The sequence below is a fragment of the Colletes gigas genome, unplaced genomic scaffold (genome assembly GCF_013123115.1).
Source record: "Colletes gigas isolate AHSC1104 unplaced genomic scaffold, ASM1312311v1 Colletes_gigas_Sc00016, whole genome shotgun sequence".
Classification (NCBI taxonomy): Eukaryota; Metazoa; Arthropoda; class Insecta; order Hymenoptera; family Colletidae; genus Colletes; species Colletes gigas.
The window spans coordinates 2,013,205-2,157,383 of NW_025106645.1; the positions used below are offsets into that span (position 1 = coordinate 2,013,205).

The 144,179-nt window shown below is 36.5% G+C and overlaps 6 protein-coding genes across 18 annotated transcripts; 3 read left to right on the forward strand and 3 right to left on the reverse strand.

The window, feature by feature from the left end:
- Positions 1-22,089: 22,089 nt before the first annotated feature.
- On the forward strand, positions 22,090-86,084 carry LOC122400165 (zwei Ig domain protein zig-8-like). The gene is made up of 6 exons (XM_043401479.1): positions 22,090-22,211; positions 48,996-49,237; positions 51,974-52,193; positions 71,075-71,258; positions 80,481-80,623; positions 85,951-86,084. The coding sequence occupies exons 1-6, from the start codon at positions 22,133-22,135 to the stop codon at positions 86,082-86,084; spliced, it is 1,002 nt and encodes a 333-aa protein (XP_043257414.1). The 5' UTR covers positions 22,090-22,132.
- Positions 86,085-113,179: 27,095 nt separating this feature from the next.
- On the forward strand, positions 113,180-129,232 carry LOC122400262 (gonadotropin-releasing hormone receptor). Of its 7 annotated transcripts, none has more exons than XM_043401623.1 (6): positions 113,180-113,314; positions 119,299-119,957; positions 126,418-126,601; positions 126,705-126,907; positions 127,128-127,249; positions 128,753-129,232. In XM_043401623.1, exons 2-6 carry the CDS (start codon positions 119,370-119,372, stop codon positions 128,871-128,873), a joined length of 1,218 nt encoding a protein of 405 aa, XP_043257558.1. In that variant the 5' UTR covers positions 113,180-113,314; positions 119,299-119,369; the 3' UTR covers positions 128,874-129,232. The 7 variants fall into 7 exon arrangements, with proteins under 7 accessions (XP_043257558.1, XP_043257556.1, XP_043257555.1 ...); XM_043401621.1 differs by lacking the exon at positions 113,180-113,314 and adding an exon at positions 113,612-113,690; XM_043401620.1 differs by lacking the exon at positions 113,180-113,314 and adding an exon at positions 113,698-114,075 and having other exon boundaries at positions 119,167-119,957.
- LOC122400264 (protein SON-like) lies at positions 119,975-126,410 on the reverse strand. The gene is made up of 2 exons (XM_043401627.1): positions 124,123-126,410; positions 119,975-124,060 (listed from the first exon to the last, which is right to left on the reverse strand). The coding sequence occupies exons 1-2, from the start codon at positions 124,264-124,266 to the stop codon at positions 123,362-123,364; spliced, it is 843 nt and encodes a 280-aa protein (XP_043257562.1). The 5' UTR covers positions 124,267-126,410; the 3' UTR covers positions 119,975-123,361.
- On the forward strand, positions 128,898-135,988 carry LOC122400260. 4 transcript variants are annotated; one of them, XM_043401617.1, is made up of 10 exons: positions 128,898-128,966; positions 129,557-129,583; positions 131,186-132,272; positions 132,357-132,548; positions 132,610-132,803; positions 132,883-133,058; positions 133,130-133,382; positions 133,695-133,846; positions 133,934-134,093; positions 135,778-135,988. In XM_043401617.1, the coding sequence occupies exons 3-9, from the start codon at positions 131,196-131,198 to the stop codon at positions 134,071-134,073; spliced, it is 2,184 nt and encodes a 727-aa protein (XP_043257552.1). In that variant the 5' UTR covers positions 128,898-128,966; positions 129,557-129,583; positions 131,186-131,195; the 3' UTR covers positions 134,074-134,093; positions 135,778-135,988. The 4 variants fall into 4 exon arrangements, with proteins under 4 accessions (XP_043257552.1, XP_043257549.1, XP_043257551.1 ...); XM_043401614.1 differs by having other exon boundaries at positions 128,900-128,966; positions 131,183-132,272; XM_043401616.1 differs by lacking the exons at positions 128,898-128,966; positions 129,557-129,583 and adding an exon at positions 129,614-130,525 and having other exon boundaries at positions 131,183-132,272.
- LOC122400263 (ubiquitin carboxyl-terminal hydrolase isozyme L5) lies at positions 134,138-137,849 on the reverse strand. Its single transcript, XM_043401626.1, has 6 exons — positions 137,774-137,849; positions 137,528-137,591; positions 135,257-135,362; positions 134,971-135,158; positions 134,690-134,887; positions 134,138-134,622 (listed from the first exon to the last, which is right to left on the reverse strand). Exons 1-6 carry the CDS (start codon positions 137,847-137,849, stop codon positions 134,319-134,321), a joined length of 936 nt encoding a protein of 311 aa, XP_043257561.1. The 3' UTR covers positions 134,138-134,318.
- A 581-nt stretch (positions 137,850-138,430) lies between these two features.
- Positions 138,431-141,940, reverse strand: LOC122400099 (autophagy-related protein 13). Of its 4 annotated transcripts, XM_043401338.1 has the most exons (7): positions 141,714-141,940; positions 141,587-141,637; positions 140,920-141,198; positions 140,203-140,551; positions 139,718-139,901; positions 139,298-139,631; positions 138,431-139,226 (listed from the first exon to the last, which is right to left on the reverse strand). In XM_043401338.1, the coding sequence occupies exons 3-7, from the start codon at positions 141,070-141,072 to the stop codon at positions 139,014-139,016; spliced, it is 1,233 nt and encodes a 410-aa protein (XP_043257273.1). In that variant the 5' UTR covers positions 141,073-141,198; positions 141,587-141,637; positions 141,714-141,940; the 3' UTR covers positions 138,431-139,013. The 4 variants fall into 4 exon arrangements, with proteins under 4 accessions (XP_043257273.1, XP_043257270.1, XP_043257271.1 ...); XM_043401335.1 differs by having other exon boundaries at positions 140,920-141,190; positions 141,587-141,940; XM_043401336.1 differs by having other exon boundaries at positions 141,587-141,940.
- Between the last annotated feature and the right edge of the window lie 2,239 nt (positions 141,941-144,179).

The following is a 144,179-nucleotide window of genomic DNA, read 5'->3' on the forward strand; positions in this document are numbered from 1 at the left end:
AAGAAACAAAAGGAATGTTCGTTATGAAAAAGTGCCCGGGACGTCTTGAATAAAATTAAACGCGAAATCGTGCACCGTAAAACTTACTTGTACGTCGTCGAGGGCGTTTAATTTAAATAATTGTACGAGCTGGAATGAAAAAGCGGAACGAATAACTGTCCCATGAAAACGTATGGGTTTCGTGTACTCCATTTTATAGGGGTAAACAGAAAAATACGTTATCCAATTATACAAGACTCGAGTAACGCGTAAATAATTCAGATATTTTTCGAAAAAGTAAAAAATAACGAAACGCGTAAATGCAATTTTACGGGGAAAAGTTTCTGGAAGGAAGCACGAGGGTCGAAGGAACCATGGTAATGGATTTGAAGGATCGCATAATGTTTTCATGAATGCCAAACTACAACCCTCAAGGGTGATAAGAGAATCATGAGCCCATGCTCTCCCAAAGGTGGTATCCCTTCGAGTGGAAGTTCAAACCTATGATAAGGGGATCGTCGAAAGGCCAAGTATCCCAGAAAAATAACCGTCAAGCATTTTGTTCTTGCGATTTCTTTTCGAAATTTTCAGACGTTCCTGTATACATTCAATTTTTGATTAAAAGTAGGGAATTCGAACTGCCAAATTGAATTTGTTACGTGTAACGACTGCATCTGACGATCGTTTACTTTTATTTTTCAATACAATTTTGCTCGTCGATTTCTAAAAATTTTTAAACAGACGACTGAACGTTTCCTCTGTGTTGTCTGATAGAAAGAAATTAAATTAAATCGTATTCTATGGACACTGAAATTCATTATTATCGTTTCAATCGATATGTCTATAAAAATCTGCCTTTAATTATTATGGAGAGATACACGTTGCATTTTCACAGATAAATTAGTCTCGAAAGTAAATGTTAGGGTAACTTTAGCGGCCTTAGGCGACACGACGTACGTAACAGGCTGCATCGGCGAAATTTTCAAATGCTTGTGGCCCGCTTAGAGTAGTAAACTGTAAATCGCGTCGTGCCTGGGGTGTTAAGCTATCCCGGTGTTCGACGAATTGTTTCTCCGTAAACCTAATAGTCGAGATAGCTGCCGCCCACGCCTTATGGTCAAATTTCCCTCGAAGATACCATCTACAAAGCCCCGAATCCCTAACACGTCACAGCTATCGTTGCCCGAATAAATGTCAACGAACGTAAACATCTAGATGAGAGCAAATCTTAGCGACGTATTTGAACTATTTCGATTCGTTGCAAGATCGTACAGCGATTTATGGTTAAACGGAGAACGATGCAGGACAGAAATTTCGCTACAATGGCCGCCACGCGGGACGGATAATCAGGGCAGCCAAGAAATACGCGCCCGCGACAGAAAGATCGCCCTAATACGAACAATTTTCTGAGCGAGCTTATTGCTCGGAATGAATATCGCGCGAGAATTTATTCATTGAACTCGCTCGTACATGGCGACCAAGTAATTTTTATCCCTCGAGAAGATACGGCCGGGAGTCGCTAAACGAAACGCAACGAGCCTTTTCCCGCGAAACTGCTGCAGCTCCGCGAGATTATGTTGAAATCGACCTTATTATCTCGCCTCGCGCCCTCGACTGCGTTACAATAGCTACATTACGTCGCATTGGATAACGTTGTAGCATTAAACATATTGGACTTATTATTAGGTGTACAAATAAATAATCCAAATTATCTTAAGCAGTTATAAAATCAAGTTTAAAGTCAATAGATTTTCCCACTGTTTTGCGGTCATATAGTGTTGACATATAGCTAGTTAAAACAAAAGATAGTTTAGCGAAAGGCCCAACATAACCTTCAAAAGTATTCAATTCCGTAGAGTCGAAAATGGCAGCTGATAAGGTGCATATCCGACACTGCATTCTTTATGAATTCCAACAAGGGAAAAATGCTGCAAGAGAAAACAATTATTATTATTTGATAAGGTTCTCATCATGAATTAAATGTGCAGATCTGGGCCTTATATTTTCAAGTACTAAAATTAATTTTTGATTCTCTTTCTGTGTTTCAAAAATACATAGTGCTATTATTATATGATAAGGTGGGCCTCACATTTTCAAATACTGAAATTAATTTTTGATTCGCTTTCTGTGCTTTAGAAATACATAGTGCCATTTTAAAATAAACAGGATGACCAGTTTTTTTTCTATCGAAGAGGAATGCTTTCACAACAATAAACTTTCGTTCAAAACAATTTTTTGTTAAACTATCTACCCCTGAATGCGATATTTTATGGCACGAATCGCGTACGATAGCTATCGAAAGGTTAAACGAAATTAATTGTCTGTTGGTCGCGACACTGGTTGGAACGTAATTGGTCATAATGTATCCAGGATGGCAGGTGACTCGTTCTATTCTTTTCTGGCCCATTGTTGGTTCTGATTTGTGATTCGAGAGTGTATGGAGTCGGGGCAGCGACGATTCCGCTCGAATTATCGGTTTGTTGCAAATTAACAATTTACATGCAAATTAATTTCAAGGACAACGGTGACCTAAGCACTCAGCAAATCCGTTTCATCGTCGTCGAAGTGGTCAGCTGTGGTTCTTGAACGATTTCTGGATCGTGATCAATCTTTCGACATCGAAAGTCAACTTCGAGATCAATTTCGATACGTTCGTAATAATAAAAGTTGATTGGAAAATTTTCGTTCCAATGGTTCGGCTACGAAAATACGATTTAACAAATTACTCCGTGATACTGAACGTTAAGAACGTATTCAAACTCTGCGAGCAGAACATGACCAATTATCGAAACGAAACGTATGTTCCTACACATCGAGACGCGTGCAAACATACTCGTTCAATACCGTTGCGTGTTCAGCAAAATGAATTTCTTGCTTTGGTTTATCACGGCAAAGAGTCGAACGTTCGGTACACAGCGAGGAATTTGCACTAAATTGGTGTACATTAAGTTTCACATTAAGATCTAAGTTTACATCCGAGAGATCTTCGTTCCTAGCAGCTGAAGCTGCCTAATTTTCAGGTAACTTAATCAGAGATGTATACTTAGGTACCCTCCCTCGATACACTACAAAGTGGATGCAGGAAGACAGAAATTTCGAGGTTTGCTTCTAAATATTGACCCTTTTAATAGATGGTACTTCGAAATTGATACCACCACCAAAAAGGTAAAAACGAACATAAAACGCGCCTAATGTGGCATTTTATGTTTCGTTTCGAACGAATATATCTACAGGGTGTTCGTCCAACCCTAAGAAAAATTTTAATACGAGATTCCAGAGGAAAAAATAAGATGAAAATCAAGAATACTAATTTGTTAATTGAGGCTTCGTCAAAAAGTTGTAGAAACATTCCCGACCACACGGTATATTTTCGGTAAAGAATTTTTTTCTCAAAAGTGGGGAGGATTTCGAGGGAATGTCTAATGACCAAAAATGGCTGTAATTGACCCACGCAACCGAAATTAATTTTTCCCGAACGATTTGAAATTCTTTTTTCCGCCGAAAATTTTCAGCACCTACCCCCCGTCGATTTTCCTCAAAAATTTGTTTTTGTTTTTTAACAAATATCTTTGACGCTCTACAGAAAAGTTGTCTAACATTTTTTTGTAGGTACCCATGAGCTCTACTTCAGAAAAAAATTTCATTGAAATGTATTCACTATTGTAAGAGTTATAGCTGTTTGAAAATTGAATCATTTTTATGGGGTTTTTCTCATTTTGCGTGGTCAAGGATCAACTTTTCGAATATTTTTGGAATTTCTCCATTTTCTTCACTAAAATACGCGACGTTTACATTTTGAAACATTAAAATTATCCAATCCGTTCAGAAGTTATGATGCTTTAAACATGCGCATGAAATTTCAGGGAAACATATCAACGGTATGGTCAGGCATTATATTTTCGGTAAGGAATTTTTTGCTCAAAACTGCGTAGGATTTCGAGGGTATGTCTAATGACCAAAAGTAATTGTAATTGACTCCTGCAACCAAAAATAATTTTTTTAGAACGATTTGAAATTTTTAATTTTGTCGAAAATTTGTCCACCTCCCTGAATTTTTTTCTCGAAACTGCGTAGTAATTAGGGGGTATGTGTATTCACCAAAAATGATTGTAATTGACCTCCGTAACCGAAAATAATTTTTCTTGAACGATTTTAAATTTTTTAAATTTGTCGAAAAATTTCACACATTCTCGAATTTTTTTCTAGAAAGTGGGTAGGAATTCGAGGGTATATTTAATGACCAAAAATGATTGTAATTGACCCCTGCAACCAAAAATAATTTTTTTAGAACTATTTGAAATTTTTAATTTTGTCGTAACGTTTCATACCTTCTCGAATATATTTCTCGAAAGTGGGTAGGATTTCGGGAGTATGTCTAACGACCATAAATGATTGTAATTGACCCCCGTAACCAAAAATAATTTTTTCAGAATGATTTGAAATTTTTTAATAACTTTTTAACGAAGCCTCAATCAACAAATTGATATTTTTGATTTTCGTCTCATTTTGGCCTCTAAAATCTCCCATTAAAATTTTTCCCAGCGATGGCCGAACCCCCTGTATAACGTACACTGCAATACAATTAAATTAATTATTATGCACGCATTAAACAGTAAAACGTTAAGAATTCTGACATTTTTACCAAGATATCCGCATCTTGTTAAAAAATTCTTTCGACTTTCAAATAAAGAAAAGAAAGTGTTATTTCATTAAAATTCCACCAACAAAAAAAATTCTTGTACATGAGTAATCTTTACGAAGAACCTATCGTTGAAATTGTTATTTAAATTTTGATTATAGCATTCAAATGGCAATTATAACGGTAATTCGTGGCTTCGGAGTAATCAGGAAAATAACGAGAAAAATAATTTGTAACTCGGTAACTAAAATTACGGGACAAAATACGAAGTATAAGGAACAGGTTTGAGAATTTCTAGCATGGCGGGAATGCAAGATACTCGTTTGTAGATCGCGATAGCATTAATTTTAACAACGAAACACAGATCGGCGGCGTTTATGTGTCCGCCGAGTACTTCTCTCGATTTTGCGATCAAATCCGACTCGAAATCGTACCCCAACGTGAACTCTGGATGATTCCATGAAATTGCTAGAGATTACAAGCCTGTTTGATGCTCAATCGATAGAAAACACCTTGGAGCAATGCACACCTGCATTCCCACGATCTTAGCGTAACCATATTCCTATTACATTAACGTTGTTTTGCAGCAAAACTAATATTTCTTAACTACGATTTCGTCCAACCTCAAATAATAAAATTGGGGAAACAATTTTTTATCGATTTTAATATGGAATTTCCTCGCGTTTTCGTGACTCGACCATTTAGCTGTTTACGACGTTCTCCGCCGAAGTTCAGCCCCTGTTGCAAATAAAATTCGTAAGCACCTTTCACGCTAATGATTCGGTAATAATTCCGACCGTAAAGCCTCTGGAAAGCCTCGAACGTCGGTTAAAAATTGCAAAGCACCTTCCATTAGGTATTATCTTACAATTACATAATGGCGTTCGCCGTGGTTGCGTGTCTTAATCCATTGTCGTGCATCATCCTTCGCGTATTACTTAGCTTTTAGCAATACAGAGAAGGCCAATAACGCTGATTAAAAATTCAAGCGTAAAACGCGCAGCCAGGAATAAATTCAAGCTCGTCTCGCGTCCGTTTCATAATCGCCCGATAAATACTGGTAATCGTTAAGAGACCTGGGATAGTTTGTATCCAGGAGGGCAACGTTCCAATTTTCTTGTTGAATCCTATTAGAAATCAGGAACAGACGACTCGCGTGGCATAAGCGCGGCAAAATACTATCGGGGCGATGCTAATAATTCATGGACGCCTCGAGCGACAAAAACGAGTTCATGATTGATTAATATCTGGACCGCGTTAGGATGTTTTGCGTCGATCCGTGTTCCGTTTGCATAACTAACACGAGTTTGACGTTTTTCGGGAGATCGTTGTCGAAATTGTAAACATCTGGGTAATATATTAGTAACCATTAGCTGTTACCTTCGCGTCGTGGCTGTATATACTTATCAAAGTTTCCGGAAATTATTGCACAGAATTGGCCGGTTACGAACTTCAGAGGAGTCCCATAAATCATTGTGACGTTTAATCGCCTCCTCTGACAATTTAATGGCGTTTTGTCTAACCGTAGAAAATTGTAAATGCGAAATATAAATACAGAAATCGACACCCATCAATGGTTTCCCCTGATTATGAAATTTATCAATTGTATTTTATAGTTTTGAAACAGTTGCAGAATATCGCGTGACGTAATGTACAAGTGTTGGATTACGTACTTTTATCGTGCAAAAATATTACGTACTTTAGTTCGTCGTGTTCCATTTGGGATTGGCACTTTGTTTCTGCAAATCGATAAAAGATTTTTCCTCGATACATAAATCATACGACCCTCCTGAATACACTCGAAATCGTATAATCGAGGAAACGATCGGCGTTGAACCTCTGCCGGACGTAAATCTATTTTGGACGAGTACTTTGCATCTATCTTTCTTTGAATTATGGCCGATCGAAATTCACTCATCGTGCATATTCATGGCGTAACGTTGTAAAAATCGAGTCACGTATTGCCATTACAGCTTTATTGAAACGAATGTATCGATAAATTCTGGGATTCGAAATTACAGCTAAAGTGGATAATTGTTATTAAAGTTAGAAACAAGAATGAAAGTTCAACGATTCAAAATAACAGTTTCACGTTTATGGTTTTTACTAAAAAGGAAGACAACGTGGGAAGTACGGTTTTCAACATTTTCGGTCTATTTTTTCTCGTATCTTCGTTGCTTACTTAAAATATAGACTGTAATTTATGCTGTATCTAACCCACCGTAGGCGAGTACGTGACTTTATTCACGGCGTTATCGATGAAGAACGCTTTATCGGCGTCTATAAATTGTATCTATTCTTCGGTCTCATCTTCAATATAAACGTCGAGGGGAAAGATATGGTCGATGAGATTTTGGTTAAGAAGAACTTAAATCGAACCGAAATATTCGCATATTTCTACATATGTACCTATACTATTCCTAAGACATTTATGTTTCTTATTTCTCAAGTATCGTTTTATCCCCCTAATATATTCTCCATCGACTCGTATATTTATCTTTATTTATTCGTCGCGCCAATTTAATATTCTCGAAACATTATACATGTATTATATTCTCGATTGTTGTGTATATTTATTGTTTACTTGGTCGCTATTATTCATTCATCGCGCCAATTTATCATCCTTGAAATATGTATTACACGTTCGTTGTACGTTCGATAAACAATATTTCGAATAGTTTTACGCGTTCTGGAATTTCATCGTACTGTTATGCGGTAAGCTGCAGACTCGTCCAAATAGTTGCGGCGTCACAATATTAGGTTGATTTTTGATTGGGAAAGGTTCAAGCACTCGGACAAAGATATCAGGATATACTCTAAGGTTTATTCGGAGACTGAACACTGATGCACTCTTTACAAGATGAAACGTCCAAATGAGCCCGGAGGGCCAGGAGCGGTACGCTTTTATAATTTTGGTTTAGGTACAGCCGGGTTAGGTCTGGGTCTATGACGCATTTGTTTTTACCCCATAAAGGAGTCAACAAGTTCGTCATCTTCTTCGAGTATCGCTTATGACTAACCTTATCACTATGAGTAATACTTATTTTCTATGGGGGCCTACGGCATGACAGTACGATAACTAACGTGAAAAAAGAAAAATTCATTGCAATTGTTGAAATAATGATCCAATGTCGTCTCCCGATTGTTGTTTTATTTATTTAACATAGGACATTTCTCACATTAATAATACCACCGAACATAGACCACTGGCTTACAGAATAGAACTGCCGTACTGCGTGCTCCCGTAACAAAAACCCATCGTCGATTTCAACCGTCCATTGTTTATCGATTATTTCGCGCGTCGTTCGCTCGGCATCTCACACAATGACGATACACACACAAACTAAATTTACTCTCATTTCATCAGCAATCACTCCACAGGCGTTTCAAAATAATCAAATCCTTTGAAAACTACCTAATTCTTTTCGATGTGAGATCGAGAAATCCTTACGATAAGCTGCTGAAATAAACACGTCACATATATTCTACTAAATTTAAAATCGTTTTGGAATTTTATTAATTCGTTAAAGAAGTCACTTACCTATTTATAATATACAGTGTTCGGCCACACCTGGGAAAAATTTTTATGGGCGATTCTATAGGCCAAAATAAGACGAAAATCAAGAATACCAATTTGTTGATGGAGGCTTTGTTAAAAAGTTATTAACATTTAAAGTTCCGCAAATATTGAATTTTTTTTCTAGAAAGTGGGTAGGATTTCGAGGGTATGTCTAATGACTAAAAATGATTGTAATTGACCGCTGCAACCGAAAATAATTTTTCCAGAACGATTTGAAAATTTTTTTTTACCCAAAAATTTAGGCACCTACGTTATGTCGATTTTTCTTAAAAATTCATATTTAATAAATTAGTTTGACACCCTACGGAAAAGTTGTCTAATACTTTTTTGTATGTATTCATGGGCTCTACTTCAGAAAAATGTTTCATTGAAATATATTCACTATTGTAGGCGTTATGGTCGTTTGAAAATTGGCTTACTTTGATGTGGTTTTTCTAACTTTACGGGGTTAAGGAACAAGTTTTCCACAATTTTTAGAATTTCTACATACTCCTCGCCAAAATACGCGTTGTTTGCGTTTTGAAAAATTAAAATCGTCCAATCCGTTCAGGAGTTATGACGTTTTAAAGATTCGCATGAAATTTCAGTGAAACATATCAACGCTATGGTCAGACATTATATTTTCGGTAAGGAATTTTTTTCTCAATAGTGCGTAGGAATTCGGAGGTATGTGTAATGCCCAAAAGTAATTGTAATTGGCCCCTGCAACCAAATATAATTTTTTTAGAACGATTTGAAATTTTTAATTTTGTCGAAAATTTGTCCACCTTCCTGAATTTTTTTCTCGAAAATGGGTACGATTTCGGGGGTATGTTTATTCACCAAAAATGATTGTAATTGACCCCTATAACAAAAAATAATTTTTTCAGAATGATTTGAAATTTTTTAATAACCTTTGAACTTATTTTGGCTTCTTGAATCTTTCCCTTGAAATTTTTCCCAGGGGTGGCCGAACACCCTGTATATTAATGACATTTCTAAGGTATTCCAACACTATAAATTTTTATTATATGTCGATAATCTTAAGATATATAAATGTGCTTATAATCAGCAAAGTGCTCAATCAATTCAGGCCTCAGAATTGGTGCTCATTAAGTAAATTCTCCCTCGATCACATTCGTTGTACGTTCGATAAACAATATTTCAAACATTTCTACGCCTTCTAACTAACGTGAAAGAAGAAAAATTCATTGGAATATCGATAACATAGAAAATCTGTATTCGAACGAAACATTTGCATTCGTATGATATTAGGTTCCGCGTATTAATAGTGATCGCAGCCGTCGTCGATCTTTCCCCAATCCCGTGTCCCGTTAATTAATACTGGGAACAGAAACGGGACCGAATGCTCCGATGCTACCAACTTCATCAAATAATTACGCCTTCCAGCTGAAAGGGACAAGCAACTGTAGCAAGTTTCAATGAACCCACGGGCAACTGGCACGGAATGCGGGTGAACTGCGCAGTTATCGGTCCAGAAACGGTCTTTTCTATTGCGCGGCGTTAAACATTCCCGAATATCTGGTCGCGTCTGGCGTGTTATTTAATGCGGCGAAGAGAATTTATTCTGCGCCGTAATGCGGGCTTGTGGCGAGCGCTTGGAACGGTTGCTCCCTTGGGAACGCGATACAGGGAAACATTTCTCGCCGAATTGGCGAAAGCAAAGTAATACCGAGACGCTGGGAAGCTGCGACCAGAGGCAATTCGCGCGATGCAACAACAACTTCAACAATCGCGCGAACAGCAACGTGACTCGAATCATTTCGCATGAAAATCTCTGGTTTACGATTAAATTCGAAGTCTCCATATCGATAAACACTGTTCTTCTTCTTATTCTTATTCTTTTTCTGGTTTTCATTAGCGACGATTAACGACGCTGCTTCTTTGTATCGTTAAATTTTGTGCCATAGATTTGAGTCACTCACAAATATCAAGGTGTCCCTTATATGGTCCTTGGATGTTAGGGCTGTATCTGGCCTGGTGCCATAAACCTGTCTTTGCAAGTCGAATTCTCTGCATTCGTACAGAATGTGGTTTGTTGTTAGTGGTGTGCAAGCACTGTTCTCGTTATGTTTAATTTTAGTTTTAACGATAGTCCACGATATTGAATCGTGTATCGTGAACGTTCATATTTTTGAACTAGACGATTTTTAACTTACTAAATTATAGTTTTTTATTTTTTCTTCAGCCTCGAGTTGGGGTTAGGTTCGTTCTTACTTCGAATTAAACATTTGGTACAAATATTATTATTATTCACCATAATAGAGTACGCATACGAGAAGTAGTATACACACTATGAAAATCGATATATCGTTGCACCGTTTCCCAGAGCCAACGTTTCCTTTATTAATAACCCTATGGATCGATAATATCAAGATCTATCTCCGTCCGACGGCGATAGAATTATCCTTTCTTCGTGTCACCGACCGATAAACTACTCGATTCGAATCCATTGAGACTGCGCTTAGAAGCTACTAAAAATATGTCGAGACTCCTGAAGGAATCCCCAAGACCACTAATCAATGCTTCTCATCTCGTAACCTTAATTGAACGTTCCCCGGATTCACCCTTGGACCGGGGGTTGGATGCTCGTCGATGAGATTGGTTAAATCGCTCGCCAACGGGAGTCGTTGAACAAAGAAAAGAGATCGTGGGGGCCGTAGGAAAAAGAGTTGGTCGAAGAAGAAGGGAAAAAATAGAAGGAAAGATGGAAGTAAGGTAAGAAAATTGGACGTACGTGGGAAGAAAAATGAGGCGAAGGAGAAGCAAAACAGTAGAGCATGAAGCGAGGAAGTGGAGCTAGAGGTCGGATAGATAAAGCTGCTGGGGAACTTTTTAACTCTGAAGGCGGGGGAGGGACCAAGAGGCCGGCGGAAGAAACGACGGCAATACGGCGGGGGATGAAGTTGGATAAGTTTAATACCGTGGTTAGAAGGTTACTTCTGCGGTGGAATCGATGGGGGGACCGGTTCGCCGTGGAATCCAGGCAGAATAGGGAATTGCTTTTAATGAACTTTGCATAATGACGTTCAACTTTGTGCGCTCGCTGCTGTTCCGTTTCGCTTGTTTATCTGCCAAGGCAACGTCTAGCATCAAAGATGGAAATCTCGACGAAACGGGGGATGCGTATCTCATCCCCCAGCGAACGCTTTGGAGACCTCGTGCGTCGAATCGATGTCACATTAGGTGTTTGCAAAAGTTTCGTTGTGAAACTTCGGATGTTAAGGGAGGAAACCACTGTGACGAATTGAAAAGATTGAAATTTTTTTTCATCTCTTTTTAATGTTTGAGGTTTTAAGAATGACCCCCTAAAATATTAAAGTAAAATTCGTATAAATTACAAAGTTGCAGAAGTTTTAGTAGGTGTAAAAAGTGTAATATGCATAACGCTTGAAATTAACTGCTCTTTACTCCGGGATATTCATTTGAAACTTTTATTATTTCTTATAAGCTCTTATAAATTATTATTTTTATAAATCCTTGCTTGCAACTGAAGCTACTGTCTTATAGTCTTAGAAAATTGCACGATTTCTTGTCTTAGAATTTGCAGTGAAAAATTACATCTCCTTTTATGTTCCTATTATGTCTGTAATAATTAATATTTTTATATGAAATTTTTACAAGAAGTAGCTCAAGCAATATACCCTCGAAACCATTAAACATTTATTAGAAAAAGTTTCAAAGTTACCCCCGAAAAATTCTTGAAAGTTGCTTTTATTTTTAGCCGTCAAAATGGTTCCCCCCTTAAGGCATTTTGGAATAATCACTTTTTTAAAGTTACGACGCAGCTACGAGTAGTTGAATTTAAGTGAATTGAGACGAGGAAACGAAGAAGATTATTTGAAATCTTCCATTTCTACTATTGAATTATGTTTCCCGCCCTTTTCTTCCCTTTTAATTTCGTCCTTTATTTCCCCATCCAGTTTTCCTCCTCTCGCTGGACTTCTGTGACTGTACAATGTATTTTCAGCTTACTCGTTTTACTTTGAATTCGAACGCAATTATGATAATACTTTCTCGACTCGATGCTTTCTTAAATTATTATTTTCTATTCTTTGGACATGTATTTCATGGAAAGAAAAATTTAAAGAGTATTATTAGAGGCTGTACTTATTGTCAACCTTCCTGATAAGAAATTCATTCATTCTTTTGTGCCCCTGTCATCGACCCACCTAACACAATCTTTCAAGTATAAAATCTCACTGTCCCTGTTTTCCATTAAAGTACCTTATGTACTTCGAGTATCTGAAATAACTTCGTTTCTTTTAAAGACACAGGTAGTCAAAGAGGAGACGGTGACTCATTGTCAGTTTCTTTCGAATAAATGCTTCGTTTCCCTTCAACGTTCCTTCGACGTGGACATCCTCCACATTTGTCACCTAAAAGCTTTCCGTCATTAACGCCGGGTGCTCTAATGTAATTGCATCGACTTGGAAATCGAGCGAAGACGCGAAATTTCGCTTATTAAACCTAAGTAGAAAATCTTGTAACATTGACAAGTACAACGTAAACAACAGAGATCCGTGTCTTCCGCTAATCTCTGGAAACTGAACTGCGGAACTGTGCTGGATTTACAGGGCTTTGCTCGAAGTTGAGACGGACCAGCGGAAGATTATTTCGCTCTTGGCGAACAGCGATCTATCGAAATGTTCTAAACGATTGGAATAAAAAATTCACAAATGTTAAAAAGAAAAATGTTCTCACCGATACAACGGGGCTAGTCGTTCGTACGTTTGAACAGTAGCTTGATTTGCTTTAAAACACAACAACCGTAGGAGCATAATTAGCTATTAATGTACCTTTGCAGTCGACCATCGCTGTCGAGATCTCGAGACTAAGAACACTGTTTAAAATTACTTTGAAAGTGACGTTTCTATTTCCGACAATGCTCAGTAACGAAATTCCGGGATCATTAAGTGCACGCGTAACAAGCAGTAAAGTTTCGTTTGGATTCGATGCTCGTCGCTCCGGGAACGGTTTCGAGCGTTCCTCGCGTGTATTCAAGTATTGAAGAGGCAAGACGAGCCCCATTGCGAGTGTGTACACGGCTTAAGGTACGCACGCATCGTGCTCAAAGAACCTCTCTCTGCGTTTGAATTATTCCTTACCTGGCCAAAGCTGTTAAGATTACAGTCCGTAGAAACGCTCAACTACGTGTAGAAACACTCAACGTGTCTTTGAACGTCTCGACGAGCGGGTCTATTTTGTTTCCTGTATGGGCGTTCAGAGAGTCAGCTATTACCAAGTCTTAAACGAGGACTTCTGGAAGCCTTATCCCCTCAATATCTACGATTCTTGCCCCGTGGCGACGCCTCCGTGCTTCCCTCTATTTGAGTGGCAGGTTTACCTCGGCTAGGCGTGCAAGGTCTCGACCTTAATTTATCAAAGGCTGATACGCGACCGTGTGCAGCCTCCATTCATCTTCGTGCTGGTTTCGAGCTGCTATTAGAAATTCCGAATTGGAATTCCGAACGTGTGCCAGACCGACGGAGAAAAGTCTTTCGAAAACCGTGAGAAACGGGACTGAACTCGATGGGGGACGAAATTAACCGATGTACAAGTGGCGGACACGCGAATAATTACGATTTCTTTGTTTAATAGGTTCGTTTATAGGAGGTTGTAGCAAAGGAAATGATCATCCCCTAAATTTTAAGGTGAACTTATATTTTGCAATACTATTGTACATTTTATTGATTGAGATAAGCTTATGGCTATACGAGAGTACGCCATTTCTAAAAAAATGGAAAAACAATAAATTCGTTAAATAGAATTTGTATTGTTCTGCTTGACTTATTTAACTTTTAAGGTAAACTCTTGCTTTATAAGCTTATTAAAAATTTTAATGGAGGATTCTAGAGGCCAAAATAAGACGAAAATCAAGAATATCAATTTGTTGATTGAGGCTTCGTTAAAGAGTTATTAAAAAATTAAATTAAAAAATTTCAAATCGTTCTGAAAAAATTATTTTTAGTTGTGGGGGTTAATTACAATCATTTTTGGTCAATAGACATTCCCCCGAAATCTTACGTACTTTCGAGAAAAAAATTCCTTACCGAAAATATAATGTCTGACCATTGACACGTTTCCCTGAAATTTCATGTATATGTTTAATAAATCATAACTCCTGAACGGATTGGACGATCTTAATGTTTCAAAATACAAACAACGCGTATTTTGGTGAGGAATATGTAGAAATTATAAAAATTTTGGAAAAATTGTTCCTTAACCTCGTAAAGTTATAAAAACCCCATTAAAGTAGGGCAATTTTCAAACGACCATAACTCCTACAATAATGAATATATTTCAATGAAATTTTTTCAAGAAGTAGAGCTCATGGATACCTACAAAAAAGTATTAGACAACTTTTCTGTAGAGCGTCAAAGATATTTGTTAAAAATGGAAAACGAATTTTTAAGGAAAATCGACAGGGGGTAGGTGCTGAAATTTTTCGGCAAAAAAAAATTTCAAATCGTTTTGGAAAAATTATTTTCTGTTGCGGAGGTCAATTACAATCATTTTTGGTCATTAGACATACCCTCGAAATCCTACCCACTTTCGAGAAAAAAATTCAAGGTGTGAAATTTTTCGACAAAATTAAAAAACTTCAAATCGTTCTGGAAAAATTATTTTTGATTGCAGGGGTCAATTACAATAATTTTTGGTGGATAGACCTACCCCCGAAATCCTACCCACATTCTAGAAAAAAATTCAGTACTTGCGGAACTTTAAACGTTAATAACTTTTTCACGAAGCTTCTATCAACAAATTAGTATTCTTGATTTTCGTCTTATTTTGGTCTCTAAAATCTTCCATTAAAATTTTTCCCAGTAGTGGCGGAACACCCTGTATATTTTATTGATTGACATAACCTCATGGCTATACAAGAATACGCCATTTTGAAAGTCATCGGGAAACGATAAATTCATTAAATAGAACATGTATAGTTCCTCTTGAATTATTTAACTTTCAAGGCGAACTCTTACTTTATAAGCTTATTATATATTTTATTGATTGAAATAACCTCATGGCTATACAAGAATACGCTATCTTGAAATAAATCGGGAAATGATAAATTCGTTTAATAGAATTTGTGTAGTTCTTCTTAAATTATTTAACCTTTAAGGTGAACACCTATTTTATAAACTTATTACATATTTTATTAATTAAAGTAACTTGATGGCTATACAAGAGTACTCCCGTTTGAAAGAAATGGAGGAACAATAAATTCGTTAAATAGAATTTGTATAGTTGTTCTTGAATTATTTAACTTTCAAAGTGAACTCCTATTTCATAAGCTTATTATATATTTTATTGATTGAGATAACCTTATAGCTGCACAAGATTATCGACGCCATTTTAAAAGATATCGAGAGTAGGAGAAACGATAGATTCGTTAAATTTTGTAATTCTTCTTGAATTATAAAAGATGTGCAGGTAGTCCGGCGAATAATATTACTCGGAGGACCTTTTTCGGCGAAACTCGCCATTCGACGACGATTTATTAAAATTTAATATTTATCTACCGTACGGCCGGTGCGCGTGAACTAGGTCGTATGGGTAAATGGCTGATAAGGGACGTTCAAGGATCGGGTAATCTAGACAATTTTGAAATATTGTGCGTAAGTGGAGTGGTCCATCCGTTACACGAAGCAATTTCTCCTTGGTGCCATAATACGCTTTAAGGAGCGAAATGATCCCTTGACAAAAATGCAGATTTCTCATGTCTCTGGAGAAAAATATCCAAAATAAATTTAAACACATTTGCATTCTCTTTATAAATAGTGGACAGAGAGACTATTATTTAAACCTGAAAGAAGCAATATAATCTTAAGTTTATTAAAAATTTAATAAAAAGAACAACACGTTTTTATTTTACTTTGAAACCAGAAACTGTGCAACGGAAGATAACATAAGTATGTTTTACGAATGAAAGTTTTTTTTTCCGCTTTACTGTTGATAACTATGTTCACGAGAAACTTCGCCATTAAGTTGTCATTTTTCTAACCGTCTAAACATTCTCGAACAGAGGTAAGAATAAGCGAAACGTCGCGATGGGAGAGTAAAGAGGTACAGCACGACGCAAATAAATTTCAAACGTACGTCGACTTTATTTTCCACGCTCATATCCTTTCCACGGGAAACAGAAATATCTTTTCCCGGAATTAATAGAGCGACGTGACGCTGCAACGCCGCGGAGCCATTTTAAGTCGAAGAATATCTTGCGCCCAGGTTGGCGAGGATTCGTGAAACCTATTTTAAAAAACGCTCGAAGTGGCTCGAAATCGAGCGCGATATAGGATATCTTATTAATTTCGAAAGAGTATTCGAATTCGGAACGCGTTGTGAACGACAATATTTCACTTCCTACGTTACGTTTAGTAATTTAAAAAAATCTTTTGATATCAAGTTACCATAAATTGATTAAATTGACGATAGAAACACTCTCGTTTTGGTGGTTGTTGGCAATTAAATGCATCAAACGTTCATTCGGTTCTGGCTTTACGCCACATTGTGCAACTGTTGGGTCCAGAAAGGCAAAAAACTGCTGTAGTATTTCATTTTATGAACCTTTATGAAAATACGTTACTCGTACGTCGTACCTTGTGTGCCGTGAAATGTTTGTAATATTATACAGAATTTGAATTTCCTTTAATTAATATCTAATTTACACGATATTACTATGTATAAGCAATCGTAGATAAAAATATAGCTTTTAATATCGTGAAATGTAACGGAATAAGAGAATTGTTACGTTGATAAAACACGATACCGAGTCGAAAGCTCTTGCATCGGGGTTGTTAACGCATTACGCGGAAGCACCGCGTCAGAGTGCAAAATGCAAACGACCATTTTCGTATGTTCCTCTCTCGGTGTGATAAGGATGAAGTCTTACGTGATTAAAGCCATATTACCGTGGGTATCGGGTTATGATAACTGCATTTCCTTATCACCGATGGACGCCAGATTGCACTTAGCGAAATAGGACAACCGTGCACTTCAGGCACGAACTGTTAAATGCTATCGATTTTAAAGGGAACGTATTAACAAGTATTTAAATTAACTAAACTTTACAAAGGGGGGGACCAAACGTGTCAAAATAAACATTCTCGTGAATCGATAATTAAACTGAACTTTGAAGAAACGAATTTTATGATTTACTAGTCCTAAAAATACAAAAGAATCCACCAACGCCAGATTGAACTCAGCGAATTGGGACACCGTGTACTTCAGACACGAACAGTTAAATACTATCGATTTTAAAACGAACGTATTAACAAGCATTTAAATTAACAAAACTTTACAAAAGTGGGGACCAATCGTGTCAAAATAAACATATTCGCAATTCTCTTGAATCGTTACTTACCCCCTTGACGTAAGATTTAATGTAATTTTTCAAACGTAAACTATTTAATTTTGTTTAAATTTGCTCGTACAAGGAACAGCCACGAAAAAGATTTCTATTAACAAAATTTTTACGACAGTGAGAACCAAACGTGTCAAAATAAACATATTTGCGATTCTCTTGAATCGTTACTTAACCCCTTGACTTACGATTTAACACGTTGACTGCCAGACCAAACTCCTCAAATTACAAGGGAAATTAAATTTTGTTTATAGACAACTGGAAACTAGCATACCCATCATTTGTTATTGAATTTATTTTCACAGACTCGTTAAAATTCAAGGGCCCTACCTAGCTTTATTTTCTTTGACATTTAAGCTAGAGAATTAATTTTTTTAACTCCTTGGTGAAAAGTCGTGTCACCCATATGTGGGTGACGTGGCAGTCAATGTGTTAATATAATTTTTCAAACGTAAACTATTTAATTTTGTTTACAAGGAACAGCCACGAAAAAGATTTGTTTTACAAATGCCTCGTAAATATAAAAATGTGTTGATTTTAATATACAGGGTTCGGCCAACCCTGGGAAAAATTTTAATAGGAGATTCTAGGAGCCAAAATAAGACGAAAATCAAGAATACCAATTTGTTGATTGAGGCTTTGTTAAAAAGTTATAAACGTTTAAAGTTCCGCCTGTAGAACAGCTGCGTGCGCGTGATAGTGGTTCTCATTCAGTTGGTCGCAGATTGCCGTTCTACAGGCGGAACTTTAAACGTTAATAACTTTTTAACGAAGCATCAATCAACAAATTGCTATTCTTCATTTTCGTCTTATTTTGGCTCCTAGAATCTCTCATTGAAATTGTTCCCAGGGGTGGCTGAACAACTCTATGTAAGGCTCGATGATGAGTAGCCTCATGACCGTGACACTTGACATCCAGAACTCGTGACGAGTCAAACTCATCATTGTCGGGCAAGGGGTTAGACAAAACGAATTTTATGATTTACCAGTACCAAAAATAGAGAAAAATTGTTTCGAAAGGAAGGAGAATCGGTTATTTTTGGGGACGTTGGTGTCTTGGAAGGATCAGGTGGCATCGTCCCGACAAGTTTCGCGCCAAGTACTCGCGGTAAGATCGTCTTCCACGCGTTGTTGAGTTCGGTAACTTAACAAACGGCGGAAACACTTTTGGCATTCCGTGTCGCAAAATTGCGAGTGCGCGGGTATTCGGTTGGTTGAGCCGCGGAGAGGCGGCGTCGCGGCGCAGCGCGGCACGTCGGAGCCATAATGTAATTAACTCGTTTTATTTTAGCGGCCGCGGAACGGCCGGGAGCCTCGCTAATATGAAAGTATCGCCGACTCTGCAGGGGATTAACTTCTGAAACTTTCCCACGGGCGGCGTGCACGGATTTTAATTAAACTATAATTAAGCACCGTAAGATGGCGAATACGTTCAACGAAACAAAGAATCGCCGGACCCTTCCCGTTTTTCGCTGTCCCCTTTAATATCGACGCCAGTTTCGAAAACTTTTCAACTTTACGCGGCTCCGGTCCTCGAGACAAAAAGAGGAAATTGCGACCCAAATTTCAGGAAACCTGGTCACGATTAGCGTACACGCCCGTTGACGCTGCGGCAGCAAACTATTTCGCGAGCCACGGATTCTCTTCGCGTCCATACCTATCCGATGAAAACAGAAATACTCGTTTTAAACACGATTTTACACGATTCACTTTTACACCTCTCCTTTCGAATCCATGCTTTGCTCAAGGGAGGAAAGTGACGCTGAAAATAAAGGCAATTTTCAAGAATTTTTTGGGTGTAACTATGAAACGTTTTCTGATAAATGTTTAATGTTTTCGGCAGTAAATATCTTGAGCTACTTCTTATAAAAATTTCGTGTAAAAATATTGATTACTATAGCCATAATAGGAACCAGCGTGAGAGGCCTTATGTTAGAAATGGGTGGATGTGTACTTTTTCACTCCAAGTTATGAAACATGATATTATGCAATTATTTTAAACTACAAGACAGTAGTTTTAGTTGCACGCACGGATTTTTAAAAATAATTATTTATTATAGAATTGTGGAACTTTGACAAAAAGATTTCAAAAACTAACCCAGACCTAACCCAGACCTAACCCAAACCTAACCCGACTCTAACCGATTCACATGAAAAAGTCAATATTTCTTTTAACACCACGTAGAGAACTAATTATTCGATCGAAAATTTCGTACGTGCAACTGAAGAGAATAGCATTAGGAACCACCATACAAAATTTTAAGTAAATCGGATGAAAATTGACAGAGTTATTGAGCCGCCCAGTATGAAAAATATGGTTTTCAGAAAAACGCGTTTAACGTCAAATCGACGAATTTCGTGAATCTAGTATTAAAATACGGATTTTTTATTCCATAAGAAATATCCCTGAGTAAATACAGTGTAGATTATTCTAAATCAGATATGTCTCTTTTCTCTTCACAATACACATCCAACGTTCTTCATTGGTTTGCTCAAGTTTAAGGTCGTTTGCGCTGTATCCTACGAGTTGGAGGCTGTTTAAAGACCCTGATATAGACGTTAGCTGTGTCTAATCTTATAGATCGGAATCAGATCATCCGCTTCGTGGTCAGCAGCTCGAAGTTCGTGACCAGCATGATCTGTATCGTGTCATCCAATGACGTCTATGCCGCGTGGGAAGTGTTCGCTGCTAATACGAGGTTTCCATAGGATACGTTGTGACACGTATTAGATATTACTGGATTATCGTGTATCAGATCTTACGATTACTATGTCATTAATACGAATTCCACAGACTCGCGGCCATCTGCATCCGGTTTCACGGTCTCAGTCAGCCTTAACTACGGGTCCACGTCCGCATTCCGCTTTGAGAGTCTGCAAGCATTTGAATTTGCAACTAGACTATGGAACACGATGAATAGATATACCAAAATAATTTTCTATTAAAGATTATTAGAAACTTTTTGAATGGGAGCTTCATGAGTGTACATGGAAACCTATAATATTTTTAACGCCATATATATGGGCGATTTTCCACTGTGAAACTAGAAAAAATTCATTCTCAAGTTAAGACGTCGGAGAAAATAAATTTTAAGTTACATGTTTTACAATGTAAACTTGTGGAATATACGGTAATTTTTGTCAAACGCGAATCATTTAATCGTCTCTGCTTTCGAATGCTATCGTTCACAAAACGAAAAAAAGAAAAAATCACAACTCACCCGTACGTGATCGTCGGAAATCCTCTCCATTCTTTCGCCATCAATAGACACTAACTCGTCCGTTGAAAGAAGGAATTCGCAGGCTGTCGCGTTGTAGCTATTATCCGTTCAGGATTTTAGCGACGCAGCGGAATCAATGGCCGTCTAAATCGAAAATGCAGCGGAGCGTCACGTATCTCGCGTCTGCAACCAACTACGTGTTCTTTCGTCTTTCGCGTTACATTTCGTCCCCGCGAAGCTTTTCGCCCGGTGTAGTTGCAGGAGATACCTGTTCGGAATCGGTTACGTGAATCACGAACAGGCTTCTTCTTACGTTCCTGAGCCGCGTGCTATTTCAATAAAAGCCCCGCGGTTCACTTAACGCGTATTTGCGCCGCTGGTTTCGATCGCGTGCGCGCTGCATTATTTCTGAATACCCGCGCGAACTCCACCCTTCGATCCTGATCTTTGTTTTCGCGAAATCCTCGTTCCTCCTTTGATATACAGCAATGATTCACAAAATGAACCCCAAACGTGATTCGTAAGTTGAATGTTTCAATCCCTCCCAACTTGAGGAATGAACCTTGAAGACCATTTCGACACTAGGAGATGTTTATTCAGTAATGATTCTTAAAATGAACACACTGACCCCGAAACGATATTCATTTTAAGAATTATTATTGAATAAACATCTTTGTTTCTATCCCTTTCAATTTGGGGATCCCCCTTGGGGTCCATTTCGACACTGAAAGATGTTTATTCAGTAATGATTCGTAAAATGAACATACTAACCACGGAACAATGTTCATTTTAAGAATTATTATTGAATAAACGACTTCGTTTCTATTCCTTTCAAATTGGGGATCCCCCTTGGGGTCCATTTCGAAACTAGAAGATGTTTATTCAGTAGTGATTCTTAAAATAAACACATTCACCCCGGTACGATGTTCATTTTATGAATTATTATTGAATAAACATCTTTGTTTCTATCCCTTTCAATTTGGGGATCCCCCTTGGGGTCCATTTCGACACTAGGAGATGTTTATTCAGTAATGATTCTTAAAATGAACACACTGACCCCGAAACGATATTCATTTTAAGAATTATTATTGTGTAACACATCTCCTGGGGCCGAATTTCGCTTCCACTGTATGAGAGATGAGCATGGCAACCTCCGGAGCGATGTTCATTTTACGAATCATTACTGTAGGATGTAAAGATAGGTTCCAGCTGCATTTTAGCTTGAATAAATTGATCCTATTGGTGATATCCGGTCATGTGTTTCAGATGACAGCAATGTCGAGACAGCGGTACGAGAACCGCAGCAGGGGGAACAGATAAGGAAGGGAGGAGCCACGCGTCGGGCAATCATGTGTAGTGTCATGTGGCTCCTTCGGCTCCTAACGACTTGCTGCCTCGTTTACCTATCGGCGTCCGACTCTCAAACAGGTATGTGCAAGCCTCGTTTTACAAACACAAAATCACTCGATCCCTCAGAATTTTAATTATTATTACAGTATAAAAATAACATTTGTTGGACTTTCTAGAATACTGGACCCTAGCCTGTGTTGCAATTAATTTTATAGAAAATTTCATCGCGAAGATATTCGACATTTGGGACATTTTTTAATCTCAAAAAGTTGATATATATTTTATTTTTTCCCTACTTTTTTATGTCAAAAAACATTTCGTGCAACTCGAGTGTTTTCTTCCTTTAAAATCGTCTGCCTCAAAGAGTTAAATACTGAGAAGCTATTATATATCCTCTGTGTTTATTATAACAATACTTGACATTTGATTGATTACCAAGGTCCAATATTATTTCACCCATGTTATCGAACCACAACCCTTCGGGGGGACGAAACAATCGCCCAGCGTCATTGTTTTACGAACGTCATGGTCGAGAACCATTACTCAAAAACGCTCAAACGGTTGACGGGAGGCTGGAATAAGCGTTATCAATACAATCGAGAAGATCAAGGGTCATACGTTGCTTTTCATTCCGATTGACATTGGAGTAACGCGCGAACACGATCATTCCCTCATTAATCAAGGCTGAACGACGCGAACGACCATAGAGGATCGTATCGAGAGTATCAAATCGGTCGAACAGTCATGGTTGGTGCTGTTCAAGTGCCTAGAAACGCAGATACCGTAGAATCGCCCATAATAACGTCACCTATACTCTGCATCTTGATGAATGTTCCAGTTCCTCGCTTGTGTCTGCTCCGTAGCGGGCTTAAGCTCGATCGTTCGTAAATCTGCCAACTACGAAACCAGCTATTTTATTATCGTCTAAACGATGAAGCGTGGCGTGCCTCAAAATCCAGGAAATACGGTGCTCGTTACTCTAAATTCAAGTTTTAAACCAAAGTTTAAGGAAGATTAAGCGAGAACATTTAGAAAGAGTATGATCTTTTTCTTCGTTCCCACGACGAGCAAAACAACCACCCAAAGTTCGGCCATTTATTTCTGAGACACACCGTAATTAATATCCTCCTGTTTTTCGGATCATAATGTTGGGCATACCTTCCGCCGGAACTCTTTTCACCGCCAACATAATAGATCAAACTTGATCAAAACTTATGTTTTCTTTCGAATTTTTCAATTCCTGACCAAATCTCTGGCGTGCCCGATATTTTTCACAAGCAATACAGCATCGTATCGAATCAGAATTTCGATCAAAAGCGTTGCAATAGTTTCGCAGTAACATTTTTTAGCACTCGATCGGAAACAGAACGCTTCGCGATACTTTTCGAAACGGATTTCGCCGATTTTTGCTCGCGTGACGTTTTCGATTTGCTAATGAATTGCGTGAAAACGACACGGTTTGTGTAAAACGCGAGATTGGAGCCGCTCCAATCGGCTCGTCGATCTGCGACCGGAACGCAACGCCACGCGAGGAAGACTCCATTAAACGAACCACAGAATTAGTTTCCATGAAATTCTGATTGCGGAGGGTTATATATCCGGGGCATCGAGTTATGTAAATTCGTCGACGCACACGTTAAATATGACCGTTTCCCTTCTTATTACCCGTGTAATTAGGATGCGACGGTTTCGCTTGAAATTGATTTACACTCGCTGATCTAAAATTTAACGTTTCTGGCTGCCTGAGCTTCCCCCTGGGACTCCGAGCGACTTTTAATGTTTGATCAAGAACGTTCTTAGGCTACTTTAGCGATCCTAGTCGGTCTGATGCAACTCCGAGTTGATTCTGTATTTCGAACGAGATGGCTAGAAGCCTTGCGTGGGAGGGAGACATTTAAAAGTATCTTTACGAGTCTTCTTTAACACGATTTAAAAGTTTACGTTTTTATTCCGACAGTAGTCTGAATAATTTACATTTATTATTTGTTTGCGCACGTGCAACTTGAAAAAGTTTATTATATCTAACGTACAATGAATTTTGTAAGAAGTTCCTGTATGGGGACTTTCTTATTTAGAAATAAGATAAAACTGTGAAATATTCTTTCAGTGCAGAAATGAACCAAAAGAGAAATTTATTTCTCGAGTAATTATCACAATTGAATAATACTAATTTGTAAATATATAATTATGCAAAAGCTCATTATTCCTGACACGAGCATTGAATAATACGCGAATTTGAATAATAATAACAACCATAGTAATTAACTTAATGAATGAGATGTTAAATTATTTAGAAATAAGACAAAATGCGGAAGATTCTTGAAAGGTATAAAATACATTTGCTTTTTTATTCAATTTTATTTTTAAAGAATTTTAAACCTTGTTCGACAAATATCATCGTTACTCGATTTCGTTATTCGAATTTGTATTTTAATTTTCATGCAAATTATCTTTGTACATTTTATTTAATGATCGTCGCTTAATGAGGAACGCTCGTTCCTTTGTTTATTTGCTAATTCATTTATCCAGTTCTAGTGATTATTCGAAAAATAAATTTCCATTTTAATTCTGAAGTATTCTATTCCTTTCAAAAAAATTTGAAATTTTTAAATTCAAAGTAAATTAATATGTAACAGTAGAGTAAAATTTCTCTTCAACGAATACAGAAGAAACAAGTATTTCATTATTAAAATAAGTTTATAATAATATCAAAAATATTCTGTAAAACGGAAATTAATTTCCAAAAGTATTTATTTGGAACGAACGAAAGGAATGCAAAAGGAATTGTGAATAAACCAAAGAAAAGCAGAATAAATTAATTGATGAAAATTCTAATACAATACCAGCGTGTAACTCTTGTTACAACATCTGGGTTAAATGGAGGTGACAATTTACAGCCAAATTCGGAACAAGTTCCATAACTCGCGGATTATATTGGAGTTCTGTTCGTACGTTTACATGCTTCGATATAAGTGTCAGAAATATTGATTTCCCATGATTGCACTGGTCAGATTTATGTTTTCGAGGTTCACCGGGAAACTTTGTTGATAACTCATTCTACCAAGTTTCGTACAAAAGCGGGGCATGAATCAAAGAATTACAATGAAAATAATTGCAGAACCAGAATATTGCGATGTACGAGTTTGAGAAGCAATTGGTGGGTAATTATTCCCTCCTTGTTAGTCTGATATTGGTAAAGCAATTCTAGGAAGAAGTAAACCGTTGAATAAATTGTGGTTGCCAATATTTTTCTTAAATTTAGCAATGTAAACGAAAACCAAAATAAAAGTTACCCTTTACCTCGGTAATTGAAATAACTTTTTTTGGTATACTATGCAAAGTTTTTTAATGTTCGAAAAGAAAACTGATATATTTTCATTTCGCTGGATGAAATAGGAAACGTGGAATTTTTTATTTGGAAAAATAACAGTGAAAATCGCTTTTCTAGCAGCAATCTATAATCGATGATACGTCAACGAGTAGAAACTGTGGTAAAAATCCCACTGCGCATGGGTCCAGAATGTGATAAATAGATCTCCATAACTCATCCGGGTCGATTTGATTTACGAAACACGGTGGGCTTCGCGTAAAAAAACAATTTATTGGCCGAGCTGCGGGATTAGTTGTCACGAAATTCAGATCACTGTGCGCTGGCAAGAAGTATAAAACCAACCGACGAACCGTTATTTTGTACAGGGTGTTTCATTTATCCCGACTATATTTCCTTTTAAAAATGTGAAAAAATACGTAAACATTTCGTCTTATTATTACGACCAGAATCGATTCGTTTTGGCAGTTAACATTTATAAACTATAATTTCACATTCTGTACATTCCGAAAAAATTTATTTTTAGTTAAATATCGTGGTTGAAGATATTTAGTCGTAACATTCGATTTGCAGGAGATTTCTGTAAATAATAAGCATTGACTTTGAAAAAGAAAAATAATTGCGATACGTTTGCTTCGGTGAGGCCTGCGTGACCCTAAACGTAACATAAGTATAAATAACCTGAGTTCCTTTTTTATATTTTGCAATTTTCTGACTAATACGTGACTCTCACGAATTCATATTATCAACGAAAAGAATATATCACGCACATGTTCCAGATTTTGAAACTTAACTTTTCTGTTTGAAGTATAGTTTTTGTTAAAAAATGTCGCTGTAATAAAGTAGACGAAACAAGATGTTTTAGAAACTTTTAAAAAATTAGACGTAAAACAGAATAAAAAACTTGTAACACGAAAACTAGCTTCCATAGCGTTCCAGCATTTTCGTTATTTCTTTATCGTTATTGCTGTGTAACACTTTTTGCGCGCGCAATTTACATATTTTTATGACGCGCTTATCGCAGACAGCTATTTTACATTTATGACAATGTTACATTTTACTTGCATGGGCAATAACGTACAGTGAATTACCAAAAAGGTATATGAAAGCTTGTACATAGAGTGTTGTGGATTTTCTAGTTTTAATACAATATTTAATGACCTGGATGCGCTGGACTCTAGATTTAATGTTTCACCAGAAACTGACCACTTAATATTTCTTTTACAATGGTAATTCACTTTCTCGTTAGCTGTTCTCAAAGTTTAAGCGACGATCCTTTTTCCAAAAATTACAGAATTTTCGACATATAATGTGGACGTTCTACTTAAGAAAATGAGTAAATATATATTAATATATAATAAATGAGAAAATATAACGTAAATTTTCTTCGTGAAAATTTTTGTCTTCGAGGTAACGTTGAAAATTCACGAGATAAAAGATCAATTAAGTGTCATTTCAAAGATGCGAACAATTTTCACTACTACGACAAAAGCAAACTGCAAATAGAAATAGCGATTAATGGTCAGACGAGTCATACCATACCTGATGAATTTATAAATCTAATTTTCTCCGAAACAAAGCATTATACCAACAAAGTTCCCATTACATTTTCAATCCATTTACCCACGTAGAGTAACTATATGATTATTTGCACCACCACTTACCAAGCATCCTAAATGTACAACACCAAATATCTTTTGGCCAAAAGTGTAAGGAATAATATCGACGAGGAATTATACAGGGTGTACGGCCACCACTGGGAAAAATTTTAATGGGAGATTCTACAAGCCAAAATAAGACGAAAATCAAGAATATCAATTGTTCGATTGAGGCTTCGTTAAAAAGTTATTAAAACATTAAATTAAACAAATCATTCTGAAAAAATTATTTTTGTTTGGGAGGTAAGTTACAATCATTTTTTGTGAATGGATATACCCTCGATATCCTACGCATTTTCGAGAAAAAAATTCATTACTGAAAATATAATGTCTGACCATAACTGTCTGTTACCCTGAAAACTAAAACGTTTCAAATCATTCTGGAAAAATTATTCGCGGTTGTGGGGGGCAATTACAATCATTTTTTGTGAATAGACACACCCTCGAAATCCTAACCATTTTCGAGAAAAAAATTCAAGAGGTGGACAAATTTTTCAACGAAAAAAAAAAATTCAAATCGTTTTGGAAAAAATTATTTTCGGTTCCAGGGGTCAATTACAATCGCTTTTGGTGAATACACATATCCCCGACATCCTATGCATTCTCGAGAAAAAAATTCATTACTAAAAATATAATATCTGACTATAATTATGTTACCCTGAAAACTGAAACGTTTCAAATCATTCTGGAAAAATTATTCGCGGTTGTGGGGGGCAATTACAATCATTTTTTGTGAATAGACATACCCCCGAAATCCTAACCATTCTCGAGAAAAAAATTCAATAGGTGGACAAATTTTTCAGCGAAAAAAAAACTTTTCAAATCGTTCTGGAAAAATTATTTTCGATTCCAAGGGTCAATTACAATCGCTTTTGGTTACTATACATACCCCCGACATCCTACGCATTTTCGAGAAAAAAATTCATTACTAAAAATATAATGTCTGACCATACATTGACATGTTTCCCTAAGAATTGAAGAGTTTAAAATCGATCTGGAAAAATTATTTTTTGTTGTGTAGGGCAACTACAATCATTTTTGGTGAATATACATACCCCGAAATCCTATGCACTTTCGAGAAAAAAATTCGAGTAGATGCTGAAATTTTTCGGCGAAAAAAACAAAAAATTGCAAATCGGTCTGGAAAAAATATTTTCGGTTGCAGGGGTCAATTACAATTATTTTTGGTGAATAGACATATCTCTGAAATCCTGCGCATTTTCGAGAAAAAAATTCGGTACTGGCGAAACTTCAAACGTTAATAACTTTGTAACGAAGCCTCCATCAACAAATTGCTATTTTTTATTTTCGTCTTATTTTGGCCTCTAGAATCTTCCATTAAAATTTTTCCCCCAGGGGTGGCTGAACATTCTATATAATTTAGAATAATTCGAAGACACCTAATGTTTAGTTCTCGTCGTGACACTTGAACGAATAGATGGCCCGGTTCATACAAGACTCGTAATTAATTTCAATCTTGTAACGATACGTTCGCGCTAAGCAGTGCAGTACGAAACTTCAACTGGTATATTTCCACTTGTAGATTATCTGGTCGTCGTAAATCATCTCGCTGACTCATCCATCTTCCAACGTGTCTTCTTCGTGTACGCTTCGATCCATTCCTATTTTTCACAATGCATATTCCCCGTATTTCGTTGCCACGAACTTTGCACCAAAGTGGCCGGAGAAATCGCGCGCGTTCGTCCGTTTCAGTTCACCCGAACGCGCTATCCCGTGCTCGATCGTTCGCGAAAAGTCGCTTAAAAATTTGTCCGCGTATTAGTTTCATACTACGTTTTCCTCTTGTTTTTAATTTTCAATTGGCAAACGATTTTTACGTTCAATCAGCATTAACAAGTTGTAATTTGTCATTTTAAATCTTACCAAACTAATACTTTGATTTTAGACGATCGTAAATCATTACACGTAATCTAAAATTTGTCTCATTATTTATTTATTCAACTTCATCACTGATTTGTGGATACTATCAATATTTATTTTCTTAATTAATTTTGTTTAGCTTCGTGGTTGGAGGCCTTGTCAGTCATATGCGTGAAAGTGTTAAAACGTCGCTTAATTTGTTTCGAATTTACCAAGCAACTTTCACCCTGGAAAGAGAGCTTTATTCGAAACATATGCTGGAAGTTTCGAAAGCTGCGGAGAAAATTCGAAGTCTGTTATACTGGCCCGTTTGTGCTATGCAAACTAGTTCGCGGGAGCCAATTTTTGTTAAAATCAATATTTATGGATTCATCGTATGAAATCCAGGCGCATGCTTCACTCTATATTCACGAGATCATCAAAACTAATTGATCGTAACCGAGCTTGCACGCGTCAAGCTTAAACCTCGTCTATTGCGTTGCTTGTTTCGCTGCTTTTTTTTATTATCGATAGTGATTTCCGCGTCGTTCTATCGGTAGAAGGTGTTCATGGTTTAATGAAGCGTGACGTTTTCGAAAACTACTGAAATTACAAACGTATGCTACGTTTAGTCGAATTTTTCCATCGTTGGGTTTTTTTATTAAAATTTTATTTATAGAACTCATAGACTACTTTCTTGCGGAAAGACTCAGCTGTCTTTTAAAAAGTTTCTGTTTGCCCGGAGTAATAGAAATCCTAATATTGTTTCAGTTTCTTGGACCGGATAAGGCAACCGTGGAAAAATACTCGGAAAACCTCATACGCGATCGTATTTCTATCTCTAATATTTATTAATAGTAACAGCTGGAATAATAGAAAACTGGCGACGTTTTCATGCGAATGTTTCACACATAATTTTATGTTTCAATAGACAATATCGCTTCGATTATAAAGCTTCCTCGAAATCGGCTGTTATAACATTCCTCGTAATGATACTGCTTAATGTTTCAGAATAAAAATTAAACGAAAGTTTTATTCAGGAATAAAAGAAAATTCAGCGCCAATATGTGTGCAATACGAGCGTTTGACAACAGAATAATTACTCGAATAGAAAATTAATATGAAAAATAAAATTTCAAAACGTTTAATTACCACCATATTCCATATTATTATATTTATTTTAATGTTATTTTCCATATTATTTATATTTTGTATCGCTGAAATAAATTATCAGTAGTGAAATTATCCCGTCGACAATAATGGCGTCGTTATTACCTTAATATCGCACGTTATTTGGAAGATCGTGCTTTCCCAAAGGCCTCCTGGGCCATTTTTATTTATACATGGTGTTCGGCCACCCCTGGGAAAAATTATAATGGGGCATTCTAGAGGCCAAAATAAGACGGAAATCAAGAATACCAATTTGTTGATGAAGGCTTCATTAAAAAATTATTAACGTTCAAACTTCCGCCGGTATTGAATTTTTTACTCGAAATTGTGCAGGATTTCGAGGGTATGCCTATTCACCAAAAATTATTATAATTGCCCCCCGCAACAAAAAATAATTTTTCCAAAATGATTTGAACCTCTTCAATTTTCAGGGTGACAGACAGTTCTGGTGAGACATTATATTTTTAGTAACGAATTTTTTTCTCAAAAAGGCATAGGATGTCGGGGGTATGTGTATTCACCAAAAATGATTGTAATAACCCCTGCAACCGGAAATAATTTTTTTAGAACGAATTTGATATATTTTTTTTTACCGAAAAATACTACTCCCGTCGATTTTTGTTAAAAATTTGATTTTCATTTTTAATAAATTTGTTTGACGCTCTAAAAAAAAGTTGTCTAATACTTTTTTGTAGGTACCCATGAGCTCTATCTCAGAAAAAAGTTTCATTAGAATATATTCACTATTGTAGTAGTTATGGCTGTTTGGAAATTGGCTCATTTTTGTCGGGTTCTTCTCACTTTACGGGGTCAAGAAGCAACTTTCTCAATATTACTAGAATTTCTATATCTTCTTCACTAAAATACACGTTATTTGCCTTTTTAAACATTAAAATCCTTCCATACGCTCAGAAGTTATGACGTGTTAAATATATGCACGAAATTTTGGAGTGACATTTATGACGTAAAATTATATTTTCGGTAAGGAATTTTTTTCTCGAAAATAGTTAAGATTTCGAGGGTATGTGTAATGACCAAAAATGATTGTAATCGACCCTTGTAATTGAAAATAATTTTTTTAGAACAATTTGAAAAATTTCTTTTTCACCGATAAATTTAGGCACCTATCCGAATTTTTTTCTCGAAAGTGCATAAGAATTCGGGGGTATGTGTATTCACCAAAAATACTTATAATTGACCCCCGCAACCAAAAGTAATTTTTTCAGAATGATTTGAAATTGTTTAATTTAATTTTTTAATAACTTTTTAACAAACCCTCAATCAACAAATTGATATTCTTGGTTTTCGTCTTATTTTGGCCTCTAGAATCTGCCATTAAAATTTTTCCCGAAATTTTGGCCGAACACCCTGTATATTCGTTGAATAAATAATCTCTCAGTCGTGATAAGTGTCATATTGTTAGATTTAGATATTATTAAAATGAATATGACAAATAAAATATCGACAGGTTTAATTGCCACCGTCGATTACTTTCCATATTATTTATATTTTGTATCGCTGAAATGAGTTATCACTAGTGAAATTATCCCCTGGACAATAATGGCGTCGATATTACCTTAATATCGCACATTATTTGGAAGACCGTCGTTTCCTAAAGGCCTTCTGGTCCATTTTTATCTATATATCCTTAATTTTTCAATATCTGCGATCCCCATCGGTTGCATAATAACTCGTCGACACGCGATAAGTCACTGCGAATAATTTTGAAAAATTACTCGCCCTCGAATTTGAATTTTTCACGCGGTCCTCCGACTTCCTGCATCTTGAACTTCCGGTATTCTTCCTGCGAGCTCTCCGTATCCGTGCTCGCTTGCTCGTAATAATTTCTCGTTTACCCAACTTCCGTCCGCGTTATTCTTTTTTCGCGTGGAGTCTGGTTACGTTTGCGTAGAACCGGGCGTCGAAAGAAACGAAAATTTAAAGTTGAACAAACTGGGCGCTCGGCGGCGGCCTAAGTGCTCCGCGAATAGTCGAACCAGCGTCCGATTATTCAAATTGGAGACCGAAAGGGACGAACTAACGATGCATTTCGAGAAGCGACCGTCGGACCTCAATTTTCGAATGTTCGTTCGACTTATGATCCAGGTTAACGCGATGTTATTTATATGCAAATCGTGTACTCGCGCTCGAAACAAACTCTCGCGTGTAATACATTTGCTAAATAGTAACGCCAGCATTTTCGATAAATCGTCTGAAATACAAATGGGTGTTTACCAGTTATTATTAAATACAATAACATTTCGTTTCGTATCAAAAAATAATCTGGAACGTCCGAAATTTACGAGGATGTTTTAGTTTTGATTTAAATGGGCGGTCGTTGCTATTCATTTTTCGTAAATGGAGGCTCGTTATTTTAAGGCGAGATTGGAACATCGATTGTTTCTGTACACCCCGTATTTCTCATGCTAAAAATTGAAGGAATCCGAAGGGGCAAATCTGCTCTTTCTTCCCACTTAAATTTCAAGATTCCGGCATTCGGGCGTCAGGAGGTGTGAAAATTTCTGCTTTCGAGGCGAGTCGGTGCTTTAAACACGGTTCGGCTGCTTCGAATGGAACGACGATTCGTGCGCCGCAAAATGGAAAATATTATAAATTCCCGGGGTATTCGGTATTTCGGAAGAGATTCGCGATTTGCTTGGCCGGAAAGCTGCGAATTTTTGAAATTCTATTCCGTTGCTGCGTGCATCGTTGAAATACGCGGCTTACGAGCATCGTTCGGCCAACCGCATTGCGGAAGTTGGCGGGAAAAGTCTCGTAAAAGTAATTCTCTGACTAATTTATTCAGAGGGTCGGGTTAACGATTGCACACTTATTTCTGACACGTTTTAAGAACGTGTTGAGTTTACCGATTTGAGAATTTTTCACCAAGGTTCCTATTTTTTTTATCCACCGTCGATACATATGAAATACAAGATGCATTAGAGTTCATATTTACCCCGACTATTCTTCGATAAATGTTACGGATTATATTTCACACAAACAAAAAAGTCACAGACGCATGCATCGAACAGTGACGTCGATACTAAACAGTTGACGAATAGAGCATAGGAATTTTATATATTTTATTTTTTATTAATGAATTGTACTACTACATTACCCATGATTGTGTTTATTAAAAGTCAAAAACAAATTTTGAAGAAAAATCGACAGGGTATAGGTGGACAAATTTTTCGGTGAAAATACAAAATTTCAAATCATTCTGAAAAAATTATTTTTGGTTGCGTGGGTCAATTAGAATCATTTTTGGTGAGTAGACATACCCCCGAAATCCTACGCACTTTCGAGAAAAAAATTCCTTACCGAAAATATAATATCTGACCATACCGTTGACACGTTTCCCTGAAATTTCAGGCGTATGTTTAAAAAATCATAACTTCTGAATGGATTGGAGGATTTTAATGTTTCAAAATGCAAACAACGCGTATTTTGGTGAGGAGTATGTAGAAATTCTAAAAATTTTGGAAAAATTGTTGCTTAACCCCGTAAAGTTAAAAAACCCCCATAAACATAAGCCAATTTTCAAACGACCATAACTCCTACAATAGTGAATATATTTCAATGAAATTTTTGGGGCAAGTAGAGCTCATAGATACCTATAAAAAAGTGTTAGTCAACTATTCTGTAGAGTGTCAAACTAATTTATTAAAAATGAAAAATGAATGTTTAAGAAAGAGTGACAAGGGGTGGGTGTTTAAATTTTTGGGTGAAAAAAAATTTCGCATCTTTCTGAAAAAATTATTTTCGGTTGTGGGGGTCAATTACAATCATTTTTGGTGTATAAACATATTCCCGAATTCCTACGTAGTTTCGAGAAAAAAATTCTTTACAGAAAATATAATGTGTGGCCAGAAATATTTCTGTAATTTCATTTTCTGTCTCACTTCCTCTTATGCTCATTTCTGTAACATGTTACATAAGACTGTTTTAATATCAATGCTGCAGATCGGACCAGTTTGCAATTTTTTAAAATGATTCTTTGTTCTCTTTCGCTTTAATCCCTCGATATCGTTCGTTTTGTACGCAATCCGCGACAGCCACGAGAATCAACGGGATTCAAATCCTGCCCGGCAAACCATTCAAGCCTCGATCGTTGATAAATCTTACTCAACGGCTACCAGGGAACAATATTCATCGTACTTTGCGGGCTTTTTCGGAAGAAACGGAGAGCGTGTTAGGAAATAATGGCCGTTGCGTGGAGTCACGCAGCCGCGATGGTGCACGAAACGCGTGATAATTACTTCGAGCCTGCCATAACTTCCGTTGCAAATATTTAGGGCCACTGAAAGAAGAAGAATCGGTTTCGACGCTTACGGGACATCCTGGATTTTTGAACAATTTTTCATTCATCTTTCACACATTTTTCAAAGATGCTTCATGTAAGCTGAATTAAATAAATCTATCTATAAACTATCATAAATATAAAATTTTAATTTTAATTCCAACACTTAAATTTAATTTCCTATTTGCATTGTCATTATGTATATTAATGACAGTTTTAAAGTGTTCCCACACGGTAAATTTCTATTATATGCTCGTTGTTAGATTGTTAGATATTGTTAGATTTAGTAATAAGGAAAATAATTTATAGTTATATATTCTAAATTCCAGTAACAACGCTTAATCATGTTAAAGATCTCGATACAATAATTATTTTAGTAACTTTTGTATGCAAAAAACTTTTCTCTGGTATAAATTTTTATTTTGTCTTCCATTACGTGTTATTTCATTTTGTACTATAAGATTTCTCCTGCGAATAAACAAACAAATAAATAAATGAAAAGCCACGAGTCGGCCCTATAGATTTTATTGAGAGGATATCGATACAATAATTATCTTACTAACTTTTATAAGCAAACAAATTTTCTCGTATAATTTTTATTTTGGTTTTCCTCCATATATCACAAGTGTAATGCAAACGATTACGGTGTGATCGAATGCGTCGAACATCTGATATGATTTGTTCGAAGGTATGAATAGATCTTCAATCGACAATCGTTATTCCCCGATCGCATCGGTTCGAAGTATCGTCGAATTAACCCTGTCACGACATCGCGCTTCGAAACTGCCATTTTGCGCCGACGTTCCCTACACGCGAACTCCGTCATAATCTGTCTACCGTATACCACACCGTCCAAATATCGGAGATATCGATTCCGTCTAATTACGGACTGTAGCGTGTTTCCAAAAATAAGTCGACCGTTAAATCGCCATGCTCGCGCGCGCAGATCCCCAACACCGTTCTATATTTCATTTCCCTCGCGAAAAAGGAATCACCGTTTCGTAGTCTCGAAATATCGCCATGCAATTTCGACTAATTGTAACAACTCGGATACACTCGTACAACACGGTTCGAAAGTCGACTTGGTTCTGTTTTTTAAAGGAAAAATCGACGATTTTAAATAACAGTTCGAAACACGATTAAAAAGAACGAAACGGAAGTTTCGTTGGAAAATATTACTTTTATTTTCAGAGGGGGGCGATTTTGTTTCAAAGAAGAATCAGAGTGCATGACAGCTAAAAAACTTTTGCGCGACGCTGTATTCGCGTGATTGATGTCAGTCCGCGTGTCCAGCTCGTCCGTCGAAAGTGGATACTATCGGTAGTATCGACACATGATCAATAGGTAATATCTCTGAGTGACAATCGTCGATTTTGATGAAACTTTAGTATCGAGTATACGCGTTTCGTTCCAACCTTCGGACGCGATTCTCCGAAACTGTGTCCCAAAAATTGCTACCGAACTCCCGAGAAGAATATTTCGTAATGATCACAAATCTTCTCTGGACGATCGAGATTTATAGATCTTCTTTTATCTAAAGTGAAATTATTCATTATTTATGGATCACTTCTATGACACTTTAACCTACATTTTTTATTGCTCTTAGTTTTGATAGTAGAAAATATATATACAGGGTGTTGGACCGGTGTAATTGACTCCCACAACCGAAAATAATTTAACCAGAACGATTTGAAATTTTTTTTTTCTTCGAAAAATTTAGACACCTGTCGATTTTTCTTAAAAATTCGTTTTTCATCTGTAACTAATTTGGTTGACGCTGTACGGAAAAAGTTGTCTAATACATTTTTGTAGGTACCCATGAGCTTTACTTCCATACTAAATTTCAATAAGATACGTTTACTATTGTAGGAGTTATGGCAATTTGAAAATTGGACCAGTTTTATGGGGTTTTCCTCATTTTACTGGATCAAGGAACAACTTTTTCAGTATTGTTAGAATTTCTACATATTCTTCGCCAAAATACGCGTTGTTTGCCGTTTGAAACTCTAAAATTGTCCAATCCGTTCAGAAGTTATGATGTTTTAAAGATTCGCATGAAATTTCGGGAGTACATTTCTGGCCATACATTATATTTTTGTTAAGGAATTTTTTTTCTCGAAAATGCGTCGCATTTCGAGGGAATGTCTATTCACCAAGAATGATTATAATCGACTCCTGCAACTAAAAATAATTTTTTTAGAACGATTTGAAATACATGAAATTTCAGGGAATCATTCATTCATGATTAGACAAGAAAATTATATTTTCGGTAACGAATTTTTTTCTCGAAACTGGGTAGGATTTCGAGATTATGTGTATTCACCGAAAATTATCGTAATTGATATTTGCAGCCAGAAATAATTTATGTAGAATGATTTGAAATTTTTTAATTTTATATTTTAATAACTTTTTAACAAAGCCTCAGTCAAGAAATTGAAATTCTTGATTTTCGTCTTATTTTGACCTCTAGCATCTCCCATTAAAATTTTTCCCTGAGGTGGTCGGACACCCTGTATATTTTCTAATTAATTCTTGAACGACAGTTCCTCGAAACAATTTAAAGAAATTCTCTTATTGAAACACAACCCCAAATATACCACTTTTGAAAGTGATGATTTTCGTATCAATTATTAGGTAATTTTTGGGGAATTTATTTACGAAAAACTATAACACATGCAAATTTAAAGTATTATCGAATATCGAATATAAATATGTCGAAAAACACCTTTCAAGATATTAACTAGAAATTACTTTCTAAGTTGAATAATTTTTCCCTGTCAATATATCCATATTAGATTTATGGAACAGGTAAAGACAAGTTTCAGATTCTATACCCACTATTATAGAACTCACAATATTGTTTATTAGCAATTTACATTAAATTCGATGAATCTAACGATACGAATATTGTAATTAAAAAAAAAATCGCATTTCAGTGAAACTACCGTTAAAAATAATCCAAACGATTATTTCCACAGTTATTTGCATCCAATTGTAAACCTGTCAAGGGACACCATTTGGTCGAAATAGGTACGAATAATGTTAATATATCAATAATGGTAATTGGGGTGTCGCGTGTGTGCATTTGGCGGGAGAATCCTCGAGGAAAAAACGCGACGCCATCATTGTCCCGATCGTAAAATGCACGTGTGGTTCTTGACGCGGCAAGGAGGTCACGTTCCTGGCTCCAAAAGGCGAGCTTATTTCCCTCAGCCGATTTCACGTCGTCGAATCGGAAACGCATCCCGAATTCGCAGTCGAAAGTGGATCTTTCCTTCTCCCCCCGCGCCCTTCCCGAGCCGCTGAGAAAAGAGCGACGAACGACTACACGTGTCCTCCTCTCGTCCCACCGTCCGGACAGATAGAAAAGATCCTAACGCGTTCTGACAGTCACGTTTCCGGCTCTGTTAAGGCTGGCAAGTATCCCTCCCCGTTTACCTGATTTCGCGTCGTCCGGAGCGGAAACGCGATCTGAATTCGATGAGCCGGGAAAAGGGCGGGCGTTCATGCTCGACGGGATATTTTTCAAACAATTGTACTCTATTTAGATCGCCAGCCATATATTTTAACCCGCGAAACTGCGCGTCAAATTTTATGCATATTTTCAAATCATTGCGTTTATTTCTAACGTATACGAAGCCTGTGACCTGGATCGATCGAATAGCGAATAGGAAAATAAATCCTAATGGTCGTGAAGGTCGAATATTATTAAGACACTATAGAAAAATACTGAACCAAAAATTCACAATCATAAAATAATTAATGCTAAAGAATAATAAATGTTTGTCCCGTGGAACAATCAAAGAATTTCGTTTTTCTACGAAGCTATTCAGGACGGAATGTATGTCCATCGAAGTTTATTTTTAAATAACCTTCCAATAAAATCTGTAGGGTCTTCTCGTGTCTTTTCATTTATTTATTTGTTCGTTTATTCACGGGGAAAACCTCTGTAGCATAAAATGAAATGACATCTAAGAAAAGATAAAATAAAAATTTATGTAAGAGAAAATTCTATAAAATTTAGTAAAATAATTGTTGTAGGTTTTTAACGTGATTAAGTATGGTTAGTAAAATACCGTTTAGAGTATAATTACAAATTATTTTTCTTATTACTAAATAACAATATGACGCTCATCGAGATCGAGGGAGAATTTATTTGACGAGCACCATTCCTGAAATCTGTCAAGATCATAGTTGAGAGTTTTACTGATTATAGATACAGTGACAAATCTTAAGGTCGTCCGCATATAATAAAAATGTAATGTTTTGAAATACTTTAGAGACGTCATTAATATATAGTATAAATAGAAAATTAAATTTAAACGTTTTTACTTAAAATTAAAATTAAAATTTTATATCGAAGACTTTAGTTAGATTAAACTTTGGATACGTCATTAATATATAATATAAATAATCCCAAATGATAATTTTCTGGATATCATTTCTCTCGACTAATTGTTATTTAATTTAACCATACGAACATTTTCCCAAAAATATTTCGATTTTATCGTACAGAAACGATGTTTACGTTTACAGTAACATACTGTCCATATAATCGTTGAAATAATAAAACGTTCAGAGTTCCTTCTCTATATAGCTGGCTATTATTCATGGTTTGGAGGTATAGATGAGATCTGCTGTAAATTCCCGCTCGAGGATCATTTCCTGCCGTGTGAACGCCAACGTGTCGCTTCCGCGATACTTAGATGAATGTCAATCCCGTGGGTGCCGGCGTTCGCAAGACGAATTCGTCAAATTGATCTCGTTGAGAGCCGTATTCCATCTAAGTTTCAGGCCTGTTCCCCCTTACGATTCCGTCAGACGATCCTTTTGACCGTGCTTCGTGCGTATGCTTCCCCCGAATGCCATGGGATTCGAAGTTTCGGGCGAATTACCTGTTTGGTAGTTCGCGCACCGAGTCTGGAAACGAATGCCTTCTTGGTGGTAAACTGGATAGTAAACTGAACATCGACCAAGTTCGGAAACTGGACCCACTGTAATGGATCGGGTTACAAAACGTTAAATATACTCGAAATTCACGGTAAACCTTCGAAGAAACCTCCAAAGTGTTCTTTGCCAACCGCACACTCGTCGCAAATTGCACCGGGTAACCTCTACTGGAACTATAACTTCTTCGATACGAGGAAGAATAACGTAACATTCTTAAGCAAGAGTCGTCGTGTCTGTCAAGTTTCTTGAAATTTCGAGGTCCAGACTAGTATGAGTATATAAAATATATGAATAAAAATATTCAGCACAATATTTGTGGTTGTATGAAATTGTTGAATACGACTATTTTGTGTGAATATTTTACAGATTTCGAAAAAGAATTTCTAATATTGTATAGTATACAGGGTGTTCGATCACCCTTGGGAAAAATTTTAATGGAAGATTCTAGAGGGCAAAATAATACGAAAATCAAGAATATCAATTTCTTGACTGGAGGCTTCGTTAAGAAGTTATTAAAAAATTAAATTGAAAAATTTCAAATCATTCTGAAAAAATTATTCTTGGTTGCGTGGGTCAATTACAATCATTTTTGGTGAATACACATACCCCCGAAATCCTACACACTTCCGAGTAAAAAATTCCTTACCGAAAATGTAATGTCTGACCATACATCACATGTTTCCCTGAAATTTCATGCGTATCTTTAAAACGTCATAACTTCTAAACGGATTGGAGGATTTTAATGTTTCAAACGGCAAACAACGCGTATTTTGATGAAGAATATGTAGAAATTCAACAATATTGAAAAAGTTGTTGCTTTATCCCGTGAGGTTAGAAAAACTCCATAAAAATGGTCCCATTTTCAAACAGCCATAACTCACGCAATAGTGAATATATTTTCTTGAAATTTTAGAAAGCACTAGGATTCATACATACCTACAAAAAAGTATTGAACAACTTTTCTGTACAGCGCCATCCAAATGTATTAAAAATGAAATATGAATTTTTAAGAAAAATCGACAGACGTTAGGTGCCTATATCTTTCCAAATGGTTTTGGAAAAATTATTTTCGATTGCAAGGGTCAATTACAATCATTTTTAGTGAATAGACATACCCCCGAAATCCTGCGCATTTTCGAGAAAAAAATTCAGTACGGACGGAGCTTTTTCTCTGATTACGAAAAAAAATTTGTAATATGTATTACTATATAATACGTATTACGTATTCCTTTTCAGAAAATAAACAAATATTTGAAGAGAATATATTTTAAAGTTAAATATATATTAAAGTTTCAGACGTTTGTTGTCGAATACGCTTTTTGCGCTACGTTCTAAAAAATCAGTTATAAACTTTATTAAAAATTGTATTCGTACCGATGTATTGTCGACGCAAATAGGAATCATTCCACGATCATACAACGTTTTACGGCGCGGACGACGTCGAGAAATAAAATACACGATCAGCGTAGAAACAATCGTCCGTTCCGAGCAACGCGGGAGCCAATCAATTCTCTCTTAACTGCAGGCTCAATGAACGGTGCGCAAAAACGCTATGTTCAGTCACGTATTCCATCCGAAAGAGTCGAATGGCCGGAATGCGCCGGAAACCGAACACGCCGCGAGTCGATTGACCATTAAACGGTCTCGAATTAATTCGCGTCGGTTTTACTTTCGTCGTCGAAATTGAAAGGCGCAACCAGGGCACGGTGGCTGTAAATTCGCGAGTTTCGCGTCGTAAATATCGTTATGGCCGCGTTGGATAGTCGACCGCGTATCGGGGACGCGCACGCGACGTCGTCTTCGTTCCGAGGACAACGATGTGGCACGTTTCCTCGATTCCATCGTCGAACGCGGCTACGCTGTAATTCCGGCGAGTCCGGCTAACCACGGTAAATAATTCAAATTCGAGGCACAGTACGCCGGCACTCTCATGCTTTATGCATGCGTTCGAATTCGCAGAGCGGCGCGCGTTACGCGTCCTCCCGCAGTAGTGTCTCGCTTTAAGACCGAAAATGAGATCCGCCAGTTGTCTTTAAACGACATCGGCGCGTAACTCTTTCTCTTTAACTGGAATTAACGACTAGATGGGATCGATCTTAGTATTAATTTAGTAATCTCTGATTTTGATTAAATTTAAATATCATTTTCCTGGTTTCGAATTTGTTTATACAATATATAATGTTTAGCTCCAAAGCTATCGAATGTGTCACTCTTTATTTTTTTTTCGAGATTGACCTTCCAGATTTAATTTTATTTTAGCACTAGAACTAGCAAATTCATAATTTCTAATTGTAAAAAATTTTTCACGATTGAATTTTTACAAATTTACTGTGGTTTTCTGTAAGTATCGTGTTAATTTCTTCGGTAGAAATAAATACACCATAATTGTCATAAGTTCTTAGAGAAATTCATTCGAAATAATTTAGATTTCGATACCTTTCTGCCAAGCATTTTAACGTTCAATTTTTTTAATCTGAACCGTTTGTAATTGTTCGATCTCGTCAGTGGTGGAAACTGTTGTGATTTTAGAAAAGCAGGAAACTGTACGGACGGACAATATTTTCATTCGATTCCGGTGTTGTCGGGGGCAATATGCGAATAATGATAACAGGACGATCATAGATGCAGGTAACTGATTGTCTGTGCCCCGACACCGATGACGCTATGGTTCCGGAAATCGATATCAATGACTACCGTACGAACGGGTACCTATTAATGCCCATTATCTTGGAAACCGATGGAAATTCTAGACAGTCAACCTAAACTTGTGCATCACGATACATAACAATATTGGACAGTATTGGGCGAAACGTAATTGCTAGTGATAATTAACAATCGACAATTGATCATCGTTTGCAGGTAGAAAGAGACAATTAAATTCTGTAATTATAAAATTCATCCATGACAATTAGTCCACCTATCATTGTAATTGCAATGAACTATTTATCAACTACTTGGAAGTTACAATTAACAGATATTAAACTGACACAACGATCAAATTTCATACATACATACAATGCACGAATCGATAGAAAATTAAACCGAAATATTTATAAGATTTTAAATCTAATTCGACTTGCTATCTTTCGATAGCTTACGAAAATATCTTTGATCATTTTTATAGAAATCAGAATTGTGTGCACGGTTGATGTTATCGATCAAAGTGGTAGGCCATGCCAGTATGCGATTAGGCTGTCGCAATAAAGTAAATTTTCGTTTGTGGGCCACGGGGACTACCATTACGATTGATTCGAGGCTCTCGACTAATATCTGGCTTTCATCAACCGCTGCTAGCATTTATATCTGTCTGTCCACAATTCCACTGTTTTTCACCACTAGCGTGACTACCGGTCGTTCGTCATAAGAATGATCCATGATCGACGCCTCGGCATAAATTTTCACTATCCGTTTCCACGAGAATTCAAGGGTTCTACTCGGAGTATATATTACGTTTCGGGTCAACTATACATTCGACACACACTCGGTGTTTTCAAGTATCCATTTAGCACCCAAGAGCAACAGAGATAGCGAAACGCAGACGTCACTATCCAGAATTTATTTCGTCAATTGTGTCAAACGTTTTAAACTTAAATAACTCATCTTGTAAACTATATGTAACATTCGTTGACTCTATACAGTTCTTCAAATGTAAAAAGCATCAATAAACCGGATATTTTTATTAAAAATTTCATATCTGTATCGCAAGGGCTGCTCTGTAATTTCTATTAAAAATTTTTTTTTCTTAATTAAATACTTTATAGATTTCGAGAAAAAATTTGTAATATATGATATATATTATATAGTATCGTGTTAAAATCATTTTATCCAATGTATAATTTTATTTTAATTCAAAACATATAACGTTAATTCTTGTTTATAAATTTTTTAGAATCCTCAGCGTAGTTTCTTGTGCCTCTTCAAAATCAGTAATCGTTTCACTGTATCTTTTCCACGTACGAATAATTTCTATATACAGTAATGATTCGTAAAATGAACATCGCTACGGAGTCGACATGTTCATCTTTCGTACAGCGGAGATAGAAATGTTCAACTTACGAATCATATCTGGTTCATTTTCAGAATCATTCGTGACGCATATTGGAATATTTAGAAATAATTAAGAAATTAAAAAATAGAGAAGCATGTAACAGATATTGTTGAATAATTTGTCAAAATAAAACATGAGAAAATCGTAAGACGAATCGTTTAAAGTATCGGTAATTTGATATCATCTTGGCTCGACGATATTTTCGAGTACATAAACGGTATCGAATATTTCTGTTACGGTATAAGATAAACGAGAACGTTGTCGATACCAATCGTTGAGAAGAAATCCGATCTCCTTCGCGGTGAATGCTCGTTTTGCGATCGTAATCGGCTTGTAAAATTACATCCGCGAGCTTCGAGGTCAGCGATCGAGTAGGGACGTTGATTTACAGGGAACTGTCGTCCTTCGTTGCTCCTTAGGCTTCGAAATCGAATTAATGGCGTCTGCGTTTCGCCATCTCTGTTGCTCCTTCGCTGTCCTTCATCCTTTTCGAACTTCGTTTTCCCCGCGATGAAATGGAATAATGCACACGGTGCAACACCACCCGGAAAAGCGCCAAGTCAGAAGTCTCGAGTGTTTGCAAGACTCGAAAAATGGGTCGATTGAAGCTCGCGAGATCTACGCGTCTAACGAGAGTGGCAGCGTGATTGTGTTCTTACCCGCGAATAGGAAAAAAAATAGTCGAGTTCCTCGGATCGATTGCTCGATAAATTCCCCAGATTTCAGCGACGGGCTCGAAGGGAGCTGACCGGGTGAATTTTTGAAAAAATAAGACCATTCTTTCGTGTAACAAGGAATAACAGTTACGAGTGCAACAACGATCAAACACTTTTCGAAGTTGTTCGAGTTAGAAATGCGATCTACAACTTCTACCTTCGAAATTCCAACGGTATAAACGCGAAAGGCACATTTAAAAACTCATTTTCAAGTTGGATATCTTTTCAAAAGTCTCTCGAATAGATTTCGAAGCGCTTTAAACATCGTGCTGAAAAAATTATGAGGTTCCGGGGTTACGAGATGCATGTGAAAATGAAAAGTTTGCTCGTTATTTTGTGCCAGCGAACAGAAAAGAAATGTCTGACAAAAATCCGCCAGAGTTACTCGTTAGTATTCTTTTTCAAAATAATTTCTTTTAGACAGAATGTTATAATAAAAATTGTATTTTTTCCATCGATCTACGTTCCCTTTCAAAATATCTAAAGTTAAAGTTTCTATTCTGTTCGTTGAACAGATTGTAATCCATCGGTCCGACCAGGTACGGCACTGTTCCACTTGTCGGGCTGGGAGCTTGTCTACTCTACTTGCATGGCTAAGGAGTGGAGTTGTTCTACTTGTGTTTTTCAATCAAGACGGACGTGCTCTGACTGTTTGATCAGGGAGAATCCTTTCCCAAGGAATGAAACGTAATTCATCGAATGCAAAGTAATTTTACGCTCGCTGGAAAAAATATTTATGAAGCATTCGAATGGTGCAGTATTAAATTCTGATTAAAATAAAGTTGTCTCTTTCATACAATATCATTTTACTCGAGCTAAAATTTAGATAAAAAATTATAAACCATCCGTGCACTTTCGAGCAACGTCGTTTTCAACGTCGAGGTAATTTTCTGAAATTTTTTAATTCTTTACAAATTGGACTTTCGCCCGAACTTATTTTATTTATGAAGAGAACTCTTTTGGCTTTCACGTTGCTGTCTAAAAACGAACTATAAATATAGAATACCAGAACTTCCTGTGGATAAAAGAAAGAATCTTCAAAATTATTTAGAACGTGTCTGGGTAAAAAAATTAGTCTAGATTCTTAAATTTTAACAAGATTGAGTAACAATTTTGTATGACAAATTGTTCAAAAACAAAGTTCAGGGGTTTGGCCTGTCATTCGACTCGTTAATGATGTCATTTGCCATTTTCTCAAAATTAGCTAAGTTTCGGTATATAACGGTATGAAAGAGTGATTTTTGGAGCATTTTCAATTCCTGTGGGCGACTGTGGACCGTATCAATCCACAGATTCGCGGCAAATCGTACGTCTGGAAGGAACGTTTCACCGAGCCGTTCCTCGCAGACAATGCCAACAATCACAGTCATGTTTGAACGAAAGATTTAAAACGAGAGCCCGGAGCGCGAAAGTCGGTACATTGGGATCGGGGGATTTTTCGGAAATCGATTCGACCAGTCGTTTAAATATTCGCACACGCGAGTCACGCGTACAGGTACGTCACGCGAGAGAAAGACACGTAGAAATCGCGGGGCTGGAAGCCCGATCACGGCCCGGTACCAATGTCAATACGACGTATAACGATTTTCATATTCGACGGGAAAGGCGAACCAAGTACCCAGGACGCCTCCTCTTCGGTATCCAGGACACGCTTTCGACAGTTCCACCGGAATTCCCGATCAGTTTTCCAACACTCCGCCCCGCCACCTACGAGGCTGCAGAAAATTTTCCACGACGGAAGCAAAGGGAAAAGATCGAACGGAGGGCGATGGATGGGAACATAGTCGGGACGATGAGGAACAACGAAGAAAAAGATGGATGGACACGTTTCCACCCCCTCCTTCGATCTTTCGTGGGGTAATGAGTGTCTTCCCGGGGGCGTAATTGGAATAAGAATTTTTAACTTAAGCTAGTTTTATCAAACGCGTTGAGACTAGGAGCAATTAACGGAGGCGTTCGTGATAAATGGCATTCGCGGAGCTTCGATTTTTCTTCGTTATCGTTAGAAATTATCGACGAATTGTTACAAAATGCACAGCTGCTCCGAGGGTATATTTTAGACTTTACAATTTTTAAAAATTTAATTTACAAATCACCGGGGTTCATTTTAAGAATCGTTTAGCACCTCCATTGAAACATAGAATCTTTCTGATGGAATTTTTTACAGTGAACTACGGGCCACAATGTGTACAAAAAGAAGATGTTTCTATCGATGGACACCGGTGTTTGTTGCTTCGCAATTAGATCGAGCAAGATTGATTCCATTACTTTCGAACAACAAATGTTCTTCAATAATATCCGGCATCCATACGTTCGGTAAAATAACAGAACCTGACGTGTGCAGGCTCAACAATTTAAAAAAAACAGAAAAAAAAACATCGGGAGTCTGAAACCAAAATACGGGAACGGTTGAAAACACAAACAAAACGCGAGGTACGTCGAGCTGCAATCGGAACGTAAATAGAGGGGAGTGGGAAAAGGGATGGAACGGGAGCAGAGACTCAATGGAGCATCGTGCAGCGAAAAAAGGGAAGCAATAGGATCCCGCGATTCACACCGATCCATTTCGACGCGTTGCTTTCTTGCAAGATTGTCTTTTTTCGTCCTTCTTTTCTTTCGCGCGATTTTTCAATCCGTTCCTTCAATTCCAGCCCTTCTCAATTAGGACTATCATTTTTAAACAACGATTTCTTCTTTGTATCGAACGTCTCGAAATCAAAAAGAAAATCAAGTTGTGGTAAAACTTCTTCGACTAATTTATTCAAATATCAATGAACGAATTATAAAAGTATAACACATTTATTGCGTGAAAACGAATACCTAAAAAATATATTAATAATTTTAGTAAAAATGTACCAAGAAATGAAATATGTAGACCTTGTGTTTACCATGGAAAACGTCTTGATTAACATTATAATTCTTTTGGCTCCCTGCGTGGGAGACAAATATCCAAGTATTTACTGTAATTCGTCTTTTTCCCCCATCAGTCGCGGGAAGCAATAAATTCGATAACATACATTCCAGGATAACTTTCCGAGACTAGTTCCACGCAATCATAAAATATGAGAGTCACTTATGGCATGCTCGAACCGACTGTGGAATTTCTTTATTGAAAATATGGGAGGGTTAGAACCTCTTTATGATAATGACAATGATGAGAATCGGGAACGTTTACTAACCCCACATGGAAGTATTCAAATACTTAAGTTTTTATAGTAACAATAAATAACAAATAAGCGTTTTAGTCACTTTAAAATTTGTACAGTAACAATGTGTGAGAAAAATTGAGGGTTTGTATTTTTACCATCGAATACTTCAGTGATCCAACGTTTCGAACGAAGGCACAATCTCCGTTTTTAAAGTCAATTATATTAAACGGACATTTTGACAAATTTAAAGATACAGAATTAAATAATGTATTAATTATCTTGGTTCTTCGTCACTTTATTTTATCAATCCAGACATGTCAGCAAAAAGCACCGATATAATACTAGCACGCTGTTATTGCGAACACGGTTGCAACAAATGCTGTCACGACTGGACACGCGCAGACAACGTGTACTGGCAGCTGTCAATTTTCTGCCCAATAGTTGTAAACCACAGGAAATGCGAATCTCCAGAGATAGTAAATATCACGACAGGATGTTCGACGTACGCGGCCCGCGGCACGTTTACTTGCAATAATAGATCGCGTTAAAGTACAATAAACAACGCTTAAAAAAGCAATACAATGATTATTTTTTTAAAATGTCAGTACAAGTTCTACTAAAAGTAAATTTTATTAGAATAGATATTTTCACGAACGTGATCGTATTTGCTATTAATGTTTTAAATTTACCGAGTCACCGTGACATGTCTATATATAATAGTAACAAATGAATTATTCTAGCGTTATAGAAAGGTATACTAAACAAAATTTTATTAGAAAAATATTCTCATGTATGTGATCGTATTTGCTATTGTTTTAAATTTATCGAGTTACCGTGGACACGTCTATTTTGAATAACTTGTTTATTTTAGAAGAAACGTGAATGTTGATTGTTGCAGCTTAACAGTAAATTCGTAAAGCCAGCGGATATAGAATCACACCTTTCATAAACAATCAAGGTTTTTACCTATAACCTAATAATGCCCTTAAGGTGGCTATTTAATTAGTTTGTGGCGTTGCTTCACTGGCGGTTGGGGGCCTGTTAGTGGACTAATCAGTAAGGCTTTCTAGCAGGCCCTACCTTAGACGACTGGGATATTGGGAAGTTGTTCGAGGAATGTATATATAGCAACCGAGGAAGCGGTCGAGCGCTTGTGAGAGCGCGACCCCTCTGGTGGTGAGCATGGGAGACGACGCCACAAGTTAATTCACTTAAAATCTGCATGACCCTCCAAATCCAGTCACTCTATGACTTTTCAACCTGCAATAACATCGACGACCGGTGTCAGGCGTTTTATGACCAGACCCAGGTACCGCGCAAAACATCTGGGCACCAAGTGCTGACCCAGGCCCGCAAAAATGATTAAAAACCACCGTTACATGCCGCCTCCCACCGACCAACTTCGCCGCCAAAATGATTGGTATTAGTAATGCAAACCCAATCGGCGACTGATACTTCCTCCCATGGTCTTGAGTAAGCCCATGGCGAGGTTAGCTCTTTGGGCAACCTTGGCCCAGAGCAACACTGAGAAGAACACCGAACACAAGTCATATTGAAGCCTCCAAGCGTATCTCCCTAAACAGTTCGCACAAAATTAAGTTGGCGTGCGATATTGTGCTGCTGCACAAAACATTGATGATAAAACTGGGTTCAGGGATTAACAGGTATTGTTGTTTGTTGCAGATCTGCCACTGATAACGGATCCAGTATCAACGAAATCGACGACGGCGGCAAAGCGATCGGTACCGACGGACGCGCCGATGCTGTATTATATCTTCGATGCACATAGCACGCTGAACAAGCACCAGCATCATCACGATCATCGGTGGGGTCCTCATTTCGAGGGTGAGGGCAAGAATATGACCGTGCAGGCTGGTGGCAGCGCCATGCTCGACTGCAGGATATCCCTGCTCCAAGACAAAACCGTGAGTCCCTCTTTCCACGTTCGTGCATTTTACACGCCCTATATATTAGGTATGTTCTCCGGATCGAGCATACAAAGTTCCAAATTTCCACCTCGCACGCGAAGGGGTTTAGAGAAACGAATGTTAACACGATCTTACTCGAACATAGTGACGGATATATTTCCCGCTTTAGGATCCTTTGTGATCTTTGAGCAACGATTAGAAACAGATCTAGGTTAAATATCACTAGAATTAATTATTACTAAAAATATAGAAAATTTCCCACAATTTCATTTTCGACGAATCAGAATCACTTTAACTGTGAACCATTTCTCATACGAACGTAGAAAATTTGAGCAAGTAAGGTAAATTCAAATACAGTGTTTTTCCTCCCAACACATAGGATTTGGGTTGGATCAAATATGCAATTGATTTATATAGTTAAGTTATCGTTATTATAATTTACTTTTTATTAAATATAGTGGTTGAAAATATTTAACAAAAAATAAATTTCCTATTTCAAACGAATTTAAATGCAAGAATATAATTTGTTGTTCGACCATATAAAAAAACACTTCGATGTGACGTATGCCATAAAGCATCCAAGAAGAAGAAAACAGGAATTACCAAGGAATAAGCAAAAAATTACGTCTTTCGAATACCGACAATAATTACCCACTTAGTACCATGAAAACAGTCGTCGATGATTTCCTCGATCGTCGTTTATCGGGACTTCCACTTGTTGTTGCGTGATCCAACCAGTACATTAAACTCTTACGGCGTCTTTTATGAATGACCTCGGAGAATGGCCACGCGTGGGGCAGTTGCCCCAGCGAATAAACTGTGACCGATAAATTCGTGTGCTCGAGAAGCTTGATATTATGATCTTTTTAGGGAAATTTACACGGACGGTCACGGAGCACCGAAAACGTCGGCCGAACTGCGCGGAAACTCGTCCAGCAGGAGTAGCTATATTCTGAAAGCGTTGCACTTCGCTGAATCCCGGTCGCGCTAGCCTCAGCGTAATGTTAAGCTATTAATGTCGTTACTGTTGCTATTACTACTAACGACGGTGTCGACTAACCCGATTATCCATGCACGATTATCTTGAAAACGCGTAACTAGGCTAAAGACAACATTTATTGCACTGATATTGTTTACGCGCGTGGGCGAGGAAACATCTGATAACGTGTTTACGATCCGTGAACGGGTCCGTAATTGGCGGACAATGAGCCCTCAACGTGCACGCGCCAATCTTGCAAAACGTTTCAATAATTTCGATATTTTATTGAATAATTGGGAATCGGTGTCGCTATGCGCGTGGAAAATTTTTTTAAATTTCGTCGAAAATTCATTTCGACGATAATCATGATCGATAGCGATCGCGCGGTACAACGATAACCGTCCATACGCGCCAATCTCTGTTGGCTAGATAATAGTGGGTTAGATATCTGTATCGAAGATGTACGATATCGTGTACATTTAATGGGAATCCTGGGAAACGCCATCCAATTCCAGTTACGTGGATAAACTGCGGATTTCAGAATCCTGTTTATCCTTGTACCGATCGATCGTTCGATTCACCGTGAATTTGGACATAACGAGCAAACAGACTACACGCTCCGGCGTGCAACGGCATATTAGAATCTCTGCCATTTTCGGTGCATGATAACGCGGTTTAATGGCGCTTCGAAAAAAATTCCTGCACGGTACAAACTTCCGTGTCGACGATTACGTTAAAATACGATTTTTCCTTTAAATGGCATATATATTTATATCTTTGAATCGATCAAAGGCAGAAATTGCTAACAAATAATATTTACGAGTTCTGTAACTTTATCTGGAGATGAGAACCTTTTGCAAAAATTACAAACAGATACCTAAAAGTAAATTAATAAACGAATTTTTGGTCTACGTATGGATAAAACGGTGACGAAAAGTGTTTAAACTTAAGAAAAATTTAGTTGCTTATTTGTACACCTAATATACAGTACTGATTCCTAAAATGAACACGTGATTCGTAAGTTGAACCTTTCCATCCCTTCTAACTTGAGGGATCCCCTTTAAGCCCCAATGAAGCGTACAATACAATACTTTGTGACAATGTTCATTTTAAGAATCATTACGTTTGTATGGTCCTTGATCTAGCGCTTCTTGCATCATCAGAAAGTTGTCCAGTTGGAAGTGGTGTTGAGATCACTTATTTGTACACATAATATACAAGTAATGAGTCTTAAAATGGGCCCCGAGACGTGATTCGTAAATTGAATGCCTCAAATCCGTCCCAACCTGAGGAATTCTCAGAGTCCAACGAAGCGTGAAAAACTTTGTGAGAAGCGATGTTCATTTTAAGAATCATTGCCTTCGTTCATACGGTCCTTGGTCTAACGTTTCTTGCATCATCAGAAAGTTGTCCAATTGGAAGTGATGTTGAGATCACTTATTTGTACACATAATGTACAAGTAATGAGTCTTAAAATGGGTCCCAAAACGTGAATCGTAAATTGAACTCCTCAAATCCGTTCCAACCTGAGGAATTCTCAGAGTCCAACGAAGCGTGAAAAACTTTGTGAGAAGCGATGTTCATTTTAAGAATCATTACCTTCGTTTGTAGGGTCCTTGGTCTAGTGTTTCCGCGTGTGCATGGTTTGGAGCCCTTAGTGTTCCCAGCTGAGAAAATTGCCCGTTTAAAAGCGGTGTTGAGTACATGGAGTAAATGTGAAACAAACAAAAATGACGCGATCCATTTGTTGACAGGTGTCCTGGGTACGAAGACAGGATAATGAAGAGAAGTTAAACCTGCTGACGGTGGGCCAACTAACATATATAGGAGATCCACGGTATACAGTGCAGTTCCAGTACCCGGACAACTGGCGTCTACAAATTAAACCGGTGAACAGCAGCGACGAGGGCCAGTACCAGTGCCAGGTCAGCACTCATCCGCCCAAACATATTCACGTAAATCTCCACATCAACGGTGAGTACCACAGCACTCCGAGCAAGTTACTTTTATGTGATTGTCCGTATCATAAAAGGTAAATGTTGTATCACGTACACCTGAACGAGAGAATTGCGCTCGTGGCGTGGTGTATGTTGACGTTTGACGCTACGTTACGTTAATTTTTTTCCCCTCTTTTTTTCCCCCCCAACCATATTGCTCTTTCGACCATCGTTTGTCTCTTTTACGTTCAATGCGTGCACCGTCGTAACGATCCATGGAGGCATACAGGGTATCTAGGCTAAATTGGATCGCCCAAATATCTGCCGTATTTATTCCTGCGCGAAGATACGAAATTACGAGGCCAACGTTAATTTTTTAAATCATTCTGTTTTTTACGAGATTCCAAGCCGGTATTTCTTTTATGAAAACCTATATTACACTCCTCCTAAAATTTATGAAACATATACGCCCTTTTTCAGAGAATTATTTATATTATATATATTTTTGTTTATTGTTATAGAGCAAGAAAAAACAAATGCAACGATTTTAATAATTACACCGAACGAGAGCATTAAACTAGACGTTTGAAAATATTTCACCGAGTTTTTACCAGAATTGTTCACATATTCATAAGACCTACGTCAGAGTCGATTATGGATATTTATAGTCACAAGTTTCTCGGGATTCGAAATAAATAATACACATAAACTAAATTTTTTTATTCAAATTAGTTTACAATGATATACGTGGTCGAATAACAAAATACATTTTTCAGGTGAAATATCTTCGAATGGATCCAAAAAAAAATATTTATATGAGATTCTTCGTGTGTTCCACGTAGTCAAACGACTCAAGTTTCCAATACATATTGTTACACGTAAACGTAATATATGCAGTCGAAGGTATACGTCAAATTTTATGCACAGTTCCTTTTGGAATCCCGCATAAAATGGAAATTTTATTATGGGTCAATATGACCCTGCGTTCGAGGGTGAACATAATTCTAACGAACCCGTTAGCCTGAAACAGAAACACCCTGAACGGAAGTTTATACGCGCAGTTCGCCCATAGTCATCTTTATGCCTCACATCCATTTTCATCCCGCCCCCCCCCCCTCCCACCGCCCCTCTATCCTCTATCTCGCGCCATATTTGCTCGGAATCACTCATTTATTCTGTCAACTTCGTTAACCGTGTTTGCAAGTCTGCTCACGCAGCCATCGATGCGACTCAATTTATTTTCGTTCGCATATTAACGACCGATCGCCGTCGACAATTCTCCTGGAGGTCCCAGGCCGACGAAAATACCCGATCGGGAGTTTCCATCCCCTTTTTTGCGCGAAGGTACACGAGCTGTGTTCCCGATGAGACCTGGCACAAAAGGGGGAGGACGGTTTCACCGGTTCCTGGTAAACCATAACACGATGCAGAGTAAATTGAGGCGGAATAAACGGTCGCGACGGAATTACTTAGAACGGAGGGCAAAGGGAAACTGCGAAACAATTTCGGTAGTCGGAGTCGGGCCAACAAAGCGATCAACTTCGTCCCCGGAATGTGTGTTATTCCATAACGTGGTATTTTGATTTAGATGGTTGAAACATTCACTTTTTTCTGTTCCCATTCTCGCGAAGCATATTTTACAGTATTCTTGTAGCGTTGTTTAAATAAAAAACTGATGTTTGTGGATTCAACGATACGGATGGCCATCTCGTTTCGAACGTAACGTTGCAGTTAAGACTGGGAAATCCTTGACCGGGACTACTGCAAAGTTCTACTATATTCTCTGAAGGGAAACACGTATTCATAGTTCTACCATATACAAGCACGCGAGATTGTTTATTTTGTATTACTGGTACAGGAAATCCTGAATAAGCTTCTGGAAGTTGTAAACCTGTTTCAACTTCGATGCACCTGACCGTGTAAACGCGCACTCTAAGTAGAAGTTACACGTAGAAGTTGTGTAAACATAGCCAGCGTCCACTGTAGAAAATCTGTAATCCCTTGAAAAAATTGTTATCGCCAGGGACGAACGAAAGAGGATGAAGTTTAAAGGAAGAATTCGAAACCTTGGTAGTTAAGATTATTATAAAACGAATTACATGAAGATTTATTAAACGTGGGTAGTTTGCTAGTTATGAATTCTAAATAATTACAATTCTTGCGAACTCTAGAATGGAAGTTCAAAGTCGTTTATAGTGATGGACTTATTAACCAAAGTTCCACCCAAGTGATTAAACCATAATGTATACCCCACGAAAATAATGGCCGACTTCCTTCGCTGTTTATTTGCGTCGAATTTCGCGCGTCCCTAAGGGCCAGTTACGAGTAATTTAAACAATTAAAATAGCCGAAGATACTACACGAATAGCCGTGACGGGGAACATTGTATTTCATCGCCGCAGCCAGCGGAGGAATTCCAAATCCCAGGAGTTGATTCTGAGAAACTTGCGGGAACATCCTGGCTGCAGTCAAGTTCCCGAATGGAACTAATCGCTGAATTAAGAATTTTCCTAATATACGTTTCTGAGACGATATTCGACGAGAAATTGGATGAAATTCACTGCGAAACGAAAAATAATAATATTTTGTGGTATAATAATGTTCCGTCGGTCGACTGAACGCTAGAACTACCGAGAATTATAGTGTATTTATTTGTACCGATGAAATTAAAAGGATAGATGCGCGAAGAAACGTATAATGCAGTGGAAATAAGTGTTTATTCATTCTCTTATAGAAAATTATGGTAAATTTTTATAAATTCAGTCGAGAAAATTATTTAGAATTTTTGACTGCTTTGGTAGTTCTTGTGTTAAAAATCTGTTGGAAGCCTATTTTCAAAACTAAGTGCTTTTGATTTGCGGAGAGAAAATTTTTAGTTTTAAATTTATAAGGAAGAAAAGTATCGTAATCGAGAACAATTACGGAAAAAGATGTTTTAAGATCTATTTCTAATGTACGATGAAACTGCAGATTCAAGTATAACGATAGATTCTTAGATAGAATTTAATCTTATGTGGAAACGTCAAATGAACAATTTCTTTATCGTGGCTCCAATTTAAATTAAATGAAATCTCATGCGTACTCGTTCGAATTAATAACATGCATCACAAATGTTTTAATTAATATATTTATTAATTCTCTTGTGGAAAATTGTGATAAATTTTCATAAATTCAGTCGAGTAAACGAGTTTTATTAGATACCATGAACGGTACGTTTCGACTGCTTTTGGTAGTTCCAGCGTTAAAAAGCTATTGGAAGCCTATTTTCGAGGCTAAGTGCTTTTGATTTACGGAGAGATCGAATTCTCTACGGTCGACGTCGACCGTAAATCCCGAAGCGAAAGAAATCGCAATCCGTTTCGGCGCGAACGAAGCACGCAAGCTTCTGTCCCGATGCAAATTACAGGGAAACGCAGCGTAAGGCTCCACGGGCTAAGATTTTCTCTCGATGACGCCGAGGGAATCGTTTAAATTGGACAACGAGGGGGATGGGATAAAGGGCGAATGCGAACGTTGCAACGCCAGAACAGGAAAACAAGGAGAAACCGGGGAAAGTAGCACTCAGGTATTCAGCGTGAGATCGAGGAAATTGGCTACGTTCCTGGGTACTTTTGTGAACTACGGTGACGCGAGTCTCGCATTGGGAATCCGTCTGGGCGTAACGGCGAAATGAAGCTACCACGGCAGAAACTGTAGAAACAAGTTGATTTCGTCCTCCATAACACGCAACGTTAGCGTTATCAAAAATTTTCAACCCTCACTAACGGTGCAACTCAGATGGTTAGACAGGGTGTTCGTCCATAAATGTCTCCCTTATTTTTCTAACGTGAAGGAAATATTAAAGTCATCTAGAAGGTGCAAATTATTCTTTTATATTCCCTGATCTCTCCGAGTTAGGATGGTCAACTTAGTTTTTTTAAATGGATAAATTTCTTTTAGATATTTGGTTAGTTGAGGTCATTTGTAATCAAAGTGGTATAATCTGTAGAATAATTACATATTGTAAAATGTAACTAATAAAACGGTGGAATTCTCTCGGGTGAATTTTCAACCATGGAGCCCATTAAAGGTACCTATTCGAGGGAGTGAAAGCTGGAAATTTAAAATAAAAATATCTAAGACATTTTAAAGTAGATAAACATTGTCTAATTAAATTTTGTACATCGTGTTTCGTTGGTCAGTTTGGTCATTAATATATTCTAAAGCCTATAAATTAAATAAAAAATCTGAATTTGCTAATATATCTTAATGGACGATCAACGAATAGTCAGATATCCATGTTTAAACTATATTCGACTAATATTTGAACGTTGGGAATATCCAAGAAACTATTCTACGCGAAGTCGTGGTAACTGGGTAAAACATCTATCTTTAGCGAGGGAACAATAATTGCGCTGCTACAATGTTCGCCAGCAGATCGTCCTATATATCGTTTCCTGTTTCGCGGCGTTAACACCTTAGTTAGAAAATATCGGAAAACCGGCACGGTGATAAAATACAAAAGTATCGATGGCGAAGAGCAAGCAACGAAAATAGATGGGTGGAAAAAGGGATCCGTGGGAAATGGGAAAAACTGAGTCGAAGCGTTTCCGTTAGCGATCAGATAAATTGGGTACGTTGGACGATTTTTTTGCGGATAAGAATCGCTTAGAAGGATAATTGAAGGCGAAATGACATAGTCGGAATGGACGGTGAGTGGTGTGGCCTCTCGAGAAGAAGACCCAGGAAAAGCGGAAGATTTCATTTTGCTGGCTCGTGAAAGGCGGTGGAATCGAGATACGTTGAGCCGCTCGCTGGAACAAAGGGGAATAGTGGGACAGTGGGCGGTTTGGGGGGGGAGGGGGGGGGGAAGGAAGAGAGAGATATATAGCGAGGCAAAAGTGGTACTTAGAGGTAGACAAGAAAATGGACAGCGCGCTCGGAAAATGTAAAACTACGGGAGGAACTTCATAAATGAAAAAAAGGAGGGACGAAGTATAAGGAGCTCCGGGAAGGTAATAAAGGTGAAAAAAGGAAAACCGCGGAAGGAGGTCTCTCCTTGTTGACGTAACTTACGAAAATAAAGACGCGAAATATGACGAGAGGGGACCAGGCCGTAGCGATCCAAGCCCCGGCGGTGAAAGTTTCGACGACGACCGTGGAAAACAACTTCCGTGGACGAATGGAATCGCGTTTACGTTAATTTGCCGCACGCTATGCTCGCGTCGACTGGAGGATGGCTCCTCGAATTAGCAACTCCCGCTACTTAACGTAGTAACCTCTTTGTCCGTCGCTCAGCAAGTATACTTCACAGTCTGTCACGCAAGTCTTGACACATTTTAGAACGCAGGAAAAACTTATTGCACAAGCAGAAGGGTGATTTCTGATTCGAAACTAAACAAACACTCGGCGTAATTGTAGCATCTACAGTAGGGCCTTATTTTACCATCATTTTTTTGGGACGTCTTAAACATGCTTATCTGCAATAATGCAATTCATAGACATGTTGTTAGATAGTATTAGGATGAGAATATGTGTTAGCAAAACGAATGAGTCGTCAATCGTGACTGACTGAAATTTTAGTTGTCGCATATCGTATAAATGAGGTAAAAATTCTGTATCATAAAGAGAATGTTATTTTATTATTTTCAATGGATTGTATTGTTGAGTAAGTGTTTTGAATTTTCGTTTTTTTCTCTCTTCACATTTCCTTTAAATTCCATTAACAATTTGAAGTCAGACATTTCTCCTTTGATTAGACTTTTCTAAAATACTCCTCGATACTTCCCCATAATTTTGGCTGGAAATCTTTGTGGATGTATCTTGCAAAAGATCATACAAGAATCAGCTGTACCCATTTACCCCTTAATTTAAGACAACACAAATTGAGTTATTTTCGACCGGTGGTTTATAAATGATACAGACAAAAGAAAAAAAAAATTATTACTTATTATTTTCCGTGTATATATTATATTACATTGCAGCGATGTACAATTTTATTTATTATTTAATCATGTCTTTACTTCCTATTTGTACAAAGAAATATCAATATCCCTATGATCGTTTAAAACATGCATGAACAGATCATAAAATCTTAAAATTTGATTTTTGTCCCTCAATTCTTCTTAGCTCGACGCACTGTACATCCCCTACAATTGTACCATTATGAGAAAATGGTGCGTGCAAAATTTGGTGCAAATTGGACAACGGGAAATGGTGCCATATGGAATTTGAAAATTGTTTATTCTTGTAATTCGTTTTTCTCTGTTTTAATCCATAGTTTCTATACAGTTTTATGCATAGTTGAATTTCTATTCTTATACTCTATAAGACTATAGACAGAAAATATATGATTGTATTAAAAAAAACAATTATGACTTTGAAATTTCAAAAATTGACCTTGGGAAAAAAGTTTTTCATTGGGGTTATACTTGTTTCATCGAATAGTACAATTTTGTTATACATTTATAAATAGCGGCGATATATTTAGAATTTATATATTATTTCTATTCAAACGGTCTACATATATATAGTAGAATATATAATATAAAAAAGGCAATTCTAAAGCAATAAAGGAATATCTACAGGAGTAAAAAATGAAATTATTCTTACTGTATTAAAATATTTTTTTTAATATGTTCTACTGGATATGAGTTACGTATCTTTCATTAAAGTATGTTTTGTCACGTTAGGAAATTTATGTTCCTCATTTTTTAATAGTAGTTGATGGTATTCTTCCATAAGTTTAACTTCACGTCCAGCAGTGTCATTGGCAACTTTTAGTTCTTGAAATATATCATATTTGTAATCGTCGTTCAACTTTTAAAATTTCAAAGTCATAATTTTTTTTTATAGAGCGTAAGAATATGAATTAAGCAATATACAAAATTACAAGAATAATATACCGATATATACCATTTTTTCATACAGTGGTACAATTTTAGGGGGCGTTCAAAAATAAAATTGCACTAAAAAAGTGTAACTAAGATCCATCCTAACCTACAATGACCTCGCCTTAATAGAGAGGGAGTAGAATATGGTTTGAAATCATAGACACAATTTCTATAGAGATAATTCTTCCTCCCAAGTTGTCTCCCAAACTTTTGAAGCGTAAACTTCGTTTAAACAAGCGATCAAACAATTTCACTGATTTATTTTTGTAACTTCAGCTTCTAATAATAACAAGAACGTATTATTCCCCTATGTATCCAAAATTTGAATCCCCCAATTTGATCACAGCCATTATTCTCCAATCCCTTCACACTAATCCCTCGTTTGACAGGAAATTGACATCGACTTCGCCGGTGAAATTGTCAAGCTTGCGGATTCAGGAGATAAGAATAGAGTCTTTCTTCACGATGATCCATACCTGGCCAGTGGCGGAGGATTACGGTCTAATCTTTCACTCTTTTCCAGATAAATCCGTGTTAATTCTTCCGGTAACTTAACGACAATAATCCCGTTACGTCATTACTTCAAGAACCTTCGTCATCTATTATAAAAATCGTACGCGATGTTAAAATAAAGTCTAATCTGATTCTGATTGTTGTAACAAAGAAGTTCACGATCGATAAATGCATCGTGTGTTCTGAAAAAATTCACGCACGAGAGGAAACGTCGAGGAGGGCAAGAATTACGGAGAAAAGAGACCCGATAAGCATTGCAGCGGCCATGAATCAATGTCGTCGTGTTTAGACCGGAAACGGGATTTGGCTTAGGATATCGCGGGATAATCTGGACGGAACCACAACGGGATATCGACGCTGGTGTAGAAAGAAACGATCAGAGATGGGCATTCTTTCCAGCAGACGTCGCGGGCAGAGACTAAAGAAACGAGGTGCAAACCAGAGGGAAGAATGAAAGTAAAAGATCGCTCGAGCGAATCCCGGGGACCGAAAAGACGCATTTCCAAGCGAGATAAAGTCGTTGCGACTTAAGTATGCAGCGCTCTCTGTCCTCGACTTCCACTTGTCGCCCGTCTTCTCGAGTCCCTTTTTCTTCCTCGAATTCTCCCACGTTCTTTATACCGCAGTTATCTCGTACGTGAACTTACGAAACTGTCCGCCTCCGGAATGATATATTCGGTGCACGTCAAAATCGCTGGTAAAATATCGTTTCAGATTAGGTACAGAGGGATCACGGAGTTTCTGCATCAAAGAAATTTCTCAACAAGAAACTCGTAATCCCTGCCTTTTGTTTAAACTGAACGTTTCGTGACTGTTTACAAGAGATTCTTCGCGAACGAGGATTGTTTCGAAAGCGCGGCGGAAGGAAATAACTTACGCCTCACTTTTCTGCACGATGTACTCCGGTGAATTACATCCGCGAATCTGGCTGGACGTTAAAATTTGTAAAATTTGTTTTTGCTTCGGGGAATAAGAGGTCCAACGAGCAATTATTAAATCATCGAAAGAGTACAATATTTTTGATAAAAAGTTGCATTTCGAAAATTTATCGGATCGTTTGACCGTAACGCGACTAACGAATCTGTCGATTACTCATTATTCCCATCGAGTAGCATCGAATAAAATTCGTTGATATCAATTTTCTCGAACGGCGAAGTCTCGTATGAAAATATTTCGTTCCGCATTTTTTTTTTTTTATATTCGCATAGATTGTTGATTGGCAGTGTAAATTTACATCGTTACTCGCGTTTGAATACAACTTTGAAGTATTGGTTATCCGCTACCGAATATACGCAATGCAGAAAATCCTTGCACACAAGGGATGACGTCGCAAAGTTAAAAGCTGTAGTTCGCCAGAGGAAGTTTAATTAATTTTAACGTTCTACAAAGTCCTGTAAAGTGGAACGCCTTGCTTACCGCGACTACAAACTTATGCACTTTTATGTTTCGCCATAATCCATCAGAACTTGCGTTCGTCCATGATTTCGAGTGACGTTCCACTCGCATTATTATTATTTTTCGCCATTTAATTCGTATCTACCAGTGTTTCTCAACTTACGATATTTAAAATTAATGTATCAAAATAGTAAACCAGGTACGAAAGGATGCAGTGAACGACTGTATATTTAATATTAACGCAACGAGTTCAGTCCATCAGCTTTTTAAAATTGTTGTACCTTACCTCTCTTCGTCGTTAAAGTTATAATTTCTTTTCCTTCTCGAAGCCTACATAAATTGGAAATTCGATCACACCTCATTCGAAGGTTAGGACTGAGTTAGATCTGAGTTATAATTTCTTTTCCATCTCAAAGCCTACATAAAATGGAAATTCGATCATTGCTCATTCGAAAGTTAGGTCTGTAATAGGTCTGGGTTTTAATTTCTTTAATTTAGGTCTAAGTTATAATTTCTTTAATTTCTTCTCAAAATCTACATAAAATAGAAATTCTATCATTGCTCATTCGAGGGTTAGTTCTGAGTTATAATTTCTTTTCCTTCTCGAAGCCTACATAAAATGGAAATTCGATCGCTGCTCATTCGAAAGTTAGGTCTGTACTAGTTCTGGATTATAATTTCTTTAATTTAGGTCTAAGTTATAATTTCATATAATTTCTTCTCAAAACCTACATAAAATAGAAATTCTATCATTGCTCATTCGAGGGTTAGGTCTGTAATAGGTCTAGATTATAATTTCTTTTCTTTCTCGAAGCCTACATAAAATGGAAATTCTATTATTGCTCATTCGAGGATTAGGTTTGGATTATAATTTCTGTTTCTTCTCAAAGCTTACATAAAATAGAAATTCTGTCATTGCTCATTTGAGGATTAGGTCTGAGTTATAATTTCTTTTCCATCTCAAGGCCTACATAAAATGGAAATTCGATCATTGCTCATTCTAAGGTTAGGTCTGAGTTAGGTCTGAATTATAATTTCTTTAATTTAGGTCTAAGTTATAATTTCATATAATTTCTTCTCAAAGTCTACATAAAATAGAAATTCTATCATTGCTCATTCGAGGGTTAGTTCTGAGTTATAATTTCTTTTCCATCTCGAAGCCTACATAAAATGGAAATTCTATCGCTGCTCATTCGAAAGTTAGGTCTGTACTAGTTCTGGATTATAATTTCTTTAATTTAGGTCTAAGTTATAATTTCATATAATTTCTTCTCAAAATCTACATAAAATAGAAATTCTATCATTGCTCATTGGAGGGTTAGGTCTGTGATAGGTCTGGATTATAATTTCTTTTCTTTCTCGAAGCCTACATAAAATGGAAATTCTATTATTGCTCATTCGAGGATTAGGTTTGGGTTATAATTTCTGTTTCTTCTCAAAGCTTACATAAAATAGAAATTCTGTCATTGCTCATTTGAGGGTTAGGTCTAAGTTATAATTTCTTTTCCATCTCAAAGCCTACATAAAATGGAAATTCGATCATTGCTCATTCTAAGGTTAGGTCTGAGTTAGGTCTGAATTATAATTTCTTTAATTTAGGTCTAAGTTATAATTTCATATAATTTCTTCTCAAAGTCTACATAAAATAGAAATTCTATCATTGCTCATTCGAGGGTTAGTTCTGAGTTATAATTTCTTTTCCTTCTCGAAGCCTACATAAAATGGAAATTCGATCACACCTCATTCGAAGGTTAGGTCTGAATTAGGTCTGAATTATAATTTCTTTAATTTAGGTCTCAGTTATAATTTCTTATAATTTCTTCACAAAACCTACATAAAATAGAAATTCTATCATTGCTCATTCGAGGGTTAGGTCTGTGATAGGTCTGGATTATAATTTCTTTTCTTTCTCGAAGCCTGCATAAAATGGAAATTCTATCATTGCTCATTCGAGGGTTAGGTCTGGATTATAATTTCTCTTTCTCCTCAAAGCTTACATAAAATAGAAATTCTATCATTGCTCATTTGAGGGTTAGGTCTGAGTTAGATCTGAGTTATAATTTCTTTTCTATCTCAAAGCCTACATAAAATAGAAATTCTATCATTGCACATTCGAGGGTTAGTTCTGAGTTATAATTTCTTTTCCTTCTCGAAGCCTACATAAAATGGAAATTCGATCATTGCTCATTCTAAGGTTAGGTCTGAGTTAGGTCTGAATTATAATTTCTTTAATTTAGGTCTAAGTTATAATTTCATATAATTTCTTCTCAAAGTCTACATAAAATAGAAATTCTATCATTGCTCATTCGAGGGTTAGGTCTGGGTTAGGTCTGGATTATAATTTCTTTTCTTTCTCGAAGCCTACATAAAATGGAAATTCTATCATTGCTCATTCGAGGGTTAGGTCTGGGTTATAATTTCTGTTTCTTCTCAAAGATTACATAAAATAAAAATTCTATCATTGCTCATTGGAGGGTTAGGTCTGGGTTAGGTCTGGATTATAATTTCTTTTCTTTCTCGAAGCCTACATAAAATGGAAATTCTATCATTGCTCATTCGAGGATTAGGTCTGGATTATAATTTCTGTTTCTCCTCAAAGCTTACATAAAATAGAAATTCTATCATTGCTCATTTGAGGGTTAGGTCTGAGTTAGATCTGAGTTATAATTTCTTTTCCATCTCAAAGCCTACATAAAATGGAAATTCGATCATTGCTCATTCGAAAGTTAGGTCTGTAATAGGTCTGGGTTTTAATTTCTTTAATTTAGGTCTAAGTTATAATTTCTTTAATTTCTTCTCAAAATCTACATAAAATAGAAATTCTATCATTGCTCATTCGAGGGTTAGTTCTGAGTTATAATTTCTTTTCCTTCTCGAAGCCTACATAAAATGGAAATTCGATCGCTGCTCATTCGAAAGTTAGGTCTGTACTAGTTCTGGATTATAATTTCTTTAATTTAGGTCTAAGTTATAATTTCATATAATTTCTTCTCAAAATCTACATAAAATAGAAATTCTATCATTGCTCATTGGAGGGTTAGGTCTGTGATAGGTCTGGATTATAATTTCTTTTCTTTCTCGAAGCCTACATAAAATGGAAATTCTATTATTGCTCATTCGAGGATTAGGTTTGGGTTATAATTTCTGTTTCTTCTCAAAGCTTACATAAAATAGAAATTCTGTCATTGCTCATTTGAGGGTTAGGTCTAAGTTATAATTTCTTTTCCATCTCAAAGCCTACATAAAATAGAAATTCTATCATTGCTCATTCGAGGGTTAGTTCTGAGTTATAATTTCTTTTCCTTCTCGAAGCCTACATAAAATGGAAATTCGATCACACCTCATTCGAAGGTTAGGTCTGAATTAGGTCTGAATTATAATTTCTTTAATTTAGGTCTCAGTTATAATTTCTTATAATTTCTTCACAAAACCTACATAAAATAGAAATTCTATCATTGCTCATTCGAGGGTTAGGTCTGTGATAGGTCTGGATTATAATTTCTTTTCTTTCTCGAAGCCTGCATAAAATGGAAATTCTATCATTGCTCATTCGAGGGTTAGGTCTGGATTATAATTTCTCTTTCTCCTCAAAGCTTACATAAAATAGAAATTCTATCATTGCTCATTTGAGGGTTAGGTCTGAGTTAGATCTGAGTTATAATTTCTTTTCCTTCTCGAAGCCTACATAAAATGGAAATTCGATCATTGCTCATTCTAAGGTTAGGTCTGAGTTAGGTCTGAATTATAATTTCTTTAATTTAGGTCTCAGTTATAATTTCTTATAATTTTTTCTCAAAACCTACATAAAATAGAAATTCTATCATTGCTCATTCGAGGGTTAGGTCTGGGTTAGGTCTGGATTATAATTTCTTTTCTTTCTCGAAGCCTACATAAAATGGAAATTCTATCATTGCTCATTCGAGGGTTAGGTCTGGGTTATAATTTCTGTTTCTTCTCAAAGATTACATAAAATAAAAATTCTATCATTGCTCATTGGAGGGTTAGGTCTGGGTTAGGTCTGGATTATAATTTCTTTTCTTTCTCGAAGCCTACATAAAATGGAAATTCTATCATTGCTCATTCGAGGATTAGGTCTGGATTATAATTTCTGTTTCTCCTCAAAGCTTACATAAAATAGAAATTCTATCATTGCTCATTTGAGGGTTAGGTCTGAGTTAGATCTGAGTTATAATTTCTTTTCCATCTCAAAGCCTACATAAAATGGAAATTCGATCATTGCTCATTCGAAAGTTAGGTCTGTAATAGGTCTGGGTTTTAATTTCTTTAATTTAGGTCTAAGTTATAATTTCTTTAATTTCTTCTCAAAATCTACATAAAATAGAAATTCTATCATTGCTCATTCGAGGGTTAGTTCTGAGTTATAATTTCTTTTCCTTCTCGAAGCCTACATAAAATGGAAATTCGATCGCTGCTCATTCGAAAGTTAGGTCTGTACTAGTTCTGGATTATAATTTCTTTAATTTAGGTCTAAGTTATAATTTCATATAATTTCTTCTCAAAATCTACATAAAATAGAAATTCTATCATTGCTCATTGGAGGGTTAGGTCTGTGATAGGTCTGGATTATAATTTCTCTTCTTTCTCGAAGCCTACATAAAATGGAAATTCTATTATTGCTCATTCGAGGATTAGGTTTGGGTTATAATTTCTGTTTCTTCTCAAAGCTTACATAAAATAGAAATTCTGTCATTGCTCATTTGAGGATTAGGTCTGAGTTATAATTTCTTTTCCATCTCAAGGCCTACATAAAATGGAAATTCGATCATTGCTCATTCTAAGGTTAGGTCTGAGTTAGGTCTGAATTATAATTTCTTTAATTTAGGTCTAAGTTATAATTTCATATAATTTCTTCTCAAAGTCTACATAAAATAGAAATTCTATCATTGCTCATTCGAGGGTTAGTTCTGAGTTATAATTTCTTTTCCATCTCAAAGCCTACATAAAATGGAAATTCGATCATTGCTCATTCTAAGGTTAGGTCTGAGTTAGGTCTGAATTATAATTTCTTTAATTTAGGTCTCAGTTATAATTTCTTCTCAAAACCTACATAGAATAGAAATTCTATCATTGCTCATTCGAGGGTTAGGTCTGTGGTAGGTCTGGGTTATAATTTCCTTTCTTTCTCGAAGCCTACATAAAATGGAAATTCGATCATTGCTCCTTCGAGGGTTAGGTCTGGATTATAATTTCTGTTTCATCTCAAAGCTTACATAAAATGGAAATTCTATCGTTGCTCATTCGAGGATTAAATCACAAAATGCATATTCTGTAAACAGATTAAAATGCATTGCGCCCTAAGAGTCGTCCCAAGAGATTAATCCAAACATCGTGGCTCGACTGCCCCAAGGCACTCTGTCTCTCGTCCCTCGTAAAAGTCCCCAAGAAAGCAAGCTAACACGGTGTAAAAGTATAAGTCTTGTTCGACGTGATTCACAGTTACTAAAAAGGCTTTGAACCGAGGTAATCCGACTGTAGCCAGTATTTGAGAGCATGGGTGGTGACTTGACCTAAGCAGGAACGCGAAAGGCGAGGAACGAAAACTAAGAAGCGATACCGAGGAAGATTTTATCCAACGATACTTCGAAATTTCCCTGTTAGAGGGACATTTCTCTCGCAAAAACCGATTTCTCGATGACAGTACGTACGTGCGCGTTACTCCTGATTCCGAGAGGGATTAAAACGATAAAAAATCGCGGAAGAACGCTCGGCGAAACGGAATGTGAAGAATCCTGTGTATTATCCAGCGGGCGAAGTGAAAAGTTGCAGCAGAAGAACATTTTCCGGCGGGTATTCATGAGGTCGAATGCCACTGCAACGGGGCTTGCTCAGGCTGCTTCAAAAACTGGCGTCAGTTTTTGCGAACGAGCAAATATGAAAGTGTAATCGATCGAAGAAACCGGTAATAAATTGAATCCGAATTTGATAAACTTATTTTTTCTCCATATATAAAATGAAATAAAATAAATATTATCATGTACGAGATTATAAACGTGGTTTTGTGAGTGATAGAATTTACCAATATGGAACTAAAAAAATTCATTTTCAAGTTGAGACGTCGAGGAAATCAAAAGATTATCTTACGATGGTCTGATATCAAAATTTCAGTCTTGCAGAATATTATGCGGTTTTGATCCGACAGTGAACGCGTCAAAAAGGAAAATTGTATAGACGAGCGGTGTGTTTACGTAAATTTTAATAAATTAACACGGATACTCGAATTAAAATAATTTTCAATTCGACCTGCATTTTAATGGGACGTGCACTTTTGGAGCAGCCTGTACACTCGAATATTTTTCTTCTTCATGGTTCTTTACAGCCAGCGAGCATGCATTTCTCTAAGGTAACCCGCTTCCAGAACTGGAATCGGTCCAAAGACTGAAGAAGGAAATTTTGAATCGAACCTCGGTTGTTAGACACACGTACGCACCACCGGAGATGCATCATCCATATTTATTGCCTCTACGAAGTGAAATGTTCGAAAACCAGTCGTATATAGCGCTGCTAGGAAATTTTTCAGACGAGAATAGATATTTGATTCCTGTTCCGCTGCAATATTGTTCCGACTTCGAATATACTTGGAATCTGTTTAGAATTTCTTCGTACGTTTTATTCTAATAAATTGTAGTTTTAATGGCGAATCGACTCCATGCTTCTATCTATTACACCAGAACTCGACATCGAGTGTGATCGGTTTGGGAAATAACTCTAGCGTATCGAGGCCTGTTGCCTATCTCTGCGTATGGATTCCCGTGGGTCTCAGAATTGGGATATATATAATTAGCGCGAACCACCAGTGCAATACTAAAGTGGACGCTGGTCGCTGCAAAGCCTTTCTAAACCTCCACTGTCGCCGCCAGAATTAATTAACCGCAATTCACACGACAAACCGAAACTCCACTACGCGATATGGAGCGACCTCTGTCGCTACGATGATCCAACCCCATCGGCCGGACCAGGAAACTGGAGACTAAACACCCTGTCACTCTAACAGTGGTCGACAAACTGTGACTCCCGAGCCACGTGCATCTATTTAGCCCAATTATCGAGACTCCTGATCCACCGAAAACTCGAAAAGATCAAATAAAAGCCCTGAAATCCAACACGATATTAAATTACCTTCGTCTGACACGTTCAGTGTGCTTGGAATTTAATCGAAACTGTTTAGTTTAAGCGTTACTTTATTTTAGACAGAACATAACATCGTACAACACGGTATTTATATTCATAAAAAATAATATGTCGTATGGAATTAAAAATTAGTAAGAAGTTTCTCTGAAAAGCAAAAGTAGATTTCAACGAGTAATAAAACTATTATTTTGTTTCAATAATTATAGTGGATAAGGTTATTGGAGCTATTAGAACGAGATAATGTTGCTAAAGTTCCGTGTTATGAGGGAGTTGACAGTATAAACAAATTTCATTATATTTATGTATTTATATTTATACATTACGTTTCGTATTAGTTAAGTAGAAACTAACAGATTATTGAAGCAAATGAAATTTCATGAAATAATCATTATCCATAATATCGGAAACATTATTACGAATGAAACTATCCGATTAATTTCTTTTCTTATTATAATATTTAATAAACAGTCCAGTGAAGCGTATTGAAAGTAGTAAAACTTTGAACTCATACAGTTCGGAAACTACTAGTGTTTTATTAATTATTGAGCCATTGTTAGAAGCGGCAAAGCCTCCCCTTTAAAGCGGCTTTTTGTTTTTGTCGATCGGACTTTCCGTTTTTGAGATATCGTAATTTATATGAAAGTGTAATTTTTAAAATTCCGCTCTGCGCCTTATAAAAGCCCATTAACCCGTATTAAAAATACTAAAACTTTAGATGCCTGCAGTTCCGAAACTACTAGTGTTTTATCAATAATTGAGCTATCGTTAGAATCGGTAAAACCTCCCCTTTAAATTGGGTTTTGGTTTTTGTCGATCGGACTTTCCGTTTTTGAGATAACGTAATTTATGTAAAAGGTAATTTTTCTTAATTCGACAATCTCTGTCTCTGTCTAACGTGTCGCGTCGGACCTCTTTGTCTCGCACGTGACTCGCGACTGAGTGGCCCAGTGACCTAGTTTCTCCGAGCACGTGCGGTCAACGACCTTGACAAGGCCGTAGTAAGAATGTAAACAAACGCTTCGGACCCTTGTATCTCCGAAACTAGCCACCGCATCGACTTGAAACTAAAATCGCTATATCTCCGGAACTAATGAAGCTATCGACTTGTTCGAACGCTCATTTTAAAGGGCATTTCATCCTCTATCCAAGGAATATAGCACATATTATAATTTATGCCGTCTTCTATGTTTATTTTGAAATTTACTTTGACGCTACATACCCAAAGAAGTTTCAACAATTCCTATTGACTATACGACTGGTATTCGATATAGCTGATAGGTTTAGTGTTAAGTATAAGTAAGTTTCATAAGTACTTATTCTTGGACAATAATATATATGTTCTAGAAACAGTACAACATTGTTAAAACTATGAGTCCTCATAAAGTACCATTAGTCTTTGAATAAATATATAAAATTGTTTTCTTTCCCCTGTAAATGGTAATTATTTTAAAAAAGTGAAAGAGAGAAAAGTTTTGTCGTTTTGTATAACCAACGCAATAGTGTATGTGAATTTTTTATACGTGCAATAATTTTCGAGAAACGGAGCCAATTTTAAACTGTTTATATCGTTCGTCACGTGTTCCTTTAACTACGAAAGAGTGCATCGAAACAAATTCAATTACGTGATAAGAATTACGAAAGAAACAGATCGAATTATTGGAACCCATCTATGTTTCACGTTTTCTTCGCCACGTTCCCACCTAGAAATCTAACATTTCATCCGCAGATCCCAGCGAGCTATTCATAAATATGTGATTCGCTGGTCGGCGATAAAACCAATAAGACCGTGAAACACCGTGATTTATCGCATTATTCGGCATTATTAAACGGCGCCATTTGTATTCGTTTCGCAGCCCCATAGTCCGTACGCGCGGAAAATCGTGAAACCCTCGGAAAATGTACTGAACTCGAACGACCGTTCCAGGCCCGCCACTTGGGATTTCATTTCGGTATTTCTGCATTCTTGAACCGCAAAGGTTGCATGATAAACTTGGCTCTGGAAATAGTCCAGAAGATGCCGGATAAAAGATCGCGTCTGGATTGTGCCTCAGTCTTTAGATGCACTTACGCGTAAACAACGACGTATTGTCAATATTTATTGGCTCTCTGAAATATTAGTCGCGGAGCACGTCGCGATCTCATTCTGCCCCATATCTGGGTCGAATTTATCCTCAATAAAAGGATTACTCTTGTTTTCTATCCATTAATTCTCCATTCTACCGTACACCTTTGACTGTGTATTACATTGCATTATACTTATATTTGCCCTATTTTTACAAATATTGTGCGAGGATAATAAAGTAGGTAATTAAACAATTTTAAGGTAAAAACAATGTATGTATTTTATACGGCGTACGAACTTTAAAAAAATTGTTAAGGGGGTCAAAAACTAACGTCGAACTTGCACCTATTACCTCTTTTGAAAACTTTTAAGAAAATTTAAAATTAAAGGAGCAGTGGCTCTACGAGCATTTTACATTGGAAACATGATTACGCTTCCGAAACTCTTATTAAAAATTCTGAGAGCACAACCGTGTCTTAAATACATTCAATGGGGTTCCACGAACTTCGAAGAAAAAGGCTATGAAAATAAAAATTTCGTCCACGCTGACCGTGTCAGGAATTTTTATTAAGAAATTCGATAACGTAACCATCCCCCTTCTACTTTAATTTATCATTTTTTTATTTCTATTCTTCCTTGTCGTTTTGTCGTAAAAATAAAACGATCGATTTTCGATAAAATTCCTTCTCGGTAAGTTGTACTGTAAATTCTTTTTTACTCTCGAGAGAGTCGTTGCAAAAAGTATCTCGACGAATGTAAAAAATTTTTGAAATATCGGAAAGGGATTTGTTTGAAATCCATCGTATTTGGGCAAAATGTGATGGTGATTTCGGGACGCCCTGCGTAAGAAAACGGACTTCCCAACCCCGCCAATTTAACTTTCGACAGAATTTACGGCCCACCTGATGTCTCGTAATCAAATTTCAGCGCCGTCCGTCCAAATAGTGGACGCCCTGGGTGAGCCCCTGAGGGACAAGTATTATGAGGCAGACAGCACCATCGAGCTATTATGCGTTGTGCGTCACATAGCGATGCAAGTGCAGTACAGCGTCGTCCAGTGGCTCCACGGCAACCGAGTTCTGAACTATGACACGACGAGAGGCGGTATCAGGTGACCTAAACGCTAAAATGTTACTAAACTTTCGTGCATTAACGCTTTGACGGACGCGAAGACTTTAGGTACAATCTAAACAAAATTGTCAAACTACTTTCGATCCGAAGTTTTCACATTCTATATTTTATAAATGTTCAAGTATTGTGGCATTTTAATCACGAACCAAATTTAACTCGAAAGCGAAAAAGAAAGAAAGAAATCGTTTAGTTTCATGGTTCTTTCAATTTTTCTGTACCATCAAAAATTATTGATGTGTTTGAAAATAAATTTTATTTTCACGAGCAACGAAATATTATTATTTATACTAAATGTTGGTATCACGATAAACTAATATAAACGACTGTCAGAGTGTTAATTATGACCTAACTTATTGTTAGATGAGCCTGTTCGATGAATATTTAAATTCTTAAAAACTGGATAATAGTTGTTTATGGTTTTGGCATAAAATTAGGTAGAACAAAAGTCACTATAAGCTTAATAATTTTGGTGAGTGTTTTATTGCAAATAGGGGTAAGGGAAAATGAATTTTATCGCGAGTAGACCATTTCAAAATTGAGTTTTTAACGAACCAGAGTTCCTTTCGTACTTTTTAATATTTCCAAGTGCGACAAAGAATATCAAATTAAGCGAACGTATAAGTAATTTCGATGTAAATTCAACCGGGCTCTGACGAATATTAAATAAGACCAAAGTTTCTCAATCGTTCGACATTCAAGATCGCGCGGTTACGAAATCTCGAACGTATTCTCTTCGATTAAGGAATTGAACTTCAAATTTGCTCTTCCTTGTGCATCGTTGAGTAAATCTGGGCCATTCGAGAATTCGTTACCCCGAATTTCGCGTAATTTAAAACGCTCGGCATTCGTTCCTAGCACAAATTTTCAAAGCGGAAATCTTTACAGTATACTTAATTGAGATACTATCTCGATGCTACGAATACCTTGCTATTTCGAATTGTACTAAATTACCGACGAAGAATGAATCCGGAAATATCAGAGCTAAATTGGTTGAAATTTCTTAGAGAATTACTTACTTGATAACAACATACAGGGTGTCCGGCCACTCCTGGGAAAAATTTCAATGGGAGATTCTAGAGGCCAAAATAAAACGAAAATCAAGAATATCAATTTCTTGACTGAGACTTCGTGAAAAAGTTATTAAAAAATTAAATTAAAAAATTTCAAATCATTCTGAAAAAATTATTTTCGGTTGCAGGGGTCGATTACAATCATTTTTGGTCATTACACATACTCCAGAAATCCTACGCATTTTCCAGAAAAAAATTCCTTACCGAAAATATAATGCCTGACCATACCATTGACATGTTTCCCTTAAATTTCAAGCGTATATTAAAAACGTCATAACTTCTGAACGGATTGGAGGATTTTAATGTTTCAAACGGCAAACAACGCGTATTTTAGGGAAGAATATGTAAGAATTCCAAGAATATTCGAAAAGTTGGTCCTCAACCCCGTAAAGTGAGAAAAACTCCATAAAAGTGGTCCAATTTTCAAACGACCATAACTCCTACAATAGTGAACGTATCTCATTGAAACTTTTTTATAAAGTAGAGCTCATGGGTATCTACAAAAAAGTATTAAATAACTTTTCTATACAATGCCAACCAAATGTATTAAAAAAGAAAAACAAATTTTTAAGAAAAATCGAAAGGGGTAAAATTTTTCTTCTGTCAAAAAAATATTCTTTTGTTTAGCCATTTTCATTAATTTTTTTATTATGCACAATAAACGCGGAAAACTAAATAAATCCATAGATAGAGATTCTCCCATTCGACAGTGCCTGTATGAAACAATATAACCGTACTTCCTGTGCTGCACGTGCAGTGACAAATATTATAATAATTCTCACATGATTGGATGCAAGTTGGAACATGTCTCGACAAATATGATTCGCATAAAGATTGATTTATATTGTGCATATTCTGTGACTGTTAGTCACATCCTGATATAATAATACACATTTTGTGAAAAAGGTTAACTTTGATATCATGACCAACTTCAAATTTGCAAATACTTATTTTTTCAGTGTTAGTTGTTAATTTAAAGCAAAACACCCCACAAAAATGTTTGGAAATGCAATATGAAATAGTCAAAAAATTTAAGTTCAAAATTCAAATGTGACTCAGTGTCAGTGTCACATCGTGGTACGATTAAGGTTAAATTTTGACGTCAATCATTTACTCTGGTCGCTCGATAAATAATATTTAAAAAATGCATACAATAAAACTAAACGAGATATACAATTTAAAAAACATGGAAAATATGCATTTTAGAATCCCCTTATCACAAAACAAATTTCTGTCTAGGACCCATAACGTAATCCAATTCCCACAAAAATACCTAACAGCACAAAGATCCACAGTCTAGCCATAATAAGTGGTTTTCATACTGATTTTTAATCCCCCAAGTAGAACTAGAACCAATCTACTCTATTAATTTTGCCAACCGCCATTGGTTCCTCCGGCGATGTTCGGTCTGATCGACTCGTCTGTTCCGCAGATACGACTGGTCGTAAATCATGCACGATACACCGAATGCAAAACGTCCGATCCTGGGCGCGTGTATAAGGCGGAAACGGGATCCGGTTACCCTCGTTACGCCCGGAAGTTATAATCCAATGTCAACAATTTGGGGTCTGCCTTTCCACGGGTTGATCTGCGTCGTGTAAACCGCTCGAGCAGCCTTGAAAACGCAAGGGTCGGTTTCCCGGAGTACGCCCACACACGGGATACCGGCGTACCCGATCGACGTCGTCGCGAGACACCCGGTCGCGTTGTCGGTGCCAGAGCACAAAGTTGGACGACGGTAAATGGAATTAGTTTGCGTTGTGCACCGTCGTACATACCCGGCGCGTGTACACAAAGGCTTGGTCTACTCGTTTCCGGGCGCATTCTCGCCCCCGCGACCGCTTCGACGGCCCACGTGGCCCGTGGAAACCACAGACCCGTAAACACGACGCCGCAGGAAGCGTCGTTTTGCCGCTCGTTATTTTTCTCTCGCGATATTACCGGCCCGAGGACGACTGAAATGTAAAGCGGCGAGTTATTGTCGCCGCTCGGTGGGTTTTAATTAACCCTGTTGGAACGATGCTTCGTAACACGGATATTGAGCGATCGTACTACGAACGGGGGTGATTTTCGTTGTCGGACGACACAAAGGGGGGTTGTTGACGCCTGGACGACAGGGACGCGTAAGAATACCTCTTCTCGTCGGAAGATATTAATTTATGCGGTGTGCACACTCCGCGACAGAAAGCACGCTAAGTGATTGTGATACTTTATGCAAATGTGGTTAAAGAATAGCAGTTTTTGTATTGTGCAGGGTCGATCACTATGTATTGTCATTTACATTTGTGTCGTTGTTCCTACATGTAGCAAGAAATATTTGAGATGAAGTTAAATGAATAGAATCAATTGCCCTAATATGAAATACTTGTTATTATACACGTGTTTCACTTGCTTGCAGAACTTTTATAGAAACTTAAATAGTTTGAAATTATAGGAAATTTTATGCTCTCTTGACTGGTTACAGTAAAATTAAAAGTATAATAATGATTTAGGAAATGTTTACTTTTTTTACTGAGGAGCTCGTTTTTTACTACACTGCGTGTCATAACTATAAAACCACTCTAAAATTTTCAATTTTTATACGTTGCTGTTAAAACAATGAAAAGCAAAGTGTACCATGTTTGAAATTGTGTTAAGGAACGGTATTCTGCCAAAGAAGGATGTATTCTATCCACTACAAAAAGGAAGAATTGAAAGCTGAGTAATTCTAAATGACAATGTGTAGTGACTCATCCTGTATATCACTCTTCAGGTAATAATATATTGTACGTGTTCAGGGTAAACATGTTTTCTCTGCTTAGTATGTTAAAGGTAATGTGAAACCTAAACATTAGTGGTGACTGATAGCACACCTTCAAAATTTTGTTTCTCCAGTCAACACAAGGTCGTTAAATTGTTCACACGAGTAAATATTTAACATTGTGAGAGTTTTAATTTCAAAATCTTGTGAAATTATTATCAATAGGTCGCGGTAGGAAATTACCTGACTGTGAAATAACAATTATTCAAAATTTACGTAAAGAAAAGTGTTCTATTGCATAATTGCAAAAGTTTTAAATCGTATTTGTAAAGTAATGTATGGAAGAAAGATATGGAAAAAAGAAAAGCACAGAGCGACCAAAAGTGACCTCCGACAATAAATATTTTGAAACACACCCATATAATTTATTATTATTATAAGACATTACAAAAATCACAAGAAAAATTTTAATGGGAGATTCTAGAGGCCAAAATAAGATGAAAATCAGGAATACCAATTTGTTGATCGAGGCTTCATTAAGAAGTTATTAACGTTTAAAGTTCCGCCTGTATTGAATTTTTTTCTCGAAAATGCACAGAATTTCGAGGGTATGTCTATTCACCAAAAATGATTGTAATTGCCCCCTGCAACCGAAAATAATTTTTCCAGAGCGATTTGAAATTTTTTTTTTCGTCGAAAAATTTAGCCACTACCCCCTGTCAATTTTGCTTAAAAATCCGTTTTATATTTTTAATAAATTTGTTTGACGCCCTACAGAAAAGTTGTCTAATACCTTTTTGTAGGTACCCATGAGCTATACTTGTCCCCAAAATTTCATTGAAATATATTCACTATTGCAGGAGTTATGGCTGTTTGAAAATTGAACCACTTTTATGGGGTTTTTCTTGCTTTACGGGGTTGAGGACCAACTTTTCGAATATTCTTGGAATTTATACATATTCCTCGCCAAAATACGCGTTGTTTGCGTTTTGAAAAATTAAAATCGTGCAATCCGTACAGGAGTTATGATTTATCAAACATACGCATGAAATTTAAGGGAAACATGTCAATGGTATGGTCAGACATTATATTTTCGGTAAGGAATTTTTTTCTGGAAAATGGTTAGGATTTCGGGGGTATGTGTATTCACCAAAAATGATTGTATTTTGCCCCCGCAACCAAAAATAATTTTTTTAGAACGATTTGAAATTTTTTAATTTAAATTTGTTAATAACTTTTTAACGTAGCCTTAATTAACAAATTGAGCACCCTGTATACTGTTTCAAAAATTATAAAATCTAACTCAAAGAGTCACCAGTTTGTTTCCAAACGATTTTGCTGTCGATTGATTATACAAGTCGCAACTATGTTATAAATGTTATTCCTTCTAGTGAACTATTTTATTACATTAAAATTTAAAGCATACCTTCGCTGGAATAATAAAATTTATTTTTAAGATACTGATAATTACGGTAAGTAGAACATTGAAAAGCACTCAAAGGGTTAAATGAAACATAAATAGAAGACTTGCACCTCGATATCTCATTAACACGAAATACTGTCCACGACTAGATTCTTACAAGAAGATTTAAATCCGTTAGAATTTTTTTAATACTAAAATTAATATACGTTTCGAGTATAGAATTTACGTAAAAATTGAACAAACTGCTTTGTTCGGTTTTACTTGTTGTAATAAACTCATGCAGAATTAACAAAGCTTCCGAAATCGACGGGCTGGAGAATTTGATAATGGCGCATTAACGAATTCGACCTCGATTCATTGCTCGAAACGTGTTTCAAAAACGATATTGCTCTTTGCAAACATATTTCCTTCTTTTATATCTTGCGCGCGAAATAATGTATCGAATCACTGAGAATTTAACGAAGCACCATGCTCGTGAAACCGAAATTAATGGCAACCACGTAAAACGCGTACAGAAATCCGGAATAAACTAAATTAATTACGTTTTACAACTCGCTCGTTTCCCCTCTGAAACTACACGATGCAGGCTAACAAAACCGGCTTAAAAAATAACATTTCTCTTCGCCACAATTTATCACACTTTCAATATTACGCTGTGCAAAGAATCGATCTCAATTCATCAGCACGCTAGACTTAATTTGACGCGATCTTCGTGTAACAGAGAACGTACTACTAGATATAATAATTAATTTCTCGTTCGTTCCTTGAGCTCGGTTAAGAAACGTAATCCATCAACTGACCGCGGGGGTTCTACGACTGTTATTCACGACGCAAATGGAAAAATGGAGGCATAATAATCGCGTGTACACTTCGAATCGTCGCATTCTGTGTTCGAGACAAATTTCAGAACTTATTAACGCTGGAACTATCGATAATTATGGTGTATTTATTTTTACCAAAAAAATTGAAACGATAAATGAAGAAATGTATAATGCAATGGGAAATAAATATTTTTTCAAATTCATTCGCTTTATGTAAAACGAAATTTGCAAAGATCCAGTCGAGTAAATGTTTTACAATGTTTATTGTAAATTACGAATAGTAATATTAGTAATAACTGTCGATAATTATGATGTGTTTGTTTGTACCAATAAAGTTAAAACGATAAATATTTTAAGAAATTTATAATGCAATGGAAAATAAATATTTCTTAAAATTGAAATTTGCAAAAATACAGTCGTGTGAATTTTTTACAATATTTATTATAAACTACGAATGACAACTTCGGTAGTTAATATTACCATGCGATTCTGTGTCGCAGATATCGAAATATTTCACGTTTCGTAGCGTATTGATAAAGAAGTTTGCTTTAAAAACGAAACTTTCGCAGATTCGTAATGACTATTGATTTTAAAGGGAAAAAGGGAACGAAAGGGTACGCAACGAACGATGCACTTGGTTCGAAAGAAGGAAACCAGCGACCCTTCTGGCGATCAAATCTCGGGACGGTCGAATGAACTAATCGCTTAAACACGCTCCACGAATTACGGGGCGAAACAATGGCCGTCGTGATTAAATCATTCGTGTACGCCAGTTACGCGTTAACAGGGCAGCAATTCAATCCCGTTTATTATACATTCGCCTGGTACGCTCGCGAAGGCCATTTTTCACAGCATTAAAATTACAGAGCCCGCGTCGTGGACAAATTTACAGTCCCGTGGAATGTTAATCCCATTACCTGAGCAGTATGCATTCCGTTCCACGGGCTCGCGATGCAATTAGCAAGGTGGGGAAAGAACGTTCGAACGAAGGGCAAATGGCACCCGGCGAGAAAAAGCACCGTCTGCCGGTTCATTAACGCGATTCTGAAAGAAACCAGGCAAAGATCGAGGTTGCTTAACGCCGTGGATCAACGAGCAATCGTCCCAGAGCTGCAGCCAGGCGGAGATAACGAACGTACAAATTGCAGCCGTGGAAACTTTTTCAATTAAACGCCATCCCTCGCTCGTCCTCGCGCCGCGCGAAATAAACTGAAATAGGAGCTACGACGTTTCCCCGTCAAATTTGAATAAAACACACGGTATGCCATTTTCTTTTTACACACCGTGTATTTGCTCCTCGTAAGTAATTCTTTCCAAGGACCGTCGAGGCCACGCGAGCATCGCAGTCGCAACAATTTTTTACAGTTTCGCAATTCACTCTCTTCTACGAGTCAGTGTTTACTAGAAATTTATTCTCTGTTGCGAGAACGCCCGGGAGATGTATAGAAATAGATGGTCGATCGAGTACTTGTGAGATTGATACGAGTCGAGCGTAGCCCTCTGGTGGCGAGGGAAGGAAGTTGCTACTTGTAAGACGCGTTGACTTTGATTATTTTTTGATAAAGAACTATACAATCTTTCTTCTTCGAATTTTTCACGCATGTTTGTCGATATTTATACAATGTCTACAAATTTTTATAGAGTAAAATAATTATAACTGACTGTTTTACGTACCATCTGAAATTTATTGTAAAAGTAACTGCAAGAGGTCGACTTTGATAATTTTTTCGCGAAGAACTATGCAACTTTTTTTCTTCGAATTTTTCACACATATTTATCGATATTTATACAATATCTACACAATTTTGTACAGTAAAATAGTTGTAACTAATCGTTCAACGTACCATTTGAAATTGGTTATAAACGTAACGATCGATGTTCCCCAACGATTCTTTTTACCGTTTCCACCGTAACCAAAAGCAAGAACCGAATGTCCGTTATAAATATCTGAAGAGCTCTCTCGATACGCGAAGATTTATAAACGCCTGGGTGCAATCGAGGGTGAAACGAGGATCAAAGGGCGGAGCGCTGCGAGTCGCGGAACGGAACCAGCAAAGAGAATAACTTCGTTGGCGAGATGTAATCCCGGCAATTAATAACAATAATGAATGGGAGACGAAAAAGCGGACGCGATCGTAAAGCAGTCGTTATTCCCGGATGAGCTCCCTTCGTCTCTCGCCTTTTGCCCTCGCCCCGACGCCATGGAGCGCGATTCGAAAATTTTTCATAATTCCCAGTCGCTTTTTAAAACGGGTCGCGAACCGAATCGTCGGGAAAAAACAAAAAAGAAATGAAACGCCCGTCTCCGTCGCGCGTGCCCTCCGAATCAGCGCCGAATACTAAGGGGATATACGGTTAAAACCTCGATTTAACGGATTTCAGATTTCACCGACAGAATTCTACGGCCATATGTCGGATATATTCCCAAGTTATGGTTCGTTCGCTCCTCCCCCGTATTACTTTAACAATGGATAATTCCCTAAAGACTGTGCTAACTCGATCCGGACTGAAAAGCTGCAGATAATGATCCCGGATAGAATTTTGAACTTATCGTGCAGAATTCTTGACAAAATTCTCGCCAGTCGTTTGTAGGATTTCGTATTGTTTTACGAATCAAATTCACCAATTTGCGAATCAAGCTTCTCTAGAAATTTATTCTCTCGTGTTATTGTAACGAAAATAAATACTCCATTTTTGAGTCATCCACAATATAAATTTGATTTGCGATAAACTAATGATTAATTCTTCATTAATAAATTAAATTTATTTTACAAAGTCGTTGATATTTTGTAAGAAATCTTGGTACTGATGTGTATAATGTAAATAAATACAAGCTATATTCTGAACAGTAGGAAATAAAAGGAAGTGGAAGATCCAGTGTACAGAAATGGGAAGTCTTACGTTTGTATTAATACGATAGAAATTGAACGCGAGGGCAAGAGGATCTTTTTATCTTTAAACTTTAACGGTGGTACATCCCTTCAAGAGTTTAAGGGAACGAGAATAAAGCGACTCGAAAATAAAAATCTGTTAGGCAATCTCGCAAAAAATGACGTGCACTTTGTGCGTGTGCTTCCGGGGAAAAAAGGTCTATTCGAGAGTCCTGTTCGAAATTGAAGTTTCAACATCGCCGTACCGTGTGTTTCAGCGTGAAAACGGACCTAATGGAAGAGGGGGCCAATTCGACTCTCAGCATAGCGAGGGTGGGACCAGCTGACAGCGGAAACTACACGTGCCATCTCACCACCATGCCTGGTCAACCTGCCACAGTTCACGTGCACGTCCTGAACGGTGAGATTACTGAATATTTACTTGTAAATGTAAACAAACATTCCAAAATTTTGCTTGTTAAGGAAAGGATAAAAATAGAAGGAAAGCTCTTTGTGACCGTACTCTAAATGTAGAGCACGTTTAATTGAAACACAACCCTGGAATATTAATTTAGACTCTTTATTATATCCAAGCAAATCTAAAGAAACCAAAATTCTGCTTGTTATGGAAAGGATAAAAATAGAAGGAAAGCTCTTTGTGACCGTACTCAAAATGTAGAGCACGATTAATTGAAACACAACCCTGCAATATTAATTTAGAATCTTTATTATATCCAAATAAATCTAAAGGAATCAAAATTCTGCTTGTTGAGGAAAGAATAAAAATAGAAAGAAATCTCTTTGTGACCGTACTCTAAATGTAGAGCACGATTAATTGAAACACAATTCTGGAATATTAATTTAGAATCTTTATTATATCCAAATAAATCTACAAAATACTGCTTGTTGAGGAAAGGATGAAAATAGAACGAAAGCTCTTTGGATGTGATGGTACTCTAAATGTAGAGCACGATTAATTGAAACACAACCCTGGAATATTAATTTATAATCTTTATTATATCTCTCAACGCCAGAATTTAATTTCGTTCCTACCAGAATATATCGGGCAAAAATTGAAAATCCAATTTCACGTGACGTTAAGAAAAATGTAGCTGGTTTTCTCATCAATGTTAAAGCTTGTCGCCTAACTAGAGGCCATTTTTACCATTTTTGGACAAAACTGTAGAATAATGACATTTTCATTCCTGTAAAGCAACGAATAAAGATTATTTCGATGTTCGCTCCTATACTCTCGTAACTTTCGAACAAAGTTTTTGCGAGCACACTTCGGGAGGAAAGTTTTCTTCGTTTCGAGATCCTTCGGTCATATTTCAAGGGCGTTCGAGCCCAGGAGCATTCTAGACCTGTATAATGATCAAACTCGGCGAGCTACTGCAAATAACGAAGAATGCGGACGGGAAACGTTGCATATTTCCGTTATCGAACGTATGCATTTATTTAAGCCGCGGCAGATTTAAATAATTTGACTCGGATCAAGAGCAGCAATAATTTAGCTAACGAGCCACGGGTTGCCAACCCTTGCTCTAGATGCATCACGAGCGAGGCAGATTTAACCGAGTGCACTCTGTAACTCATATTTCAACAACGTTTACGGCATTGCGTCAGGTCAGTTGAGAATTTCGTTCCCGCCTGCTTGATACACGATATACTGTTTAACGATTTACCAGACGTCAGATATACTCACGAACTTTTCCAAACGTGGAATGTCCAATTGTTGTCGAATATAAATTTTTATAACTGTACTTAAATATACTGGCGATTCATATCTTCTGAATTTTCAAAAAGTTCTCTTTTAACAATAACCAAATATATTGGATCCCACAATCACGAAGATAAATTTTTTAGCTTCATAAATGTCTGAATACAGTCGAACTACATAATAATTTCATTGTTATTGGAGTAGGATTTAATGGGAGGTTATTTTTGAAAATGCATTAGATGCCAACCAGTTCGCATTGTTATTCGTTATTATTTCGTGTTGGCCTCTGGTATACATCTTTCTGCACTTTTATACGGTCTTTGCTTCATCGTTCCGTACTGGAGTTACCTCATTTTCCCCACATTTTTTCGTGAAATAGAGGAACTTGCTCTTCGAGCAACAAAGCTCTGCTATTTTGTTATATAAAATGTTTGTTGTAACGGTCCATACAATTTTTCAGACATTTCTAATTACGTGAAAGAATTGTTCCCAGCGAAAGTTAATTAGTACCCAGTCGACTACAAGTTCCAACTTAAAAAATTCACAAAAAAGTTTTTTTAGAGATGAAAACCGTTGGGATTTACGACCTTAATATAATATTAAGTATTTTATCTACCAATGTTTCTCTGTTCACGAATAAAATAATTTCCCATTTATTGGCCACAGATTTCTAAATCCGATAAGTATTTTGACAACTCGGTTTCAATCAGCTAGAACGCTATAGAAAATCACATAGTGCTAATAGTACATATTTCAGGAATGGGAAAGTTTGTTTAGGACGTGACTAGATTTTCCTTAAGTACGATAATAGTCATCATGTATCGTTGGTTTCGACATCCCTTATGGCTAAGGACAAATTAAACTTAGGTCCTATTGACGTGTATGTTGCATCGCGAGGATGGTTAATAAGTCCCCTAGCTGCACTTCGTAGCGTCCCAAGTGCCAGTGCAACAACGTTTTAATTAAAAGTTTCGAATTCTTTTGTTTATCTCTGTTTAATCTAAAGTTTCACGCTAGACACGGTTTCGCCAAATTGACGAAATGATTTTAAAAACTCGTTCGAGCGTAAAATAATAAGCGAATAGCTAGCGCGTACACCGTCTTCTGGCTGTTTCACTGAAAGTGGCGTAGTTACGGACGAACAACTTTTTCAATACTTTTGATACTTCGTTCAAAAAGCCAACGAAGTTATGGGCACGCCAAATTTGCTTGATAAATGATCGCGGAGAAATTAATTAACTCTCGATTGCCAGTATTTCGTAATTATCGAGGAAAGATTTTTATTGGAAACAAGTTCCCTTCCATCGTTTATTGATTCATCTTTAATTATGTTTTAATATTTGTCGATTGTAACTGTTACTCCGTAAGATTATTTTAAAATATGATGCCTCGAAATGACTGGAAATTCGTATCGTTCCACGAAATAATTTCTATAATTATGACTCGAGTATAAGGAATGTTTAAAAAATGAAGTCTTGAATATTAAAATTTGAAGAAAGAACATGTTTTACTTTGCCACGAAGGTAGTCAACTTCTATAATTTCTTTAAAAATTAACTAATTTCAAGTCGATCGGCCAAGTAATTTTAAAGGGAATAAATTTCTATGCTGGTCGAAACTTTTTGGCAATTATTTGATGAAATCTGTACAGAATTTTTAGTCCGAGTAATGTTAAACGGTCACGAGTAGCATGCGCTCACAATCTTTATAACGCTGCCAGAATGAAAGTCACGTGGTTTCATTAAATATCGTGTAATATTTATGCATATTACGCTTAATTACAAGTGTGCGTGACGAAAGAAGTAAGCGTGGTATCAGGGAGCCTTTTATGGCGTTGCTCTAAAATTATGATCTAAGGTGCAATGCACAACAAAACTGATAAAATAAATAAAACTTATCGCCACGAATAAAAACCGACTACGTAGATGCAAAATCTCGGTAGACATTTCGACGAAATATTTATTGGTAATTTAATAAACCAGAAGTTAAATTCACCATCCCCAAAGATGCTCGTTTAATTTTCTAGAAACTTAACATTTAAATAAAAAAATGATTCTAATAAAGTAAATTTTCGTTTTCTCACGGAAACGTAGTGTTTTATCGATAAATCTTGAATATTGAATTAGCGCGGGGCGAACGAATTCCAACGTCGTCCTTTTCATTTTCCTCGCCTCATTTTACACTATTTCCTAACTATTATTTCCCACAAAAGAAGTCGGTTATAGCGGCGTCTCGAAATTCCGGATTCCATTGAATCCTACAATTCACATTTTTCATTGAACGAGAAAACGAACATGCCTCCATCGTTCCGTATTTGAGCTAAACACGAGCAAGGATTGCGCGGTGAAAAAAAAGTTTCCACGAACGCGTAGCTTGTTCCGTCTATTCTATTCGGTTCGAGTTCATTTCATAATGGCACTTCTAATGGCTAAAGCTTTCCTTTCAGAACGGAACTCCTCGAATTTCCATTTTATCATTCTCGAACGCGTGCCGATAATTCACTTCGAAAGTCACGGAACGGAAAACGCTTAATTGATAGGACTTCGCGGAACCCGATACCGTCTAATTCCTGACAATAAAGCTAAATTGCGCGGCTGTGCAACAGTCTCGGACGCAGAAACAAATAGAGAAAGTGTTTCGATCGAGTCTTGTGTATACGTTCATTCCCGCTCGTATTCGTACGCTATAATGGTGATTCGCTTCACCGAATGGAAAAGAAAATTGTTTCCATTTCAAATAAGTTTCCATAATAGATCCACGTTTTCATGTATTGCGATATTTAAAGATTTTCCTTTGAATAAATTAAAAATAAAAGCTACGAAAGTTGTCAGTTGCCGTGGCACTTTGGAAACTATGGTTCTTAGCCCCAAAAATAGGTTTTTACTTTTCCTGTGAGCAAAGATACTCCTTCAATAGAAAATATATATCTTTAGACCTCATACTGTGATAACTTTAAAAGAAAATAGATATTGTGCCTATACTGTTCCAAAATGAAAGGTAGAGAGGGGCAGGGATTTTCAAACATCGGATATGCGAAAAGACTGTATAAGGTTAACGCAGGTTAAGTCTATACATGTACAACTGTAAATGTATTGTTAATAAAATCGTTGTTGAAAAAGAATAGGTTCTTGTCCGATCACCGACGTTAAGCTGCGTTGGTCGCGACCAGGCTGAGATGGGTGACCGTTTGTGGAACACTGCGTATTGTTGACAATTATTATTATTGTATGTTATTAATATTATACTTTTCTGTCGATTTTGTAATTGGGAATTATGACCCCTTAATATTTAAAAAAAAAAACTAGTTTGTAACTGAAAGGTAAGACAGTGGTAATGAACAACATTTAGTGGAAATAAATAGAAAATAAAAGTTTCTATACACTTATAGTGAATCACTATTGTAGTGTACGAATACCACCATACGTTTCCAAGGGTAATAATAAACCAGTGGTAATAAATAATGTTTGGTGAAAATAAATGGAAAGAGAATTCATGAGAAACAAGTTTCTATCCATTTATAGTGAATCACCATTGTAGTGTACGAATACCAGTGGGAGTTTAACTATATTTGTAAACATTTGCTTGTGAATATAGTAAAGAATAGGCAATATTTGGCCCTCATAGTACACAAGGCATTTGTTTGTAAAATGAAAATAAATATGATGGGTGTAGCTAAACAAATGATAAGTGTATTCATCCATCAATGGCCCACCATACGTTTCCAAGGGTGGTAATAAACAACATTTGGTGAAAATAAATAGAAAGAGAATTCATGAGAAACAAGTTTCTATCCATGTATAATAAATCACCATTGTATACCAGAGGGTGTTTAACTATATTTGTAAACATTTGATCGTAAAAATAGTAAAGAATAGGCAATATTTGGCCCCCATAGTACACGGGAGGGTTGATGAAATGAAAATATGGTGGGTGTATCCAAGCTTCTGATAGTTGTGTATCCATCCATTGCTCCGAAGAGCGTACAGTCGCTGGTTTGCGGTGTTTGAGTGTACGTACCCGGTGTTTCAGGAGAAAGCTTAGCCGAGTTGCATCACGGAAGCGCGGAAACTGTCGTCGGGACGAGCGGCGGCGCCGTCGTCGGATCGTTGCTTCTCCTTCTGTCCGTTCTCCTCGGCTGGATACAACAACAGGTGCTCAGATGAAGGCCCCACGTCGTTCGTCGCGTTCCGGAAAGGCGCGAAACGAGCACGACGCCGGACACCGTCGTGACACGGGCGCCGCGGCACAATACGGACTTTTATATTATCGCTGAAGAATGGACGTGGCGGAGTGTGTGCGCGAACAAGGGAGCGAAAAAAATAATGGACGAACGAGAAAAGGAGTCGAAAGGTTGGGGGATGTGTGTGGGAGAGTGGTGAAAGTGGAGGGAGGTTCGAAGCGTTGATAGAGAATGGGCTGCGAGCGGGACGGGGGAAGAGAGGTTGGCAGCATTGTTCACGGGCCGATTGAAGGTGACTCTTTCCACGTCGCTGCGCGACAGTGTTTTCCTATTTCACCGGCAATTCTTCCTGTTCGAGTTCGGGCTGGCAAAGTGCGTCAACTTCGCATCTTTGTCCTTTCGGGTGTTTCCCCGGCACCGGGCGCCTCGCGCGATATACGAGAACGTTTCACGGAACACGAGCACGGAATCGACCCGCGTAACTGAAACGATTCCGGAGCAGTGTCTAGGCTCGAAGGGGTTAGTCGCGTTCTCATTTCGTTCTAGGACGTTTCATGGCACGGATCCGGGAATCCAGTTACGCGTGAACCAACGAGAAATCGCATAATTTCTGCCATCTATGGGTTTTGAATATTTACGTGAGTATCTTCATTTGTAATGGCTTGAACTAACTTGACTATGTACGAAAATGCAACGAAATTAACAGTTTAATTCAAATAGCTCTAAATTCGTCAGTTTTATCAAAGTATCTTTATATATTATTTCTGAATTTATGGAACTCGAAGGATTTTTTTGTAATGTCTAATTTGGCCAGGTACAAAAATGGAACAAATTTAACAGTTTAATGGCTGAAGATTATGCAACAGTTCCAACTGTAATTGTTCCTCGATCTCATATTTTTAAATTGAACATTTTGGAGATATTCAAGTAGCTCTAAATTCGTCAGTTTTATTAAAGTATCTTTATACAGAGTATTCAGCCACATCTGGAAAACATTTTAATGGGAGATTCTGGAAGCCAAAGTAAAAAGAAAATCAACAATACCAATTTGTTGATTGACAAATTCTAAATCTTGTGCACTTTCGAGAGAAAAATTCGAGTAGGTGGACAAATTTTTCGGCGAAAATGAAAAGTTTCAAATCATTCTGGAAAAATTATTTTTGGTTGCAGGAGTCAATTACAATCATTTTTGGTCAATAGGCATACCTCCAAAATCCTACGCACTTTCGAGAAAAAAATTCTTTACCACAAATATAATTTGTGGCCAGAGATCTGTGATTATATTCCTCGTTTTTATCACTTCATATGTAGATATAGTCCAATTATTCGGCGTATACAATTTTAATGGAAGATTTTCGAGGCCAAAATGAAGAATACTAATATGTTGATTGAGGCTTCGTTAAAGAGTTATTAACGTTTAAAGTTCCGCCTGTAGTAATGGCTCTCACTCAGCATGAGAAACTCTACTTACTAACGTATCGTCAGCCTTATAGTTCCCATATTTTTAAATTTAACATTTTGGAAATATTCAAATAGATCTAATTTCATCAATTTTACTAAAGTATCTTTCTATATTATATCTGAATTTATGGAACTCGAATGTTTTATTTGCAATGTCTAACTTGGCCATGTACAAAAATACAACGAAATTAACAATTCAATGGCTGAAGATTACGCTACAATTTCAACTCTATTTGTTCCTCCATTCCATATTATTAAATTGAACATTTTGAAAATATTCAAGTAGCTCCAAGTTCATCAGTTTGATGGCTGAAAGTTAAGACCCCATATTTTTAAATTGAACATATTGACACTATTTAAACCTCTAGTTTCATCAGTTTTACTAGATTATCTTTACATATTATTTCTGAATTTATGAAACTCGAAGAACCTGATTAATTTGTTCGCACTACATCAGTTACTTTTGAAGAATGTTCCAGGGAGCGACGGTTACAGTTTGCAAGACAAAATTGCTCGACGCTGGCCACATTTTCCTCGCTGGTAGCAGCGTACAATATAAATAGCCGGGGGCGAAGGATGCGAAGTCCACGTGCAGATTTCCCGCACGTCGCGTACATGTAAACACCTTCGAATCGCGTGTTCGGAGACTGCAGTACGCCTCGTATATTTCCTTAACGCATTCACTGCCGCTCCGACATTTTAACACCCGCCCTCTGGGAGCCCATTATCGGATACAAAACGACCTCCGTGTGAAAATAATATATCTCTGCGAGCCTCTGTTTGACGACGACAACGCGTCGAGAACGCGTCAAACACGCTCGTTTCGACGACTTTAGTTCCAGGCTGATGACTCGGTGGAACCCGGGTCGCGACTTTTCTTCGGAGACGAGCAGAATTTCCCTCGATAAGATAATCAACTCGAAACGATTTATTACATTCCCACTTGCTCGTTTCGTAATTCTAATTTTTGTCGAACGAATCGCGAATGCAACTTTGTTCGTCTTATGTTCGGTGTTCGAAATTATAGCGTGGGTGGAAATTTTGCCCGTCTCTGCTTTCTCGCGAGGGCTGTTCAAATTTCAGGGCTGAACCACGTGGATCCATTGGAGCATGTACGACGAAACGGTGATTTTATCAATTCGAAATTTTAAACAGGTATGAAATAATAATTACAGGGTGTTTGAAAGAGGATTCCGGGGCATAAGAATCACTGAATTTGAATGTTTCGTTTAATTTAATGATTATTACTCTGTGAATCTTGAACCCCCTTTTTAACATCCTGTACAGCATGGTGCAATAACTATTACCGCCTTAATTATTTTCAAAATTATAGCAGCTGGAGTAATTATTGTATGGTGATGATATTCTTTTTAGCTCGTTTGCCCTTAACTCTGTACAGCTGCTATAATTCTTTTTAATAGAATTCAGGTGTTAATAGCTGCTTGGACCATCTTGTATATTAGTGCATAATTATACGGTGGTTTGATAGTAATAAATAGTAGAAACGTATGAAGTGCCGTCGAGCCATTGCGTTTGAAAAGAATTTTACTAATCGAAATGTTATATTTAAATGCAAATTCTATTACCTGGATCATTATAATATGTACTTAACGTTCGAAATGGCTGTGCTGAAAATGATGAGTGACTGTACAAAACACATCAGGAATTCGAAAATTCCCTGACTGGCGTCTTCCTCTGTGATTAAATAATCTCATTTGCGGTCGGTTGTTTTTTTTCAAAAAAAGAAAACTGATCTCTGAGAAAATTGTGAAAAGAACTTTTACATTCACGTGCCCCGGGAATATTGCTTGTCATCGATTAATTCTATTTTATTAGTCGCGTTATATTATTGCAAACACCGCGTATTAATTTAACCCGCCTACGATACCAGGCAAAATGACCGTTAATGCGATTAATTTCATCCACAACTGCAAATGGAATAGTCGCTAGCAATACTAATTTCACCTACACACTAATTGCATTAATTTTATCCACAGTTACAAATTAAACGACCGCGAATAATTTGATTTGCAACAGCAAGCGAAACGATCGTAAACAGAATTAATACTGGCCATTGTTTCTGATCTATCTGCTGGAAAATTATAATCTTTTTTTTTTCAAAAAAAGAAAATTATATAACGAATGTACCATCGAGTTCGTTGAATTTTTTCCGACCGCAGATGTAGAATAATTATATTCGAATTTCAAATTCTTTAGTCCTCGAATATCATGTAATATCTTACTTTTCGAATAATCGAAATTAACGTGGTTCGAAATTGAACGAGACTCGAACTTGAACCAGCCTCGCGAAAAAAAAACAGCTGCAGATGAATATTCGATACGGACCACACGAGCGAGGCTCAAATTATCAGTATTATCTAGGTTTGTAAAGAGCCCACGTTAAAAGGACGCGCGAGGGAAACCGGAAGTCATCGCCGAGCGCCTGAAGTCGATGACACCGACCGTTCGACCAAACGATATCACTCCATCGTCCAAACGCACGATTAGCGATGGCAGGTTAATTGTTATAAAGTTGTATTCTCGTAAAAACGGTAAAACAGTTGTATAAAGCAAACTCGACTCGATTGTCGGCGATTGTGGAGAAAGAAGCGTGTGGTATGTGCGTGGGTGTCGACAGACTTGTACTCGATGTTGTTCACTGAAACGGCGCTGTCTGCTTAAACCGTGACATCGACTACTTGATTCGCGAATAACAGAACAAAAGATAAACAAACCATAGATCTTCGCGAGGCAAACGATTTAGCCACGCGTTCGGATTTAAAAATTCAATTTTTCAATGAAAATTGTTACGAAAATGGTTTAAGGGTGAAGATTGTACACACGTTAGACTTAACACTAGAACTACAATTATGGTGTATTTATCTGTACCAAAGAAATTAAAACGAAATATATGTTTATTCATTTTCTTATAAAGAAACTAAATTTTCAAAAATTCAGTTGAGTAACGTTTTTACGATTATTATTAGGAATTACGAATCATTTTGACCGCTTTGGTAGTTCTAGTGTCAATTCGAGCCTCTTTAATTTAAGTATACAGGGTGTTCGGCCACCTCTAGCAAAAATTTTAATGAGCGATAGTAGAGGCCAAAATAAGACGAAAATCAAGAATACTAATTTGTTGATGGAAGCTTCGTTAAAAAGTTATTAACAATTAAATTCAAAAATTTCAAATCGTTCTGGAAAAATTATTTTCGGTTGCGGGGGTCAACTACAATCATTTTTGGTGAGTACACATACCTCCGAAATCCTATCTACTTTGAGAAAAAAAATCGAGTAGGTGCTGAAATTTTTCGGCGAAAAAAAATTTTTCAAATCGTTTTAAAAAAATTATTTTCGGTTGCGGGGGTCAATTACAATCATTTTTTATCATTACACATACCTCCGAAATCGTACGCACTTTCGAGAAAAAAATTCCTTACTGAAAATCCAATAAGGTGCCTAAATTTTTCAACGGAGAAAAAAAATTGCAAATCGTTGTGGAAAAATTATTTTCGGTTGCGGGGGTCAATTACAATCAGTTTTTGTCATTAGACATACCCACGAAATCCTGCCCACTTTCGAGAAAAAAAATAGAGAAGGTGTGAAATTATTCGAGAAAATTAAAAAATTGCAAATCGTTGTGGAAAAATTATTTTCGGTTGTAGGGTTCAATTACAGTCATTTTTGGTGAATAGACATACCCCCGAAATCTTGCGCATTTTCGAGAAAAAAATTCAGTAAGAGCGGCACTTTAAACGTTAATAACTTTTTAACGAAGCTTCCACCAACAAATTGGTATTCTTGATTTTCGTCTTATTTTGGCCTCTACTATCGCTCATTAAAATTTTTGCTAGAGGTGGCCGAACACCCTGTATAAATACTAGAGGGGTGGAAAATTTTAAATTAAAAAACCTATTATTTTCAACTGTTCCATCGTCGATTCATAACGGATTAAAGATTTTATTTTCGATCTTTTCGATTTAACTTCGTTGTTTAAATTCTTGTAATAGAACATTGTCGATGCTTTAAACGAATAATTGATTTAAATACGAGGACGCCGCCCAACGAAGAAAGATATTCGCGAATCAAAGGGGAACTTGTAAATTAGTGGAAGTTGCGAATGAAATAAATGAAAGTTGCTGTTACGAAGGACTATGTATGTATCAAGGAACGCGCAAGGATGTTAATGCGAAATGAGTTATCAACTGCCAACATGATCCCGTGCTCATCGATTAAGTGACTCGCGGCCATGTTTTAAAGCGAAGTGACACAAATGCCACGCGTTTTACATAAAGTAACTTTTTCCGCCGACGTTCGTTAATTTAACAACTACTGAAACGTCTCTGTGTTGAGGCAGATCGCACAGTAATACGTGAATTCGACATAAACTCAAAGTTTTCTCCGATGACGAGATTATGAAATATACAATATTCGTTTTACAAGATTTTGTTTCTTCCTTTCTTGTCATTCTCTTTCCTTGTTCCTCCTTTAAGTCATTGGGACACATACAGTCAATTCTATACGAATTCCTTAACATGGTTCACACTACTCAAAAGATAAATCATTTACAGGTTTTGAAAATTTATCTTTTCACAGAATTCACCCTTGAGGGTACTTTAACATGAAGCGCGTTTTTCAAACTTTCTCGAGGAATTTTTTGCAGATAAACTATAACACCTTTTGCAGTCAAGTTTACAAGGTTCAGTGACATTTGAAAATTTTTGAAATTTTTTGAAACCTTAAAGCATAGAAATTCAATATAACGATCTGTAAAAAACACTTGCAAGTATAGTTTGATATCCACGTTTACCAAAATTTTTTTTATAATCGTTACCGCTATTTCTAATTTCAGTTTTAGATATTAACTGCAACGTGTGACTTATGGAGTTGACTCCGGGAAGACGATAACACAGGTAAGTGATATTTATTGGATCGCTGTTGGAAAGTGGCGAATTCATTTCGCGAACAGAAACGCGATACTCGAAATTGAACGATAAAACAAAGTTTTTAGCGTGCTCTCGCCACCGTAAATGTTTGATTTTTTTAAATACCGACGGATAACCAGCGTTTTTCAAATATTCACGGATATACGGAAACCACGGTGAATACCTCGACCGCATTTCAAAATAAATTTCTCGTATATGAAACGTAAATAAATTGGACATAAATTTGCGACCGTAGATTGCACTTTGAAAATTCTAGCAAAATGTTTTATCTCTGAAAGCCGTACAATTGGTTGATATTTTTCGCACGTTTTTCGAAAATCCCGTGCAACCGCGGAAGAGTAACGGTCTAGAATTTCTATTAACTTTTTATAAATGCTCGGATACAGAAAATTTGTCCGCGAAAACAGAATGCATTATTTATTTATTAGACTAAAACGAATAATGGTGTGTGAACTTATTTTCAATCACAATTTCTGGGGAACATTATCTATTTAGTTTTCGTGGCGCGTCTTAAGAAGACGAATTTATTAGACTAAAACGAATAATGGAGCGTGAACTTATTTTCAATCACAGTTTCTGGGTTGTGCTATTTATTTTTCGACCGAGTGACGGGCGAATTATTTCGAATTTTGTTTCGCGCGGCGCGAAATGAAATTTCCTGGGACGGGAACCACGGAATCGTTACTATTCCTTTTCCTGGCAGGTATCGTGGAAGAAATCTTCGAGCCCGAGTCCTTCTTCCGCAATCTATACGGTCGTCGATGCGCCCTCGGAATCGAAAGAAAAATATTTCGCGTTTCACGAACCGCCGGTACGTAGCCGCAGATATACGTCGTTCCTAAAGTTACTCGCACTCCAGACAAGATTGCCTCTTTCCCATCGGAAACGTCCACTTCTCCTGGTCGCCTGGACAAACTGACCGCGCCGCAACGAACAAGTACCACCGAAATCTAGGTGGCCGGAGATTGAAGTTCCACGAAGACACAATCCGCGTACAAACTACCTACGTGCCGTATTCACGGCTCCACTGTACATAAGGTAGTGCAAGGGTATGCACCGGGGAAGTTTCCCCAAGCTCCGACAGATTGGACGTGGTCTTCATCGATCTCCGTTCATTTTCCAGGATCTCTATTTATCCCACGACCGGACAAAGAACGTTACACAAACTGGATTCCAATCCTGACCACACAGACTCTCGATTTTCGAACCTGCTGACTAACTGAGATATCAGCCAACGAGCTTGTAATATTTTACATTTTCGTTGGGAATTGTTACCTAAGGATGAGCAGGCAAGGGTTGATAAACTGACAGTTACTAACCATCGAAGTATAATTGATGGAACTGTTTATAAAGGAGCTGAGGATATTTATTTTTAGGGGAAGATGATATAGGAAACACATTTGTGATAGAAAAGCTTGGATAATATTTTAAATTGCCTATTGTTTCAGTAGAAATTGTGATCTTGGTATGAGGGATGAGCTTAGGGATGATACTATCTTAGGGATGAACAGGTAAGGGTTAATAGACTATCACTAACCAACCATATGTAGTTGATAGAACTGTTTATAAAGGAACTAAGGATAGTTATTCTCAGAGGAAGATGTTATAGGAAACAAATTTGTGATAGAAAAGCTTGGATAATATTTTAAATTATCTATTATTAGATTATATATATTCAGTAGGAATTGTGATCTAGCTATGAATATAATGAGAATTAATAAATTAACAGTTACTAATCACCCAAGTATAGTTAATAGAGCTATTTATAAAGTGACTGAGAATATTTATTCTCAAAGGAAGATGTTAAGGAAAACTCCTAGTAGACAAGCTTGGATAGTATTTTAAATTGTGATCTAACTATGAATATATTGAGAATTAATAAATTAACAATTACTAACCACCCAAATATAATTGATATAACTCCTTAAAAAGTACCTAAAAATATTTTTTCCAAGAAGGATACGTTGAGAGAAACAAATTTCTGATGAAAAAAATTTCATGTAACAGACTGCTTGTTTCATTAAAACTTGTATATAAATACCAGAACTGTACACAAAAAGTCCAAGAATATTTATTTTCGAGATGGGATGTTGAAAAAGAGAAACTTGTAAAAGACAAACTTGGATGTTACACCGAGAATTTATTATTTAAGTTTTCAAGTAGTCGAATGTTAAAGAATGAAATGAAAAAGGTGATCTTGAACAATACGAACGAGGTGTTTACATTTTCGTTTAAAGTATCGGTGAATTTGTCGTTTGGGGAGGTACGAGGATCGATCGAGAGACATTTAAGCGATTTCAATTGGAGAATAGCCGCAGGCTATCGCGGATCTAACTTTAGTCTTCGAATGATCGCGTGCCTGTCGATCTTTTCTGCCCGTTCGTCGAGTTCCACACAACGTAAAATCGATTGTGGACTGCTACCGCATGAATAGACAGGAGGGCTGATTAGACGGCCTCTTAAAGTAATTCCACGAAGAAGCTTGCCCTATCTGGGTCAACTTCTTAAATCTTTCATCGAGGTAACGCTTCGGCTGAGTTCATTTTTAATCACTCGATACTACCCATGGAAATGATATCGTAGAATCTAAAATAGCCAGGATCGAATTAACCTAATCTTGACAATTTTTGTCGACCCCGTCTCCGGTTTCGCGCTCTTCCAAATTTGACAATCTCGTAACATCCGCTTTTAATATACAATCTGAACAGAGTGTCGTCTAGAAACCCTCGAATCTGCGCTTCGAAGATACGAAAATGTAAATTCCCCAGCACTCGAGCATCGAATAGAAATTCAATTATTGTCGAGAATACTTTTCTATTAGATTATGTCGAGCCCCGGAACTCTTGATTAAATATTTATTTAAATTATAACCGGAAGCTTCACGAAATAGACTGTTTTTTTGAAAATATTTAAAGAGTTCTTCGCGTCTGCTGAAAAATTTATCTTGAAAATACTTTTAGAAATGTTTTTTATTTCGATGAAGGTTTGCTGATTCCGCTTCGTCTCGCGAATTATCTTGACATTTTCGTTATCGAAACTCCGCAATAAGAGTATCGAGACTTTCCTCGATATTAAATTTCAGGACCTATGATATGTTTGGGTAGATTTCGTACCGACTGTTTCAAAGATGCATAAAAGACCTCCCCGGTGAACTGTATCGTGAACGCATAGAATGCAGAAAACGACGAGGAAAACGACAACAGTCCTTGCGCAAAATGCTCGTTCGTTGCTAGACGCACGGAAGGAGAACGACACGAAACATTCTTCCCCCTATTCAGCTATGCTTTCAACGGATGCAACTCTTATCTCTATCCCGGGTTTATCTTCACGAGCAATATAACTGGATCGGTTCTCCCTCGCGGGCGAAATTTTAAACGAGTCAGGTCTGGTAAAATTGAAACGGAACTCGAACGGGACGCAATTTATAAAAGCCCAGCAATTGCTAAGGAGCTAATAAGAGAGTTACGATTTATCTAGGGACCTGTAACTTCCAAATTCCTTTCCTATTCCCTCTAGTATTTCATTAAATTCGCTTATGTACAGATTTGAACCTAACAACGATCGCAGTTACGTTTATTAAAATTTGCATTCCCCTTCGAAACCGAATTATTAATTTAAAACAAAGATACCGAAGTATATAGAAAGTGGACAAATTACTTATTTGATTTTTTAAAGTCTATAGTAAATCTACAAAATTTTAATTAAATCAGAAGAAGCATAGTGGAAGATTAAATACGAGTATTTTTAATCTTGCAACGATCCAGCGTTTAAATCTGTTTTAAACAAACAGGAATTTTTCATAATTTCAATGATTTTTGTTCCACTCCAGAACGGTTTTTAATCGACGAGAAAAATTCCGAGAATCGCGAATGTTCGATTTTTAAAAAATTGGAAAATTGAATCGAGCGTTATTTTTGTATCCTCTTAGCGCGAGAATTATCAACGAAAAACTGTACCTTTAGGATCTTTCCTTCGCTCTTCGATAAACCATATTTATACGATTCGACTTACGTGCGAGTTTTGAGAACAAAGCGACTGCGTAAGTCGAGAACTCGCCGCGAATAAAAAGGGAATCGAGTACGGGGAGTCGTTTGAATATTTAGAGTAAAGTTTCGAAGAGACGGCGCGAAGGAAACTGGCGGAACTCGCGGTTTTGTCGCGAGCATCTTGACAGAGCTCCGCTATAATCTAATAAACAAACGCCAAGAATCTTCAACCGTGTTTTTCCATTCTTATTTCGTAACACTTAATTAAAAAAAAAAAAAGAAAAACAGAAAATTTATGAACTAACTTTAAAGCGTCGTCGTATTTTTAAACAATACATAATACATCCTCGCTGAACAAAATTCTTTTTCTTTTGTAACACTTAATAGAAGAGGAGAAAAGAAAGTCTATGAACTTCAAAGCGTTCTCATAGCTTTAAACATTGCGAAATTTAATTGCTTTTATAATATGTAGTTCGAACCATAACTGCACCCTTAGCGAACAAAATTCTTTTTAAAACAGTCTGGACGTATTATTAAATAACTTGGACAATTTTTATCGTTTCGTATGTGGCGTCGCCTCCCATGCTCGCCACCAGAGGGATCGCGCTCTCACAAGCGCTCGACCGACTCGTCGGTTGCTGTATAATATAACGACTTCCCAATACGCGTCCCCTCCTTTCCTTTTCTGTTCTTCCACAAATTTCCCGAGATCCTACCCGATTAAAAAAGTTAACAGGACGCCCACCAGGAAAGGACGTATGGTTTTTTTGGTAAAAATTGTACAAAGATTGTTTTCGATCGAATTTGAGTGTGACATAAAAGTAGATAGAAAAGAAAGTGTTTCAACGAGTATTTAGAATATGCACAGACTTAGTTTCACGGTGAACATAGTTTCACTTTTCGTTTCAAGAAAAGTTTGGAACAATTCGTTCTTAATTCTCTTTGAAAAGAAGTCGCTTCTCGCGTTTGTCGAAAGTCTGCCATTACATGAAGGATATGCGTGCATTCGCGAATATGCGATATGATGAAACCGTTTCCACGCGGATGTAGCACACATGCCGAAAGTCAGACATTATATCGTGTCCCAGCCAATTTCGCTCGAACTGAACGCGAAAACATAGAGGGAATCGTCGTTATAAATCGTCGCGATTCCGTTCAATGGCAGAAAATTCGTACGTCTATTTTCATGAAACTTTAAGCAATTTTTATATTAAGGGACTCGATGAACCCATGCAAAAACAAACAATTAAATACCAATGCAATTAAAATAGCCCAACAATTCTAAAACTTTTCTATAATACCTATGCTGACTGTGTTTGCAATATTTACATAAAATAAGATTCTTTTAAAATTTATTAAAGCTCACTAGAAGTGTGCGTTCGAAAAATATGCAAATTAAAACTCATTATATTTCTTCTGTATGTAAAATTGAGGACAAATGTTTTATTGATTTCCAATCATCGAAGTATTGGAAATAATTTTTTTTTCTCTTGTATAATTTTTACCCCTTTTTGTACCAAAGGGTTTTCCCGCGAACAAATGAATAATAATAAAAATATATTTTTAAAGCACTCTGCACGATACGTAATATAATTAATTGAAACATAATTGCAAACACGTTAAGTAACAGAAACAAAATTTTTTTTTTATTATATACTATATATTGTTTACAATCACTGTTCTCTACCTCAAGCGTAAAAATATCACAACATTCTCTCTTCTACAGTAACGGGTTTTTGCCCATATAATAAATAAATAAATAAATATTTGCCTTCATCCAGGCAAATATTCCGTTATGACTGTGTTTTAATGAATTTCTTGCGAACGGTAAAATATTGATGAAGATGTAAATTCTAACCTTCCAAGGTTTTCAATCACGACTTCCATGTAACCTGTGTTATTTTCTGTTATACTATTATAATATCGAGGGGAATTTTGTGAAAATTTATACTCCAAACAAGCCCAGTGGAACGCGACCCGTAAACACAACAAAAGCACTTCCATTTTCCCCCGATCTAATATTAAATTTGAATTTCGTAGTTAGCGGGTACCACGTGCACCGACTGTGATGAACTTCAACGAACTGCACACACCGAAGAGTTAAAGTGAAGTTTCTTAACGAGGATAAAGCGTTCATCACTGCGCTTTCTGACACCGAAGTTTGTCGTATGTTACGTACGATTCCGCAATGCTTGTACGTCGTACATATAGATACGACACAAACAGTGAATACGACCCAGGTCGTATCAAACTGCAAAAGTCATAATATAAAGTAGCTGTCGTAATTTCCAGAACTCTGGGATACCATAGTAATAAAATTGTCGGTTAATCCTCCAAGTAACCTCTCTAATCTTAGCACGTTGCTTGTCTTGCAACGCCACTCCAATACTTAACAGTTTCATTAAATCCAGAAATTTAAAATTCATTTAAGTTGGTAATCGAAATGAATAATATTTTACAAACGTTCGAACGTTGATTTCATGGTGTTAAATCATAGGTAAATCTCAGTATAAAACGCATTATATTCGAATCCAACGATTTTCATTATAACAGAGAAAAACAGAAAAATTAAAATTGTTAGGAGGTAATAAACCAATTTTTTAAACGACATTATAACACGATCTGAAATAAGAATTACCTATCCCATTCTTAGCGGTTTAATTAAATCCAAAAATTTAAAATGAATTTAAGTTGATAATCGAAATAAATAATGTTATTATACTGAAAAACAAACGTTCGAACGTTGATTTTGTGGTGTTAAATCGTACGTGAATCTCAGTATGAAACGCATGAAAAGTATATAACACGATCTGAAATAGGAAATAGCTTGAATAAAATAAAAAATAAATAGGCTTATTTATCAAATGGAGAAAATTGATAGACGACGAATCCATGACTAGCGATAACGAAAACGATTTTATATATCTCCCGTAGGTTCACGCGCCGGTAGCAGTCGATACGATTATGGCACCTTTAAAACATAGCCCGAAAATCGTAACTTTTTAATTACTCGATTGGACACTTGGCGGCGATAGATAGCAATCGATTCTCGCGGCCGTGGACACATACGTTGAGACTTTTCGCACGGCAGTAATTGGATTGCGGTCGAACGTGAAACTGGCCAAATTTTTGCGCCCGATTTTCATCCGGCTTTTTCCCGTTGACGTCATAATTCAAAGCCTCCTACGCCCCCTCTCGAAGGCTCGGCTTTCGAAACAATCGCGATCCGCCGGAGCCCCGGCGCGAAACGTAATACTCCGCGGTAAATAATGATCGCGACACGACTGTCCGTGCATCCCAGTTATTATTTACGATCGCGCCGGGTCTCGATGTATCGAGGGTAATTAATAATCGGACAATAAACGAACCGCAATTGCAACCAGGAGAAAAGTGGCCGTTTTCTCTCGCCGTTGTTCCCGCGATTCCCGATATTCCGTTCCGCTTCGCTGTTCGTGTCAGCTCTTATTCGCGTAATTCTTCTATTTTCGGGGCGAGTTTAGTCCGGTGGCAGATACAGGGACTTTTGGCTCCCTGCACCTCATTGTTGAAAAGAAAAAAAAAATTATAGCGCAATCCGTTGGCTGGAATTTCAGTTATAACTCACAATAACAAACAGATAAGTGTCAACCGCCGTACTGAGCGAATGCAAAATACTGGTACGAATTACGAGGGTAGACACAACGCGGCAAAAATCATGGTTGGAGTGAGGCATAAATTAATAACGGACCAACGGTGGTGTAACGACGAAACAATGGGACGTGGAATGGAAACGAACAGCATCTACCCAATTAGAATAAAATGGAACTTGTTTTACAAAAAATATATACAGTTACTCGCACTCGTATTCGTACACTATAATGGTGATTCACTATAAATAAAACAAAGAAGTTATTATCAATTGAGTTATTTTTTATATTGATATAAGTCATTAGTAGTCGTTAATTGTTAGTAGTGTATTGGTATAAGTAGTTAGTTCCGGGGACAACAATTATTTACGAAAGTGTGCGGGCTAGTAATTACGCAAACATCCTATATACAAGTTTACATTCCCTTTCAATTAAATAAACTATTTATAATCCAGTTTCATTGTACACCTGTTGTATGATAAACAGGAATTGCTGAAACTTCCTTGGGTGCATAGAGTCAAAGTAAATATGAAAATAAACATAGAAGGCAGCATAAATTATAGTAAGTGATATGATCATTAGATAGAGGATGAAATGGCCTTTAAAACAAGCGTTCGAACAAGTCGATAGCTTTATTAGTTCCGGAGATATAGCGATTTTAGTTTCAAGTCGATGCGGTGGCTAGTTCCGGAGAATAAGGGTTCGAAGCGTTTGTTTACATTCTTACTACAGCCTTGTCAAGGTCGTTGACCGCACGTGATCGTAGTAAATAGTAAACGTGACGTCACTCGGTCACTCGGTTACGTAGTCACGTGCGAGACAAAGAGGTCCGACGCATTGGACGGAAACAGAGATAGTCGAATTAAAAAATTACCTTTTACATAAATTACGATATCTCGAAAATGGAAAGTCGGATCGACAAAATTCAAAAACCATTTTAAAGAGGAGGCCTTACCGCTTCTAACAGTGGCTCAATAATGGATAAAACACTAATAGTTTCGGAACTGCATGCGTCTAAAGTTTTAGTATTTTTACGCGAGTCCGACAGTGAGACAGTCGAATTAAAAAAAATTACCTTTTACATAAATTACGATATTTCAAAAACGGAAAGTCCAATCGACAAAATTCAAAAACCATTGTAAAGAGGAAGCTTTGCCACTTCTAACAATGGCTGAATTATTGATAAACCATTAATAGTTTCGGAACTGCACGCGTCTAAAGTTTTAGTATTTTTAATACGCATTAATAAACTTTTGTAGGACGGAGAGTGGAATTCTAGAAATTACCTCTTCACTTAAATTGCGATATCTCTAAAATGGAAAATCAGATCGACAAAATTCAAAAACCATTTTAAAGAAGAAGCTTTGCCACTTCTAATGACAGGTCAATTATGCAGAAAACACGAGTTGTTTCAAAATTGCACGCATGTAAAGTTTGACTATTTTTAATACGCGTTGTTGTTAAACTGTTTTAAGACAGTGAAAGATTCCCTACTTTCAATTCTGCAAGCTAACCAAAATTTCATAACAAATTGTGTCCAGTGTTTTACAAAAAAAAATATAAATCATTCAACCGATTGGATGATAAATTATACATTTTTCTCAGAAAACAATAAGAATGAATATTGAAAAATTATACTATAAGAAAAGTCGTGAAGTAAAACGGCGTTAAAATAACATTGCATATTAGAAATTGTAAACGAAATTGCGTCTCATAGTATTTCCTAGATCCCATCGTGTCCAAATTCTTAGAATCTGAAAATCTCACCACTCAAGCAACTTCGTCAAAGTCTCGAGGATCATGAAACGCATGCACGGAATATCGAAACGTTTCGTATCTAAACTTCTGTTGTGAAACATACTTTCTGTCCGCTATCGAACAGATCCTGATCTCTGATGCCTCGAATGTAAACCGTGCGTGTGTGTGTGCATGCGTATAAAGGTGCAGCGGAAGAGGCAGAATGAAACGAGCCTCGTAGGACGTTTTTACGAGACGGATAACATTTTACGGGGGGTCGAACGGGCATAGATATTTTATCCGGAAGCCTGTTATCGATGAAGTAAAAGCACCAACAAAGCTCCGCGACGCCATGCACGATGTGCCTGAAGATTTAGACGGCCAAGGATACATGGATTTACCTTACTTTCCCTCCGGATCATCCACGCGTACTCGCAGATTCGCGAAATCCTCCACGCGCGGGCTACGACCATAATGTTTTATCGGAGGGACTTCGAGATCGTACGGTACAACTTGTTTTACACCCCGGGTTACTCCTCGTCGGGCAAATTTTATTCGTAAACTTCCGCGTACGTCCTCGTAAATCCCTTTGTAAATTAGAATATGTTAACGAATTTTTTAAATCGATTTTTAAAAGGTAAAATACCATATGATATTTAATAAACAAATATTACCGTAGTTAAGAAATACGCTGTTAGTTTGTCTCTTTCAAAAAGAGAATGTTGTCTTTCATTTTTCGAGATACAAATCAAGAGGGTGCAGCTGTGTCCCTTCCTTGGCTTATTTAGATAATGAACAGGATTGGGTCGGTGGGTATAGTCCGGGCCACAATATAGCGAGGTCGTAAACTCGAGTAAGTGTCAAAGTTTACTCGTTTCAGCTTCCGAAACAAGTGAATTGACAGAAATACGAGCAGCTAAGGGCCTTAGACCATAGTCAGGGCCGTACGAAGAAATGTTTTATCTAGTGTCGCCATTTTTAGAGATATCGTAACAGATAAAGGTCTTATTCAAGTCTTTAATATCTTAATTTACCTGCTTATAATATATGTATGTAAAAAATGAAAAAAAGTAGTGCAGTTACGGATACAAAAAGACATTCAGAAAGGCACACTCAAGCAAGATGTCGGTCCCAATCCTCAAGAGTTTAGTTTACGACCTCGCTATATCGTGGCCCGTACTATACGTGACGAATTTTTCCTCACTGACCTTTCTTCATTCTGGCAGTTTCAGACGTGCCCTTCCAAGCGTTTCAAATAAAGACAAAGTTTAGTTTAAAAACTATTTGAACTGTATGTTTTATTTTTATTCCACCATCTATTTCCAATATACGAAAATTGAGATTTACAAACACCGTGTTTGAACGTAATCAATTATGAAATATATGTATCGAAGTGACTTGCAAATTTTTTGAACCAATATCGCGTTATACTTGATTTTAAATTAAATCAGAGCAGCTCGCGAATGGCTTCCGCGGAACGAGTTATTTGCTTCCATGTTATTCGAAACAGATTCTTCGCGAAGGTGAGGCAACCGCCAGCGTTTAGTATAGCGTGAGCTCTCTCAGACAACGCAATGAATAATGGAAGAAACAAAGTTAAGTGATCCATTCGGTTCAATCTACTCTCGCATCTCCGGCGCTGGCCGAGAAAGCTTCGAACAAATGGACGTACAAAGTACCTGAAATTTGTAATCCTTGTATCCTATTTTCATTATTTTTGTTTGTTTTTACCTGGATAATAAATACCAAACGCAGTAATGATTCTAACATTTTTTACTGAAAATCCTTTCGACTGTACGGGGCAAGAGAAATTGTGAAAGCTGTCGTTATAGACCAATTTCATGCAAGATTAGTTTTGAGTTGACGCGAATCTTTCGGAAGATTTGTTTCGGAGTAATGAGAGTCGAGGACGTACGAGGCTCGTGTAATTAACTCTGGCGAGGCTGTCGAACGCAATTAAAAGCGTTCATAACTAACAACGGTTGGATTGACATTATACCAGAGATGAAGTCGTCGTCTTGAAACGAAACGATAATGGCCAGAATCGAAGGAGACGGTGTACCAGGGACGCGGGGCCCGGTAAATCCCGGCGTAAGTTCTTAGATAGTTTTATGTGGCTCGTTAGAAAGTTTTCCCTGTTACTCTCGGTAATGCCGCCCGGCACTACTAATTGTGACAGTGGAATTTATCGCGGGATTCAGTACATAAAGCACGCGGTAAATGTTATTGCTGCTTCGAAGGGGGGGACAACGTTTTCGCGAACGGTGTTTCCCTCCATTCAAATTCGAGACGCGGAGGGTATTTCTGCTGGCTGGGATCGTACAGGATCCCAGATTCGTAAGTTGGTATGTTTTAATTTTTCTAAAAAAAAAATTCTCAAGATCAAATGTTAAAGAAAATAAATGTAAACAAGAATTTAATATTAACGATACTACAAAAATAAGTTCCATGATAAATTGTAAGTATGTTGGTTTTTAATTGCTTGAAAAAAAGGTATCGTTTTCATGGACAATTTGAGGGATTTGGTGTGACAGTCAACGTGTCAAGCTATGGAAAGTTTATGAATATTAGTTATTCAATTTTAATCTTTGTACCGGGGATATGAGCCTACAAGGCCAATTTTTGAGTATTTTTTTGTAGAAAAACTTTCACATAAGTCCTTGTTAAAAAAAATTTTATGTTTGTATTGTGGGATCGGGAAGATAATGACTCCGCTCTGTTCCGTTCCGCACAATTTTATTGTTGCTGTCGTACAACGACGTGACTCGTGGTGCGGGTTACGCTCGACTCTCTGGTACGATCATCGCCACCGTACCAAGAGGCCTTCAAAAACAAAAGACGGTCAGAGACGACGACAACGGCTTTTCGGCTCACGCGGCTCTGGTCGTCTCGTGTGCAACCATCGTCTCGTGTGCAACCATCGTCTCGTGTGCAACCATACATTGTAGCGGCTTCGAACGGCTAAGGCGTATGTGGTGCCTTGGCCGCCACACTACCCCCCTGCCAGTAATTGGCACAATTACGAAAAATTGACCGACTACATTACCACTACCATTTACTCTATTATATAAAATACGTTATCCTAACTAAGATTTACATTACAGTATTTGAACAGAGTTGAAAAAAAAAGGAATTTACATGGAGTTTAATATATAATACGTAATACCTAAAAATACATGAAAGTACATAAAAGTGATGGATAAAAATAAATGGTATATGATACTTATTATAATAATGCGCAAGCCTTAAGTACTACCGCGTAATTTGAAATCGCTCGGGAAAACGTACGCGTCTACCTGAACGCGTGACACGTTGCTGTATAACCGGCGCATTGTCAGGTACGTTTGTTTGTGTGACCGGCTGATTTTCTATGCTCACGGGATCCGGTCTGTTTTCTGCTAGCATATAAGCAGGCTTTAGCCTTTCAATTGATATATTTATTTCCTTACCTCTAATGTTTATTGTAAATGTTTTTTCGCCTCGGCGCACTACGGCGTATGGACCTTCATAAGCGGGTTGTAAAATAGTTTTGGCTGAATCTGTTCGGATGAAAACATGTGTTGAACTGCTAAGATCTTTGAAAACGAATGTACGATTAACGGAATGGCGTGATGCATTAGAGGGACTCAATTTAGAAAAATGGTTGCGTAGTCTATTAGTAAAATCGGAAGCATTTTCTGTGCCTTCCGCTGAATGCGAAGACAAGAACTCTCCCGGTAATCTTAATGGCTCGCCATAAACTAATTCCGCTGAGGTAGCGCCGAGGTCTTCTTTCCAGGCGGAACGAATACCGAGTAGAACCGTCGGAAGTATTTCTGTCCACTTGTCGGATCCGTGGCACCTTATAGCCGACTTGAGCTGTCGGTGAAAACGCTCTACCATCCCATTGGCCGCTGGGTGATACGCCGTTGTGCGAAGGCGTGTGGATCCAATTAAATTGTTCAGCGCAAAAAATAATTTGGATTCGAACTGCCTACCCTGATCGGTGGTAATCCGTACGGGAGCACCAAACCGCGCTACCCAACCGTCATAAAAGGTTCGAGCTACGGTTTGGGCCTCCTGATCGACCATGGGGAAGGCTTCCGGCCACCGCGTATATCTGTCTACACAGGTCAGACAATACCTGAAACCTTCGGACACCGGTAAAATTACTATGTCTAAATGAATGTGTTCGAATCGCGCAGAAGGTTTAACAAATGTAGCCAATGGTGCAGTCACATGACGGGAAATTTTTGATCTTTGGCACGGTATACAGCAACGTGTCCACGTGCGAACATCTCTTTTAATCGACGGCCAAACATAACGTTGCGTTATGAGCTTGATCGTCGCGTTAATACCTGGATGTGATAATACATGTAACATATTAAAAACTGCGCGTCGGAAAGGAGGGGTGACATAAGGTCTTACATTCTTAGTCGAAATATCGCAAAAAATTTCGGAAGACGTGCCAGGCAAGGAGACTTTGCGTAATCGCAGGCTAGATTCGCTATTCAACAACCGCTGCAACTCCTCATCCTGGGCTTGCGATTTTGCCAATTCTTCGAAATTAATCGAGTGGTTAACCGTTTCCACTCTGGACAGTGCATCGGCAACGACGTTGTCTTTACCGGAAATATGTTGAATATCTGTAGAGAATTGCGCAATGTAATCTAGGTATCGGAATTGTCGAGGAGAGCATTTATCTAATTTCTGTTTGAAAGCGAAAGTTATGGGTTTATGGTCTGTAAAAATCGTGAAATGTCTGCCTTCGAGCATATGTTTGAAATGTTTTATTGCTAAATAGATAGAAAGTAGTTCCCGGTCGTAAGCTGAATACTTCTTTTCGGCAGATCCTAATTTCTTAGAAAAGAATGCTAATGGTTGTCGTTCGTTGCCGACGCACTGATGTAAAACAGCTCCTACGGTGTAATCAGAAGCATCGCAGGTAACCGACAATGGAGCGTTGACCGCAGGATGAGAAAGCAGGGTTGCGTTTGCTAAACTATTTTTGGTATTTTCGAAAGCCTGACGCGCTTCCGAAGTCCAGGCTATCGGGGTCTTGCCCTTTAAATTGCCGGCTAAAAGGTCGTTCAAGGGTGCTTGAAAGCGAGCGGCATCTGGGATAAAACGGCGGTAAAAATTAAGCATTCCCAAGTACTGCCTCAAATCCTTCGCGTTTTTCGGAAGGGGAAATGACTTTATGGCTTGTACCTTGCCGGGCAAAGGTTGAGTGCCGCTTTCATTTACCCGATAGCCTAGAAATTTAACTTCTTCCTGCCCGAACGTGCATTTATTCGGATTAACAACAATGCCATAATCTTTTAATCGTTTAAATAATAATTCTAAATGGCGCAGGTGATCGGCTTGGGATTCTGAGGCGACCAAAATGTCGTCTATATACGCGTAACAAAAATCGAAACCGCGTAAAATTTCGTCGATAAAGCGCTGAAATGTTTGCGCGGCATTTCGTAACCCGAACGACATGTACGGGAATTCAAAAAGCCCGAACGGCGTTGTAATGGCCGTTTTTCCGACGTCTTCCGACGCAACCGGAATCTGATTATAAGCTCGGACGAGATCTATTGTGGAAAATACCTTTTTGCCACTCAGTTGTTGCGCAAAATCCTCAATGTGACGCACGGGGTATCGGTCGGGAATTGTCCGTGCGTTTAACGCTCTATAGTCACCGCAAGGCCTCCAAGCTTCTTCGCCCTTCTTCGGAACCATATGAAGGGGTGCTGACCACGCGCTCTTCGAAGGACAAGCGATGCCCATCTTCACCATCGCGTCGAACTCCTTCTGGGCAGCCCTGAGCCGGTCCGGTGCAAGCCGCCGCGGCTTGCTGGAAACGGGTGGTCCAGGGGTTGTCTCGATGTAATGCACCGTTTGGTGCGTAGTCCTCATCGGGGTGCCGCTAGGCCGTGTAAGTTCCGGCATCTGCATCAGGAGCTGGTGGTAAACGGTAGTCCCTGCTACTGTCTTCACCGACGGCGTTTCATCCTCGGCTCGTGTTCCGCGGACCGTTAACGACGTGGTCCGATCGACGAGGCGACGATTGCGGATGTCCACCATAAGATCGAAGTGATCGAGAAAGTCTACCCCGATTATGGGTTTTGTAACATCCGCAACCACGAATCGCCACACGAAATCCCGTCGTAGGCCGAGGTGCAGGTTTAACGACACTGTCCCGTAGGTGTTAATTACACTCCCATTCGCCGCCGCCAGCTGGTACTCCGATCTTTCTCGCAATCCGCCTAGCAGGCGGCGCGGAAAAACGCACAAATCGGCCCCGGTATCCACTAAAAATTCCGTCTTCGAGCTGTTGTCTAAGATGAAGAGGCGGCGTGATGCTGGATTTGTGTCGCTGGCCGCCATCAACGACTCCCCAGGTCGTTTCCCTGATCCGTGGCGTTCCAATTGCACGGTGCAACGCACCTCTGCGCGGCCGGACCGAACCGCCAATGGTACCAGCATTTCCCTTGATGGTCCATTTGTCCTCCCGCGGGCCGCTCTCGCGATCGCGATAGAGATCGTCTGCGGTAGCGCGAGTTTGGATGATTTCGGTGGGTCCACCTGCGACGGGAAGATTGCCCCTGGTCCACCAAGGATTCACGGATGGCAGAAATTTCCTGCCTCAAGGAAAGAGCCAATTGTGACATCTTAATGTTTAACATGGCCTCGATGCTCGGGCCCGGCGGGGGTATTTGGCAGGATGTAGATACGCTCGTAATCGCGGCCTCCGTGACGTGTACCCGCGGTGTCATCGTATCCGCGACAGCGTCTGCCAACTCTGCTACCTTATCCAGCGGGGTGTCCCGCTGCGTGGATAAAATCACCTGCATATTAGCAGGTAGTCGGCCCATCCAAAGCGTCCGCAATACACCGTCCGAAAAAGCCGTACCGGCCAATCCGTGCAGGTGACGAAGAAATTGGGACGGTTTTCTGTCCCCGATTTCCTCGTGTTCCAATAACCGCCGCGTTTTCTGTTCCTGCGACGCACTAAGCCGGCGAATGAACTCATTTTTTAGCGTCGTGTACGGATCCGCGGCCGGGGGATTCATGATAATGTCTCTTACTTCCGCGGCGTGTCGCGCACTTAACGCGCCGAGAATGTACCCGAATTTCGTGGTCTCCGACGTTACATTGGATACCTCAAAACTTCTCTCTACCATTGAAAACCACATCTCCGGGTCTCCCGGACAAAACTCGGGTATCCGTACAGCGACGCGATCAACTGCCAACGGCACACCCGCGGATGTCCCTGCGTTAACGTTAGGGTCAGTCATTTTACCAGTCTTGGTCACAAAAAAAAATAGTTTCACCGCACACACACACCGCGCTTACTATTTGTCAGACCGTGTCCTTTTCTTATGTCCTTAACACTATACACTTATTTCTCTACACTAACTAATATTGTCCGTATACAAAAAATGTCCAAATTTTCTTAAAAAAACTTTACTTGCGCGGCGAGATCACGTCGGGGTCACCAATGTGGGATCGGGAAGATAATGACTCCGCTCTGTTCCGTTCCGCACAATTTTATTGTTGCTGTCGTACAACGACGTGACTCGTGGTGCGGGTTACGCTCGACTCTCTGGTACGATCATCGCCACCGTACCAAGAGGCCTTCAAAAACAAAAGACGGTCAGAGACGACGACAACGGCTTTTCGGCTCACGCGGCTCTGGTCGTCTCGTGTGCAACCATCGTCTCGTGTGCAACCATCGTCTCGTGTGCAACCATACATTGTAGCGGCTTCGAACGGCTAAGGCGTATGTGGTGCCTTGGCCGCCACAGTATAATCATCTTGATTTACGTGGCGATTTTCGTACTTCGAGATCGGCTGTGCACGATGGAAATCTTCGTTGTCGTACTTGGAAACTATTTATCCAATTCTAACATTTCATGCCTGCATAATAAGTAGTACAGACCTTGCTCCATCATTACATATGTAAGTAGCAAAGTAAGTCGCGATTTCCACAATGAGAGCACCGTTTGCCATCGTTTTCAACACGGATTTATATCTTGCAATGTTATTTTGCACGTAGCAAAACCAAAAGAGGCGAAGAATAAATAAATATTCCTCCTTAGCGTCTAAATGAAAGGTTATTTTTTCCAGACTATTAAAATTTATATGAAAATGAAAATAGTTAAATTTTCCCTCAGATACTAAGAAGATACTACATTTAAATTAAATTATTATTATTCGAGCCTTGATTGTAAAAATTAGTCAACTGTACTTTTTGTGCAATTTATTAAAACTACTTATAAAAATAAAAATGATCGAATTAGACTTTAAACACTAGGAAGATATAATTACTTATTCTCGTCCCATTTTAACTTTGATAATCAGCAAAATATACATATTGAATGACCAAAATAAGACAAAAATCAAGAATACTAATTTGTTGGTGGAAGCTTCGTAAAAAAGTTATTAACGTTTAAAGTGCCGCTATTACTGAATTTTTTTCTCGAAAATGCGCAAGATTTCGGGGGTATGTCTATTCACCAAAAATGACTGTAATTGAACCCTACAACCGAAAATAATTTTTCCACAACGATTTGCAATTTTTTAATTTTCTCGAATAATTTCACACCTTCTCTATTTTTTTTCTCGAAAGTGGGCAGGATTTCGTGGGTATGTCTAATGACAAAAACTGATTGTAATTGACCCCCGCAACCGAAAATAATTTTTCCACAACGATTTGCAATTTTTTTTCTCCGTTGAAAAATTTAGGCACCTAATTGGATTTTCAGTAAGGAATTTTTTTCTCGAAAGTGCGTACGATTTCGGAGGTATGTGTAATGATAAAAAATGATTGTAATTGATCCCCGCAACCGAAAATAATTTTTTTAAAACGATTTGAAAAATTTTTTTTCGCCGAAAAATTTCAGCACCTACTCGATTTTTTTTCTCGAAAGTAGATAGGATTTCGGAGGTATGTGTACTCACCAAAAATGATTGTAGTTGACCCCCGCAACCGAAAATAATTTTTCCAGAACGATTTGAAATTTTTGAATTTAATTGTTAATAACTTTTTAACGAAGCTTCCATCAACAAATTAGTATTCTTGATTTTCGTCTTATTTTGGCCTCTACTATCGCTCATTAAAATTTTTGCTAGAGGTGGCCGAACACCCTGTATATAAATTATAATACTCAGCATTGAAATTGAAAGAACTCCTAATAGAAATAAAAATGGCTAAATTCGACTTTAAATACCAGGAAGAAATAATTACTTATTCTTGCCCTATTTTAACTTTGATAATCAGCAAAATATACATATTGAATAACATATATAAATTATAATACTCAGCATTGAAATTGAAAGAACTCCTTAGAGAAATAAAAATGGCTAAATTCGACTTTAAATACTAGGAAGAAATAATTACTTATTCTCGTCCTATTTTAATTGTAAAAATATCCAGCAAAATATACATACAAAATGGCACATATAAATTAGAATACACAGCATTAAAATTGAAAGAGCTCCTTATAGAAATAAAATTGGCTAAATTCGACTTTAAATACCAGAAAGAAATAATTACTTATTCTTGTCCTATTTTAACTTTGATAATCAGCAAAATATACATATCGAATGACATATATAAATTATAATACTCAGCATTGAAATTGAAAGAACTCCTTATAGAAATAAAGATGGCTAAATTCGACTTTAAATAGTAGGAAGAAATAATTACTTATTCTCGTCCTATTTTAATTGTAAAAATATCCAGCAAAATATACATACAAAATGGCACATATAAATTACAATACACAGCATTAAAATTGAAAGAACTCCTTATAGAAATAAAATTGGCTAAATTCGACTTTAAATACCAGAAAGAAATAATTACTTATTCTTGTCCTATTTTAACTTTGATAATCAGCAAAATATACATATCGAATGACATATATAAATTATAATACTCAGCATTGAAATTGAAAGAACTCCTTATAGAAATAAAGATGGCTAAATTCGATATTAGATGGATTCATCCTTGGTCCCTGTTAATTTTCGAGCTTTGTCGCCAACCGCTGGGAACCGGAATTTCATTCTATTTTCTTTTCCCTGCGCGGTGGAACGACTCTCCGGACGTGGTGTGAAAAATTAGATCGCCAGAACGGAAATCGCGAGATGGGAGTGGTGGTACCGGAGGATACCAGAGCCCAGAGTGATGTTCCATGGCGTGTGAAGGAATGACAAGGATTCTCAACTCGACATTGAGAAGCGAGAATAGTGGTCAACCCGGAACAAAGTCTATAGACACGGTGTACCGATGGAACGTCGAACGACGCTGGGAATCAGCTGGAAGGACTCATGGTTTAAACATCGACCAGGCTTAATATAAACCGGGAGCATAAAAGGCCTGGGGAAACCGGGGTGAGAAAGAAACTCTTTCGGCCGACCGTCGGAGAATGAACCGGCTGGTTTAAAGAAGAGAAGAGAAAAGGGGAGGAAAAGCTGTTGGTTGATGAGCTCGCTGCCTGATTGGCCCGGATTTCTCAGATGAAGTCGAACTCGTGTACGAGGTATAAGCTACGGTGGAGCGATTTGTTTGAAACTGTCGAACCAGTACACGTGGTTTATTCCTTAAGTCCATGCTAGCTCGTTTGGAACTGCCGCTATCAATCGCCATCGTGGTGTCTGGAACTAGAAACCAACCGAAATTCCGAGGTATGGATCCGTGGATCGTTTGTTTCGCTTTCCCGAATACGCCAACCACTTGCTGTTTCGAATCCTACAGTTTTCGACAACGTCATCTTTGCATTAACCTACATATCTCAACCATTCTTACCCGTGATACGCGTTAACCATTTATGCTTCGAAACACGAGTAAGCTTGTGCGTATATTTTTTTTCTTGGTCCACTCTGCTAATGCAGCTTTTTGGAAAATATTCATTTAAATATTGCTTGAAACATCGGTAAGGGTTCGTAGGGAAAAAAGTTAAGAACCACTGGCCTAAATGTCACCGACGATAAACGTGGAACGTAAACGAATCGCTTCAAAGCAATATGGAGAATTTCATTTCGTCATAAATCCATCAACGATTCCTTCAATGTCCGAGGCACGTAAATGAAACTGAATATGATAAATCGGATATTGCGTTCGGCTCGAGACTGCTTTGAAATGTCAATTTCATTTAGTGCTATTGAACGAATGCGTACATATATTAAAATCTTAAAGATTTAGCTTTCTGTGCAATCTTTTTGCCTGGTTTTTGCAAAATAAATATTCTATTTTCCCTTAATAAACGTGACCTCACTGTTTTCCGTTACACGATCTTCTGAGAAACATCGCGTTTATATTTGAACAAATTTTTCCTCGTCTTCAAACGACCGAACGCACTGCTTTAGAAAACTGTCGCTGGAAATTAAACGCAATCGACATAAATACTTCACTATGGAACTGAAACAATTAATTCTCAAGTTTAAATGTCAAAGGAAACGAATTTAAATTTTAACGAGGTTAAAAAAGTAAGTACTGAAACAAATTTTTAAGTTACGTAGTTTACAAATGTCTAAAATCAAAATTTTCGGTTCCATTATTTTAACAAATGTATGGCTTTCTATATTCCGTTGAATGAATTTATCGCGACAAAGTAGTCATAGTTGGAAAATTACAACGTCGTGCACGAACATTAATGATGTTTCATTAGAATACAAAATTGAATAGGAAAACACAACGTTGAACGAACCGGATATCGACGGGGGAAATACCTGAAGGGCACAGTGCGTGCGTGGCAATTTTCATCGGAAATTGATCGATAAACGCGTCATTTAAGTATAAACATTCGAACGAACGCGGGGAAGCGAGAGAGCAACAAGGCTCTCGTGAAAACTGAAAAAACTGGTAAACACTCTCGGTGTTGTCTTTCGTTCGACTCGTCGTCAGTCGATTTCCATCCCGCGAACGCGTTTGTCGTATCGAAACAACGGGAGATCGCAGATTCCATCAACCTCAGAAATTGTTATAACACGTTAAAAAACTATTGTGCATCGATTGTACCGTATTTAACATATCGTTTTCGAATTATCTAAAAACCAAGTGGTTATAAAAGTGATCAAACGCAAAACAAACGCAGAAATCACGCGTTCCTCCGCTTCACTTTTATCGTAAACTATTTACTCGCTGTTTCGATAAACTTTGGAAACTAAAAATGTGGATCGATGTGATAAAACAAGACTCCTGCTAGGATAAAAAAAAACTCGATAAACGACGCCAAATGTCCACAAACGTAAGCAGTTTTGTTTTGGTGTTCAGTTACCGTACGATAAAGAGTTGTTATGAAAACAAACGTATAATATAAGTGTAATTATCTGTAGCTGATTGTTCAAAAGACCAGGAAGAAGTAAAGTTACATGCATTTAAATTAGGTGTTGTCGTGTGATTAAAATCGCTCGTACAAGTATGATTATAAGTAGAAAATGTGTACAGCAGATAAATTAAATGTTTGCTTAAGAAAATTATTACCTTATCGTATATGTATGATGTTTTGAGTTTCTGTACTGTTTTTGTCTATGCTAGGAACAGAGTAAATATATAAAAATATTAAGTAAATATTATTGTAAATATTAGGTAACTTTTACTCGGATATAAAATTTATATGGAAAAGCATATTCGAGGTCGAATATTAATAAGAACATTTCTTATGTACATCCTGTTTTATTGGTTTTAGGAGTTTTTAAAAAATAATATACACTTATCACACTAATCGATTTTCATTTAAATTGCTTCTAAATTAATGAAAGTGAAAGGTGTCAAAAATCAACTATATTCAAACGGTTTCGAAGAAAATGCAAAATAATTGATGTAATAAATTGATCCAAAGTATGTGAAATTGAGATTACGACGAATACAGATTCTGACTGGTTGCACAAAGTATTTTAGTGAAATTTGCAAACAATTGTTTACAACCATAGGTATACGAACCCAAAGCAAATCGTGTGATCGAGTGATAACAAAAAACTCGTTTCGGTGTTTTTGTCGCCATCGATATCTTGCAAACTCATTTGCCGCCAAACAAATGACACTGTCATCTCAGTTCATCAGATACAAAATGACACGAACGCGACCTTCGAGCAACAATCCATGAATATTTTACTTTTAAAACATTTACAGCCGCTGAAGCAATGTTACGTTTTAATCTTCGGGTTTGTCTTGATCTATAGTCCTGTTTTTAGACCGATAGATGGTGTGAAAAGTTTAATATTTGAAAAACATATAAGTGTGAAATTATTTTTATTTCAACAAGTGGTTAGATGCACGATATTATAAAGCTGTTTTTTTCAATTTCGTTTTCGTTCTAACACCGGAAGCCTACAGCGACGATAGAGTTTTGTAAATTGCACGCGGCTCCAAGTTAATAACTCCATAAATTGAATTTTTGTACAACCCAACGAGTTTGATAGTAAAATCACTGATAAAAGCCATTAACTCTCGTACAGATACAAGGAGAAAAGAAAGTAAATGGCGGAGCGTACGATAAAAAATTAATCTGAATAAGCACGAATTTACAAACTGTAATCTTCGATGTCACCGTCCATTTTTGTTCTATTATTTTCGCTTCGTTGGCAACTTTACACCTCGTAACGTGGTCGCGCGAAACGAATTTTTCTTGAATAGAAGCACAGAAAATTATGTAGCTCCATTTTTTTTTTTTACCCAAATAAGAATATTGCATTTCGATCGTCCGTGAAGTCTGTCACTTTTTGCACGATCAAGCTCGAATCGTATGGAAAAAAAAAATGGATTACGAATCGTGTCGTTTACGGTGAATTGGTACGTCGGTCGCATTTAATGTGATAATGAGTTTCTTCGCCACGGATTTGACGCAGCGTCTGATTAATTATTATACCGGTGATTCGACGTCTAAAAAACTTGTCCGTGTTGATTAGTGCACTAGCAAAGACAGTGGACCTTAGTATCGCTTATTCACACGCAGATATCTTAGTTTCTGTTTCATTTTTTGTTCTCGACGTTGCTCAACACATGTGCTGAAGAACCGAAGAGAATGGATGAGAATTGCCGATCAGAATTGTTAAAAGAAATTATTTTATAATAATTGGGATTCTTTATTGGATAAATTGATAACTAATAACATCGTGAAAACGCAATTTATGGGGAAAATAGTAAGCACGAGAAACTCATTTTTGAGCACGAATCAATTATTATACTATGGATCGAATATCAAAATTTATAGTGATTTAATCCAATGTTTTTGCTTTTCTTCGAAGCGAATTCCTTGACAAAAATTGATTTTATTTCAAATAATGGGAAAATTATTCATAAAACACGAATTAAAAATCCAAATTCAATGCAGTCGACGCGTCGACGTATTAACGCACCAATGACACGAGCTTTGGCGCCACAATTATGGCAAACGTTGTAAATAGATTCGAGCGATAAAAGTTTGAACTATCGAGCATCGTGTATATTTACTTTGTACACTTGTCGTTTATACGAACGTTTTTTACCGACATTGAAACTTTATTTCACTATAGATAAAACTAGTTGCGCAGTGATTAACTGTCACGACCGTTCGAATGCTGGTATTAAAATGAAAAAGTGGTGTCCTATGGTGCAAAAAATTATTTGAAATGCAAAACAGAGCGGACTCGTTAGGTATACGTAATTGATGTACGACCGTGCATAATGTTGCTTCGCATAAAATCTTAATAAAACTTTGTATACGCAAAAAGTTAAATCTGAATTGTACGTTTCGTTCTTTTTCTACGATTTACGAGTGAATTGTAGGATGTTAATACTATTTACAGCTCGTGCGCTGTAGTTGGGATAATATGAAGTGCGCGCACGAAACACAGTTTTAAACGCGAACGCGAAACTACTTAGAATTATTTATTCGCTCTTTCAAGAATGCGAAAGGAAGTTGTTCAATGCCGGGGTTGACCTAACTTCCGCTTAATGATTTATTCGTTCGAGACAAACGAAACTGGCTGCGATAACAAAAAATGAGTACGTCGAGTAACACCTTGTGATTAAAGAGAATCACTCTATCGAACGGTTATCTATAACGGAAGTGAATTCTGCTTAACACGTAACGAGCGTGTCATTAAAATATATGACGATACAGTTTTCAATGTTTTACATTTTTATAGAGAGTTGTTAGAGCACCGCGTCTAATTTATTATCCTGTTGCGTTTTCGACAGTGCTCGAATAGGTTGGAAACAATAAAAATGTCCCTGATACTTCTTGTTGAAATGAAAAAGTAGTGCCGGCTGGAAGAACAAAAACATATTTGAAATGTAAAATTCGATGACTTGTTGGGTATACGTAATTGGTGGATAATTATGCATAAATACTACGCTTTAATCTTTTGAACCCCGATACGCGTTGAGATTTCCATTTTCATTTCAATTTTTGGTGCTTAAATTGCAAATTGTGGTCGTTACAATAACGTTTGCAAAGTTATAGAAGAATTAGAAGTCTTGGGAATTCGTGAAATTATTCTAGTTTATTGCAACTCTATATACTTCATAAGGCAATAAAAGACATTTCTTAGTAGAAAAAGACATTCAGGTATTGTGGGAACAGATATAACCAAAATATTTTTATATGTTTAATAGTAGATTTGAGAACTCTCATCTATTGTGAAAATGATGGTGATCGTTCGTAAGTTAATTTCCTACTCTGCTACTTTTCTTCCTGTTTCTATGACTCTTCGACTCGTTTTAAGGCCGTTAAAATTACACAACACTGAAATAATAGCATTTCATACTACTTCGAAGTGAAAAATTCCCAAGAGTATTGTGATGAAAATTTCATGCGCCGTATTATACCATTAGGGGTCAAAGAGCCAAACTCCACGCATAAGAAAAATTAAATCCGAACCGACATTCAACGATACAACTTCCAATCGATCAATCGAAAGCATAGAAAGCACTCTACTCGTAGTCTTTTATTTACATTATAAACGCCCTTTCTATGCCCTCTCTATTTTTCAGCCAAAAAATTCTCAAAGCCGTGCCCCGTTCGCTCGAATATTTCAAACATTTTTTAAATCTTGCGTTTGATGGAACAAACAACCCCTAGCGTAACAGTCCATCAAGCTCTCAAAAAGTACAATATACAGGGTATTCGACCACCTCTGGGAAAAACTTTAATGGGAGATTCTAGAGGCCAAAATAAGATGAAAATCAGGAATATCAATTTATTGGTTGAGGCTTCGTTAAAAAGTTATTAAAAAATTAAATTAAAAAATTTCAAATCATTCTAAAAAAATTATTTTCGGTTGCTGGGATCAATTATAATCATTTTTGGTGAATAGACATACTCTCGAATTCCTATGCACTTTCGAGAAAAAAATTGAAGTAGGTGGACTTTGTCGACAAAATTAAAAAATTTCAAATTATTCTAAAAAAATTATTTTTGGTTGCAGGAGCCAGTTACAATCATTTTTGGTCAATACACATACCCTCGAATTCCTACGCACTTTCGAGAAAAAAATTCCTTATCGAAAATATAATTTCTGGCCAGCAATGTCACTCAAAAATTTCATGCGTATCTTTAAAATGTCATAAATTCTAAACAGAATGAAGGATTTTAATGTTTAAAAAGGCAAATAACGCGTATTTTAGTCAAGAATATGTAGGAATTCTAACAATAATGAAAAAGTTATTCCTTGACGCCGTAAAATGAGCAAAACCATATAAAAATAGTCCAATTTTCAAACTGCCATAACTCTTACAATAGTAAATATATTTCAATGAAATTTATTTCTGATATAGCTCATGGGTACCTACAAAAAAGTATTAGACAACTTTTCTATAGGGCGTCACACAAAATTACTAAAAATGAAAAACGAATTTTTAAGAAAAATCGACAGGGGATGCCTAACTTTTTCGATGAAAAAAAAAATTTCAAATCGTTCTGGAAAAATTATTTTCGGTTGCAGGAGTCAATTACAATCATTTTTGGTGAATACACATGCCCCCAAAATCCTTCGCACTTCCAAGAAAAAAATTCAGGAAGGTTGATAAATTTTTCGACAAAGTTAAAAAATTCCAAATCGTTCTAAAAAAATTATTTGTGGTTGCAGGGGTCTGTTACAATCATTTTTGGCGAATACTCATACCCCCAAATTCCTACGTATTTTCGAGAAAAAAATTCTTCACCGAAAATATACTGTGTAGCCGGAAATATTTGTATAACTTTTTAACGAAGCCTCAATCAACAAATTAGTATCCTTGATTTTCGTCTTATTCTGGCCTCTAGAATCTCCCATTAAAATTTTCTCCAGGTGTGTCTGAACACACTGTATAACCAAGTGCCTTAAAAAAACTTTTGTACTACGATTCCTTGATCTAGAACCTGAACCAGCTCTTTGGTGTTCTCAATCTCCATTTTTAAATTTCCTAAGCATATCTGAGACAACGCTTGCTCAAAGAAACAATCATCGAACGAGGGTGTTTGCACTTAAAAACTAATTATGCCGAACAGCGACTAGCTGAGCGAAGAGGACCGTCCAGGAGGACGATGAGCGGGAACACCGAACCGGAAGTGCACAGAAGATGACCGCGTTGATGGCCTGCGACAACCTGACCGACTTCGTCGGTCATTCCCGCGGCCTTGACCTGGCGTTCAACGCTCGACCATGGCAAAACCTGAGCGATCCTGACCGGTTGCTTCGCTTCGAATCGACGAGCAACGTCACGTGCCTGGAACACGCGCCACGTTTAACGCCTGGTATCTTCTTCAAGGTCATCATCCTGACCATCTTAGCGATCCTCAGCTTCGTGGGGAACGTGGCCACCATCTATTCGATCGCGAAGAACCGCCGGAAGCAGCACAGATGGTCCACGGTCTACGCTTTGATTCTGCACCTGGCGGTGGCCGACCTGCTGGTCACCGTGTTCTGCATAGGCGGGGAAGCGATGTGGAGTTACACGGTGACATGGATGTGGGGGAACGCCATGTGCAAGCTGTTCAAGTTCCTCCAGGTGTTCAGCCTCTACCTGAGCACGTTCATACTCGTGCTGATCGGCGCTGATCGATTCATCGCCGTTAGGTATCCTATGAAAGGATTGAACACTGGTCACAGGTGTCTGAGACTGGTCATCCCCGCGTGGATACTGTCCTTCGTCCTGGCGATCCCTCAGGTAAGATTAGATGCTAAACTTAACGCTTTCAGGACTCAATTTTATGTTTCTTAAACAATAGTTCACATCACTGCCTATTAAAAAGTAATCGAATGTAAGATTAGATCCTAAACTTAACTCTTTCAGGACTCTATTTTATGTTTCTTAAAAAGTAGTACACATCACTGCCTATTAAAAAGTAATCGAATTTCAGTTCGATTGTTTCTAAACTTATGAAACTGAAGGGTGTAAAAAATCGGCTATATTCAAAGGGTTTCAAAGTATGTGAAATTGAAATTATGACGAATACAGATTCTGACAGGTTCCACAAAGTATTTTCGAGTATTTTAGTGAAGTTTGCAAACAATTGTTTACTCAGATAAGATTATATTCCAAAGTTAACACTTTCAGGACTTTATTTTAAGTTTAACAATATTGTGGCGCTGCTTTGCTGGTGGAGGTGGCTTTAGTTGATATTTAATAAAACATCTTTCTACATATATAACATCTGGTGTTATATGTAAGCATTATGGCTGAGTAGTGCCAATTTTCAAACGTTAAAATATTTAAAATGGCGTAAGACTACGTTTCCCTTCTGTTGGTCTACAGAGTCATTTTCTCTGCCTTCTTTAGGAATTGTTTTCTTCGAATTAGTAGATTGTATCGTTCTAGGATGTTTTGCATATATTTGATAATGTTTCACGAGTACAAGATCATTTGTTTCATACAAAAGTAATGATTATTATAGGAGTTACGTGTCCTTGATTCTGTTCATTTGAAACGAATGAATCTGAAAGCATGGACTAAGAATCTGTCAATGCTTCTACAAGATTTCGTCAGGTTTGGATTCTTTCGCGATCTATCCTTTGGCTTCTAATCTCCAATAAGGTAGTCACTGTGCTCGGCACGAGTTTAATGCTAATAAAATTGGTTTGTGAAATTTGTCAAACTTTTTGCCTCGAGTCTACTCCAGCCAAATTAAAAGTTGGATCGTTACATCCGTGAAACCTATTGAATGGCACTTTTGCAATTAAAAAGTAATTCAAAATGGCTGACATTCGACTGCCACTTAAGCTCCGTTGGAAACGTAGCTTCGAGAAGTGCACTCGAGCAAATCGATATTCTATGAAATTACAAATAATTTCCATATAACAAGCTGTCTCGTAAATAGCAGGTAGTTATGTTGCATCGATAAGCGTGGAAAACTTATCTAGTCATTCAATCATACCGAGATCTGTAGCAAAAAATGACCGGGAAACCAGTTCTCAGATTTGTTCGTTCTTTCGAGGAAGTCTCTTATTTATCGAGCTTAATTAAGACCCCATTCGATAGAAATATTTCAGAAGATAAAATATACATAAATATTTGAAGATTAATTCAATTATACTAAAGAGTAAAATTTTAACATAAAAGTATTTTTTCATACGATAAGACGAAAAATATACCATAAAAGTATATCATAAACCGTAATGTAAGGTTCAAAGTCAATAGGCTTTGCGGTAGTGAAAACAGTTAATAATTAAATAAATATTATTTATTAATTTTAATATTACGGCACGAATCAAAGAGTTCCTGTAAACATTAATATTAAATTCGTTCTTAATAGCATTCTGTGCAATCGATTCTCGATGAACCGGATATAACTAATTATTATCGAATACGAGTTTATTATTAATTGTTTCGTGAGATAAACAGAAACAGTAATAACTGAAAGTCATCCATGAACGGTTAAAATTTAGTAAATCGTCATTATTAAGGGTTGTAATTTGACGAATCGAGTACTTTCTCGAGAAGTAGACGATTCAATCCTCGATGTGTCCCTTTTTTGCAAGACTCGAGAACTCGTATTCATTGCCAGTACGACAGTTTTTCGTTTCCTTAATTAATGGCCGTAATTAACACGGTTATTCAGGATCTCTGATTAATATATAAGAGGATTACAGAAGAGGCTCACGTTCGACGACGTCAATTAGGATCCCATTTTCTCGAGCAGTCTGTTAGCTATTTAATCGCTCGTTTTTCCTGCCCCGATTCGAATCCATTTACTTCGAAACGTAGGACTAGTCATAGCCGAACGCAGAGTACAGAGAACAGCGGATAGACTAGTTGTGAAACATGGAAAAAAAAAGACAACTGAATATTGGTGACTAAAACGATGACAGAATATCACGTGTTGCGCATTTTTTTTTTTGTTAAAAAAAGAGGAAACGAAAATTCATCGAGGTGCAAAATAATTCTATTCCCGGTGAGAGAAATTCAAATATTCATGTAAATTTTAAATGAAATAAAAGGGAAATGGAATTAAATTGCTTCGTTCACCGGGGTATCAATGTCTATAATATTGGGAGAAATGAAAGGAAAAAGTGTTTAAAACGTTGCATCGATTTTAAATTTAAATGGAATCAGCACCGAACTTTATGCAAATTTCATAAATTTTCTCGCTCCACCAAAAAGTTATTTAACTGCTCCCCAGGTCTGTAAATCGATTTTGCACACGTGTTTCATGAATTTGAGAACATATAATGAAATATAATCGTTGAAAGATTAAGAAATAAATTATTCGTAAATTTTCAAAATTACATACGCTAAAAGAAAATTGAAAAAAGCATAAAAACATAGCAAAGAAATAAAATGCTTAAAAATAAAAATGATTAAAATTTACATGTTGATACAAATATAATTCCAATAATTATATCAGTCAGCACGGAAAATTGGATCGTGGTTAATGAAACTAAAACGAAGTTAAACAATGTAATTTGTCTATTTTTGCTCGAAAAATACTCTTACAAAATTTCTCTTATTTAATATGCAAACAAGACACGGGTATTAGAACTGTGATTCTCTATATGATAACCAAACATGTACAATAAAGAAAATACTCTGAAGTGAAAAGGATACAAAATTAATAGATTAATAATGTAAATTATTATAAAAACGTCGATTCTCGAGGTTGTTCTTCTTGATCTTCTAAGTGGACGCAACTGACGATTTGACAAATGGTTCTCGAAACGATTCTGTGATACTTTTTGCACGGCTGAAAAAATATTAATTCATTATTCTCAATTGTAAAAACTACTCTTTAAAAAAGTAGGACAACGATTTGTAAAGACAAATGTTCACTGAGCAAAGAAGTTCTAATAAATAAATCTAGTATCAATGTGGATTCAGACTCTAATTAAATATTCTTAATAAAGAAATTACGGTGTAAGATAAACATTAATTTTGACCCATAGTGAAGTGTCTCCATTGCTCCAGTTGCTAAATAAATTAATTACCTCTCGTAGATCAGTATTGCCTGAAGATGTGAAGTTTATAGTAACAGGGATTGTCTGAGAACAATCACACGTCCCAAACTTCCCAGAAAAAGACGATCCAGAGGGCGCCAGCGTATCGACAGCCATGTTTAATCTGCCATGGTGGAGATTTTAGACTTCAAAACTGTCTTGACTACTAGATGTTCGTCCTGGCGAAGGGTTTCGTCCCTTTTCGTTGGATTTCGACCGTCGCCTCCGCACTGTCTCGTCCTTTGTCTTCCTCTGCGGCTTCTTCCTCGAATCCCTCTGCATCCACTGCTCTTCCGGCGCGTCCTGGAAGCCATAGTCCTGCGTCTTCTCTTCCAATCCAAGCTCCCTTCTTCTACCGGACCGTCTTCTCTTGCAACCCCTGCTCCTCCTCCTACTGGGCCTTCGTCTTCTCTTGCAACCCCTGCTCATCCTCCTCCTACTGGACCTTCGTCTTCTCTTGCAACCCCTGCTCCTCCTCCTGCTGGACCTTCGTCTTCTCTTGCCACTCCTGCTCCTCCTCCTGCTTGACCTTCGACTTCTCTTGCAACCCCTGCTCCTCCGTCTCTTGCTCCTTCGACTCCTGGACCTCCGCCTTTTCGAACTTCTCCTACCACTCTTGCACCTGCATTTTTTTCTACGTTTCGTTCGCCTCTGTTGCTTCTTCTTGCACTTGCAACCCAGTTTCTGCTGTCCGCGGCTCCTGCGGCAGAAATCCAGCAGATTCACTTCCTGCGCGGCGATCTCCTGGCACTTCATCTCGCTGCTGGTCGGTAGAACGTAGTTGACGCCGGTTTTCTTCAAAATGCCGTACGACACGCCGCGTTTCAGGGCCGTCAGCATCTGTTTTTTCGAGAAACGGTTACGTTTTGGAACGAATCGCGAAACGGTTCGACGGAACACACCTGACGACGCGCCACTTGAGGCGGAATGTTGTACATCGACGATAGATAATGCAAAATCTCACGGGACGAGGAGCCCTTCGCCTCGCGAAGATTCCTGATCGCGGAGATCACCATCGTGAGAGCCTTCGCCGATTCGTTCACCATGATTGTAGCGTCTCACAACTGTAGAAGCATTAGTTTTTTAAATTAACGCTTTTAACGTTACAGAACTCATAAATATTATTTGTTAAGAAATAAAAACTGCATTTCAATGCGAATATCGACACAACGGATTGGAATAAAAATATGTGCAATGAATGTCGGTAAATATAGCGTGAAGGATAACTCTTTGAATATAGAATTCTTGCTTCAAAAGCGAGTTTGTTTCACTGGATGACACATAATTCTTACGTTTCAAACGCTAATATCGATGCATCGAGTCAACAATATGCTTGGATCCAGTAATGGCATCGGTGCGACATACTTTTTCGCACCGATTATAATGCAATGCGACGATTAAGCATTCGAAGCGTCACTGTATACGGACGTCAATTGATTTAGACATGATTTGATTCATTTGCATACGTAAAGTATATACGAGCAATCATCGGGCAATAAAAGATGAGTATAAGACCAGTAAAGAATTTTAAATGGTATCCAATAACGCGAGACAAAATTTTGTTATATTTTAATCAGTTCTCGGGTGAATAATGCAATAATTATCTCGCGTCAATGTTTGAAAATTATTTAAGAGATATTATTACGAAGTTAGAGGTGAAAAATAATATTGTAAGACCGAAGAATGCGTACCTTGACCAAGAAGATAATAAAATGGCGCACAGATAGTCTGCGAGCCCGATACTTGTAAGAATCTTATTCATGGAGACTCTTAATGTTCAATCCATACTTTCGATAATTTTTAATCGTTCAAAGGGGAAATACGGCGAATTTTCTATTGAAACGATGAGCCAAAAATTCCTTGCGTCACATTTCTGACGAACAATCGACGAACGGACGTCGATATTTACAAATGAACGATGACACACGACGGGCTATCTCGATACTGACTTCTCGAAACGTTTGTCAGCAAGTAAATCATTTTTCGAGCACGCTGGAACGCTCAAGAAACGTTTAATTGATTTAAATGATCTTAAAATTTAATGAAATCAACGAATTTAACGAAACAACGAAACTTTTAAGTATGCAGCGTCAACAAAATGGCGCTGTGCAAGCACTAGACTTTCACTCGTGGTTCTTTGTACAGCCATATATGCTCACTATTGAGAATTATTAGGTGGAAGGTTGAATAAAATAACTACAAATGTAGAGTGATTAATTACGAAATAACGAAGCTTTTAAGTTTGCAGCGTCAACAAAATGGCGCTGTTTAAGCATTAGACTTTCACTCGTGGTTCTTTGTACAGCCATATATGCTCACTGTTGAGAATTATTAGATGGAAGGTTGAATAAAATAACTACAAATGTAGAGTGATTAATTACGAAATAACGAAGCTTTTAAGTATGCAGCGTCAACAAAATGGCGCTGTTTAAGCATTAGACTTTCACTCGTGGTTCTTTGTACAGCCATATATGCTCACTGTTGAGAATTATTAGGTGGAAGGTTGAATAAAATAACTACAAATGTAGCATGATTTATGGCAGTCTGGTTTTCAGTTGAATAGCATAACGATCGGGAAGTTGCACATCGATAGCCAGAGGTACTGATTGAATCGGATCGTTCTCATAAAAAACTTCACCGACATGGAACATGTAATTGTTAATTGCCGCCATTAATCTTGATAACGATGCTCTTCTAATGAATCCATTGTTTTCCATGTGTTTGATACCGCGATACAAAAGTTGAGTTTCATAGAATTCTAGGACTCGTTTCTTCTTCAGTCACATCGAATTACGAAACATTTCGCTGTAAAAAACGATTACAGTTCGTTGGAAAAAAACTAGAATCTCCAATTCATATGTGACTGTCAACTCGTGTCTGAGACGTAAACAAATCAACGAACAAGTGCCGCGGAGCATACATAAAACACGTAATGAATTCCAGAAACTAGAACAAATTATTTAATCGGTGAACCCTAACAGCGATTATTAACGACTCTAGCGGATTGTAAGGCTGAATTAAAAAAGTTTAGTTGTTTCTTTCGTCGAAAATGATCTTAAATATTAAAATATGTAGCTTTAATGTGGAATCTATATTTTATACAATCACAGTAATCTCTTCAGGATCTTTGGCCTTAACATCGAGGATTCATATTAAAATGTACTGATATAAAAATAAACGTCTGTTTCGATTTGCAGGTCATCATATTCCACGTGGCAAAAGGTCCATTCCTTGAAGAATTTGATCAATGCGTAACACATGGATTTTACACAGAACCATGGCAGGAGCAACTTTACGTGTCTCTCAGTTTGATTTTCATGTTCCTGTTACCTTTAGTCATCCTTATCACCACTTACGTTTCTACGATAATTACGATCTCTCGTAAGCATATTTTGAGGATTTCTGTGTGCTCAGATCATTCTGCAACAAATGTTTCTTAATAATATTTCTAATATTTCTTGTATCGGAAACCAAATTTTTTCAGGGAGCGAGAGAATGTTCAAACTAGAATTGAGTAATAAGAACGTGTGCAGAATGAACGGGGACCTAAACAGAAGGAAGTTGATGCATCGAGCAAAAATGAAATCGTTGAGGATTAGTGTCGTCATCGTAGCCGCCTTTATACTTTGGTGGACGCCATATTACGCGATGATGATAATCTTAATGTTTCTTCATCCTGATAAACGCGTACGTATTTTTGCTCTGCGATCAAAGTTACGCTGTTTAATACGGCAAGTAGAGGGTTATTTATTTCTTTTTCGATATTCTTATTCGGAAGAACAGACAAATCGTACGTAAAATAAACCGGGGCCACGATTTTGGTAGAGATTTGTCACCAAGGTCCGCCATAGTGTATACACGTCAATTTACAATACGTTACTATCTAACAAGCCCGTGATATTTTCAGGTTAGCGATGAATTACAAAACGGAATCTTCTTCTTTGGCATGAGCAACAGTTTAGTAAATCCTTTGATATACGGTGCGTTTCACCTATGGCCGCGGAAAAAGCGTCGGAATTCTTATCATAGGTAAATGGATTCTTCGTACTTGTTAACAAATTAATTAGGCACGAATAATATTTAAAAGTACTTAAAATACTATAACTTTGATCTTTTATTAATATAAATATACATCTCACAAATATTGTTTGTGTTATATTTTTATCTAAAATATAAGGAAACGAGGAGTAAAGCAAAGAGAATGAAGGTTAAAAGATAAAAATTATGATAGTGATTTGATTTCGATTCTTCCGGAAATGATTATTATTTCTCTCGAAATTTAATTTAATTCGAAATATTAGGAGCGCAAAAATCTTATTCTAATCTGTATCGGTAACGTGCATTAAATGCAGCAGATGGCAGCTGCAGCCAGGTATACCTCGTCTGTGCTTGCACCTTATGGGCTTTCGTGGCCCCACAGACGAAATCTGCGAGTAGACCTCACATCCAATGTAATTACCAACAAGTTACACAAATGAACACGGGAGGTAGTAAGACAGAAAATGAAATTACAGAAACATTCCTCGCAACACAGTATATTTTCGGTAAGGAATTTTTTTCTCGAAAATCCATAAGATTTCGAGGGTATGTGTATTCACCAAAAATGATTGTAATTGACCCCCGCAACTAAGAATAATTTTTTAAGAACGATTTCAAACTTTTTAATTTCGTTGAAAAATTTCTGCATCTGCCATCTGTCGGTTTTCCTTATAAATTCGTTTTTGATTTTTAATAAATTTGTTTGACGACCTACGGAAATGTTGTCTAACACTTTTTTGTGGGTATCCATGAGCTCTACATCAGAAATAAATTTCATTGAGATGTATACATTATTGTAGGAGTTATAGTTGTTTGAAAATTACGTTTCTTTATCCCTTCCATAGTCAACTCACATGTGTTTTACTCATCAATACTAATTCAGTAAATAGTTTCTCAACTGACCGTCATCCATGAGAAGGGGGCGCTAAAATCATCTCCGAATTTTCAGGTCGGTATGGCAGTCAGATTGGGCCACGAAAGTGCATAAGGTGAAAGATCTACTCGTATACGTCGTCTATGGTGGCCCAATCTGACTGCCATACCGACCTGAAAATTCAAAGGTGATTTTAGCGTCCTTTTCTCATGAATGGCAGTCACTTGAGAAACTATTCACTGAATTAGTATTAATGGGCAGACAACTATACTGTGTGCATAAACACCACGTGTCGAAATTAAAAAATTACAAATCATTCTGAAAAAATTATTTTTGGTTGCGGAGGCCAAATACAATCATTTTTGGTGAATACACATACCCCTGAAATCCTACGCACTTTCGAGAAAAAAATTCTTTAGCGAAAATATAATGCATGGACAGAAATGTTTCCCCGAATTTTCATGCGTATACATTGTATATAAAAAATCATAAATTCTGGACGGATTGAAAGATTTTAATGTTTCCAAATGCAAATAACACGTATTTTGGTGGAGAATATTTAGACATTCTAAGAATGTTGGAACAGTTGTTCCTTAACCTCCGATTTTTGTGATTTTCAGGGAGTTGTCTACGCTACAACGACGACTTACGCCGACTAACCACGATAGCAGCTTCAAACGAGATCCGCGGGAGATGCGAGAACCATTTTTATCAAAAAATAATTCAAATACTACTATTTGAATATTAAATGCGAAGTTTCAGATCGAAACATTTTCATCAAACTTTCAACACCGACGAGAAAAACAATAGGCATATACACACATCATTATTATAGTATGAATCCTGTATTATTTTATTAAATTTTGATGTGGATATTTAAAAGTTGTATTACTTTATGCAGTATGCTGACTGCCAACGTGTTTAAAATACTTTACGTGACGTTTATAAATTTTTACAAATTCTTTTTCTTACAGATGAAATTATTCATTTTTCTTCCTATAAATATACACATATAAAGATTAAACAAATGTTGGATAATAGTAGTTAAATACAATTTTTAAACATTCTGCATTGAAACTTTTCAATTTCAAAACCAATAAGCAGTCTATAAATATTTATTTTGCTAAATATTAGCAATAATTAAATAAGACCAAAATATGTATAAGAATATCAGAATCAAACAATTAAATATTAATTATATTTTATCAACGAATAATGTATTATAATACACTATGTAAAATACCTTTTTATACATAAATTTCAGTAAAATAAATATTGTACTCGTAATAATAAAATTTATATAGTTTATTTTATTATTGATTATCTTAATAATAAAATAATTTCACATTGTCTTATACGTATTATACATATATTTTAGTGTCATACATTCATTACGCCTATACAACATTTTTTTCACATTTCAGGTCCATCGTTTAAAACCTACGAAAAATGTAAGTTTATTATAAAATTACTATTTCAATATTTCCTCCCGCGTCTTTAAAGGCTGATATATCGTGGTATACGTAAAAATTATCACTAAAACTAAATAGTACTTTTACGTTCCTGTTGTTTCTTTGGCCAATAACAAGACCAGATTTATAATTGAACTTTATATTGTATTTAGTTCTAATATTATAGGCTATTTTATACAGATACAGTATACTTTCAATTTTAACACTTTTACTCTCTGCCATGCGTTCTCACACTCAACTTCAAAAACGGGGTTTTCCCCTTTTTTTGTTCCAACGCTTTTATAAGCTTCCTAGATGGCACCACGCATCCATTCCTCTTACATAACAGACAGACACAGATGCAGAAAGAAAACTCTTTCGTCAAATTGTACCGAATATACAGTTACACAAACAATGCATTCTCCACGCTGCAAGTGACAATTTTTACACCCGGATTCAAGAAATAAAATTTCCCCCATCTATATTCGTTATTTTAAAGTAAAAGGCCAAGTTTGCTCTTATAAAGATATAATGAGAACTAGAAAGTTTTATTTTATGTTGTGTTTACATACCGGTGCACGCACGATGTCGCCTTGAAGCAACGACTACCGAATGCACGTGCATGATGCGATGGTCGGTCGTGTTTCTGTATCTTGCTTACTAAAAGTATATCCTATTCACTTTCCTTGTGGGTAGTTTATGGGTGGGCAAATCTCAGTACAAAATAAAAATTCTTTTCTACCCAACATTCAAGTTGACGAACCTGTTTTCGTTCTTCGAAAGCGAAAGTTATTCTATACAAAATAGTCTGTTCGACTATTCAACTCTATTCGAGACGTTCTTCAAGATTAATTAATAAGATTTGTTCTGAGCAACTACTTCATCAATTGTGTCCAAATTCAACAAGTAGTAGTTGAATTGTATCAGTATACAAATTAACAGGTTAGTTTCAGCATGTTATGGACGATTGTTGTGATCAATGTGATCACTGTAACAAGTATATCGACAAGTAAATAATAAAAGTAATGTTACGTTCGAAATATTTAAACGTCATTTGTTAGCTGATTACATCAGAACATACGAACAATTCAAATCTTTCTTATTATGTCTCTATCAACAAACATAACCTCGTCTGAATTCGTTGTTGCGGCAAATATATTGACAGAATGATAATAACAACGAAATATCTGAACATTGTTTATTATATGATTCGAAATAAGAATAGCATTCGATGAGCATCCTTTTTATTCATAAAAAACAATCTTAAGTAACTGTATTTAACGCAAGTAATTCAATTGTTATGTGTTTAAAAGTTTAATGCAGTCGTAAATAGTTGTAAATTTCCACAGGAGTTATATGTCAAAATTAGACAAATTGGGATTTGTCTGTTACTAATAATTCAAGAAAAAAGACATTATATTAGCAGTTAAATATTATAGTAGCATCTTAAATAAAAACCCGTTGTTCTATCATTTCTACCTTTAATTTATAATTTTATATCTAGTACTTAATATTCGATAAATTTAAAAATAATTTCTTTAAAATATACCAAATAAGATTATATTTCTGATAAGGTAATCAAAACTTTGTTTCTTTCAGTAGTATTTAAAAAATGACTGCTAATGTGTTAAGTCCAAATACAAAAAGTTTACAACCTCTAAAGAAAAGAAAAATACAAAGAAGCGATACAATGAATAATGATTTGGAAAATAATGTTCAAACGATTCAAGAAACACAGAATAGTATAGAGTGCACGAGTAAAGAAAATAAAGATACATTGATGCAAAATGTTGTCTTAAAAAATTCACCTATTACAAAACACAGTAGCAATGAAAATATTAAAATTGAGACTGCGGATACATCACAAAATAATGTGGAAAATTCAAATATAATAGGAATGTATAATAATAATAATATTATTGGAAATGATAACCAAAGTTCAAGAATTAGTATTTGTAAACTAGAGGATTTACAATGTACTCCCACAAAAAAAACAGAATTAAACGAATTCATAGATATACAAAACATTAAAACAGAGAATGTAAATAGTCCTGACATATTTAGTCCTAGTTCTTCAAATATAAATACAATGGAATGTTATCCTAGATATATTAAAATGTTACAAGAAACACCAACGTTGTGTGAAAAAGAAAATTATTATGTCAATGAATATAATACCCCTTCTAAACGAAAAAAAAGAAAACTTAGCGACATCAGTGATTGCGATCAAATATCTGATATGCTTAAATCAGAATTATATGATGTAAATTTAACTGATATGGAACCCATTGATATGCTGCATGACTTGACTTCTGTGATAGACTTTGAAGAAACTAAAATATCCTCGGAATTTTTATCTTCGACGGCCAATGATGAACAGAATGAACACAATATGGAAATGTCCAGAGATCCGCAAGTGGATCCTCTTTTTATTGCCAATTGTGATCTCTATAATACAAACAATGAAGATATTGATAATAAATATACAAAGAAAACAACAATGGCTATACATCATTCAGGGGAAGATGTAACGACAGAATACAGTGATGAAACTGAAAACGAAGATAAAGATGAAGATGAAAATAGAAAAGTTAACGATGAAATTTATGATACATTGAAAATGGTGCTTGGAGAATTAAATATTCAATCAGACTCAGAAAATGAGCAAAAGCTTGAAGATGCTAAGAAAGTGAATATTCAGTTCAAAATATTTTCTAATTATTCCATATTTTTAATTTTAGATATTGTTTCATGGGATTTTTTGTTATTTTAGAGGTTGTATGAATTAAAAGTACAATTGATACACAATATACCACCGCAACATAAGATTGAAACTACAGCAGGCTCGAGAGCGTTGTCAAGAACAGAGAGGCAATTATTTTCAAGTTATGGACCAATAAAAAATGGCATATTTTCACCTGCTGAAGATAAAACTATCAAGAATAATTGGATAAAATTCTGTGAAGTATGTCTGACAAGCATTATAATATGATTCCTTTAATTCATAAAATTATTTGTACATGCAGATTCATAATTGGGACCCTAAATATACAGAACCATTTCTTTGTATGAGAAAAAATAAACGATATTGTATCAGAAATATAAAAGACAGGCAAAAGTTTGTTCAATTCATAGCAAATGGATTACCATGGAGGACACTGTATAGTGTGTATAACAGATTTAAAAATATATATGATAAATATGAAAAGACTTTCAAAAGGTATAGTATTAAATATTCATGTACTGCTATAACTTCAATTTCAGTTACATAAGTATATTGCAATTATACATGTTGGTAGATACACAGTAAATGAAGACGAACAAATATTATTATTCATGAAAAATAAACGAACAAAGAGAAAATATCGAAAGAATAAATTTTGTGATCTAGCCAAATCGTTAGGGCGTACAAGTCATTCAGTTTGGTTACGTTACCAGCTTCTTAAAAAAATGCAAGAAAGCCATACAGGGAAACGTGAGTTCTTAAATTCGCGTTTAATATTTTACGTCGTTCTAATCTTGAAAACACATCGAATTTCATTGTAGCATTATCACAAGTTAAATGGACTTTACCTTTAATTGGTACATTCATAAAAGCTATTATGAATGTAACATTGTCTGAAAAACTAGAAGATTTAAAAGATGCTACTTTGCCAAAACCAATTTGGTTAAAGCTAGAAGAGAAATTAAACATAGACCATAATGTACTGAAAGTGCTTTGGATGCATCAATTGCATATGCAATTGTTTTGTCTCGAACCGATTTATTTGAATGATATGAAAATAAAATTAATTGAATAGTAAGTTATTATAAAAATATGTAACTCTCGTCATTCTACTCGAAAGGAATGCCATCGCCTAAACACCATAGCGATAATCCCGTATGTGTTTGCAATCGTAACTTTATGAAAAGGTTGATATCGATCGATCGATCGATGATGACAACTACTGCAATGGAGACCATTCTAATTGTAAGAAACAGAATAAACCAGACGACTATAAACTTAACGTCGGAATTATCGCCGCAGTGGCATTGCTTTTGTTTACTGATGAGAGAATCATCCTGTATAAAATATAATACTTTTGTTCTACATAATAAGATCCTGTTACAGCATTTATGGAAAAGGAATCGCACATACTCGGGAAATAATATGGCCGAATGTTGCCAAATATTTCGAGGGTGTAACTACTGTCTTTTTGTGTAAAGTATTTTTTTATCTTGTAAAAGAAGCTACTATGAAAATAGGCAAGCAAGACTTTCTTTGTAAGTTTAGGAGCAGTAGCAACAATTATAGTTAATACAATATGAAATTTTTTTTTTTTAGAAAATAATCATACTTTTTACTTTCAGGTATTGTGGAATACTTGTATAACCATAAAATATCTGACATAAGAAATGAATTGACCGATAAATTTCTTCCTAGACTATCGTATAATGACGGGACGGTAGAAATTATAGATCAAAATGCAGACGACAATAATGATACATAATAAGAGATGTTAATGAAAAAGTTTGTTAAAAATAAAGAATATCTTATTACATCATTTATTAAAATCCAGAATCTTCCAATATGACATCGTTATTTTAGAATAATACATTTGTTGACATTATAAAAAAAATTTTTTTTTTATATTTACATTTATTTTTAAAAAGAGAACAGTACAATTTATTTATCGATGTCTATACATTATACATACAATGCACCGATATTTTCATCCAATTACAAGATTCAAGTTTAAACTGTGTTCTTCTTAGATTGTTTTTCCAATGCCTTTTCCTTTGCTCTTTGATACAAAGGTACAAGCTTACCTTCTTTGGCAAGCATCTTAAGCAATTCCATTATCAATGGCAGATAGTTATGTTTTCTTCTGATATTTTCGATCTGATATCTCTTGGATTTTCGTATTTCTTTTTCTATTAATGTCTGTAAACGCTCCAACTCGGCCGGATCACAAACATTAGCTTTTTGTCGTTCGTATAGCGTTTTTCTATCCGTTACGATTGCCATTAAATTAAAATGTATTTCTCCCTCATTATATCTATAAATAATTTGTGATCAACATACGAAATGAGCGAAAGGAAATTTTAAATGTTTAAATTACTTACTTATTTATTCTTTTTTGAATTATGGGTTTTGCTGCTTGAACCCATTGTTCTCCAAGTGGACATGGACCTAGATCCATTGGTCCATCTTTCAATCCATCTAGCTCATATAATCGACCATCAATCGGTATATAACTTACAAAATGAAAAACATCATCATCTTTAGATGCTTTTTTCGAGTCATATTCAAATAGTGTTTGCCTGTAAAAACATTTGTTATTTGTAGTAAAATAAAAATAATCCTTGTTTCATATTTTATATACATGGTTACTGCATGAAAATACCTTGAAAAAGAATTATGTACTTCTCTTATTACATCGGAATTGCTAAGAGCAAGCCCTCTCATATTGGCATCAAAGCTTTGGCAAAAATTTTTAAATTCCTCCAAATTCGGCCCCAACGATATATCGGAATGCTTACAATTTAATAATACACTTAATATTGCTTGTGTTGCGCATGCATTATTAATCACCTGAGCAGGCAGAAATACTTGGTTAAATTTTAGTTATTTTACAAATATCGAATTGATGATATTATAAATGGTTAAAAACCTATCATCACAATGCTTACCTGTTTTGCAAAAAATATTTTATCCAATCTATTATCTTGAACAACATTTCCAGATGGTTCATCATCCTGAACCCATTTGAATAGAAATATTAAACCATGTATGGGCCTAACAGAAAAATCACAATGAACTAATCAAGAATTCTATTATTCGTTTATCAATCTTTAGTTACTAAGTTTATATTATTACAAATTCATAAACTGCAAAGAGCTGGTAAGTTTACAAGCGGGACGAAAGAAGGGGAATAGAGGTTTTCCATTCGCTCTATCTGTCCCCACCACTGTTCATCCGTCTCATTTAGGGTCTCGGTGATAAGCCGCAAATACGTGTAGTAAACGAACGGAGACCTTAGACCGTAAACAATCGAGCTCCGCATTCCTGTGCCTCGCAAACTTACCAGCTCCCTACAGTATTTTATGTTCGTAATAAACATTATAATATTAGGAAAGCTATTGTAAATAACATTACAAATTTTGATAATGAATTTTTCAAAAATTACAGACAATTTTATTCAATTTTTCAGGAAAGCACACGCTGATACAATTACCGCTACCCTGCAAAGTACTTACGTAAGTAAGTTTATAAGAAAATTACGAAAACCTTTGTACAACACTGTACTTCTACAGCACTGGATAACATCATTTTTGCTTAACATATTTAAAAACTAAATTACTTTAAAATAATGACGCGAAGAAATAATGAACTATAGTGGCTTTACATGAAAATATACAGGGTGTTCGGCCACCCCTGGGAAAAATTGTAATGGGCGATTCTAGAGGCCAAAATGGGACGAAAGTCAAGAATACCAATTTGTTGATTGAGGCTTCGTTAAAAAGTTATTAACGTTTAAAGTTCCGACCTTCTCGAATTTTTTTCTCGAAAATGCGCAGGATTTCGGAGGTATGTCTATTCACCAAAAATGATTGTAATTGACCCCCGCAATCGAAAATAATTTTTCCAGAACGATTTGAATCTTTTCAATTTCGCCGAAAAATTTAGACTCATACGCCCTGTCGATTTTTCTTACAAATTTGTTTTTCATTTTTAATAAGTTTGTTTGACGCCGTACAGAAAAGTTGTCTAATACGTTTTTGTAGATACCCATGAGCTCTACTTAAGAAAAACGTTTCAATGAGATACGTTCACTACTGTAGGGGTTATGGCCGTTTTAAAATTGGACCATTTTTATGGAGTTTTTCCCATTTTGCAGGGTCAAGAAACAACTTTTCGAATATTTTTAGAATTTCTACATATTCTTCGCCAAAATACGCGTTGTTTGCCCTTTGAAACATTTAAAATCCCCCTATCCGTTCAGAAGTTGTGACATTTTAAAGATTCGCATGAAATTTCGGGGGTGCATTTTTGGCCTCAAATTAGATTTTCGGTCAGGAATTTTTTTCTCGAAATTTCGAAGGATTTCGGGGGTATGTGTAATGACCAAAAATGATTGTAATTGAGCTTTGCAACCGAAAATAATTTTTTTAGAACGATTTGAAAAATTTTAATTTAATTTTAACGAAGCCTCAATCAAGAAATTGATATTCTTGATTTTCGTCTTATTTTGGCCTCTAGAATCTCCCAATAAAATCTTTCCCAGGGGTGGCCGAACACCCTGTATAAGCAAATTATAATTTATTAAATTAAGGTTACGTTAAATTAAAATAATATGCTTCTGTAGAATTAAAAAAAATATTTGTTTTTAATAAGTTTTCGGAACGTAACTCCCCTTTTTATACTGGTTCTGGGTCTCATATAACACGGTTTCACACAACATGGCATTTTCTAGGAACCTATCTACCGTGTTATAGTAGGAGTGAATAATCTAAATTATTAAAAAAAATAATAGCAACAAGTCTTTTTCGTGTCAATTATTACAAATATTTGTTTATCGATTCGATGTCATAAACAAATGAGTATGTCCTTTGTTTTTTAATTTTGTCCTTTTTTACATGACATAATTTTATATGTATATTTTACTCAATTTAGTAAATCATATAGTTATAAGTAGATTACTGTCATTAGGAATGAGTGTACAATTCTAACCTTAATTCGATTGTTTGTATAGTACACGATTGTTTACAGTGTTGCAAAAGCATTTAACACATGTATTATTTTCATTCGGTACGCTTTTTACAAATATATCATACTAATTTGATACGACCTTATTTACACTGAAAGTTCGATACAAATCAAGTACTTCGTACGTTTATCAAATATTCAGTGTAAACTACTTCGCCAATAAATAGGTTATGTTACCTAAATTTAATACTCACTTCAAATTATCGAACTGGTCATCATCCAAACTCCATAATTCTTCCACTTGAGCTCCTTTAACACCTATAAACAAACGTATTAACTGTTTTAAAGATATATGCTCAAAAGTGAAATGTTTCAAAATGTAAATGCAAAAAGCAGTTGTCATCAAAAGCAATTATTTTTAAACGTAAGTTTACACAGATTATTTTTGTGACAATAGAAAAGGCATACAATAATTTTATATAAAACGGGTGAAAATTTACCAAATTCTTTGATTAATTCCGTAAAAACGCCAGGATCACTTTCAATGAGACACCAATTGCCCGCTGAGTCCGCCATCTTTCATTTATAATTCACCACAACCCGAAAGATAACACCATCGGTTTTTCGTCCCATTACTTTAAATTATTCTTTTGCTTACAAAATACAATAAATAAAGTAAATGTATAGACTAATAAATTGTACATTTTTTCTTCTTTGACGTTCATAATCATACTTTATTATAATTAAGATAAAGGAATATATTAAAGAAAGGCTGAACGTTTAGAAAAGGTGATATAACGCAATACATTAAATAATTATAAAATATTTTAAATAGCTCCTTAATAATAACGTGCATTTCAACAATTAGAAAATTGATTTACTGGGATCATTATTATTAAATCCAATTTAAAATAAAAACAATGTCGTTCGAATTATTAAAATTATATTTCGTGACAATACTCACAAAAATTTATTAAAAATGTAGTGACAGAAAATTATTTGAATATTCTTATTTTATTTTGTGCTAGTTAACGTGGTTGATAAGAAAGACGGAATTAAAACCTGCACATAACATTTCACGCGAAAATTTTATTTAAATTGTCAGCATGGATTCATTTATTTCATGATTCGGTTAATAAAACTCAAGAAAGTTATATATTTCTTTTATACTCATCAATTAATGTTACAACGCTAAAGCACAATTTACACTATGTACAAGCAATAAATTAATTAAAGTTTTAACATATATTAACTAACCATCGTTGACGTTGCTCATTAACATTATATTAATAAATTATTTCAACAAACAGCATACTTTAGACTTACATCAGATTTTAGTATATAGCTTATACGAGTAGAAGTTACACGGTAATAGTAGACAAATAAATAATTTAAAGCAGTTTTAAACGAGAAATGATCGATTATCGATTATTGAATCGATAGTTCGTAACAAGTAAACACGATTACTAGTACATCGACATATAAAGCCAAATGCACGTACATATCATTGGAGATTGTTTATTTTTCTATTTTATAGATAAATCTTGATTTAATTGTATAAATTTAATTTGTCTATAAGCGGTTGCATGCGTTAGAAGCATTTGACGGAAAATTTCATTGAAATGCTCTTGTTGAAATGTTGTAATATTGTGTATTGAAAGTCGCATAAATCTATAACAGATACTATATGTAATTCGTGTATAATTACACTCTTTCTCGAAGTATCGCTGGATTTTAATATCAGTTATTATTTTCTGTATGACATAATGATGACAAAATATCTTCATACCAACGTCCCTTTGTTTCGAACGTTTCTAACTGTTTGGTTAGATCTTCTATTTGTTCTCCAAGTGTTTCTTCTTTTACGAAAGCTTGAAGTTGTGGAGCACTTTGACATTCACGATAAAATGCTCCCAGATCGCTATTAGTATTAGTCACGGCAAAAGGTGTTTTCTGAAATTATGATATTTTCAAGTTTAAACGCTATGACAGAAGCAAACGATAAACGTAGGAACGTTAATTACCAAATCTACCATAATAAAATCGTCGTTGGCACTGGTCATTGAGCAGCTGCTCCTTCTAGATCCGTTCTGAGAGTTGCACTTTGACGTTGTGTTATCGTTTGTAAGTCTTTCGTTATTTCCATTGCTGCTATCCATTGCAGTAGTTACTGTTGCAGTCTTTGTGTTTGTAGTCTCGGCTACCGAGACCGGAAGAGGTGAAGTTTGTCTGGGAGTTAATAAAGAACTGAAAGGTACATCTGGTATAACAAAGTCTTCTTCATTAACAGTAACTGGCTTATTAACTACAAACGCTCCAACTTTTATAGTATCACTGAGGGATTTTGATGTCTCTTCGCTAAAATGTAAATACAAAAAATCGTTTAATACATGTCCGCTTTAAAGTCGAAATGAAAAACTAAAATCGTATTAAGTATAACATACTTCTGTTGGTATCTTGCATTACGGGGACTTAAGTCAGAATGAAAATGATCGCTCTTTAACATAATTGAATCACGACCAGTATGAGTAGGAGATATAGTCATTTTTGTCCTATAGGATACAGATAAGTGGATTGTACCCACAGGTGTGTACAATTGACCCACTCTGACATGTTTATAATTGTCACCTGTAAAGAGCAATTCATTTTAAGTTGTGTTTAAAATTCTGAAACTGAAATGTTCCAAAAGAAACATACATTTACAGGTATCCCTCGAATTACGCGGTACTTGGGTTACGCGGTTTTGGAGCAATTTTATTTAAAAAGAAAATATATAGGTAATTATAGATGAATTTTTTTACATAAAACAGATAATAGGTATTTCACAATAGTTTGTATATATTTCAGAATATTTCAGAGACTAATTCTGAGTCTCGACTTGAGAGATACCTGTAATAAATATTCAATCCAAAATAAAATAATTGTATACCTAATGTATGTAGCTGTGGTTCTCCCATATAAATTCTATAACAAATAACATAGGAATCTGGACCTTGTCTTCTGCTCAATTTGTAAGCTGGAGTAATTCTTGATACAGACAGCAATGATTTTAATAAAATACTCATTCTGTTGTATACAGTATATGTTACTCTTATAGTAGGATCACTATGTTCTGGCAAAATACCAAGGCTCCAAGTTTCTAAAACCATTGTGTCACCTTCAACGGTTCTCAAAAAGATTTCGATGCAAAGAGGTATAGTTGAATTTATTATTTCCCCACATAATGCCCTCTTAGCTTCAGCTAAAACTTCTGGTACATCGTGAATAGCTAAGTTGAACTATACAACGAAAGGTTACATATGTAGAAAACTGTAAACATGTTGATTAAACCATCATACTTTGTATAAATATCAATTATGGATGTTAGAATAAATATTATAATAATTTATAAGAAGCTTTTTAAGAAACAGTTTCGTCTTATATGAACAAAAATCAAAACTTTACGTTTAAGTAACGCAAAAATTACTTTGCTGCTAATACTTTATTTTCCATTTTGAGACAGATCAAAGTCAACATGTGACATTTACAATTACAATTAATAAAGTGAAGAAGATACTGATCGACCAGATCTTTTGGAAAGTTTAGTAACAACTTCATCGGTTACCAATAACATATATGTTTAAAACATTGATAAACCAAAGCTTACCCAGTCTGTTCCAGATGAATTTGGTTTGCACTTTGTGCTGACCTTTTCACCTAACCTCGACTGCACTATAATTTGAGTTGCTTTCAATGCTAAGAATTTGGTGAACTTATCCAAATCCTTTTTATCTTGCATACTCAATTTTAACGTGGACATTTTAATACTGTTTCCTTCGTACAATTATTTTCAAAAGAACACTAATGTGTCATTGAGAGATTGAATTTCTCTAAACTGAATGGAATTTTGTATGCGCCAAAACATTTCCACGAGGAATCTGTAAAACTACATGATGAAATCGTTTCTGACACTTGTACTTGTGAACCATTGCACTCGAGACAATAAACGACTTTTTTTTTCTAGGACTTATTAATGCAGGAACTCCGGCCGAAAAACAATACTTTGACAACAGCATGGACATCATATCGCAGCATTGTGTTGCATGCAGTTGCGTGGCAGGTAAAGTAACGAATCGATTTTATTTTATTTTAAATAAACTTTGAACCACTATCGATGGAATGTTGAAACGAACTCGAAAATATTAATCGATACTACTGGTCAACGTGAATGTCGTTTTTCTCGAATAATATGTGCAAGTATCGAATGTATTTCTTATTTCACTATTCTAATGACACGCTGTGAATCGATCGTGTTTCGTATTGCAATTAAGTACCTTAGGGTAAGAAGCGTTCGCATGAAGAACATGTGATAGTCAATCCAGTGACTCAAAAGTAAGAAAACCTCTTTATGTGCGTGTACGTCTACGGTAAAATTAGGAAGGCGGAAAAGACGACAAATACTTCCTCATTAACAGTTCAAAGTTTAGAAATATTGAATCGTGGAATCAAGCCGCGTTCAAAAAACAACTGCCAGCAGTGACGGTATGACACGCCACAGTATATTTTAAGAACGATAATTAGATGCAATAACGTTATTGAGACATGCGTATGATTGTATAAAATCATAGTAACATGTCAGGTGCTCGTGGGATTGTTTATGCGATACTCTGATCGTAGATAACTTTTCTACAGCAACTCTTGATAAATTATCGGAAAATGTCAACGTCCTATCAGATAATTCGTCGTTACTTGATGCAAGCCGGTTACTCAAACTTAAATATTATATTTAATGTGTGGCACTACTTGTATTTCTTTCTTATACTGTATATCGGAGAGTATTAATTCTTGCCACTTAAGGGGAAAGTTACCAGTGCAGACTAACCCTTTTCTTCGCAGAACAAAAAAACAGTCATGTTGTTGGATGTAACAAATTTTCGCGGGTAAATTCTTTTCCAAAATGGCTTCGTAAGGTGCCTTAATGGAATAAAAATGGATATTGTATGGATTTAAGAGAAGGAAAAATGTTGAAATAATTGTGAAATAAAACGTCAGTTTTATGGAACTCAAAATGTAAGTTTTATTAATAGAAATTACACATAATATTTAACAAAACTTCGCAAGAGTAAGAAAAATTGTCAAGTTGCAAGCTATATTGAACTATACTGGCATTGGTTATGTTTAAAAGACCAAACTTTCACTCTTGCTACCAGATTTACCTTCAGCACATAAAGATGGCGGTAGTGTATACTAAAGCAAAAAAGGTAGCCTGCGTTGGTTGAGTTTCTCTTTAAACTACATGTTCCCCGGTGTAGTGCTTCTGCTAGGGATATTTCTTTGTTTCCCTATATTCTTCGAACATTTCTATCGGTTCAACAATTTTGTTTGATAAAATCTAAAAAAAATTTTGTCGTAATTCAGTCCTGTTACTAAGTTTCTTTACACTGCCAGGAAACATTATTTCTTTATTTTTTCTATTAAGAAAGTTACAAATCCACACTTATTAGATAAGTTGGACAATTATTAAACTCGATATGAAAGTCGGATATAAAATATCGAGAATGATGAACCAAATAAAAAAATTTGTATTTAATTGAAAATATTATTGTAAATTATGAATCATCACAATGAAAGTATACACGATTATATAACATAGTATAGTTAAAATTTGCTACTTGTACTTTTTTCGAAACGGAGCGATACAAATTTGGTAAACATATTCAATTTTATAATTTTAAATATGCACTTTATTTTATTATTAAAGATCAAATTTGTCAATAAATTACGTACTTACATATTCTTATAAAAATAGTAGTTAATAACATTAGTCCATAGAGGCAAAACAAATCTGCAAATAATGCAAAAGAAAGTTTATTTTCTGTAATATGGATCAATGAAAATAACTAGTGAATAATCATAATTTGTTCTTTTCTTCTATCTTCTAACAAGATAGAGGAAAACATATTCACTGAATTCATTAGATTTTGAAGTGAATTTTTTTAATTCTATTATAATTTGAGATCTACCTTCACAAATTTAGCTTCTGTATGCAACATACATAATTTAGTAATGTCACGGATAGATTTTCGTAGAAATATTACCTACGATTGGACTATGGAATTTCGTCAGTGTATGTATACGTATACATATGTTGGTGCAGAATTGCCCTTGCCTACGATAACATGAAATCCTCAAGGAAGGCGAAGAAACGATAGTGGGAACAGGAATGAAAGTACATTAGTATATACGTATTATAAATTACCTATATGATTAAACGCAAGTGCGAGCATGAAATAATCGAGGTCGATATAGCAGAGTAAGAGTAGTTATTGAACATTCGTACGAATTTTCTGTGATGTAAGGCTACCACGTGATTTATCACATGGCATTTGTGTCCTGCCATTTCTCCCGAGCATTCTGCTTTTTCCAATTAATGATACAATTAAACGTACAAAGTTAATCTTTCAAACAATTTTTTGTTGTATTTCAAGCTTTCAAATTGTATAACCAAACAAAAGTATAATTTTAACTTTAACCAAAGTACAAAATATAATCAGAAGTGAAATTCAATGTTAACTGAATAATATATAACATTACAACAATATCCTCGTCAATATATTACATTATTTGTGATCATTAATAGTATACATTTTTTAAAGTACTTATATCGAGGTATTGACACGGATATATTGAAGATGGTTTTGAATTATTGCCGCTAATAGAAATGTGATTACGTATTTTAATTTATATGTTTTTGGGATTCCGTTATAATGTCACGTATTGATTTTTATAGAAAAATATGAGGAATAGTTTCGTTTAAGGAGCGTACCGATTAAAATAAGAAAGCTGCTACTTTTATAGTGGACTGTACAGTCACACCACACGGCATGCCAACTGCAATGGAAATTTCCACTGAAGCAGTCGGTTGCC

Excerpts from the sequence above, each read along its gene's own strand:
- LOC122400165 (XM_043401479.1), top strand. The coding sequence starts at position 22,133 with ATGTGTAGTGTCATGTGGCTCCTTCGGCTCCTAACGACTTGCTGCCTC. Across the intron at positions 52,194-71,074 it reads CGTAAATCTCCACATCAACG|CGCCGTCCGTCCAAATAGTG; the intron begins GTGAGTACCACA and ends ATCAAATTTCAG. Across the intron at positions 71,259-80,480 it reads ACGACGAGAGGCGGTATCAG|CGTGAAAACGGACCTAATGG; the intron begins GTGACCTAAACG and ends CGTGTGTTTCAG.
- LOC122400262 (XM_043401623.1), top strand. The coding sequence starts at position 119,370 with ATGACCGCGTTGATGGCCTGCGACAACCTGACCGACTTCGTCGGTCAT. Across the intron at positions 126,602-126,704 it reads TACGATAATTACGATCTCTC|GGAGCGAGAGAATGTTCAAA; the intron begins GTAAGCATATTT and ends AAATTTTTTCAG. Across the intron at positions 127,250-128,752 it reads CGTCGGAATTCTTATCATAG|GGAGTTGTCTACGCTACAAC; the intron begins GTAAATGGATTC and ends TGTGATTTTCAG.
- LOC122400264 (XM_043401627.1), bottom strand. The coding sequence starts at position 124,266 with ATGGTGAACGAATCGGCGAAGGCTCTCACGATGGTGATCTCCGCGATC. Across the intron at positions 124,061-124,122 it reads CTCAAGTGGCGCGTCGTCAG|ATGCTGACGGCCCTGAAACG; the intron begins GTGTGTTCCGTC and ends TCGAAAAAACAG.
- LOC122400260 (XM_043401617.1), top strand. The coding sequence starts at position 131,196 with ATGACTGCTAATGTGTTAAGTCCAAATACAAAAAGTTTACAACCTCTA. Across the intron at positions 133,059-133,129 it reads AGAAAGCCATACAGGGAAAC|CATTATCACAAGTTAAATGG; the intron begins GTGAGTTCTTAA and ends ATTTCATTGTAG. Across the intron at positions 133,847-133,933 it reads AGGCAAGCAAGACTTTCTTT|GTATTGTGGAATACTTGTAT; the intron begins GTAAGTTTAGGA and ends TTTTACTTTCAG.
- LOC122400263 (XM_043401626.1), bottom strand. The coding sequence starts at position 137,849 with ATGGCGGACTCAGCGGGCAATTGGTGTCTCATTGAAAGTGATCCTGGC. Across the intron at positions 135,363-137,527 it reads GACCAGTTCGATAATTTGAA|GCCCATACATGGTTTAATAT; the intron begins GTGAGTATTAAA and ends TTTTTCTGTTAG. Across the intron at positions 135,159-135,256 it reads AAATATTTTTTGCAAAACAG|GTGATTAATAATGCATGCGC; the intron begins GTAAGCATTGTG and ends CTGCCTGCTCAG.
- LOC122400099 (XM_043401338.1), bottom strand. The coding sequence starts at position 141,072 with ATGTCCACGTTAAAATTGAGTATGCAAGATAAAAAGGATTTGGATAAG. Across the intron at positions 139,902-140,202 it reads ACCACAGCTACATACATTAG|GTGACAATTATAAACATGTC; the intron begins GTATACAATTAT and ends TGCTCTTTACAG. Across the intron at positions 139,227-139,297 it reads ATTTTATTATGGTAGATTTG|AAAACACCTTTTGCCGTGAC; the intron begins GTAATTAACGTT and ends TCATAATTTCAG.